The following is a 116,636-nucleotide window of genomic DNA, read 5'->3' as shown; positions in this document are numbered from 1 at the left end:
TTCTTACACTCCTCCGAGTGTTTATTAATCAGGAAACAGCCCAAAGCTATAGACTTCTATTTGAACAAGTCTTTAGCTTAATAGCTGATATAACCCAGAAGCCAGTGAACTTTCACTATCTTCATAATACTGGGTTTAAGGCTATTATCGTTGATATGTGCGGTAAACAGATGTCAGGTATGTATAACTAGTTTATAACTAGTTCGGAACTAGTTACTAACTATTATAGGTCTTGGTCATTACCTCTCTGCTCTTGACCCTACTCACCGGCCATGGACATGGCAGTTAAGAAATATTATGATTCTCTGTCGTGTTCACTTTCTACGAACTATTTCAAAACTACTTGGAATAGCAGCAGATAGTAATGACCTTGAGCATTCTTCTTATTCTACCTTAGTAAGAATGAGAAGCCTTCTTGATTGTGAAACAGAAGATGAATATTATCAACTTATTCAACTTCTTCAAGGTAAGAACTAGTTATTAACTAGTTATATTCCAGTTCTTACTTATAATAATTAACTAGTTATGGACTAGTTACTAACTAGTTATAGATCATGAATCACCACAGATTTCTGCTTGGGCTGAGCATAAGCGCCATCCAGTTATTGCAGCAGGCTTAAATAAAGCCTGCTCATTAATGCCTCCTGACTTCTTTGAACAGGTTAGGAATATTACTAATGCTGTTGAGCAAAGCCACTATAAATCTTATTTTATGGGTGTTCATGAGTCATTATTAGGGGCAGCATTAGGGTAAGTTATGGACTAGTTCTGAACTAGTTATTAACTAGTTAGGCTAACTATAGTAGATCCCGCATTATTGATCAACGTGATATTGATCAGTATCAGGCACGGAATGCCTTTGGTACTCATCATTCATATCGGTCAGATAACCTTGAGACTCGATACTGGAATAGTCTCACCCGGGAAAGTAAGGACTAGTTCCCAACTAGTTAGTAACTAGTTACTAACTTCCCCTAGAGAGTCGGAGGCGGAAGCGTCAGAATGAAGAGGATATTAGGGATTCTGATAGTATTCTCTTTGATTCAAACTCTTCTGGTGGAATACCATCTCGAAGAGGAAGAAGAGGTAGTTCTCGTGGTAGAACACCAACCCCACGCTCAAGATCACGGTTAGTATGAACTAGTTCCTTACTAGTTGTGAACTAGTTATATAATATTCTTTCTAACCTTTCTAGAACCTCAACCCCATACTTAATGCCTAGGGCAGCCCCAAGAAGGTACGTAAATAGATTATTCCTATTTTATTAAGTACTAATTCTAAATACTTATAATACTAGGCTATATTCTGAGTCTCCATCCGAGTATGTTCCCTTAACTAGTTTCTAACTAGTTAAAAACTAGTTCAGTACTAGTAATTTCTAACCTTTCCTAGATCTCCAGCTCCTTTCTTAGGTATCCCCTCACCAAGTCCAGCAAGGTAAGTTCTCCAGTGATATTATTAATAGGTATATACTAACATCTCTTAGAAGTGCACAATCACCGTAAGTTTCTATTAATAACTAGTTAGTAACTAGTTACTAACTAGTTATTCTTTACCCCAGGCAACTACAACGTGCAGCTACTGCAAATCTGCAAGTTCAGAATTTACAGATACGGCAGGCACAGTATGAGATAGAAGAACGTGCACTTGAACAACTTGCAAGACGTGTTCAGCTTGAGGAAAGATTACTTCAGGTTCGGATACAGGAAAATGAGATATTAAGTAGAGGCCAGGAACAGCCAAAAACTAGTTAATAACCAGTTATTAACTAGTTTACATTTCATGAAAAGCTCACACCACCAACGCCTTTAACTAGATTAACTAGTTTAAAACGCCTTTCAAACCTCCATAAAACAAAGGAACAGTTCATACCTAACTAGTTTTAAACTAGTTAGGCTTCTTCATCAGTCTCCTCTTCCTCCTCATCATCCGACTCCTCCTCTTCACCATCTTCATCAAAAAGGTCAAAGTTGTCGCAGAAGGTGCGTGCTGCCTCTGAGCAGCAACCTAAAGAACTAGTTAGTAACTAGTTAAAAGAATATAGTTAGAATCTTATAAGTTACCTCTTGGCTTCTTTTTATCTTTGCAAGCAGAACACGGCACCACGCCCCCCATCTCTTTAACCATTTTTTTCATGTTCGTTGCGTGCACCTAAACTAGTTAGTAACCAGTTGGGAACTAGTTAAAAACTAGTAAATATAAGATACTTACCTTTCCATCCTTTCTTTTAGGGAGTGCGGGGAGGTCTGGTGCATCCTGCTTCAGAGTAGCCACATACTCCTCGTACAGAGTATTGTAGAAGTCTATAACTAGTTAGTAACTAGTCAAGAACTAGTTAGATTGGTACTTACTAATGGCAGCAGCCTGCTCATCATGATTTGGCGCACCTCCCTCAGTGGCATAAATGTTGTATTTGCCCTTGTGTGCCGTTTGAACATGCTTCTTTAGGTTATTGAGGGAAAGGAAGCGGCCCTGAATAGAACTAGTTAGTAACTAGTTTACTTTAAACAGAGATTTCTTTTACATACCTCTTTGATGCAGCCAGGATGGCGACAGAATACCTCCCCAAGGAAGATCTCAAGATAGCCCTTTTCCTGTGGACTAGTTAGTAACTAGTCAATAACTAGTATATGTTAACTTACATTTGACTGAAAGGGAGGCAGGTTCAGCTTGTCAKGACCCAACTCAAGGTAGCTCTTGTAAGATTCCTATAATCAGGTTAGCATATGAACTAGTCCTTAACTAGTCCTTAACTAGTTCTGAACTAGTTAAAGAAATCACTTACAGCTTTCTTCACGAGCGCCATTCTGGATGATTGGACTAGTTAAGAACTAGTTAGCCAGAAGATAATAATGTAGATTTCCTAACTAGTTCTTAACTAGTTGGGCAGCCGGAATTGTGAGATGAAGGTGAGAGTATTCTGAGATGATGGTAATAGTATTAAAAAGGAGAAGACCTACCTACATGGTGTTCAGGGGAGAGGTAAAAGTAGAGAAWAAGAGAAGTCAGAGTAGATAGAGACTAGTTGACAACTAGTTMAAAGAAAAAAATCGAAAKGGGGGCGGGGGGGAAGAGAGATGAGAGAGATGTAAGAAGGTAAGTTACAGTATTGAGCTCAGCCGACCTTTATAGTGGGGAATGTCATGTGACCATAATATGTCTCAGTGAATGTTTCTGACCTGAAGCGGAGTTACCCGACCTTAGTTGTGAATATCCGAACTTTTCCTAAAGGTCGGCTGACCTGTAGTCACTCATACAATGGATACTATTCGACTAATCATCTGGCTAATCTTCGGGAAAATATAGAGTGCTGATGGCCATCTGATACTAATTGCTGACAAGTTTGAGCTTATCTGCCTCCGTATGCTCTTAAAACCGATACAGCCGTAACTCCGGCAGTGCTGACTCCGGGATGTGGGTCAAAGGATTTGATTATGAGGGTTTCGGCAAAATAAGTTTAACTCAAGAATTGGTTCAAAGCTCATACTATTGGATATCCGTAACAGTGAATTCGTTGCCAAGCTGGCAAGCTGGTTGATCACCCTTTTAATTCGTAGTGGCTGACGTGGAACCCAATCTTCCTTGCCATGCTCTTACCTCTGTATCTCTTCCGATTTATGACGAGCCTAAAAGGGACTAAGTGGACATGAGGATGCCACTGTATGCATAGTCGTGAGATTACTCCATCATTTCCATTCGTCGAGGAATTATGGACTTGGCAGGGTCTGACGACAGCAAGTGGAGAAGAATTGAAGGAACCAAAGGTTCTAGATAGCACCATCTTGAGAACATGCGTTGGGGGAGGGTGAACAATAAAAGTCAGTTATTGCTCCTGGTATTTGCTTATTATATTCTCTTCGTGTGCGCCTACTCATCGGAGGCCTTGGGGAATAAAAGGTTTGCTCCTCTCCTTCAAACATTTGGGTAATGCAATCATTCCCAAATCTTTCAGCTATATATATTGGCGCATGTAAACTTTGATCACGGGAATCAGAACTGCATTCTCCGTCTAAGAGGGGTCTGATGATCACTTCATTACCTCTTCAACTGCCAGGCTCAGAGGCGTATCCCTAGTGACATTACCATGATCAGGGCGCACTCCCTCCGTATGCAGAAGCAATTGAACCACATCCTCCAGACTCCCGCACACTGCATAGATGAACTGTCCGATTGATCAAGTTTGTCAGCTCAATGCCAATGCCAGGAGTGATGAGCAGGATTCGCATCGCCATAACATGTCCAATGCCGCAGCATAGGAGAGCGGGGTCTAGACTGCCTCTGCAGTTGGCATTCACTCGGCCTGTCTCTAGCAACGGATGCACAATACTTGCATAGCCATTCATCACTGCACAGGCCAGGGGTGTCACCAATAAGAATGCCCGTGCCAGGGACGATCGACCAAATCGGGCTCAATTCCAGGCTGCACGAGGAGCAACCGCCCCAGTGCTTCATGGCCCTCTTTAGCATGCAAAAGTGGGGTTTCGCGATGCCGGTTTGTGCAGTTCATATCCACCTCATTGGATAGGAGAAGCTGTACCATTTGCAGCTGGCCTGCATAACCCACGGGCGGGTCCTTCAAACCAAAACCCGCCCTAAACCCGCCCTAAACCCGCGTTTGGCGAGGTCTACATACCCATGTAACTTGTCAGGTGATGTTGGAATTGGATTCCGTCACGATATAAGAAACAAATAGTCATCAACAATCATGAAAGAGAAACCATGCATACAGAGCCCTAGAACCCTAATGGAACGGAAGGCTTGACCTTAAGAGGCAAGTGGAGAAAAAAACATCCTACACGACCAAAGGCAAATCCTTTCCTGCGGACGCGTGCAGGCGTTTTACTACTATCCCTATCTCTCACTACGTTTCTTTTAGGGCATGGAATACCATTAAATGGAAATAAGGAGTATTACAAAGGCTTGTTACTAACCCAAAAATAAACGCGCCGCCCTATGTTCTCTTTCCACCCCTGTACTGCTGGCGCTTGACAAGGGTTACGCAGCTTGCTGAATCGCTGAGCCCAATGTCATTTTCTCCAATTCACTTGATAACATCTCTTCTTGCCCCAAAGCATGTAGGGCCTTCTCACCTTCTAGTAGGAGATCCATGAGTAGTGTTCGATATTCATAGCGATCCTGAGAAATGCCGCGGAAGCTTGTTCGAGGTCCAGCTCATACTGGAGTCGTCTGCCCCCCACACTCGTTAATATGCTCCTGAGGACATAGCTTGCTCCCTCTTGGATAATCTTCGCGAACTGCGTGGCTTTGCCAGACTCAGTGGCTTTAAGCAGCCCCTTGGTGAATCGTACTGTATCACTTGCGGCTTCCTTTAGGGCGGCCTTGTTTTTCCAGCCTACGGAGTCGGGCCACCCTTCGTGCTGTAAACGAGACATTTGGTGCAAGATAAGGGTTGCATCATTACAAATTTCGCTTAGACCGCTGGTGAGCAGGGCTTCGTAAAGCTCCGTGGACGACGTTATTGCCAGTGTTGATTCTGAAATAAGGGACTGGACACAGTTATGTATGCTGTCCAGCTTCTCAGAGTAGAGCTCTTGGTACCATGGCAAATACTTGGCACCATTGCGTCTGATTGTGCTTTCGCCCGGGCTCTGCGGCCGAGACGATTGGTTTGGCGACTCTTATTGAGAAAAGGAAGTCAATAGGAGGGTCTGTGAAGCAGAGGAGAAATACCTTGGGATTGAGGATTTGTCTCTTACCTGCCTGTTCTTTGGAAAAGTCATGGCAGCGACGCCTCAATTTATCCATCCACTCTTCGTCTTCCCAGTCTCCTCTTAGCATCGCACAAGTCTCGGCACCTATCAAGATCTGAAGCTGCCTCAAAATACTGACATGCGGGTGATAGTTCATTGCATAGCTTGGGTGGAATCCGTTTATCCTATGAATGGCAACAAACCCCCTCTCCCTATGACGGATCCTCAATTGAACGGGGGCTTTGGAAGAGATACCAAACTTCTTCCCAACGCCGATGCTTTCAAACTTCCAGGCATCCCCCTTTGGGCCATCAAATCCGCGCCCATTTGGTAGCCAGAACTTACCCGCGCAGAGCAAGATAGAGGGCTCCTTATCAAGAATAATGTGTGCTGACGCACGAAATGATTCTCTCAGGATCTCATCGCCGATACTTGCTATGTCTTCGGACATGTAGGACAGCAAGTCGACGACGGTGATGTTAGTCCGAATGCTTAGGGACTCGCAGGAGACGGCAGAAAATATATCATCAAGAGCATAGAGAGTTTCGCAGTTGTCAATGACGGCACTGAGACCCTCCTCGAATGGATGATTGTGCCGGGGCTGCTGCAGAACGACGGCTATGCCGCCCTTCATTGCTGGGCCTGCAAGCTGACTAGTAACTTGGATCTCGCTGTGGGATCGCTTCAGTGACAGCCCTCGTGCCTCAATGTGGGAGACATGATTGGAAGGTTCTGTCAGGTCATCAGAAACAGGCTTGAAAAGCCGTCTGATCCGATGGTCGACTGCCACATCCAGGCAAATCTTGGGCTGTTTATTCGGGGCCATTAATCTTGCTCTTCGAAGAGTATTTTGAGTAGAAATGAGATCACTTGGCAACCAGCTACCACAGAAGCCAAGCGGCGCAGATTGGACATGGCTACAAATATATGCCTCTCGAGCTCATGAGAGCCAGCCCACCTGATCTGTGAGCTTCTATTGATGCCATTTTCCTACCATTCTTACGCTCTATCAATGATCCGAATGAGGCTCTTTCTCGGCCTCCCGTTGGCCACCTGTTAGCCGCCCATATGCATGCCACGTCACCCTGTCAGGAGACTCCCACCATACCCCAGGTCCTCTCCAGGAGTAAGGCTGAATGGGGTATAGAGATATCAGGACACTGGTAGTATCGAGTTAATACAACTCGTTACAGTCCGAAGTTGTCTTGTCTGGTAATGATGCGGTGGCATTTGTTGCACACGAATGTCGACATATAAACCTCCTTTTAGCCGGGAAGTGTGGATTCGAGAAGAATCGGAAATCTGAGGAAAGGTTGCACTTATAAGATGTGGTCGATATTGGTAAAACGAAAACTGCCAGCAAGCCGCACTCAATCGTTATCCCTACACATTTAACGAGAAGCAAATTAGTCATGTAACTCTCTGCACCATTGTAATTGAAAATCAAAAGTCCCGAAATGGTCTTCAACTCCATCAGTACTTGCGCAATATTAAATCGTATACTGTGGGGATTGAAGGTGCAACATCGAGAAGTACGCATTGGCAACAGGAATATCGGGAACAAGGAAGGTTTAATCACTCAGTACTATTTGTCTAGAAAACAGCTTGATATAGATAATCATTCCAGAACATGCGCTAATCATGCAAAGAAAGATCAGTAGAGCATGCAAAGCTAGGACGGACATGATTGCGACCGTGCCCAAGAGAATGAAGATAGACAGGTAACAACCTCGAATTAATGAAAATGGTTCTCCTGACTTTATAGAGAGTATCACAGCCCCGACCAACCTGTAAAAGCCACGGTACCACCTCGCCGGAATCGATTTGAATAAGCACGTTTCGAATGGTCAACTTTAGCCGGCCCGCGTAATCGGACAGGCGCCGCGCGCACACCTTTGGCTAAGAGCAGTTGCTTTTCATGGGTGCTCTTCATCTCTTCCTAAGGTTGCTTGGTAACACTTGACACAAGGGACGTCGTCACAGCTTCACCTTTACTTATTCATGTTACTCCTGGATATGTATTTGACAGCCAAGTGAAAGAATGAATCGTGACGCCATCAACCAGACCATCAATAGTCTTACAGATAAAGTTGTTCACGTTTCCTTGCCTCTAAACATCTGGGCCCCCGCCCCCCAGTTGGGGGGTACGCGGGAGGGGAAGAGAGTTTGTTAGTACAGTTTCCAGTGGATTATCTGAGCTACCCACGCAAAACCACGTTAGTTCAGTGTATTCAGTTGTATATGCCCCAGGCATTAAAGATAAGGCGTTGGCCATCAGTGAATATCAGAAATTGAAGGACTTACCTGTATGATCACTTGTCAAGAATGCGCTCTTTGTGTGTGAGGAAAGAAGGTCCTACTTATCAGCGTTCCAGCTGGCCGGACGGTCGAATTACTACCCGGACAGTGTGCCCACGTAGTGGGAGAGAGGCGGTACATCCCCTGAAATGAAAAGGAATGCTCCGCAGAGCCATTCCGGATTATATTTTCACCCGGTCCGGGCATGGCTTGGCCGTTTGGCCACGAAGCGGTAGGTCCAATTTTGACCTTAAGCTCGCGGGTCCCGGGCCGGTCCAGCTATGCCCCGCCTAGCCCGTGATCAATGCGCCGCAGAAGAGAGTGCCTTGAATTTGGAATGCGAATAACATCACTCAAGTTACACAAACAAGATATCGCCTTACTGCTCACGACGCGAAAAAAAAGCTTGTTATTTGCTTCAGCCAAGCAGCAGCTTCTGAGAGACTCCCTTAACCACAATACTTGCCATATTTGCTCATCTGGTCCTGATTACGCGACAGAGGATAATCTAGATGAGTATGAAATGTCAGCAGTACTTTACTAGCCTGGCAAATCGTGACAGTGTTAGTCTTTCCTACTTCATGATCTCTCTAATATGTAGATGTGTCTGAGAAACAAAAACAAGCACGTGATAATCCACGTTGGGAAAATATTCTCTACCTAGGGGGCCCTTCACCCCTTTCCAGACATCCCGAAATGTCGTTGCACCTTGAAGCTGGAGCATGTGTCTCTGGAATGGATTCTGAGAAGTCAATATAGCTAGCATTTGAATGTTGCCAAGAAGAAAGCTATTCCTTATATGGTTCTCACCTCGATTTCCAATGTCCACCTTGCACAGGGCCATTCACCTTTACAAGTGGCCTTCTGCAGCACGCGGAAAGTAGCCCCTGTAGAAGTTTGATGGGAAGAAGTAATACCATTGGCATATTTCCTTTGCTCTGGCACGTCTCACATCACCTGAATCACAGAAAGCGGCGGCTCGCAATTCGATTCACCGTTTCCCTTGATGAATCTCAATTATCGTGATCTGGGAGCAAAGTTGCGCATTGATAAAGAAAAGAAGTGATATCTGGCTCTGTGGCCTACCACTGGTAGCACTGCCGAGCATCTCACTGCATGAAGGCTACTCCTCTCTCCACTTTGGCGTAGCGAAGCAATCGTGGCGCCTCGTATTCGGTATTACGTTTGATCCTTATCTCTTGTCCCGACCTCATCTGTACATTGTGAGCACCACCTCACGGCTGCACATACTTCATGGGATCACTAAATTAAGGGAGTATTCATTGTGATGGTCAATAGGAGGCTGGTTCTGGCCCTATGTCTAGAATTGCCTATGAAGTGAGTTTCCTCAGTCGTGAGGCTGCCGTAGTGGTGGGTCATGAGGTGTGAGTCTGGATCGGTCGTGTATCTCTCCCGTCCTCTGATTTGTGGACGTAGGTTTCGAAATCAGGTAGATTTCGGAATCGCTGCTTGTAATGGGGGAATCCTAGGTACTATTTCCGACCCCTCTACTCCGTGGTTGACAGGGTGATAAGTGGGCCACCTATCACAGACTTTTCACCCGATTGTATCATCATATACCTAGATAAGGCAGCTATTGCAAACCAATTACGTACAGTTAATGAGAGTCAGTTATGAAGCGTTGCGCTCATAATGGCGATAGCTTTTCATTAATGCTCAAGGCGGTTCAGTCCTAGAGAACTCCTCTCGGTGAGCGACTATCTATATATGGCGTATCTCTGACCGCCTTTCAAAGTTCAAACCTTTTTCTGCCGCCCTGCCAAAGCTCACTTTCAAACTGCGGCAGTCTGCGACATCGCAACACACCGAAGGCTCAACAAGCACTGAAGATCTGCGTGGGGGCCAAAGCTTCCCCCTCTCACAACTCATATACTAATCTAGTGTGTGCACCTGTGCGCACTGTGAGGCAAATTGGAGGGCACTAAAATATCCGCTATGGGGATTAGTGCTTACCTTTAGCCGAACCGTGACATTTTCGCGGACATGTGTTACACTGGTATGCGACCTTGCTGAAGAAATGGACAAGGGGACCGTCCGATGCTCGGAGACGGGCCGTCATTTGGTCGAATGAGCGGGCCGAGAACCGCTTGCTGGTAGCTTGCAGGAATAGTGTCTGCAGGAATCGCGTCTGCAGGAAAAGTAGTATCTGCAAGAATAATAGTATCTGCAAGAATAGTGAATCGCATTCGTGTCTGCGAACCATGTCAACCATGTCTGCAGTCTCGACGCCCTGCAAGCGGCCAACGCCCCGCCAGGTCGTCGTTATAAGATGGGAAGGTGCTAGGCTGGACTTGATCAGCAGAACTCCATCAAACAATGTTACAATCCTTCCTATTTATTCTCTCTTCGCTGCGTAGGGACCACCCACCCCCACAATACGTCCACGGGCTTTGCMTTCAATGTTTCACACGTTCAATCTAGCTGCGCCAGCGCGACATGGTCCTGATCAACGCGCTTCGAGCTCGGTATTGCCATCCAGACAACGACAGAAAGTATCACGGGCATGCGATCGATGTCGTACCTTCCGCATCAAGTGCGGGGAGAAACCGTGTCCGCGCTGTGTGCTTGATAAAGTCAGATGTACGTGGACCTCTGGTCCAGCCGCCAAGCAAAAGTCTAAGATCCTCGTCTCAACCGGGTAAGGAGATCTGGCAGTTGGAGTGGGATGATTGCTGATTATTCCTTGCTGTTGAAGAAAAGAGCACCACCCCGAGCCCTGTCCCAGGGACCGAGTTCGACGCGATGCGTCTCCGGAGAAACCAGAAATCTCCCTGGCGCCGGCCACCGTCGGCCGACCGCAAATGCCCTCAGCCTCTGCCGGCAGTGCCACCGAGATAATTATCCCCAGTCATGGCCGCGTGAAGCTGGACGAGCACATGGAGCTGCTCAACCGTCCGGCGTATGTCTTCGCCAAAATCGATGCCTTCTTTGCCGATTCCAGGACCACGTTGCGCACCTCGGCCGACGGAGCAATGACGGATCTCAAAACTGCCTATCCGGGTCCATTTCCTGATCTGCCGCAGATCGCAGCGTCGGCGGACAGCCAACCCCCTTGCAATGAGCACTTGACCGAGGACCAACAAACATATTTTCTGAGATTGTTCTGGGAAGCCTATCATCCCCTCTTGCAAGCTTCGGATGAGGCGGAATTTCAATCACTGTTGGCTCTGGATCGGCGACAAGATTCCGAGGTTGGGAAATTGACCAAGGCTTTGGTAAATTGTATGACGGCGTTAGGAATCCAGTATGGCCATGGAGCCGGCCTGACTTCCCGCATCCTGACTTTGCGCCGTTGTGCGGTCAACATCTCGTGGATAGGGTACGGATATTTCTGTCGCTGCCGCGATTATATTGCCCTTCTGACCGAGCCCACGCTCCTATCGATGCAATGTTACGCTCTGATGTCTTTGTACCTCATGAATGCAAGCCATTTCAGGGAGGCCTACAGCCTGCTTGGCACCGCCATTCGCGACAGCCATAGTGTCAATCTACATGAGGAGCCTAGCGAGCGTCTTCAGCCAAAAGAGAAAATAGCCCAGAGACGGATTTGGTGGTTACTCTTCATGCTCGATATAAAATGCTCCCAGCAGCTTGGGAAGCCAGTCGGTGTACAGACCGCTACGATAACGTGTGCTTTGCCGTCAGCTGATGAACTAACTACGATGCCGGGAAACACGACGGTTTGGAAGAATTTGCACGTCTCGACCTATTTCGTTCATGCGGTGAAGTTCTCAGTGTCTCTTGCCGAGATCCAACGACTGATTTCCACGTCGAAATTATACGAGGATGCCAGCAACGTCGCAGCGCTAGAACAGCGAGCGAACCTGCTAGCCACATCGCTTGCTTGTCTAGAGAAATGGAGCAATGAACTACCGGAGGACCTCCTTAGCCCCAGGAAGAACACGGGCCACAGAGAATCTATGTCCACTGCAGAGAGTCCGATAGTGTTAGAGCTCGGAGCACCCAGCTGGCTCCACCACCAGCGGGTTCTACTTGAAGTATACTATCATAATGCATATATCATGCTTCAGCGGCCATTCATCTGTTTTCCACGACCTTCCAATTCCTCCACTGTCCATCAGCCCCAAACAGACCAGCATGCTCGCAGCTCGCTCCAGCACGCCATAACCATGACGATTATCGTGCACGACCTCTGCTCTTCTTCCGACCTTTTTTTTGGCTTGCCCGCAATCCTTCACCCGTTGTGGAATGCCACGGTGACCATTCTTGGATTTGTTGTAGCGAACCCATCCTCTTCGCGATCACGTAGGGCAATCATGTGGATCTTCAAAGCCTTGGCTGTATTTGAGGCCTTCGCAGCAACCGAACCTTTCGCTGCTCGAGCTGAAAACCTCACGAGATCACTTGTGGCGAAACTGAATGACGTACTGACCAACCTGGATGAAAAGTCGGAGCAGACGAACAACCGCGACAGAATCGCCCCGGGATTGACACTGCAGCAATCACCCGATACTACAACCTCAACTACGCCATCATCCGCGAACCCGCTTGATGTACTGACAGGGCCTCTCGCGGAGCACACTTTTGATAATACATTTTTCACGGACGATAGCCTTTGCTCGTCGATTGGAGCAGTTGAAATTAACACGTGGACAGCCTATCAAGAACATCTTGACATATGGAATGGCAGCCACTCAGATGGAGCTCTTGACGCAACGTATGCACTGATAGGCAACTCTCCTTGAGATAAGGGTTAGACGATCGGCTCTACGTTTTTGAACCTCGAGAGGCTTTATTTTTATTTTTATTTTTTATTTTTTTATTTTTATTTTTTGGTTTTTGGGGGGTGAGGTGTGCATAGATAAAGGAGTATATAGTACGGCTACTTGTTACGGCTAGGCCTTGCCGTCCTACTGGCTAGGGCAGGTGAATAGAGTGGAGTCAACACCTGAGAGAGAGAAAGAGAGAAGAATAGATAGATATAGATTCATAGGACTTCAATTATAGTCCGATGCAGTAATCCCTGGTTTTGGTTTGGACCCTCTGCAGACTTTCCGGCCGTAGGAAAATGCGTGGGCATAACCTAGATACAGGCGGTACCTGACCCCCAAAAGAGATAAAGAAAGAAGGAATGGGGCTCTGGTCGGTGTGTCCGGCTATACATTAACATGGATCTCAGGAGCTTCGAGGTTGCACCTGTCGTTCCGTATAGCAACGTGGCCAGAATCTGCGAGTCTGATTTGCCAGCCACACGCGATCTAGTCACCAGGGTACCTTCACGTAGATAATCACGTAGAGTCAGTCAGATAATGCATCATCATCTTCCTGCCCCTATTCGCTCCGTCGATACAAAATAACACTACTTGATAACATTGCATATGCTCAGGTGGAGTAAACAACTGTCCCACCTTGACCTTCCGTCTGGTTAGAACAGATGATTTCTGCAAGAGGACTGCAGTGGGGACCAAACCGGGAGTCAAAGCTACCTAAAGTTTTGCTATTCCGGCCCCTTAACTTGACGATTTAGGTACATCTACGCGTACGAGTGGGCCTGGACACCTGGTGCGGCTGACGCCATTCCTTCCCTGGCGATTCCCTAAAAGGATTCCCAGTGGGCGGCTACGGCAGGATCCCTTCCCACGGGCCATACTTGATTAAGAAATATAAACAGAGAACAATAGATTCTGGTGAGTATAGACTGTTATAGAGGCACAAATTCAATGGACTTTGAAACTATATAGGCCAATTTTATATGTAAATCAAAAGAGATGTATTTAACGCCTGGGTGGTCAGACGGGTAGACTGCAAGGGAACGGCTACTGCAGAGGCAGGCAGCGAGGCGTGGCTGCTCCAAACAGATAACCAAATCCTGATTTCTGGTTGGTCAGAGAACACTCGTTATCTAACTTCCAAATCTAACTGTTTTACACCTTTTTCCTTTATGCTATATGAGCCAATTTTGTATGTAGACGGGAAGGGGTACATTTAATGCCTCGGTGGCCACCGAGGTAGTTTCTGCCACTATTCACATCAAAATTCTCGTTCATCCTTTCTGATCGAGTGATCGGGCGCTTTTCTTACATATACAGATTCTCACCACTGGTTCCCGGCCCGCGTGTCCTTCCTGACTCGGTTTATCAGGGTGTCCTCCAGTAGCCGCCGTAAGATATCCTTTTAGGGATCACCTTCTTACACTGCCCTCCCGCGATAAAGGCATGAGACGTGAGCACACGCTGCGTTGTTCGAATTACCCAGTGGACCCTATACGGATGATCCACGGAAGACCGAGGCGGGAAGCGGCCACTAAGGATGTGGATTCTGCCTGTTCCGTTCCCGAAGGAGTCCGGAATCCTTCAGACCGTTTAGGGAGTGTGGATCGAGGACCCGATTTTCTTCATGTTGTTGTAACATGTGCATGTTTCAGTAGAGGGTGGGAACTGCTGGCTTGTCTCGGGGATGTGCCGTAATAATCGCCCAGGGTGTTTGTATCGAGTCCTCAGGATCATTCCTGTTTCGTATGGAATCTTTGAAACCCTGAAGACTGATGGTTCTATCCGCGCCGCCGAATTGGTGGGAATTCCGATATACTCGTATCGGTGGGTATGCTGGTCTAGAAACGCCTCATGAAGATCTTGTTTGGCGTCAGCCGGTAGCGTTCAGTCGGCCAAGTGCCGGTGCTCTGATGAGGAATTGGGTTGTGTCAGGGCGTCGATTTGTCAGTTTCCTACTCCTTAACCCTGTTCTTCCAGTAGTCATGTCCAGTTAGCTGTAGTAAGCACGCATCTCACGCATTCAGAGAAGGATAACGGGATATAGATATACAAATGTCATCCGTGTTTAGCACCATCCTCTCCCTCTTTGCTTTCCTCTTTGCTTCCCAGCACGATCAATCAACTCGTCTTGATTCTCGGGCATCCCCCGCGGTTTTCAACACACCGTATCAAGATGAATCAAATTCCTATTTTCGCAGGCTTGGGTTCGGAAGCGCTTTTCTCAGAACGAACTCTGGCGACTGCGGCCGAGGACGCTAGAACGCCAGAGGGCCAGATTATATTACGAGCGTGCCATGGCATCTTTGTGAAAGAGATCACCTCCGTCATCCAGAGCCAGCGTCTACCTTCGGACATCAACCTGGAAGACTTCGCGGAGCCGGAAAGCCTCATACGACCTCGGGCGTGTTATCAACGGAATAGCATTATTCAACATGTATCCATGTACACAATTCAGCTTCTACGATATCTACGACACTCGAAGGAGAAGCCTGGTTTCCTTCTTGGTGTGGCTGGATTTTGTGCCGGATTATTGCCTTGTGCAGCTCTGGCCACGTCCAAGAATACAATCGAACTGCTCTCTCGGGGCCAAGATTTCTTCTACGTAGCTCTGCATTTAGGCATCCGGATTGAAACCTACAGGCAGGTTATGGTGGCCAAAGAAGGCTGCCCACCAGATCTGCCCTGGAGTTTGGTCGTTGATGGGATTACGCCCCAGCACACCCGAGAGCTGCTTGAAGAACACAATAGACGGGTATGACTTGTACATGATCAGAGAGATCAGAAAGACCCAATTGCTGATTTTAAAGCTATAGTATCCTTCTTCTTACGTTTACTTGAGTGCCATCAACTCCGATACTTGTGTCACCCTGAGCGGTAGAGGTGATCATCTTCGGCAGTTCAGTCAAAGCAGCTTGCCCTCCCAATGCAAGATACGGCCAACGACTATTTTTTCTTTGTATCATAACCGTCGTCAGCTCGAGGGAGTCCGAATGGATGTCCTTCAAGACCTCCGAAACAACATGCTCTTATCCCCAGCACCCTTACATCTTATTGTCCCACTGTTTTCTAATGTTGATGGGAAGCCGATCGACTCAGGCCAGCTGGCAACGGTTGAAGAATTCTGCGAGAAGCTCCTCGAGATGATGCTTTTAGAGCCGGCGGACTGGGCAGCGGTTGAGCATAACATTCTTGCTACTATCAAGCAATCAGCCACCGCTGCGGATGCTTGTTATGAAATTCTGAATTTCGGTCCTGGATACGGCATGTCGGGAGCCAGACATAACCTCCCAGATAACGTGAAAATTGTACCTGCTTCAATCGTCGAACAACGGCCCTCGCCACAAGACGCTTCCGGGTTGCTGTCACCTGATGATATTGCTATCGTGGGAATGGGTGTGGACCTTCCAGGTGCTCCCAATACCGATGCTCTTTGGCAAAACTTGGTCGACGGCGTTAATTCTTGCACTGAGGTGAAGCCCAACGATCTCAAACATTACCCCGGCCGCTTCCCAACTGACTCGAGTTCTATAGATTCCGTCTTCAAGGTTCCATGTGGAGGACTTTTATCAGAAGGAAGATGGCCGTACTCTGCGAACGAAGTACGGCAACTTCCTGGAAAACCCATTCATATTCGACAACGAACTGTTTGGTATTTCCCGTCGAGAAGCCCAGTCAATGGACCCACAACAACGAGTCATGCTCCAAACTGCCTACCGAGCACTCGAAGATGCTGGATATGTGCCTGATTCAACCCCGTCATTCTCCAGGAAGACGTTCGGTTGTTTTATTGGAAACGCTACATTGGACTATACCGACAATCTTAGAGACCACATTGATGTCTACTACAGCCCCGGTAATTCATTTCATGCTTGACTCATCGATACCGTGGCATGCTAACCTCTTCTCCTTAAGGAACGTTACGCGCTTTTCAGAGTGGACGGATAAGCTACGTCTTTAAATGGAGTGGGCCATCTATCACTTTGGATACGGCTTGTTCCTCATCGATGGTAGCCATTCATCAAGCAGCACGAGCTATCCAGGCTGGAGACTGTCGGTCGGCATTGGTTGGGGGCGTAAATGTCATCACTAGTCCTGACGTGAGTAAATCTTTCCACAAGGATGATATTCTCCAAGCCTATGGAGCCACTTTCTGAAATTATTATGAACTGACAGCGCATTAGATGTATCTTGGTCTCGATCGAGCACATTTCCTAAGTCCAACTGGCCAATGCAAGCCATTTGATGATTCAGCAGATGGCTATTGCCGGTCTGAAGGCTGTGCGGCTTTCGTGGTTAAGAAACTTGGTGATGCACTATCGGAAGGTGACCGAATTCTCGGGGTTATTCGAGGCATTGAGATTAACCAAAGTGGCAATGCGCATTCCATAACGCATCCTCATTCACCAACGCAGGAAGACTTATTTCAGACGTTACTAAAGAAAACCCAAATCCATCCTCATCAGGTGCGTAATTCCAAGCGGGTAACTTATACCAGCCACAGGAATTTCTGTTCTCCGCCAGGCACCAGGCATCTTCCGCTCGATTGCTACCATCAGATGCTGGCGCATTACTAACATGTTTACAGATTACTGTGGTGGAAACACATGGCACGGGCACACAAGCTGGGGACCCAAATGAGCTTGTTAGTATTCGCGGTGCATTGTGCAACGGTCGAGATCCAGGGAACCTTCTCCATTTTACCTCTATCAAAGCCAACATCGGCCACTGCGAGGCCGCTTCCGGCGGTGCAGCATTGGCGAAATTACTTCTGATGATGAGGCATGGGCAAATACCCCCGCAGATATCCCTCAAGACACTCAACCGTAAGATCAAAGACCTTGGCACGGACGGATCCGTCATTGACCGTGACGGTGCTACTTGGCCTCGACCTTCGAGACACCCGCGGCTTGCTCTACTTAACAACTTTGGTGCAGCGGGTTCCAACGGTGCCTTGATACTGCAAGAGTATTCCAGTCCCAAAGCTCCCCCTCAACATGAGGAGCAGTGCGAGGCTCACAGCTATATGTTTGGGTTTTCGGCAAGAAGCACCACAAGCCTCCTTGCCTATAAAGATGTGCTGCTCTCTTATCTGGAGGCTCCTTCGGTACCGAGTTCTCTTCGTGATGTTGCTTATACCAGCACGGCTCGCCGCCAGATCCTTGATTACCGTATCTCTGTTACCGGTTCGACTATACAGGAAATAGTCGATAACTTGAGAAATGCAGAGATTTACAACATTCGCGAGTCGGCAAATCCACAGCCACGTGCGGTATTCGCATTCTCTGGTCAAGGATCACAGGTGAAGCTCCATTACAATATATCTGGATTTGAAGATCTGACAAACATTGTAGTACCTAGGAATGGGCCATGAGCTTTTAACTGCTTACCCTGAATTTAAAAAAGTGGTCCTGGACTGCGAACGATGGTTATTGAGCAATGGATATCCGGGATGTCTCGATGTAATCGCATGCAAAGACAACCAAGAACAGCAATCTCACTCATCTTCGCTACTACAACAATCCCTTCAGACAGCAGTCTTTGTCTTGGAGGTAGCACTAGCACGCCTGCTTATCTCTCTTGGTGTCATGCCAACTATCGTGCTCGGTCACAGGTATGCTCACACACCAGATCTCTCTTCTACAATTCTATAGCTAACCTGGTTACTAGCCTGGGAGAGTACGCTGCCCTCGTCATTGCTGGTGTGATTGATTTGCAAAGCAGTCTGAAACTGGTAGCCCATCGAGCAAAACTTATGATGGAGCTGTGTCAGCTTGAAACAACGTCAATGCTCGCGGTTAACCTCGGTGCAGAGACTGTGAGACAGCACATTGACAACAGCCCAGAATTTCAAGATTTGGCTATATCTTGTGATAACAGTCATTCTGATTGCGTTGTTGGGGGCCCAATCGGTCAGCTCCAATCGCTGAAAGCAAGGCTCAGTACGATGAAGACGAAGTCGAAAATCCTCGACGTCCCAATGGCTTATCATACAAACGCAATGGACCCAATATTGGGTCAATTGACAGAAGTCGCCAAGACACTCGAAATCTCATCTCCGAGAATCCCTGTCCTATCTAACGTGTTTGGCCGCCTTATCCAACCTGGCGAAAAAGCTTTCACTTTTGAGTATTTCGCCATGCATTGTCGCCAGACTGTTGCTTTCAACGCAGGCATTGATGAGCTCTCCCGTAGTGGAATGGGGGCTGAAATCTCCCGATGGGTAGAAATCGGACCTCATTCGTCTTTGCTGCCAATGGTTAGCACTAGATTGGATAGAGACGCTACGGATCTTCTACCCTCATTACGAAAAGGAACTCCAGCATCTACGGCAGTTGCTCGACTCCTATCCCATTTTTACCAAACAACTACCGCGTTGAATTGGCGAAAAGCCTTCGATGAGCGAGCAACCTTAACCACCCTTCCGGCCATGCCATTCTCAGAGCAGGAATTTGGTATCTACTATCCACATGAAAGTGCTCAGAGAGGCTCGGGTGAGTGTGATCAAAATGCTGATTCTCAAACTGGGTACACCTTCCTGTCCACGATTGTTCAACGCCCATCGGAGACGAACAGGGAGGCCATCTTTGAGACGCCGATTGCGGTCTTGAAGGAATATATTCTCGGGCACCGTGTCTGTGAATATGCTCTCTGTCCTGCATCAGTATACCACGAGATTGTTCTAGCTGCTTCCAAGTGGACGCAGCTCGATCAAGGTGAAGAAGTCATCAGGACACTTTCGAACGTGCAATATCCGGCACCTTTGCTATACTCAGAAGACTCTTCTGTAATCGTTAGGGTTTCCATAAAGCCTAGCGGTGACCATAAGGCAGGCTATTCGTTCACTGTAGCCTCATATAACGCAGGTTCGGATTCGCAGCAACAAATGATTCACTGTCAAGGGCAGCTGAAGATACGGTCTACTGCTCATGCTGAAAAGTATGCAAAACTAGTGCCGCTCATGGAACGGCAAAAGGAACGGTTTCTGCGCATCGAACAATCGAACACACAGGTGTTCCTCCGAAAAGCCATGTACGAAAAGATTTTCACACGGGTCGTCCAATATTCCGAATTGTATCAGATGGTTCAGTCGGTACGCATCGACCAAGATGAAGCACTCGCAGTTTGTCGTTTTCCCAATTCACAAGGAGATCCATCGGGGGCGAACACGGTCCTGATGGACGTCCTCCTTCATGTTGCTGGTTTCGTCGCCAATCTCAATATTGAGAATGATGAAGTCTGCATCTGCAAGGAGGTCAAATCTGCTACCATGACTCGAGGATTCCCCTTGTCAGATACGACGTTCGAAGTCTATTGCAGCAATCTCGAAATCGCAGCCACCAATGTGGTCATAGCAGACGCATATGCTGTGGATTCACGAGGCGTCATTGCTGTCTTCAAGGGCATGGCCTTTCAGCGAGTGAAACTAACGAGAATGGCTCAAGCTCTCCGGTTGACGGCTGCGAGATCTGGTCATTCACATCAAGCTGTTCCAGTAAAGAGAGCCACAGTGGTAGCTCCGAAACCTCCGGCTCCTGACTCACAGCTTACTGACATGCCCGTTGACAAGCAACCAGCTATCAGGGAGATCATTGCGAGAACTTGCAATCTAGAAGCATCGAACTTAACTGCGGAGACCAGTCTTCACGCCATCGGTTTTGACTCGCTCATGATGATTGAACTTGCTTCCAACCTGTCCTCTATGCTTCATACCCCAATTGATATATCAGCTCTGGAGGAGTGTGAGACCGTTGAGGACATCGAGCAGCTGTGCAGCGATGTGGGCGAATCAGGACCCACACCCGTGTCGGAAGCAGAGACTGTTGACTCCGTCACTATGCCAGTAACACCGGCAACGCCGGCAACGCCTTCAGATAAGCTACTTATTGCATCCATAATCGCCGAAACATGTGGTGCCCATATTACCTCGGTCAAGCCAGATGTAGAGCTCGAGGCTCTTGGGATCGATTCACTGATGATGATTGAACTGGAGGCCCGTCTGCAAAGTCAATCGAACCCCAAGAAAGTTTCATCTTCGGAGCTATCCGAATGCAGGACAGTGAGGGATATCGAGAGATTAGTAGGTCCATATATAGCGAACTAGGCAATGGCAGCTGTTTAGAGGTGTACAGTCAGTCCCTGACATGTTACAGGCAAATATAGATGATGCAGGACCAGCCCAACTTGAAGTTGAAATTTCTCCTCCTTTATCTCCCCGAAGCCGTGGTGAAAGACAATCTCCAGTACCAAAAGCCGAAAAGACAGAAGTATCCGCGCCCATGAAGATGAAGATTGCGGCCATGCTCAGGTTGCAAGAGCAACCCGAAATAGTGCATCTCGCCGAGGACAAGGCTCCTAAAAACGCCCCATTGTTCCTCATCCACGACGGCAGCGGCATCTGTGTTCAATATCACCGACTGAGACCCTTCAATCGCACGGTTTATGCGATCCACGACCCCAAATTTCTGGATTCAGATTCCTGGTCAGGAATTCCTGCCATGGCACAATCTTACGCACGACTTATTGCAAGGACAACTTCCGGCCCTTACATCCTCGGTGGCTGGTCGTTTGGTGGTGTTGTTGCATTCGAGGCTGCTAGAGTGCTAATGGCAGGAGGCTACCCTGTCACTGGTGTAGTTCTTATTGATTCACCGCCGCCACTCAATCACAAGCCGCTCTCTGCGAACATCATAGACGCCGTTACAAAAGGCGATAAAAATAGAGGTGGCTTGGTCGGTGAAACTATTCGCAACCTTGTCAGGGAAAGCTTCACAGCCTGCGCGGGTATGCTTGGAGCTTTCAAACCAGAGGCTGTGACAAGTACTAGTCGACCAATTCCACGGACTTTCTTGCTCCGATCAAGGGATGGCTTTCTTATAAATACGAGCAATGGTAGTCGGGAGGTGGAGAACGCTTGGTTGCAGGATCGCTCCGATCCCAGGACTTCCATTGAGGGATGGGAGATTCTTACAAAGGCAAAGATGCCTTATATGGATATTCCCGGCGACCATTTCCAGGTCTTCGACGTTGCGAATGTAAGTTGGGGGTTTCTTATGTATATCTGGAGACAAGGGAACATACTAATTTTCATTCCGTGCGGACAGATACAAGCTGTATCAAAAGCCGTCGCTCATGCATGCAATGAATTAACAAGCACCTCTTCAAGTTGAAGAAGCTCCTATGTAACGGGGCGGGGTGTTCTTCATAAATGGATCGCTTGCATAAGGTCAAGTTATTTCCCATATGCAATAATATTGCGCATAAGCAGGAGAGCTTTCTTTATCACCTCAACGCGGAGCCCCATTTATTATGAGACTTCAGAGATGGCATGGGAATCAGATGATGAGGCTATGTGCATTCGAGGGCAAAATGATTTATGAGCTGTCAATAGCGGACGTTACTCATACATTACTGCTATAATGTGCCTAAGTTTCTTAGCATTTCTATCTTATGGCATTTAAGATCTTAAGAGGCTTCTTTATTTTAAGAGAACTTTGTGATTTGGTTTATCTCCCGGTAGTTATATATCGTATGATAAGTTAGAAAGTTATAGTGAATCTGTGCTATCAAGACGTAGAAATATATCCCAACCATTTCCTAGCCGTAGCCGGATTCCTGCAAACTCCGCTATTGGTGTTGACTTGGATAGTGAAGAGGTCGAGAGATGGATATTTTCATAATGTGAGGGCGAAGAGAAATGATAGAGTATAATACTGAAAAACAAAATTGAAGGGTGTGATGTAGGAAGCGGTGCCTGGGTAGCATGGTGGATTGGAATGGGATGAGGAACGCGGAGGATAATGGCAAGTGGTTGACCGTGCCAGTATCTCTTTTGGTATAATATCTTTCACTCTTCGATGTTTGTCCTACCTGGCAACTTACGGAGCGCAAAAGACCCCAGGAAAAATTCCATTCATGAGCATAGCTGAGATTATTCGCTCTGCCGATTCTCTCGAACAAGTTCTTAATGTGACTATGATCGCTCAGAGCCCACATGCAACAACTCCCAAATTGTAACCCGGTGCATACATTACCACTTTCTTGATCTTCAGCCCTACCGCTCCTACAAGCTTCGCCCATTGTTCCTCCGATCGCTCCATCGAGCTATGAAACGTCATCATAGTCAGATCATGTTGTGTGGACGCCTCATCCACGTGCTCAGAGGGCAAAACCATTTCATCGAGCAAAATAAGAGAATCTTCCCCCAGAGCCGGCACTAGATTACTCAGAATCTTTTTGCTATTCTCGTCGGTATGGTCATGCAATATCATTCGCAAATAGTAGTACTTGGCGCCTGTCTTCCAGTTAGTCTCAACCAATAAAGTACTAGGTTTGTTGTTTATTACCTATGACAGGCTGTGGTTCGAAGAAGTTATGAACCATTCGCTCGACGTCCTTAGGAACCACCGATTTTGCGTCCTCGACCGGCTCCGGCAGGTCCTGCAAAACCACATGACCAGGTAGACTGGGAAATCGCTCCAGGAAGGCAGCAGTTTGATAGCCGGCGCCGCCACCAACATCCACAAACAGGGGCTTATCTGATGGCCAGCCCTTACTCTCATCGTCAAATGGGTAAAGGTCGAAGCATTTGGGTTGGGACCCTCGTTGTGCTTTCATGAAGTGATTGAAGCGAGCACTTCTCACCGGATCGCCATGAACGAAGGCAAAGGTGTGCAAGTCGGTTTTGTGGGCCCTTTGAAAAATGCCGTCTGTGAAACTGGTAGGGTTCTTGTAACCAGTTTCCGCAAGGTAACGAGGCATTTCTTGATAAGTTGGATTGACCATGTCGAAGTAGACGTACAATCCGGCCTGAATCTCGGGTCTTGCGAGATTGGATGTATATGGCGTCGAAGCAAAGGTGTCTCTGCCAACTTCTTTAATCATTCCAACCGTGACCAGATACCGTAGAATACGGCCTATATCAAAGTTAGAATTTCTGGCGCATCCCATCTTGATTGACTGGAGCTTCGGTACTTGCCGAGAAGCAAAGGGTCTGCAGAGTGCTTGGCTGCTAAGTGATCGACAGTCGAGGGCTCTGCGCTGTCAAGGATATCATTGAAAAGGTTCAAGTCAAGAGCCGTCCGGATTGCAGCAAAATGAAGATTCTAAGCGGTCTGATTTAGCTTTGAGGACAATACCTAGGAGAATAAGGGACAGACTCGAGAGTCTGCAAGAGAAGTTGAGGCACTCTGCAAGTGCAATAGTTCAGGATAATTTCTTAGGCTTGGGAACCATACCATGTGTATCACTCTCTGCATAGCGTCTTCGGGGGTCTCGATGCTGTATTGCAAGTCGCGCAAGGTGTCTAGAAGCTTTTTGCGCTCCACATAACTGGCTGAAGCAGCCTCCTGCTGTATCTTCGTGATCAGGCTTTCCATGGTGAAGTTACTTTCAGTTTCTGTACGGCTTTCCAAAAACTTGGTTAGGTAGAGAAACGCAAGAAGTCTCATCTCTTAATAGCACATCGTGATAGAAGTACTTTGTAACGCCTTTCCAATTAGCGGACCGGCAAGCATTCACTGCGTACATGCAGATCTGTCCGTCTGGAGGCCGTATGTGACCAATTCGGGAATCTCCTTACATTCGAAAAGATGTAATACAAAGGTATCGGAGGGCGAATGCATAATTCAGTGTATTTTGCTGTGCCTTCACGAAGCTGCGTATAGTTGTAGGAGATACTGTACATCATCGCTTTCCTTCCAAGATACCAAGAAAGAACAAGCAAAAGCTAGAAGCAGATATTCCAGAAGGGGATATTCAAGAGGAGAAATTCCAGAAGGGAGAATTCCAGAAGGGGAAGGTCCAGAAGGGGGAATTCCAGAAGGGGAAATGGAGCGCCGAGTAAACACGCACGCGGTACGGGCCGGATGATCCCTTCCTATCAGGTCTGTGCTCAAGGCGCGCCGTCAGGTCCTGCAGAGCCGACTTATGTATATTCGTATCTGTATCAAGAAGAGCGTAAGTAATTAACTAACCAGTATCACTTACCTAATCGAGTGGGAGATGGTGGGGTTTTCAGTACTTTTTGTCACTCTAAAGAGGCCTGACAAAGAGCCGACTGTGATGCTCGGTTTGTTATCAGGAGCCGGCTATGAGCCCCTTTTCGTTCTTTCTGGGCACACTATGCGGCGTAGGATCGATAAGCCTGTCCTAAACATCAGTCGTATCGGATGCTGGTCGTGGCAGCAGTTCGAGCAACTACTGCAAGCGTTGCTGCTGAGGTCTGGAATCGGGATAACTCTCGTTGTTTGATGAGGACTTGTTCGTCTAACGAACAGCTCATGCTGGCGGTTCTTCTCGAGTTCGATGCTCGTACACTTGAGAGCGATTTATGAGTCGTTGATTTACCGCTGTTCCCTAGCTCTGACCGCGTCATTACTGCTTCATACAGAGCACATCCCTTTGCGGTTTCAACATTGTAAATCCTGTTTCGGCTGTCGCTGTCGCCGGTGGGCCGGACTATTGGATGGAAGGAAGTAGAGGACAAAACTTATGTCGTAGTGGTGCGAGGATGTCTGAAAACGGTACTGTACTAGTACTCTAAACATATTAGGACTGGCTGATATCACCATTTTGTTTTTCAAGCAAATAGCATCAAGTTTTAGTAACCACTCTCTTGCCCACTGAGACTTCAAGAGACTACATTTACCCACTTTCTGGTGTATATGGGCCAATAGAGGGCCAACTTGAGGGCTATGCAATAAGAAAGTGAATAACCGGTCCCACCCATTCCTATAGTGCTTGAGAACCTTGATCGCCTAATCACAGGCGCTCTGGTCGACTATCCTGAAATAACAAGAACGCCGTTTGCAATTTACCATGGACGGAAGCATAGCTAGTAACAGTGTCATGCATGGAGTGCACGTCACCACATACTGAATACAGTTGCCCACAACCCCCAGTGACTACACTTTTGACGTCCACTCAAGGAGCCCACATCCATTATTCACACTACCAGAACGGAATCTCGGCCCTCCCCGGCCCTCCCAGTACCGTGCCCCGCACCCCTCGTTCCCGCCACTTCCGCTCGCCCTCCCCTCGGGCCCCGACGTCAAACCCAGACGGTTGGGATCTCATTCAGTTCGCCTTATTGTGCTGCATCCAATCATCCCAGTGATGGATTACAGGCCAAGCAGGGCGACCAGGAACCCCAATGCGCCCATCAGAATCAGCTCTACCAACCAGTTGTGCTGGAGGGCACTGCGCCCCAGAAAGTCTGCACTACTTCTGCTGCTGTATTACCCAGGCCATCTAGATCACCTGATTCACCTCTGCCTAGTCAGATTCTGGCTAGGTCACATTTTCAGAACTTCGTACCCACTAGTATATGGAATCCCATTAACCTTAGCGGCCGTAAAGCGTGGCTTAATATACCAGCCAACTGCCAGACGCTTAGCAGCATAGATGAGGGTTCTGTAAAGAAATAGATTCTGGATATGGATGCGCGGCCTACCATCAACTCAGGATACTCCTATCTCATCAACATCTAGGCCTATCTACTGGAAAGAACTAGGTCAGCAACTTTATTAAACGGCATAATGATCTTTGATGATTATCAGCGTGCAAAATGCGAGGACCCAGAAGTCACCAAGCAATGGTGTAATCTTGTTAAGAATATCATAGTAAAATAAGGTATTCTTCTATTAGTGCTGAGGGATAACAGGATATCCATAATTTTGATGAGACTTGCTTTTAAATAGGTGTAGTCCATGTAGCAAAGGTCATCAAAATATCCCATCAATAAACAGCAATGTACAAGCCATACAGCCAGGGAACCACAATGGGTCACTATTAGTAAATACGTTAATGCCTCTAGATAGCATCTTTCCCCTATGATCATCTGATCATCTTCTCAGTAAGGCCCACTAGTCTTAGTAGTATTAAACACCAACCAGCTAATCAGCCTTAGTGATAATGGGACGACTGCGATCTTAGAGTTGTATATTTAGAAAAGGTCTTTAAAAAGCATACTATGGCTTGTATAATTAGGAAACCTTAGCTTTGCTAGCGTTGAATTAGCAGAGTTTACTCTTTTGGCCTACAATCTCAAGCAGGCACCAAGCCCACTTTAGTGCCATTTCGCGATCTCAGAGTCAACGCCAGATGCTCTTCCCAGGGACCCGGATCTCGACTCTCCAACTTTTGGAACTGCTGTGCTAGACGGACAGTCACATACCCTGCTTCAGTTAAGGCGTACTGCTGGCCCAGACAGATGCGTGGTCCGCCATTAAACGGAAGATACTCCCAACTGGGTCGCATGGACTCCCAACGTTCAGGACGGAACTCGTTTGCATCGGGACCCCAGATGTCTACTCGTCGATGCATCGAGTACACGCAGTACACCACAAAGGTTCCCTTTGATACAAATACCGGAGACTGGCCATCTGGCCCACCTCCAACAGGGAGAAATGTGTCGTTTTTGGCAACCCTACCATTCGTTGGGACAACGGGGTGTAGACGGAGGGCTAAAAAGAAGCATTAGCGTTGTTATTATTATGCGGTGTTGGTTGGGTGCATCATAGACAGTATAGAGAGAGCGAGAGAGAGAGAGAGAGAGAAACATACATTCGTTCAGGCAATACTTGAGATACTTCATATTCCGAAGCTCATCATACGTTGGCAGACGGCCATTCAACGTCGTCGTGACCTCATCCCGCAACTTACTCCAGATATCTGGATGCTTGGCCAACATGAAAAAGAGATTGCTCAGCAAGCCAGCAGTGGTGTCTCGGCCGGCCAGGAGGATGTTGATCAGCTCGTTCCGGATACGGCGACGGTCCGTTGTCTGGCGCGCGAGTTCGTGAATGACGAGATACTTTTCATTCTTCCTCTTCTCCTCATTATGATCGTCGCTAGGATCCATCGTCTCCTGCAACTTGACAACTCGATCAACATACTTATCCACGAACCGGTGGCAAATCCGATTACTCTGCTCTTCTTTGCGATCCCAATAGAATGTGCGCAGGAACCCCAGTCTAGACCGCATTGCGACAGCCTTCAGCGCATAGTTAAACGCTTCAGCAAAGTCGTCATCCGAGTCCTTCTCCGTTGTCGGTTGGGATCTTTTCCTCAAGCTATGCGCCGAATGACCGAATAGGAACTCCGTCGCAGAATCTATGGAATACGAGAAGAAGAGTTCCTGCAGATCAACCGTCTGCCCATCTGTCGGTAACAAGGCTAATAGATCGCCCATCATATCCTCGAACAATGACAGATCGGCCACCTGCTCACGGACGAAATTGGGCCTGATTAGGGCGCGAGACTGGGCCCAGTGGTCTCCGTCAGCGGTGAAGATACCATGACCGAGAAGTTTTCCCTGAGACTTAATACGATCTCCAACCTTGTAGTCGTTGAACTTGAGAGAGAGGATGGTTTTGATGTTTTGTGGCTCGCGGGTGAGTATCATGGGCTGATTGAGTCGCTGTCCGGCCACTGTATTACCATAATGGAATATACTGTGGATTCGATTGAGCGACTGGTGGTTTTTTGCGGCCTGGATGTTGCTCTTCATTGACTTTAAACTCCCAAACAAGCCCCTGGAGGGGCCTCTTGGAGCAGGCTGGCAGCCATACAAGCGCATGAAGCGGCGCTTTGCTAACCGACGCTCCACAGCATGGTAAAAAGAATAGATTATAAAGAGAAATGTGGCTCCAAGGATGAACCGGCTGAGATAGTGGTATACCATTTCACATACAGATTCAGAGGAACTAATCTTGTTTTGCCTCAAAAAGAATGTGGTTGGAAGTGAATAGTGGACTGAAAGACACCATCCCCAATTCAGCGGTGAGACGATGTAGAGATCATTTACAGCAAGTTGCAAACTTAACTTTCTCGGCAACTCCAGGGTCCAGATTCTAGAGTAATCTACCTAGCCAGCTAAATTTCAATTATTGAACTTTATTTCCAATTATAATCAGAGTTCATTATGATTCTTTCATCACAGGGCATTACCTGCTCTGTAATTAACTGTGATCTGTGTGCGTGTTAGACAGATGACCTACTATAGGTATGTTGATCACCCTTTTTAGCTTTATTATATCAGTTCAGCTGAGAATCTAAATGAATGCACCTTACTATAACACCTCAGTCATTGGATAACTAACTACCTGTGTAACTCATTCTGACTATCAACTTTCCCTGTGTCACTTGTCGATCGATTCCTCAGTAGGGAGATAAGGATGGTTGATCAATTACGGTGTGCTGTACTCCGTACCTGCATGATCTATCACACCGATCAAACCTTTATCATCGTATGACATGTGGCCACTTTGTCAGCTGTAATTTCCCAATCTCAGTTCTCCAAGGTCACCCATTTAGTTCAATCCACAGAAAGAGGGACTCTGAAGGCGTCCTTATTCTGACCACATCGGGGGCTTGACAGTTCAGCAGTCTACATGCAATATTCTCATGGGTATATCCTGTGTCCCCACTTTGAACTTCCCGTTTCGCCATGTAGATCTACCCTACGCTAGGCATCCTTTGGGTGGATGTACAGTCTACAGAGCAAATCCTTGGTCCTGACACGATGAAGATATTCACCCAAAACTTAGAGTTGGGAGAGCTAACTTTGTGTGCGACCACAAGCAGCTAGGCTGACAGATATTTCGATAGTATGACACTGACCTCAATGATAAAACACCATTATCGGTTGGTATGGCATTAATTGTACAATGATTAGAGTGAGAGAAAAGCAACTATTACAGTATATTACGGCTTGGCTGTACTCCGTATCTGCTCATGGATGGTCAAAGGCTTATTGGCCAAGCACCTATGGTAGTTATTGTTGATAATAATATGAACCGATGCTGCGCCAAAGGCTTACGCAAAGGAATGTTATTTCTCTCTGACCTCAATGAAAATTCGCCTCAACCCTTTCCTCCTACAAAGTATACTCATTGCAACTTCCTATTGAGGGCGTGGACACAAACACCATGAAGAGCCAGCAGGCACCATCTTCGCCGCTGAGGCCTTTCGCAGATGCCTTACCATGGTTTGCGATGGCACTCTTATTCAGCTATCTTTCCTTCATCATCTTGGACTCAACATTCGCTTTGGAAGAAACCAGAAAACTTCAGACAAAGTTTCCTGTTTATCTTGTACCCTTTTTATATGTACTGCGGCATACCTTTAAAAATAACGCCCTCAAAAGTCTTCCCTGCGGCCCGGTGAGACCTCTCCAATCGATGAATTTGATTATGGTCTGTTAATAGTTGGTTTGTAGGGGTGGTTTAGGTTCTGCAGGCTTGGCCTTGAACAACCTCGAGGCAAAACGGCTTTGAAATGGATGAAAACTATGCCGAACCCGGGTCTCATTAGGTTCAAAGAGTTTAGCAGTCGACCAAATTTGATTGTTACCTCTCCCGAAGCACTCGTTGAGGTGCTGAGCACGCGCGCGAATGATTATGTGAAGCCGGATGGTCTTCGAAATTTCGTTGCCAGAATCCTAGGATTCGGTCTGCTTCTATCGGAGGGAGATGTTCATAAAGTTCAACGGAGAGCGTCGCAAGGGTTCTTCAAGCCACAGGTGCTTCGGTTAACATATCCTGTGCTCTGGGAGAAGGCCAAAGAGATGGTGCGGAGCCTAGAGCAGGGTATCGAAGAACAAAGCAAGCAGACAAAGTCTATGGGGAATGCAGGCAACTTTTTACTGAGCGAATTGTCAAGGTATTTATCATTCCGAACTTTTTACCTGTTCACCTGCATAACTGAATACATGACTGACGAGTGGTGGCATAGAGATATTACTATGGACTTTATCGGCCTCAGCACTATGGGACACGACTTAAAGTCGTTCGAAGACAATCCGGATAAGGTAGTCGATAACTTCTCCGAACTCACCGACCCGAGTCTATTACAGATGGTCTTCCTTGTACTATCAGTGAAGGTTCCTGAGTGGATGACGGACCCATTTCGTTGGGCTCTAGACCCATCTAGGCTGACGGCGAAAAGAGCCCTCCGGACATTCGGTGAGAGGATGGTAAAGGAACGAAAGGCGTTGCTGGCGCTGAATCCTCAGGCTAGCAGAGGTAATCTGCTGGATGTCTTGATTGGACAGGGCATCTTTTCGGATGAAGAACTCGCTGATCAGCTCGTGACGATTCTGGGGGCAGGGGTACGTATAGTTCCATTTTAGCACTACATAGTAGGGCGTCCTGATGCTAAAGGGTCTCTTTTGGCAGCATGACACTTCTGCCAGTACCCTCGTGTGGTGCTGCTACGAACTGTGTCGAAGGCCCGACATCCAGCAGCAACTTCGTACTGAAATCCGTGGTGCTATTCCCTCCTTGCTCGACACAGATGCAGCATCCTGGAAGACATTGGAGTCGATGCCACTCCTCAACGCTATCATCCATGAAGTCTTACGCCTCCACCCCTCCGTTCCCATGTTCACCCGTGAGGCAATCAAGGACACTTCTATTTTGAACTACCCGATTCCCAAAGGGACTCGCGTTGTGATCTGTCCCCGTGCGCTCAATAGGCTTCCCGAATTCTGGGGAGAGGATGCTGACAAATTTGTACCTGATCGCTGGATCGACACTGATGAATCTGGGGAGAGAACTCTGAATGGTCTTGGTGGCGCGCCTACCAAATATGCCCATATCACATTTTCCCACGGTAACCGATCATGTATCGGTAAGCCGATAGCATTTATCCAGGTTCGATGCGCTTTAGCGGCGATTTTTGGTCGCTTTAACGTTGAACTGGTAGATGAAGAAATACCCTACCAGCCGCCTAGTTTTATTACCATGAAGCCACTCGAGAGCGTGCCCTTCCGGTTAACCAAGGTGGAGGGGTGGTGAAGCCAAACTCCCAAGTTGGTAGGATTATACCTAACCCAGACAAAGAAGAGGCTTATGTAATGTATATTCCCTTTCCCCCTCTCCCCTACCAGGAGAAGACGTATAAGAAAGAAGATTGGATTGTGTGGTTATCAAAACACCTACGCGAGAACCGGATCCATTGTTTATTGAATTTATGAGTGAGGGTCCTGTAGCCGTCGCTGCTGTTCAGTCTGTCTTTACAATCCGCCAACAGCAGAGGCTAGAACACCAGAGACATCATAATTACAGTTAAACCTCATAAAGCGGCGCAAGAAGAAACTTTTTTGCATACTGCATCTGGCTTGAAGCTGGCTTGATGCCGTGCCCTTGCCGACCGGCCGAGATGTGCTTACTACCACACACCATGGTACACCAGATTTACAACACTGGCTTGGCATAGTAAAGCAGATGCCCATTTTGAAGATGAACCGCACATTATTGGATGCACTTATGGATGACCACTGTCAAAATAATCAAATGCCGGTTGCGGTTAGGGGTTAGTCAATCCATCAATCCTCAGTTTAGCAGATAATGTTTTATGCTATAGCACGGTCGTTCGTTCCGATACTTAGAGGATTTTGCTGAGATCCATTTTAACGAACGATTTACAGCTAGAGAAAGAAAAGAGACCACGATTAAGCTATGTGCAAGTGGGAGATTATATAGCATATCTGAGGCTTCTGAAGAGGTAACCTATTCAGGCTTCGACAACACCTTTGGTTACCGGGGGCCCAGGGCAGTAACCAACTCTTAAATTGAACTTCAGCGCTTCCGAACCTGAGCATTTTCGGATTTTAACCCAGAAGAAATGCCAACAGTCTCCTCGTATCCTCTAGATACCTCACCGGTTTCGGCACATCCATTAGTAAAGCCGTTCTCCGCGGCTTTGGCCTTAGCAGCTCTTGTAGCTGCTGTGACATCCTCGAGTAGATACTGGAGTTCCGCATTGGTCGGTTTAGGTCCAGCAGACAGCTCCGCTTCTCTATTCCAGCGCTCCTTCGCGCCCCAAAAACCGTCAACTGAGCGCCGAGTCCAGAACGAACTTTTCATTTTGTTTACGGCAAACTCCCAATCCGTCGTATATTCTTTGAAGAATGGCTTGTAGCCTAGCAGACCCCCAAGCCACCGGCCAATGATTACACTGGTCCAGTAGCCAAAGAAAAGCCGGAAGGGCATCCATGCCGGCGCTGGAGTATAATGTCCACCTGCATCGAGCATCTGTGATCAATTAGTCTCGTGTTATATATTACGAGTAAAAGAAAACGGACTTGTAATTTTTGAATGAAATCAAGACCCCCATCGTAGAGCAGTGCATCGTGCCAGTATCCGTACCAATTCTCGAAGAAGACTCTATCAAGCTGGTTATCAATCCCCGCATCCGAACCACTCAGTAGCACTGTCATATATTCGCCCGAATCTGGATGGATGGAGAAACGATGGATACGGTTCGCGGGAAGAGAGACCTCCCCGTCTTCTGGAGTAAGGTTGCGCGACACGCCGTCAACCTCAGCCACACAGATGCCATGCTCGACGTGGAAGAACTCGGACTGGTACCGGTGGAAGTGCATTGCAGGGCCGTCGGGCCGCTGGGGACTATCGATGAGCTTCCGCAGCGCGGGCGAGACAGGTCCTTCCACGTCCAGTCTGTAGGTCTGACGCATCATAAAACTTCGACCCGGGGGCGGCTCCAGGAACTCAACAGTTAGTAGACCACCAAATCTGCAATGTGCTGTTATTAGCATCAAGGAGTGATACAGGTAGTTCCTAACTTTCTAGTTTGGAGGGGTGTTAGGGTTCAAAATAACGGCACAATACACGTTACACTCACTTTCGAATGGTATTCGACCCAGCAGATGTGTGGTAGGGCACAAATGGGGTAAGGAGACCCATCTTGTGAATTGGATAAGTCAAATTGTGGGATTTCGAAAACAACAGGTTCGTGACTGATTGGAGATCACAGCTGAGGATTTGTACAGTGGCAACGAAATAGAAAACTGTCTGCTGGATTGCCGCATTTACATCGCCAACTCACCATCATAATTATTTATTATCGCAGTATATTTTGCCCTCTACTTAAAGGGACTAAAACACCACTTGGTAGTACATTCAATCCCATAAGTCTGTTCCTACTGGTCCCGTTCCCAACGTGGTATGTGGGGCCATCACACTATTCGATGCCTATTGTGGAAGTCTCTCGGCATACTTAATTGGGGCTTCTCTCCAGGTCTCCCGAACTCGTTCGAGACCGAAATCTCCACCTCCCGGCCGTGGGTGATCCGTGGACGGCAGATATCCCGAGAAGAAATATTGTTTGAATGTCTACCCGATTAAAATACATCGCGAGGTGCTGACGGTGATTGAGGCCAGAAGTCCGGTCCCCGGCAGCATTATTTACGCCAGAAATCTGCTACTGGGGCAAATATCGTCTGCGACTACAGTTTTAAACATTCAGAAGGTGGGGAAAATGGTACGTGTTCTTACCCTAATTATTGTCCAAGGCGTTGACGCCGGTGCTCTCAAGGCTGTTGAGAAAACCGGGTTACATATCATCATTGTCGGCGCAGGCCTCGCTGGTATTTCTGCTGCAATATCGTGCGCGTTAGCGGGCCATTCCGTCATCGTCCTAGAGGCAGCAAAAGAACTTGCAGAAGTATTTCCTTCGTCACCGACTTAGGATCAAATAATGACGTCGCCTTGCTTAGGTTGGTGCAGGCCTTCAAATCACCCCTAATGGCTCGCGCCTTCTCAAAATCTGGGATCTTCCTCAAACAATATGGGACAAGGCAGCTGAGCCAACAAAGTTGACTGTCCATCGATATTCTGGGGCAGTGCTGGCCAGTGAAGTAGACTTTGATAAGAATATCCGAAGGAAATACGGTGTGCCTTTCGTTGATCTACATCGAGTGGACTTACAGCAAGCTTTGTATCGACGGGCTCAGCAGTTGGGAGTGAAGTTCTATCTGAACGAACGCGTACAAAACGTTGATCCCGCAGCGCCGTCGCTAACTACCGTTTCGGGGCACAAATACCAGGCTGACCTAATAGTTGGAGCTGATGGCTTGTGGTCACGAACTCGAGAATGCTTCCTAGGGACTGCTGATCCGCCCAAGCCGACAGGAGACTTGGCATATCGAATTGTTCTGTCTTCGGATCAAATCAAAGAGCCAGCTTTACGAGACTGGGTTAGCCATCCCGAAGTCCATTTTTGGATTGGTCCTAGATCCCACGCTGTTGGATACTCCTTAAAGGCGGGCAAAATGTATAATCTTGTGTTGCTTGTACCAGATGATCTACCTCCAGGTGTCACGAAGCAACCTGGAAATATCGAAGAAATGAAACAGCTGTTCGACGGCTGGGATCCCATGTATGCAGGTTTTGACCGGCCACTTTGCATTCCGAAATTAATGGCTAACTCGATTCAAGTCTCACTCAACTTCTAGGCTACGTTGACAGAGTTGACAAGTGGAAACTTATGCATAGTAAGAGAGTCAAGAATTCACTGCTATTACAGTAGACTGACTGTGTTGTATTACAGGAGAGGAGCTACCATCCTGGATTAACGAAGCCAATAATTTTGTCTTAATGTAAGTCTACTGATATTATGTTTCTAAAACCCAGTATCTCGAGCCATCAAGTAACATCTGGCAGAGGCGATTCCTGCCATCCCATGCTTCCGTATCTTGCACAGGGCGCTAATTCGTCCATGGAGGACGGAGCGGCACTAGGGACGATCCTAAGGTCCGTCACAAAGAAGGAGCAACTCCCGAATGCTTTGCATGCGTTTGAAAAGCTTCGAAAATTAAGGAGTGAGGCTATAGCTAGGGAAACATTTAAGCAGGTATGCACTACCTACACTGTCGAGCTCCTGACTTTATATGCTATAGAACAGGTACACGGACTGACTTCGGAGGCTATTGGCCGTAGAGGAATGATTTTCACATGCTGGATGGCCTTGAGCAAGAAGCACGTGACGAAATATTCGCATCACAGCTCGGCAAAGAAATCACTGGTGCTTTTCCCAGCCGATGGTTTGTGTCACCCTAAGTAGCCCAACAGGCATTCATTTCTAATTACAAACAGGACGTGCCCCGTTGTCCAACCATGGATATATGGGTATGATGCAATAGCCGAAGCCGAAAAAGTGCTCAAAGGCAAAGGATTCCCCAACATTGAAGAAGAACCCCTGCCCCAAGTCGAAGTGGTTAGGAGGAATTCCAGAATACGCAGTTAAGCTTTATATCAGCCAGCCAAATCCGCAAGAATATTTTTTGTTTAGAAGTACCCAGGGAGAGTGCGATTAAACCAGACGTTATCCTAATTATACGTATCTGCGTAAGGCGAATCACAAATTAACTTCGCATTCTCCTTTAATTGAGATGCTGTTAATAAGTTACCGTGGTCGAGCTATTTGCTAGGATCAGTCAGATGCATCTCGTCCGCCATGAATGAGTCGAGTCATTCACTTCACGAGCGCCATCCCTTAAACTAATTTGTATGGTGAATAGAAAGCCTCCAAGACTTTGAACTTCGCGTCGGAATTTCGAAACTGACATTTCTTGTCACATCCCTAACGAAGGTACGTCCTTCAGAATGACACGCTCAATACAGCGATGTCAATAGATCCAGATAGGCAGCTACTTTCTCTTGTCTTCAGTGAAAATTCCCACAAAGGCATCCCCGTGGCCCTTGCCCATCCCTAGCTCCTCTTCCAGGCCATGAATGCTTGTCAAATTGACTTTCACATTCAGCTCCTTCTTCTCCCCCGCCACAAACCCAGGGTCTGTCTTCCAGCCCAGCGCAATGCGCAAGATGTTCCTGATCCGTCCTTCATTCAGCTCACAACATTCATCCCTCGCCCCTTCTTTGCCTCCACGCCAGGCGACGTACCCGTCCGGTCGGACTAAAACATAATCGTAATTTTCCCACACGTTCTTAACGTGCTTCTCTCCGGCATCCAGTTGGACGTGCGTCAGCGGCATTCTCATTGCATTGGCAACAGCTTTGAATGTCGCCACCGGGGAGGTCGCTTCGTCATCCAAGTTGACGAAACCATTGGTCGTTTGATAGTCCCTTTCGACCTTTGAGAAGTCCATCAATGACCACTCTCGTCCATAGAGATCCACGATACTTGTCTGATCATCCCTCAAGAATACATGTGGCGCCCTATGCCCGGGCCTTGTACTTGGCGTGTAGCGCATGTTATCGAATCTCGGCTCCCTCGTCCCGTCGCTCACAATAATTTCGCTATTCAAATATCTCAGGTCCAGTTCCACTCCACGGTCGATATTTTCAGGTCCCACACTGTCCAGGTGTTTTGCTACCTCGGCTCGCGCCTTCTCTCCTTCCTCGCTCTCCTCGAGGAAAATGTCTGTGTTCGGGGCCGTCATAGTACGCACGATCATCGGCGTGAATTTGCCGATATGGGCAGCACAACGTTCGAGACGCAGCATCATGTTCGGTCTGCGCTCATTCGTATATGAAGTAACGAGGTTGCCTCCGCCGATGCCTTTGTGTAAAGCTGAAAGACGCCACGCGAGCGAGATAGCGTCTTCCACGCCGCTGTTCATGCCATAGCCGCCATGGGGCGGGTTCTGATGGGCGGCGTCACCGCAGAGGAACACCCGGCCGTGTCCATCACGACTGACGTAGGAATCTGCAAGAGCGAAGTTCGGGCGCCATCCATTCGCCAGCTTGATTTCGTCGATTTTAAATTTGTAAGGCTTGCCGAGACTGCCAAGGACACGATAAGGGATTTCTTCGGGATTTTCTTGGAGCTCTCTGATGGCGGCGGCATCAGTAGAGCAAGGTTCGTGACAGGTATAGGTGTCGACGTCGTCTTGGTCAATCATAAAGCCGCCGTGGAGGCCAAAGGCATGCCACCACTTGCCGAATGGGGATAATTTGGTGAGTTCTTTGGACCGGAAATGGACCATGAAAAAGGCACCTGGCCTTGGTAGAGAGAAATCACCGCCATGTTAGCTGGTGACACTTGAGGCCGGGGGGTGGAAGGAACACTCACAGAGGCCTCCCCTGAAGTTCAATCCCGACGCTCTTCCTTACTCTACTGCGGGCACCATCTGCGCCAACCAAGTAAGGTGCTCTAATCGTCTTTTCCTGATTGTCMATATCTCTGAAAGTAGCACTGACCCCCTCATCATGTTCCTCAAGCGATATAAATTTGTAACCAAAGTGAGTTGCAATCAGGGGTTCAGCAAGGCATTTTTTCTTTAAGAATGCTTCAAGCACTATCTGCGAGCAACGCTGACCCGGCTCGGCAGGCTGTGAGCCATCATTATTTGCGTGAATCTTGGCGCGATATTCGTTGTTGCTTGGGATATGCTAGCAGAAGAGGTTAGCGCAACCATGTGTGAAAGCTAAAACTTCTTTTCTGCAAGTCCGAAATCACTTAAACAAGACTACTTCTCAAACGGTTATCCTTCTAATGTGACAGACATACCCATCGGCTAACAAGCTTCTTCTGCTGCCCGCAAGTGTTGAAAAAAATGGTATCCCAATCGCTATGCTGTGGTACAGCCCCGGGTTGCTGTCGATATTCCTCAACAAACCCCATTATACGAAAAATCTCCATAGTATGGCAGCTGTTGTTGTCCATCTTGGGCCAGCGTGTCGTCTCGGTGTTCATTTCGCATAACGTGCATGGTACCCCCAGCTGTGCCAGCCTGAGAGCTGTCAACATTCCAACCGGGCCCCCTCCTACTATGAGAGGGCCTGGGGAAAAAATTGTATCTTCTGGCTGGATGGAGCCCATAGTGGAGTGATTGGGATCAAGACGAAGGAAGTAGTATACAGAATCATTTACAGATTGATATCTCTAGAATACGCGCCTAATATCTCTAGCACCTGTGAGTTTGAACAGACCTTTCAACCGTAAGATTGAGTGAGCATAGCTGATGCTCATGGCTTTCTATCTCTACAAGGAGAAGACGGAATCTAACTCCTGCCGGAATCGTATCCCAAAAGGATACAGATTTTGGCCAGCTCCGATTGGACGTCTGGGAATTAGCCTTATCAAGCGAATCTGTCTACGATACAGGTGAGCGCCTAGTTTTGTAAAAAAACTACGTGGGGCCGGTTAATCACTACGGCTAGGCTCCTTCGGGTTGGACTTTCCATATCGACACGAAGAAGTTCCGGCCACTAAACTGCTATACGTGTGGAGCCCAAGCAATTCAACAACTTAATACCAATCTCTTAATCAAGGAATTATCCATACATGGAAGGCGTATTGGAAATGGCAGTGGATGCTCTATTAGATGACCCAATTTGATTATGGATTAGATCCAGTTACTATGACAATTGTCCAAGCTATTCAATGGCGATTCCAACTTAGGAGCTTGATCTAAAAGATACTAGAATCCAACAGTGTTTCCAAAGGGCTTCCCATATTGGGACTATTGCAGAGATTCAAGAGAATGAGGTTATCAATGGGATTGCACAAGGCGTGCAGCAAATGCAGCTTTCTCATCGTATCAAGGAGGCTATGGATATCACCAATTCATAAACCTTGCGGAAGAGGCAGTAGAAGATAACTTCTGAGATCTTAATAATGTGATTCTTACTCAATATACAACAGATCAAGATGAGGAGGAATATGATGATACTGGCTGGGAGCCTTTCCCTAAGTCCCCGCCGCGGAAGCATCAGAAAGCCTATACAAGCTACACTTCTATGAGGAGCAGCAAATTGATGCAGATCAGGGCCTTATACAGCATCTTATGCGGTTTGAAAGGATGATTTTAAGGAGGAAGGCTGAAAACCGTCGTCAGGGTGATTCGTCGATTTTTTAGGTTGGAAAATATATATTCTAGTGTTCGTTGCTATAGAATCCAATATAAGAGAATTCCGACATAAGCAACGAATTACCTACCGTAGTAATAGGGATCCACCGCCTAAAAAGGATGCAACTCCGACCCGCCCCTTTCGATCGCCGCTGTAATCGCCCGTACTCTGTAAAGATAATGCCCAGTGCGCTACACTAGCGAGTTCTGGTGGCACGTTGAGTCAGTAATTACACAGTGCTGCMCGGGACGCGCCGAACGGAACGCGCGGACCGCAGTCCGCCGCCATAGCTATGGCGCTATTAATAATTTAGTATTCTGCTTATAAACTGCGAGCTGGACTTCTGCTTTAACCGCAGCCTAGTCGCTGTAGACCGTTAAGCACAGTCACCAGAATGTCTGACTCCACCGTCCCGTCGACCATCGGCTCCCAGCAAGATGAAGAGAAGGCCATACAACCCCCCGTCGTCTCTGAGAGCCCTGCTCAGGACTCAGCTCTCCCACCAGAGGGCGGCCTTCGAGGTTGGCTATGTTGCGCTGGCGGTTCCCTAGGTCTGTTCGCTACGTTGGGCTTCCTGAACGCGTTGAGTCCTTCCATCCGCGAAAAAGCTTTATGACCCGGTTCTTTTGCTGACCTKGACAGCATTGGTATCTTCCAAACCACCTATCAAGAGACTCTCTTGAAGGACTACAGCTCTTCCGACATCTCATGGATCTTTACAATCCAGCTCGCTCTCATATGGGCTCCAGGTTCCCTATTCGGCCGCATTGTAGATACCTACGGACCGCGCCCGGTCATGCTCCCATGTACCTTTCTTTGCCTCTTCTCACTGTGCATGACGAGTCTGGCCACCGAATACTATCAGATCATCTTGGCGCAGGGAATTGGTTATGGACTCGGAGCTGGAGGTATTTTCACCACCTGCCTGGTCTGCGTGAGCCAGTGGTTCGTCAAGCAGCGAGGCCTTGCTCTGGGAGTAACTGTTGCGGGTAGTAGTATTGGTGAGGAGAAGACTATCCTATCAGTGTCTATGACGTGCTGATTTGATGTGTGACCAGGGGGCGTGATATTCCCATTCTTTCTGAAACTGGTTATGCAAGACGTGGGATTCAATGGCATGGTACGCTACACGGCGCTGTTCATCGGTATCGTTTTAGTTGGCGCCTTCTTTCTTGTCAGTGCGCGCCTGCCTCCTAAGAAATGGGACTCGGAAATGGCATGGATTGACTTCAAGGTGTTCAAAAACCGAGGCTTTGCTTTCTATTGCCTTGGCTCATATTTTGTGATGTGGGGATTATGGGCACCTTTCGATTATCTTCCTAGCATGGCCCAATTGTCCGGAATGTCGGATTCGCTGGCCCTCTACCTGCTCGCAATTGTGAAGTAAGTTTTGTTCAATCTTGTTGTCCCTAGCAGAGCTGACCTGAGGGACAGTGCTGCTTCACTTTTCGGTCGAATTATCCCCGGGCACATCGGCGACAAGGTGGGATACTTTAACATCATAGTTGCTTCCGCCTTCCTAAGTTGCATTACGATCCTCTGTTTATGGCTGCCTTTCGATTACCATTCTTCAAATGCCGGCCTCATCGTTTTCGCTGTGGCTTACGGCTTTTTCAGCGGCGCCTTCGTTAGCATCATGATGCCATGTTGCGCAAAGTCCGGCAGCCTAGAGACCCTGGGGAGACAGATAGGTACTTATCAGGGTGTTATAGCTATCTCGTAGGTCTTCGTTGGCCCCATTTCTTTTCTACTGTACTGATACCCAGCAGCACTCTTACCGGCCTGCCGATCATGGGAGCTATCTTGGGAAGGCAGCATAATTCAACCTATATGGGCATGCAAGTATTCGCCATTGTGACCATGTTTCTTGGTTCCGTATTCCTCTTGGTTTCTCGGAATGTCCTGGCTGCGGCTCATGGAACATGGAAATACTGAAAATTGTGACGATCCGCTACGTCGTCGGATTTGTGTACAAAACAGGCCCTGCTCCGGCAATTAGGGCATGTTGAGCCGGAGGATGTCCCCGACCCGGACCGGGAATTGCATAGGCCTAGAGGCCATGGAGTAGATGTGGAAGACGATTGCTAAAGAGGAACCGCCTACACCCGGAAAGAGGAGCCTGGCCAATACAGCAAAAAAAGGCTTCGCGGCCACGCATCACAACCTAATTGATAACGGAGCAGGAAATGATCATGGGAAAGGCAGTGGGAATGCAGGATAAGGTTTTTATTTCACTTTTCGGTGACCTAACCATAAAGGCGATGGCAAGTGCAGTTTATGTTTTCTGTATTTACTACGGCGTTCTGGAGGGCTCATATTCTTGCTTCGGACAGCCGAAGCGCTTCCATACCTAGACACTCACACAGTTGAGCTCCAACACATTAATAGAAATATTGATTGATCGATTGATTGGCTGAATACTGAAAATTTACAAAAGTTAGACTTTACATAGAATTTAGGAAAAGTGCTTTTGTGGTCTCTCCTCACATGATGGATATGGTGGCAAGAGGAAGTTGACCGGCGGAAAGAAGGGACTGGTCGAATAGTCTGTACGCTTTTCGTGTTGCTTGACAGCGCAGCAGAGTCTTCTTATCAAAAGATAAGCCGGTCGGTGATATCGATCGATAGGCTTGGTCTTGGGAGGTTGACTCTAGAGACAATAGACTATTCCAGGCATTCGGTTGAAAGAGCCACGAGTTAGGCGTAATCTTGTCAGTATTGACGCCCCAAAAGAGATTCTGGGACGCAGACATCAGTCTCAGGGGATTAAGTCTCGTGGAAGATCACAGTTCCGTCTTGGAGTGTATCATGGTGATGGAGAAGCCCGGCTCCCAGATTTTATATACATGCAGTGCCTGACAAATATATCCGCGATAGCTATCAAGGTCACCTTGTCTACCTCCTTATTCTTTTTTTTGAAGGTCATGATTACATTAAAGGAGAGGGCATCCAAGACGGCACTCTCTACTAAAACCCCATTTTATTGTTCTATTCCTAGAGGACGTGCTGGCTCTGTTGGGGCTCAGGCCCTCCTGCAGATAGATCGCCATCGACCAGGGTTAATTCACGCTCGGTTTACAACACAGTAATTTTATATCGCAGTAATAGCAATCACAATGTCTTCCCGTCGGGCAAATAACGGCCAGAGAAAATCCGGCAATCACCGTAGGTTGGGAGTGGGTCCAAAGGAATATCACTCGGTTTCATTTGCCTCGAGGAACTCCAGCAGTTTGCGCGCGACAGCAGATGGTTGCTCTTCGGGGAGAAAGTGCCCACAATCATGAATAGCGCCCCCGGAAACTTTGGTTGCGAAATTTCGGACCAAATCAACCATACCCGAACCGACGGAACTGGCCCCCCCTAAAGCTAAGACAGGGATATCGAGCGGTGTCTTTGCATATTCCAGATTCTGTTTCGCACTTGTTCCAAAAGCTCGATAATACTCGAACCCCCGACTCATTGCTCCCGGTCTAGAATAGGCTTGGATATAGCGTTCAAAATGACCATTAGACAGAGCATCTGCACGAACCGTCTTCAACTTAAAGAACCAGGTCAGTAGCTCCCGCTCACGACCGCGAGTCAGAATTTCAGGTAATTCAGGAAGCGCGTTGAATGAGAATTGCCAAAGACGCATGTTGGTCGCATGAGGCAACGGAAACTGAAACTGTGGCACGAAACCCGGCACTGACGCGTCCAGGATACTGAGCGTTTTGATTCTCGATTGAAATTGAGCGGCCCAAGGATAGGCAATCCATCCACCCACATCATGACCAACTAGATGGTACGGTCTTTCTTCCAGGAAATCGTGAATAGCTTCGGCCATGACTTTGCTCACGTTCGCAGTATCATAGCCATTGAGGGGAGGAGGCGAATCACCCAAGCCCGGGGGGTCGAGCGCCAAAAATTGATAACGTTTTGAAAGGGGCTCAAAGATACCGCTAAACGCCTCTGCTGTTTGTGGCCAGCCTGGAACGAGAATCAAAGGGGGACCTTGACCGCCAACTATGGCTCGGACTCCGTGGAGGAGACGTGTGGCTCGCCATTTTGCTGTCATGGTGTTGGTCGGCTGGCTCAAGTGTACGGATGAAAACTTCGAAAGGGTGGGCAATTGTAGACTCAGTAGTTTCACGCGTATTCGGGTACTTCAGCGGCTTAATATCGTTTTGTAATGAGTCATGGAGCAAATGATAAATCAAAGTAAGGGGTTATTCCAGGTCATACAAGTACCCACATAAACCGCGGTGGATTCAAATCTACGATGTATTTTTAATATTAAAGAATAAGATAATGATTCTTATAAAATAATATTTATTCTTATTAATATCTGTGGAAATTTAATATAGAGATTTACTTTAATATCGATATCCTCCTTATTTGTTAATCTCAGAGTTTTTTAATACAAATATAAATAATTAATAGAAAACGGGATATAAAATGACTTTCACATCTTGTGCTGAGCGGCCATTTCCTGACTGATTGATTCCCATGGTTCCTGAAAGATCCTCACCGCAAGTGGGTCTGTATTAAATGCTTGTTTATACCACCTGAATACATACAAAATAGGAGCTCTAGATCTACAGTACCCTTGTATATAGAGGACATAAATCTTTCAGGACTACAAAGATACAAGTCATTTCCTAATATCCTCCATGAGAAATAGTACAGCACAGTAGACATACACACAGTCTGGCATTTAGTGCTTGAATTCCTGTTGCATCATATTGACTTGTATTTTCCCCAGCCTTCTTGAAATCATGATCGGTTACTAGAGTCGGAGCTGGGTAGAAAGTGCTCTACCTCTGCTGTTTCTGCCCTACTTCCAGGAAATAGTCCCGTTTGTTTTGTCCCTACTGGACCTGGTACGACTCTGGAGGCTACCATTTCCCGGATCCTACCAACCTGGTCTCATATGCTCTAGGCCACTAGGCTTTGATTGGTCAATGGGGTTGTGGATGGATGATGCTCTTTTGGGGATGGGTAAATCATGTGATTGTGTATTACCTTGTTGTACCAAATACGTGAGCAGGCGCTTGGACCAATGGGCTCGGCCTTTCAATTTATCAATCGAGTCTCCTCAGACACCATGTTCAGGTCAGTCGAATTTCTTAGAAATATATTCATCGTAAATATGAGTTGCACTTGTTATTCTGTTAGTTCACACGACCAGGGATGCTCAGCCATCCCGCCATCATTGCATAGCCACAGCCTTCCTTCACTTGTAAAATCCTCGTATAAATGCGGCTGCGGCCCCCTATCTTTCTCACCTGCCTGACCTTACCCCGCAGGTTGACACTTTTCTCCCCCAGATCAGGATCAGTTCTGTTTGGTTAGCAATAAACATCTGGTTATCACTTGGATGCTCCGACATAATCCATATTTGCCCTGAAAACATGGGAACCCCGACAATACAGTCTAGAATCAAAGGTTCTGTATTTGGCGTGGCAGTTGTTGATGCCCTAGGCGGGCCGGTAGAGTTCCAACGACGGGGCAGTTTCCCCCCAGTAACGCACTTCATGCACAATGATAACTTCGATGTTCCACCGGGGTGAGATTTATCATATGTCCTTACCATTCGCACTCAAACTAATCAAGACTCAACACAGCACATGGACTGACGACACATCCATGACCTTATGTCTTGCTCAGTCGCTCATCGCCTCAAAAGGGAATTTCAACCCTCAGGCTGCAATTCGTAACTATATCAAGTGGTACGAGAATGGCTACTTATCAGCTACTGATGAATGCTTCGATATTGGAGGTGGGACCAGAAAAGCATTAATGATCTGGAAACACTACTTTGACAGGTCGCCTCATATTCGCGAAGATGACCCGAACGGTCACGAGGGCGGACAACCTGAAATCGACAAAGCCTTGAAGCGCGAAGTAAGTGCATGGTCTCCAAGAGACAAAAGATACAATACTGATGGTGGTAGATGTTTTGTGGAAACGGCTCCCTTATGCGCGTTGCACCCATTGGGCTTGTGTATTTCCGGGACATGGACAGGGCATTGTCCAACGCTGCTCTTTCCTCAAATGCCACTCATCCTTACCCCACATGTGTCGAGTGCTGCCAGATCTACACCAGACTCATGGTGCGCGCTACGAATGGCGCTAGCAAGGAAGATCTTGCCAAAGAGTTTGCTAGCACAACTCTTGTAGATGTTAAAGTGAAGCAACGTCTTGGTCGTTATTCAAGGCTTTCCGATTGGGAGAACACGGATGTAGATGATATCAAGTCATCTGGATATGTTCTCTCCACGCTCGAGGCTGCTCTCTGGGCTTTCTTTACCACAAGCACCTTCGCCAGCGGAGCTTTCAAGGTCGTCAACCTGGGCGAAGATGCAGATACTGTGGGGGCGGTATATGGAGGGCTAGCTGGGGCATATTATGGGATCGAAGAGATACCAGCTGAGTGGATTGCGGGCCTGCAAAAGAAAGCTGTCGTTGAAGAAATCGCATCAGGTCTCTGTTCCCTTAGCTAGTGATGATGCTTATCTCCTTATATTCAAATATCCCGCAAAGGGCTCGTGCTTAATAAATAAGGCAGAATCTACCCACGAATGCTAGTCCTTAGTATGGAAGAAAAGCAGGAATTGATCTCTGACAAGGACCTGAGATCTCTCTCCAACTGGTCTTACTCGGGATGGGTCAATTCTGCCGCCGCTTCTTCACAGGTGGAATATATATTTCCTCTCCGAATCTCTCCGCGGGCACGACTAGTCGCGTCATACTCGCTTCTGTTCAAATATAGAGCGGAAAAAGCTTTTCAGTTACATTTCTGTAAGTACATTTGCACTCGGAGCTCGAAAGCTGTAGTATAGTTTCTGACGTTGGCCTCGTGTCCAAGGGCCCAAGGAGTCCGCAGCTTGCATTGATCACAAATGGGCCAACTATACATAAAAATCCTAGAACAAATACAAGGTAAGCGTTTGTCAGCCCAAAATAAAGTGAAGATCATTCCCGTCCAGATCCGCTTTTGTCCTCCTAACTTCCTTGACATCCCTATCATAATGGTCGAGACGATGTGTCTAGCTTCAAAGACGAATTCAATGCAATTAGCACTCTTCCTAAACGTGGACTACGTGAGTGCTACAAGTCAATTGCCTCCTGTCCTTCCACAATATTTATAATGGTTAGCTAGACTGGCCTGGCGACATCTACCGACTCAGCCTCGTCAACAAAGCGCTGTGCAACATATTACAAGACCCCCTGTACAAGCGACTCCTCCAGCCCGGTTCCAGCTGTCACAATGGCACCTGTCTGCATTTGCAGCGCATGAGGACCACATGTCCCTCCTACAGCGCCTCGTTGAGCGAGAGGGTAACCTCCAGACACTCGACGACATCGGCCGAAGTCCGCTCCACTACGCTGTTGTCTGAAAACATAGGGACATCTGTCGTTGGATAGCAGCCGCCGACCCAGCGACTTTTGAACAGCTCAACGGGCAGGGAGCAACCCCGCTTCTTATGGCCGCAAAGGCGCGCGAAAGGGATCTCTGCCTTGTGCTATTTGGGTGTGGGGCCGATGTCAATGTCGCTGGTCCTAGTCATGGCTGGGCCTGTTTGCATTAGCGGCGAGAGAAGGCAAGTGGGAAATAGTCGAGCTACTCCTCAACCATGGCGGGGATCTGGGAGCAGTCACAAAAGGTGGAGGGACACCACTACGCATGGCTGTGCGGTCCAACATTACCGAGCTCATCAAGTTATTGGCTGTGTACGGGGCTGATATACATGCTGTCAATGACACCGGTGCTAGCATCGTGCATTGGGTACTAGTTAGAGGATGGCAATCTGACTAATGCGCAGTTGCTGGCGGAGCTGCGGGCAACTGTGAGGGTGAAGGATAATCGGGAACACACTCCTCTCCATTGGGCAGCGCAGCGAGGCCATGTCGAGATTTGTGAATGGCTACTGCGGTAAGGGGGTGCACAGGAGGATGTCAATACGCAATGTAATGGGTTTCTCACGCCTTTGTACTATGCTGCGAAGGAGAGACATAGAGAGATCTGTCGTGTGCTGCAAACCACGGTGGAGACTTCGGGGGTCTTTTCGCAATGTAACGATGATGTTCTTGTTTCGGCCGATCTTGAACTGGCTACTCAGATGGCATCGGGAAGTACATTATGTCCAATTTGAGATCCGTGGTCAAGGAATAGGGATATAGTAGGCCTTCTTCGGGTGCTTGATCAAGTCTTATACGGTCGCGTACCGTGAAAAGCTATTAAGTGTGTGTTTCGAGCTATATAACATGGCAAGGCCAATAAAAGGCAACGCAAGATTCTCTCCCAGGTCTCAAATCCATCTTTTGGCCCTTTTCGCTAATAAGATGGACGCACTTCACCCGGTATACTGCAGACTAAATCAAAATGCGGCATGAGGACTGGAGCAACACCAACCAGGGGGTTGGAGCGGGCTGAAGTCCATCATGGATCTTGTAATTGCAGATCCACGCGGACTTGGCTACGGAGTAGATCCCGAGTTCAAGAATATAGCCCTAATATTACCCCGCATCATCGGCGCCAGCTTGATGCGGGGACCTTGTGGCTGTGTCGAACGACGCAAATCCACTCTGCTGACAAATTTACCCCATTGCTTGCATCTTCCACTCCTGACCCGTCATGACTGGGATTGCAATTCCGTAACTAATCTAGAACTCATCTCATCGATCATTGCAACATGCTTTCTACCCGCGGAGAAACATATGCCAAGGCCGGCTTGGCTAATAGCTATCTCGGCCCTCCCAAGACTGCCTTCGATAGAGATAACAAGCAGGGTGTTGTGTCTTTCGGCAATGCAGAGAATGTATCCAGTCACTGAATCCCTACTCCTAGGTCTAAACATGGACATATATATATTAACTGATGAGATGGTAGTTCCTGATGCGCGACGTAATGCTTGAATACATCCGCACGCAGGTGAGCACTGAACTACACCGTGTAGAGAACAGAGTTATGGCTAAGCAAGTGTAAACAGGTAGCATCAGACCTCGACCACACATGTCTCACCTACCATGAAGGCCCCTTTGGCCCAAGACGTCTCCGAGCAGCTATGGCGAATCACATTACTACGTACTTCCGCCCCGCCTCGCCGATCTCACCTGATCATCTCGTTTTCACAAATGGAGTGACGGGCCTAAACGCGCTGTGTGCTCTCAGTCTAACCGACCCCGGCGACGGCATTCTCCTGGGTCAACCCATCTACGGCTCCTTCAACGGAGATCTCCGCGTGCCCTCCAGCTGCCAACTGATCTACACACCCTTCCACGGGGTCGACCAGTTCAGCCCCGATGCCGTAGCTCGCTACGAGGAAACCTTTCTGCAAGCGCGAGATAAAACTGGAGTGGCAATCCGGGCCCTCCTGATCTGCAACCCGCACAATCCGCTCGGCAGATGCTACCCGCGCGAGACGCTGGAGGCGCTACTGCGGTTCTGCCAGAAGTACCGGATCCATCTCATCAGCGACGAGGTGTACGCGCTGTCGGTGTACGGGGATGATGGTTCCACAGATGGCTTTGTTTCCATTCTGTCGATTGACCCCGCCCCGCTCGGGGTGGATCCGTCCTTGATCCATGTGCTGTACGGGATGTCGAAGGATTTCGCGGCGGCGGGTTTGCGGCTGGGATGTTTAATCAGCCGGAATGAGAGGTTCTTGCAGGCGGTTTTATCGATGAGGTAAGTGGACACACTTGGACTGGCTATTTATTCATTCTCGTTATATGGAGACCGTCTTACTCTGCGTTCTAGTCGATTCTATTGGCCTTCGAATATATCCTGCAGTATTGCCACTGCCGTTCTCGAGGATCGAGACTTTGTGGAGAGTTTTCTTCAGAAAAGCCGCCGATTGCTTCGTTCACAGCGGGATTTGGCGGCACGAGCATTGGAGGAGGTAGGGATTCCTTATGCGCAAGGCGGGTAGGTATTCTGCAGCGCCCCTGTTACAGGCTCACAAGACGGAAATTGCATGAAGCTAATGTCTGAAGTATCGCGGGCTTTTTCCTCTGGATTGACTTGTCCAAGTGCTTGGATAAGGCGATTGTCGCTAGTCAAGGCGGGTGGGCTGCCGAGTTGGATCTGTCCCGTCGGCTAAAAGAGATTGGAGTGGAGATGTCGACGGGGTATGCCTATCAAAATGAGGTCCCAGGCTGGTTCCGAGTCATCTTCTCGCTGGATGAGGAGAGCCTGAAGGAGGGCTTGTCAAGGTAGGTTGCATTTTCATTGCACATCCATAACGCGGGTGGTTAGGTACTAAGAACGGGTTTGCAGGATTATCAGCCTCTATCAGAGCTCCGAGTGATCATCTTAGGGAAAGTTTGATAATTTCTGGTCGACTACTTGGCTTTTGATAGTAGATGTGCAGGAGAAACCGCGTTTAGTTGGACTAAACGACCCTTATTTTCCTTGAACGAGATTTCTAATCTTCTTCCGTCCACGCTCGACCGTCAGCCTACTTCATATCACAACCCCTGTAACCCTCTGGCACGGAAAACGCCCCTTCCGATTTTGAATTCAGAGCAGATTCCAATGCCAGTTGCTGCGGAGCCGTCCGAGCTTGCTGGCAAGGAGTAGGAGGCTACTCGCAGGCTCCAGTACCCTCATCGTAGGTAAATCCAGGGGCACATCGCTGTCTTGCCACGTCGACAATACATTCCGCACCATCCCAGTATTGGCCAGGTGGGACAAGCGGCATGGAGCTTCTCACAGCGTCCTGCGGCGTCATTGTAGACGAGACCAGGTGCATATGGCCTGCAAGTCTTGTATTCGGCACACTGGACACCGTCCCACTAGTGGTCAGGCTGGCAGCTCGTAGCTTTGTCACACCGTTTTGAGACTTCATTGTAAGTGAAGCCGTTCGCGCATGGACTGCACTTCTGAGATATGACGCATTGAGTACCGTCCCAGTACTGATCAAATGGGCAAAACGTCTCATTTCCATAGCGATGAGTGGCCTCATTATAGGTGAAGCCTGATATGCATGGTTGGGGGGTGTCCTTTTCCTCAGCGCTCCTAGGAGCTCCCAGGGACAACTAGATACCCTCTACGACAATAAGAATAAAACAGGATGAGCAATTCATTCTGATCATATCACATAGATGGCTACTCCTGCAGCAACAAATGAATGCATTATGATGAGTGTACCATGGCAGTCAAAATGTACGCAAGAGAACAAAAGGGTAAACAGAAGATGATGTACACGTGAGGCTCAGTGGGGTAGAAACTTTCCATGGCGATCTTTGGGTGCTCCAGCCCCTTCATTTATAATCACAGAGGCACTGAGAACTTGACAAATTCTATTTTGCCACTCTCATGGCAGATAACCACAGTGGCGCCATCATTATGATCAGGTCTGAAGATGCGGATCCGGGAAGATGACGTACAGGACATGCTGACATGAGATAGGAATTCTCGATTGCTCAGCTGAAGACCGGATGTACTATCACCGACGATCTGATACCTGACTATCGCGTCATTTTGGAACGGGAACCTGCTGGTCCAAACACCGACAAAGTACCGGTCTTGGGAGACGCAACCGGTGACAAGAAGCCTAAATTGTTGACTGCGAAGGAGGTGAGCAGGGGCCACTGAGGGATTGTCGCTCGCAGAAACTGCAGTTGCAGTCCATTCTCGGTCGTCAAGGTTGGCGATGATACACTTATTCTCGCTGTTATACGGGATGATGCTAATATGGGGCGGTCTACCCCCGCTTCTCTGCTTCTTCACTCAATCAGCCCGAGCTCTCTTGGGCAATTGATGGCCACTCCACCTACCAGGTAATGATTGGCAAAATGAGGCTCGCCTGAGGGTTCCCCCGGGTTTGACCGCCATGCGTAGACCGACTCGCCCTTTCTCCCACAAGCCCAAGCAAATAAAAGCTTGCCGTTGTCGTTGAAGGTGGCGTGTGTAAATGTTTGGTCAATTCCTTGCGGCAAGGTGAGCTTGATGGGATTCGCACTGGAAGTATTATGACTGTTACTTCTTGTCACGCCTAATCGTAAAACCATGAAATTCACCTACCCCCTTTGTCGCAGGATAATGTCTTTTACGTGAACAAGTGCGAAGACGCCGTCCGTTGAGACTGCAATGCTGAGGAGAAAATCATCATACTCAGGGTCTGAAAGATGCAGTTGCGCATCGGTCAACGTTCGAAGAAACATCTAGATTGTCAGTGCTTCACTCGAATGGGCGATGGGCTCGACTCATACCAGTTTCCTGCCTTGGGGCGGAGAGTATCCCCAGAAAGCAATGTGGGATCCATTAATTGCCACCCCTGTATTCTCCAATTTCCATTTCCTTGATCTGAGAGAGATTGGACCATGCTTGAGTTTGCAGTCAAAAGTCCTGACATCCAGTTCAAATATGCGCAGATCCTTCTCACTCAGGTATGCTGCAAGTGTTTTACCATTTGTCTCAGCTTGTGACACCGCAACAGAAATCCCTTTCAATTCGTTAAGCTTGTGAAGCTTTGAATGTTCCACTGAAGCTGAGATAGGATCTAGGGTTGATTTTGTGGGAGATGGAGATGGTGGGGATGACGGAGGAGTCAGGAGCAATGGTGTTGGAGGAGTTAGTGCTTGCAAAGATGGTGATGATGAGAATATTAGGGAATTTGGATTGCGAGGCTGGGGGCAATCATTGTCAATATGATTTTGGGGGTTCTCACTATGATCCTTCACATGTTTGATGATAGCTTCTAGTTTTGACGCGCCTGGTCTTTGATTCGGGTCCACAATCATGATCATTCTGATGGCCCTTGCCCAGCAGGGCGCAACAATGTTTTGCTGGGCTCCAGTCTTTATTTTCTCGTCTAGCCACCGGTTCACTGAACTTTTCACGCAAAAGGTTGCTGGATTGCGCCCCAAGCCCCTATGCTCGTCGTGAAAGAAACAATCATTGCCTCCCGTCTGAGAGCGAAGACTGGCTAAGTCATCAACAGCAGCGTCCCTACCAATGGCCCAGGCCAGGACCTCAGTGAAGATGCAGCCGAAAGACCAGATGTCGCCCTGGCGTCCAACTTCGTCTCGTCTTTTGGATGTGGCTTCAGGCGCTTGGTATGACCCTTCCGCCCGCCCCGGGCGGGAACTACCTGGTAGACGTGAACGATCTGTTAAATGATCATACCAGTCACCGACTGTGAGAAAGTTAGTATTTTTCTGTTCTTGTTCTGGGGTCATCGAGATCCCGAAATCAGAGATCATCCATTTGCCGACTTTGGAGTTTCTGTCGTGCCTAATTAAGATGTTCTCGGGTTTGAGGTCCATGTGTGCACAGTACACCTCATTGGTAGTGGATTCGATGGCAATGCCGCTGTGAAGCCATTTGATCGCGTTCGACAGAGCCCAGCATTGCCGAAGGAGCAGCTTGGAAACCTCGGCAGGATCGGCGCTCACGAGATCGAGACCTGGGAATTCTTCCTTAAAATCGTATATCTTCTCATTGTTGGCGGAGAATCCGGCATGGAGAAACAGAGAGAGGTCACGGTGCTCAGCGTACGGGAAAAGGATGTAGAAATCGTCGCCGTGGCGCAATGTCGCAAGATGTTGCATAATACGGTCCTGCTTTGTCAAGCTCTCCTTAAGAATCTGCAGATTCTTCAATTCGGAGCGGGATTTTCGTGGCACGTGAAACTTCTTGCAAGCTACAAGATGGTACTGCAGTGCTTTAGACCTCATGTATCAACCAACCTTTTGACTCAGATTGAAAATAGTTCTTACCTCGGGATACTCAGCTCCCCCAACTTCCTTGAAGCATCGCGGCGCTATTTTTATAAGGTCGACTTGACCAAACGAACCTAATCCAAGCTCCTCTTCCTTATCAAAAGGCAGACGCCAGTTTTGGGGCACATCATGCACTTGTTGAGTCTGGTGGCAGTCGATGATAAATGGACAGAAACGGAATTGCTTCTCGTGGAACAGGCTTTCGTGTGGGGGGTCGAGGAACTCGGCGATTTGGTCTAGCGACAAGGGAATGTCATCATCTTTGTAGCGCAGTGTGTTGCCGTCCTTGAGCAATTTCTTCATGATATCGGAATCCTGCGATATTGCTCCAATCAGGACAAGTATGGACAGAATCACGAACAGCTCCCTCTGCACTAGAGCTATGACAGCGGATTTTGTCGAATCTGGTAAGAGCCTTCGAATACGTTCCTTGTCCTGCCACAGCTTCTCGAGATCATGTTTGCAGATGAAACAACGATTTAAGTCATCGGGACGCTTGGTGATAGAGTTGAGATCGTGGATTATTTCTGCTGCCGTACGCTGAAAAATAGAGGTCCTCTTGGATTCCTGCTTGGGCATTGTTGATCAACATTGTCTATAGTGTTATCAACTCTGATAATTCAGAATGTGTGGTAGTTGGCGAAATAAAGTCGCAACGTTCATCGGGCATCGCATATGGGACGGTGAGTAATGGGAAGGGAAAGAATTTGCTTAATCCGTTTTCAAGGACTGCGCAGGACGCGACAAGGCTTGACTCTGGGAGAGTTGTAGAAGGTAGAACATGTTTAAAGGGACCTACACAGGCAGTAAGCTAGGTACTTCATGGTTACCCCGCGTGACAGGTAAGGACAAAAAGGAACGCGGCGCATGGAGGATTCTAGACAAGGAGCCTCCAAAAATATCTCGACTTGCTGGTGATAGGAAGAGTCGTATAAGACCAGTACATTCAGGATTGCTTCTGGGATCCCAAATGGGCAAAATAGAGACAAGGCATCCAGCTTCCATCATATCTAGGCAGTAAGGCTGAAATTTCCATGCGCGCCCATGTCTCCGTAGTACACGTGATGAACAGCTACATTAATCATAAATAATAATTATATTATTGACAACTGTGCAGCCACGCTCATAATCATCACTTTCAGAGGCGAAGTCATGCGATGCATGATGCTATGCGGTGCTCTGTACCATCTTACACACATACATCAAGAGTAACCAAACAGCGTGTAGGTAGATACTATAATTTGTATGAGTCATTTTTATGTCATGAGAATCATCCATATTTAATAAAAATAACAATAATAATAATAATTTCCACATCCCTACCTTTACTGCGCCCTGAAAGCATGGAGTCTAAATGACCCTCACTCTACACCCAACCTTGAAACACTGCATTTGAAGCATGTAATCTGTTCTTTCTATCAGTACCTTTTCGCATCCACCGTCTGGGTCAATTCCTGGTCCCCGGAGGACCTGGCGGTCTCCTCAGCAGGTAAAACGGCCTCCGTTTCCACCAAGCATCAAGATACATGATTAAAATATACATGAGCCACGTGATGACTGTCAAGGGTAGCCATGTGGCTACGAAGACCCAAAAGTCCTTAGCAACTACAATTTGTTGTTTTCCCGAATCAAAGACGAAGAAGTTCATGCCATAAAGGCCCTACCCCCGCTGTCAGTCCCAACGTTCAGCGCGTTCAAGGACAATGGGAGACGCACGACTATAAACGAGCCGGGCAGATAAACAGCCGAAATAAACGTTATTATCTTGACTGCTGCACTATCGTCAATGTTATCTCGCTGGAGGTCTTTCAGCTCGCTCGTAACGAGCTGGAGTTGCTCGGTTATATCGCGTAATTCCCGATCAATCTTCGCTGTTTCCAGTTGGTTGTGCAGGTTGAGGGTAAATCCAAGCTGGGCAGTTAGTATTTGTAGCTGTGCGACGCTTCCGGGGTGAATTTACCAGATCGGTAGTGTTCCTGATCCTGGGGGTCAATCCATCGCAGCTTTGAATATATGACCTTATTTTGGGTTCGTGCTCATTGCATTCGTGGAAACTATCCTTCAATCGCAAAACGAGATCAAGAGTACCTTCGCAGGATGCCCGTGCCTTGTTGACCCAGTCATTCAGGTTGTGGAGGGTGACGAGATGATTGAAGCTCTCTTGAGGGGTCAATTTCTCCGGTGTCATCCCGAACGCCCGATCGTTCTATACTGGTTTCAATAAGTAGTCTTCCGATGGATAACCAGTATGGGATCCTTTGGCTGAATTACATACATAAGGTTCGAATCTATAACCAAGGTGGCGGAGAAACCATCGCCAATTCCCAGAGAACGTGGACATAACCAACGAGTGGAGAGATGCTGGGTTTCGCAAGAGGGAATTGACAGAATGGTTACTTTGATCTGATGATCGCGAGTTGATTGATGATTTGAGACCAAGGAGCTCTAACAATCGAACATCAAGCACGCTAGTTTCGTTAGGGTGGAGCAAGATAATTACGTCCCTTTTAGGCATGTGATGATGGTAGATTCCAGTGCGCCGAAACGACCAGGGATTAGGTCCCTCCCGGTGGTTTTCCTCGACATAGTGCAGTTGGTAGGAGACATCTGCCCTCTGTCAGTAGATCTTCAAGCTATGACACCGAGATCGCGTATGAGGGCGACTGACAAAAGGATGCATCTGTATCCATGTGCGAAACCATTGCATGGGTGCTTGCAGCCTCTGAGATATGGATGTCTTCCCCGAATGAGAGAAGAACAGATAGAAAACTGGGATGGACATGGTGTTTCAACATCACGATTCCCATTAGATCCTCGCTGATCATCAAAGGCATGATCGAGTTCTCTGAGTATATTGATCTGGTGCATCCATCGGAATTAGACAGTTCCCCAATCGCACTAAACGCAGAAATTACTCACATTATCCTGGTATCCGACTTGACCGGGATATCATTCTGTAGAACAAGAGTGATCTCTTCAGACTTCTTGTACAATGTGGTTTGTGCCCACTCTCCTGGCGACTTGGATTTACTACTCGCTCACATGTCATAAAGTCTGCGACCGGCTCACCATCCTGATAGACATCTGTTATTCGAACAGAGATAGCATCATTACTGACAAAGACGCTTTTCGACCGGTCTCGTAACCGCTTCATCATGTCTCGCACATTTTCATTCTTCCTTTGATTTTGGGTCAAAGACGCAAAGTACTCAGCCCATGGACCTGTAGCCATTGTTGTGTAAATAGCTCGACGGCGTCGATGGACTAGAAGACATGTATTTTGCTTGATATACACATGTTTTGTCTCAGCCTGTGCCAATCTTGGGATGAGGGAAATGGGTATTACAAGCCAATTATACCGAGAGCCATCCTATTTCGGGTAAGTGGCCGCTCCTGACTTGATTCTCAGATAATCCGGGTGGCCCTGACAAGTTGTGAGATCTAAGATCGCTTTCAGTCTTAGCTGAGCTAGAGAATCTGGGTTTCCAGCAAGAAGGGGAAAATGATAGGATTTCGTTATTTCGCCTTCCTCTTACATGTGACTCGTGAAAGCTTAAATACGAGGACTGTTTCGTCCTACGACAACTGGCGGCGGCACTGCTTTGTTGGCAGGCAACAGGGCAACAGGGCAACAGGGCAACAGTCCAAGCGAGGCAACCAGTCATCGTGTCAGCCCCGTCAAACTCAAATCAAGCATCCTTAGGGCGTCCAGCTGTCGCTCTTCTCGCTTTGGCATGTGCTATGATTTTTCTCGTCAAGTCCCTGTCCATGTGTCACTCCTTGATCTTAATTGCCTTGTGAAATGCTTGAAAGGGTTGAATAAGATGCCTACCGCAAGTCTACCTGTTTGCACTTCCCACTCAGCTTGTTCTTTGTATATCTACAGATCATAGTAAGGACATTACTTACCTGGTCCAGGTCGATGTCTGTAGTGATTTTCCAACGATCTTGGCTCAGCTGGATCAATTCTCATCATTATAGTGAAGCGGGAGAAACCAAAACCATGCTCAGATAACTCACTGTAATACTGACGCGAAAGGCTGGCCCATAGTGCTCCCTGATGTAGTCTTCAATGTCGGTGCTGCGCTCCACGTAACCAGTTGGTGCTGGTGGCAGAGTATACGTCTTCTCAATAACCGACATCTTATAAAGAATTCTGTAAATTATCAAAGCAAGAAGAGTAGACTTGATCAGCTCAATTGTGAGGAGTGCGAGACGCCGAGGCTCAGAGTCCCCACTTATATGGAGTATCGCAGGGAGTATCGCAGCCTGGACTGAATCCAGCACATGTTGATAGCAAACAACAACCACTGCATAATTGCTTGACTTCCCGAAGTGATGCATCATGCAGTTCGCACACCGAAATACACCAGTCGAATGTCATTTTCTAATTTTCGGGCCCATTAGGATGGGGACTCTCAGTAGCAAGGCTGCGCCGCAACAACCCTGGTCGATGGGATTGTTGGGCCATATTGGCCCTTCCTAATCCACCATAGATAATACTAATAAAAAGGAGACTACTTAATCGGGAGGACTTTTTACCTGATTCGCCCTGTCATCATCAGTCAACGATCATAACTACAATTTTCAGTCTCACGAGCTCGACACCTTCATATCTACTTGCATACGTTGACAAAACGCACCTTTGATCTCACAATGAGTGGTCACAATCAACAAATAAAGCTCAAGTAGGCGTTTTCCTCTCCTGCCTGCCAAATGACAAATCATCCAATCTGACCTCTTAGACAAACCCTGCACGGCTATCAAATCTTCGTAAGGAAGATCCTCGCCCAACGCTGACGTGGTCAATCCGCTAACCGCCGCGCATCACTTTGTGACCATCAACAGTTCATCGTTCTCAGCGCCGTTATTGGAACCGGTGTCTTCAGCAATAATGGCGCCGCTATGGCGATTGCGGGTCCCTGGGGTCTCCTCCTGTCCATCCTGATCATGAGTCTGATCTCTATTGCCGTAAGCGAATCTATCGGCGAACTAACCCAAGAATTCCCCGTCTCCAATGCTATCGTCACATATGTAGGGACGTTTGTGGACCCTGATTTCGGCTGGGTAATAGGCCTCGCCTACTGGTATGCGTATGCGGCTGCCTTCGCGGTGCAGAATGCCGCTGTAGCCGAACTGGCGACATACTGGGAGTTAAGTCTGACTTGGCAGATACTGGCATTTTATTTTCTCGCTCCTGTGCTGTTCTTTTGGCTGAATATGACGGGAGTTTTTGTAAGTTGTCCGCTTGAAGTCTCAGCATAGGCTGATACGAACTCTCCAGTATTATGGCATCGTTGAGACGGTAGGTGGGGTATTGAAGCTGTGCTTTATCCTTGGTGTATCAATCTACTTTTATGCCTTGTCCGGCCAAGGTGAGTCATTCTTCGATGGATTGTAGAAGGTATCACTGGATCGGAGATCGGTTGACTAACTAGGAATCAGAGCACCTCGGAGGCAGCGATGGATGTGAGTACTATTTCCCCTCTTCTGTTCATCATCGTAACCGTCATCTAGCAATATCCGATGGATTCCAGAACAAATCACCTATGTTTCTAACCCATGCACAGGCCGTCTGGTAAGAGAAAAGTCATTAACGAGCTCCGGTTACCATATAGCTGAGACGAATTCAGTTACGCAATCCCACTCGTCGCATACAGTTTCCAAGGCATCGAGCTGGTCTCCATGACCGCCTTCGAGGCTCGAGATGATCGTGCCCTGCGGTGGCCAGCCCGCTGGACAGTCTATGTCGTCGTCCTCGTTTATATCATGTGCACAGTTGGGGAAGTCCTAACGGTGAATTGGACGAACGATCATCTATCGCCGATCCCTGGCGCACCGCAGGTCAATCCCCGCACAATCGACGAGCGACCCCCAGCTTCGAACAGCGTACCTGTCATCGCGGCTTGGAACGCAGGACATAAAAAGCTAGCCGGCTTCATAAACGGTTGTTTGATACTGAGCGGGCTTTCCGCTGCGAACACATCGCTCTACGCTAGCTCGCGCACACTGTACGGCATCGTGAGCTCTCTGCCAGGTAAATGGTGGTTAAAGGAAAGGATCGAATGTCTAGGTGGTCTCACCAAGACAACGCATGTCCCTGCTGCTGCGTTGCTCTTCTCATGGGTGGCTTTTTATTGGGTTCCATTCCTACACCATTCCCAAATTGAGGTGTGCTGCACTTCATCTTCCCGTCTAGCTGCGGATATCTGACACATCTCCAGGTCATTCAAATCATGTCTATCTCTACGAGCACATCCTGCTTGATTGTCTGGGCAGCACTTTGTCTATCTTATTTGCGCTATTACTATTGGCAAGTGACTTTTCAACTTCCGCAAATGGGCCCTCTACTAACAACCACAGGGTAGAAAAATGCGGCTCAGGCCTGAGTCAACATGAACCAGGATTTGTACGAGGGACTCGCTCTCGGATGAATTTTGAATCCATACAGCCTTTTCCCGCCTGGCTGGGTCTGATCGGATGTATCCTTATATTCGGCTTCTCAAGTGCCACCTGGTGGGTTAGCAAAGTCACATTTGACAAGGTGGCTACGGCGTATGCAGCAGTAAGCTCCTCCTCTGGAAAATATCCAGCATTATCACTGACTCGGTATTGCTTAGCATGTTGTCTTGTTTATATTGCTTATTATTTTAAAGCTAGCGAACGGCACTCTGTTCAAACGCTGGGGTGTACCATTATCCCCCGATAAGACTGAACTGAGCCAAATCCTGAGAGGCCTCAGTAACGACATGCTGGCGGAGCAGCCATCAGACAGGCTGGTGGCATTGACGATAACAGAATCGTCAAGGAGGACTGTATCCTTGGAGCAAAGAGAGTCAGCTGAAGGCCGAGACAACGGCGTACTTTCGGGGTGAACTACCTACTTTCGAGCGACAGGAGAATGCAGAATCAGAGATTCTCTGGTCGCATTGAGTGTGTAACGAGTATTACGATATTTGGTAGACCAAGGATACCATCTGAGGATGTATTATAGCAGGCCGTTTATATCATTACTTGACTCATGAAAACAGCTGGAATATAGGAGAATTAATCCAAGGAATCATCATCACCTAAGGTTTTATTGGTTTGCTTTTCGTGTTTTGGGTGACTTTTCCCGCCTCTCTTTTGTGTTCGACACTTCAGCAAACTGGCTTCGACAGTGACGTGTTGGAACAACGCGATCGAGCGAATGTCGGTCGCACTTGAGCTAGGAGGAAGCCAATGATAAAATGTCTACTCTGAAGAGATGGACTTAATGCATATATTTGATTGGCATGTATTCTACATGAATTGAGGACTAGACCACATTCAAGCCCCAGTGTATGTCATCATTTTTACCCCTTGTGTTCCCAACGTGCTTTGGCTTAAAGCATGAATAACCAAAAATCCAAGCTGTTCTGGGTCTGTTTCCAGGAGAAATACTATCTATCACCTTAGTACTTATCCTTAATGCCTACTCCTAAGCGATCGACGTTGGGACCAATGCAGCTTCGCCGCGGGCGGTATGATATCGAGGATGGGTGACTTACTCTTACCATGATGTCCGTATCTCAGGATCAAGCTGCACTAAATCGTCCTCCAGTAACGCCATCAGGGAGAGATTTCCAGAGAACCATGTATCCAATTGCATTCTCTCAGACATTGCTCCGGAGTCATCGTAGTCGGAGCCTTCCCGTGGAAGTCCCATCGTTGACGTTTCTGCATCTACCATTTGCTGTTGCGAATTGCAGTCCTTGTAGGGTGAGTGTGGTGCTAATCCAATGGAAGCCAGATATCTGCCAACTTCCTGGCCGGCGAAGGGGAGTGTTTGGTCTTCTTGGCCCTGCACCTTTGCTTTGATATATAGCTGGGCGAGAAGTACAAGAGTCTGGCACAGATAGTGCAGTTTGGCAACAGCCTGGGACAAAGGACACAGGCATTCTATTGACCGGACGAAATCCTCTAACCTCCGAAGATCGCCAAAGTCGGACGCGTCAATGACGTGGCAAAATATGACGATAAAAGGGACAAATGGGGTCTGAAGAACTGTCCTGCAAAACATGTAAGCATAAGACTACCATTCACGTGCGAAATAATAATACCAATGAGCATAGGAACACTTAAGTGTGTCGCTGACTAGCTTCAATCGGGCCATGCACTCATGATGTGAGTCCATAGCCGCTCGAGCAGAATCCACGCACTCCGCGACAAATGCGAAGGGCCAAGTTTCCGAAGTAGGCGTTGCTCGGTATATTAGGGTCAAGATAGCGAGGTTATTGACTTCATCAGACTTCCGAATGATGTAAAGGAAAGGTGACTTTTCATCAAATTCGAACCCGGTCTAGATCCTCAGTTAACACGTTAGTACCGCAGTGTTTACGAGGAAGCATGCCTTGGATGATTCAGCGATAATCTGCTGCATTTTAGATGCCAGCCGACCAGCATGTGATGCTCGTTCCCTCGCGGGTTCAGATAGGGCAGCAGGGCTGAAGAGGCGATCATAAACCTCGCCTTGGATCTTTGCAACATCAATCCACCTCAAGAAGATGCTTATCCATGGATCAGGAACGTGACCTGTACTTGGTTTATGAGGCAAGGATATGTCGTGGTCGGGCATTGCTGATGTCCGGCCAAGGCGTAAAGACAAGGCTTTATCGAGGATATAGATTGACCAGAAAAGGTGCAGCTTGCTTTCTCGCGAATCAGGACTGTCGTATCGCATAGTTGATGAACGATGATAGCCTGTAGATTGACATAACCGTGCCGCTGTTGACGTGAGTGTCCAGGCTAATGATGGTTTCGATACCTCAATAGCATGAACAGCCTGAACCAGATGTTAGTAGAGAAACGAGAGAAAGACGGGGACGGGACACGGTTACTCCTAATATAAGTGCCTCAATAGATTCTTTCTTTGTGGGCATCAGCAAAGGGAGGTTGGATAGGGCAGTCTCCAAATTATTACGGCAGATTTCAGAATACTCCTTATAGTCGTCTTTGTCAGGAAAAGTCTCGACCGTACACGAGTATTCAAGGAAAATATGGTAAAGCTTTCCGTTCACAAGGATAAAAGTTGCATTCGAGTAGTCTTCAGTGCAGAAATAGACTTCACGGCACAGATCGGTGAAATAATCGACAGATACATGAGGAGTAGCACTCCAAAAACATGATGGAGCTCTCACTTTACAGACATTAGCTTGAAAATGAGAGGAGCACGATTTCTGCAGCTCACCTTTTATCCTGCGCAGAACCGATAACACGACCTCTAGTGGGGGTAGTCGTAGACCCTTTAGGCCAGCCTCTGGCATAGGTTGTCGATTTGGGAATTGAACATCTCGTGAGACTGATCGGTTGTCATGGATGTTACAGATTGCCTTGAGCGTTTTGAGGGCTGTCTTGAATTCTGGGCCGAGGGCCTGTATTGGGTTTGTAGAAAGAGCCGTATCCACAAACTCGGCCGCAGAGGCCGACTGTGCAGTTATGGACGAGTCGCCTTCAAACAAGGGATCTGCATCACGTGAATTGAGTGGAGAAATGTGGGTATACCTAGTAGCGAACGGTGTTTCCGGCTCTGAAACGGAGGTTGTTTGACGTAATTGCGATGGCGGATTTGAACTGGATCGGAGACCGTGGAGAACATGTTCTATTTCCCCAAGACGCTCCTGGAGCAGATCGATCTTTTTCTCGCTGTAGAAAGTCAGATGACATCGTATACAGGGCATTCATTCGAGTCTCCAGTCGGAAAATGATTGGTCCATACTATTCGTCGGAGATTAAGGCGCGTCGACGGGGTTCGTTGCGCTTTCTCCTCACACGCGAGAAATGGCAGGGGATGCTTGATGTGCGACAGTTCGAGCATGGAGAGAGCTTGTCACAGCGAACCTATGAGATGGGATCAGACTGTAGTATATTACGGGAGGAGGATGGCGGCAACGAAAGAAACCCCTTCCATTTGAGATCATATTACCTTTCTAACATGGCATTGATCACACTGCTCCTAGTTAGCTTTATCCATTAATTGTGTATACGCAGAGGGTCCACTTTACCGCCCATCGAGCGACAATGGCAGCTTGTGCACTTGCGGGATTCTCGGCTTCCATCTTCAGTTTTAGTGTTTTATGACTGAAAATCGCCAAATTTGCGAAATCAAAGAGGTGAGGGTGAGTTACATCAGAATAGGGGATGTCTCTTCTCTGTCAGAAGGGGATCGGAGAAAATGTATCTCGTCTCCGCGGATGCCGATAGCTCCGACGAAACTTGCCAAGAGTATCCGTCTACCCTATTTCTACCTAAGAAGCTTCTACAGTCGAATTCTCTCACCTTTTCTGACCAGCATATAACTTAAAAAAAAAGATGGCGCAGGAGTGAGAAGGCAAAACTGGCAACTATTTGAGCATTTAGGTCACTGAGGAATCGGCCCTGTTCTACGGCTGAGGGCTCTAGCAAAACACCGTAATGATCTGGTACATTGAGGTATTGTTGGGAGGCCAGTAACAGTGTCATAACAAACTTTTCGTATCAAAAATAGCCGTTTTGATGAAAGGTATAATTATCCTTCTATTTAGGGGTTATCCAAATTCCTTATCTCCGACAATAACGCTCAGTTTTTGACTTCCTGCATTGCCCGTTCCGTCCATCTCCTCATCACAGATGAAAACCTATGTTCGAATCGAGCGATGTATAAATCGCTAGGTAGACCGTGTACCATTTTGGAGAGGTTAATATAGTCGACACTGGTTGATTCCTCGTGCATGACGTTCATGGCGGAGCCACCTCCTTTTTCCCTTTAACGCTCCTCCATTCCATTCCGGCCGCTCCAACAATGGAGAGCGCGCTCAAAGCGACAGAGACATAGAACGTTTGTGCCAACGCATGATTATATGCTTTTTGGACAGCCAGGAGATGCTGGGAAGGGATTATCCACCCCAGGTCGGTGGCCCCCGCTTGCATCACGTAACCGGGATCGAGACCTGGCGATCCTTGCAGAACACCTTTCACGAGAGAGTTCCCGAAGACATTTTGTGCGACCGATACAAACAATGCACCTCCCAAAGTCTGGGCAAAAATGATAACGGAAGTACCCACTGGGATGTCATCCACATTAAGGACTGTCTGGGACGCAATCATGGGCATCTGCATACCGGCTCCAATTCCCACACCATAAATGACTTGGTAGCCAATCCATTGGGGATGGCCGGTGGATGTGGTAAATGTAGTCAATAGTCCAGCGCCGATGGCAGAAAGAATTGGCCCGAAGTACATAAACGGCACATAGTAACCGAAAGCGGTGGTGGCGCCACCGGAGAGAAAGGAGAACACCACGAGGGATAGCACCAATGGGATTGCCATAATACCTGACTTTGTAGCAGAGACTTCCTTAATGGCTTGGAACCAAATCGGAATATAATAGACGATTATGAAAAAGGATCCTCCGAGAAGGAAAGAATAGGCGGCAGCGAACGCGACTGAACGTTGGCGGATAAGTCGAGGTGGGACTGTGGCATAATCTCCTTTCCAAATTTGTATCCCTACAAAGATGGATGTAAGGACGCCAGAAATGACGAATAGAGCAATTATGCGTGCATTCGCCCACGAATACTGTGTTCCACCCCACTGGAGAGCTAACAGGAGACAGACGACGGCGGATATAAATATAATCATCCCAGGGATATCGAGTTGGTTCATCTTGCCCTTCAAAGTGGATGGACGACCGGAATTCGACTGTGGTGCCTCTAGTAGTAAGGCAATTGAAGCTATAACAAGAGCTCCTAGTGGTAGATTGATATAAAAACACCATCTCCACGACACATGGTCTGTAAATACACCCCCCAGAAGAGGACCTGCAACAGAAGCAATCCCATACATCGATCCCATGAGGCCGTTGTCTACTGGAGTGTCAGTAAAGGAACACAATACATTACTGGGAGAATGAAAAGGATGTTGTTGAAAAGGAAGGAAGGGATTTGGAATATGACTTACAAATTGGACGCTTATGAAGAGGGACGGTGAGAGAAATGATGACGAACGCGCCGGAAAATATGCCAGCTGAACCCAAACCAGCAATGGCTCGACCAACGATCAACGACTGCGAAGTAGGCGCTGCACCACACACAGCTGACCCGATTTCGAAAAGTCCCACAGCAAGAAGGAACACCCATTTGATTGGGAAAAATGTATAGAACTTGCCAAATACGAGTTGAAAGGAACATGTCGGCAAGAGGTAGGCTGAACCATACCAACCAATGTCACCAAGGGCTTTGAAGTGGTCAGTAATCTTGGGAATAGCTGTGGCAATTATTGTATTATCCTGGAGAAAGCAAGAAGAATTAGAAGAAGTCTTCAAATCTTCAAAATGAATGAGAAGAACGAACTAGTGCGACAAGCAATATTGCAAGACAGAGCGATGTCGCAATGACAGTGAGTCGAACTCCGGTAGGATATTTATCGTTTCCCACATMCTCTTCATTATTATTTGGTGATTTTGGCTCGAACGTCTCTTTCGGTGAAGAATTAGGTCTTTCGATTTCTTGGGACATTGGCGTTTGCATGTAGATGTTTACGCCGGATAGAGAAATTCCTTGAATTCGGGATAGATTGGGCAATAGGAAAGTTTCAACGAGGCTTAATAATTTCAAAACGACTGCAAAGCGGACGCTCACTTAAATATGTTGAAGTATGATGGAGAGAGAAGGCTGTGATCCAAATCTATATAAAATGATATTAGTTGGTCGGCCTCCGCGGCGGAAATTGATCTATGTTAATTGGTTCCGATCGCTCGGTGTTCTCCGGCTTCCATGGAATCCGAGAGTCCGTCTCTCGTCCGGACCAATCAAATCTCGCCTCTTTTTGAGTACAACAGCTTCTATAAAGTATCTAGGTATAGGTGCGCGAGATAGGTACTTTAAGTCGCTAGAATATCCCCAGTAACACTTTTTCTTCGTTAACACATTATTAACACGACCCCCCACTCGCGTAGAAATACAGCTGTCTGCTTTTCACCTTTCTTCTTGTGACTCACCACGAACCTTCTCTCCCTATCATGGATCCCACAACCTCACGGGAAAGAGAACGCGGATCTAAGTTATCGAACACGGAGCTTTCACCCCTTTCTCCCCCATATCTGCCGGATTTGACACTCTAATCCACCAGACACGTTCCCCCACTCACCTTCCTGAGACACTCAACACACCCGTCGAAACCAACATTCTTCCTTTCAACATGGAGCTGGCAGTCACCTTGAGATCAGCCTCTCTCCCAGGAATATTGGGAAAATTGGGACCAGTCTCCAGTGTTTCAAACGCCTCTCGCGGACCTATCGAGCCCTCAATATTGCCTATACATTTTTTTGCTCCAAGCATCACCTGTCTCCAACATTTGACAGATTGAGGTCAGCCGTAGAAGCGCAGGGTAAAGGGTCCACCTTTTCTGTTGAAGACCTAGCAAGAGTTAAGGCCCTCATACCTCAATCTGTGCGGCTTCAACTCCATTCTATCCCGGGTGAGGACTTGATTGGTCTCGAAAGGGACCGAAATGAAATCGCGCGAAGTGAGCAAGAGTCACCCATTCAAAATCGAAGCGAGTCCACTCGCTCTAGTTCTCCTATGGATCTCGATCTAAAGGAGGTGATATTCTTTGATTTTATTGATGAGGATGGAGGCCAGATTCAATCCCGCAAACGACCCGGTTACGGAGAGTCTTATCAAAACCTCAGCTCATCTCCGTGAGCGCGCGTGCCCAGCCCCTATATTAATCAGAGGAAGGTTGATTTTCAATTCTGTTGGCATACAGGGGCTATATATAGGACGTGAAGTCTTCCGTTGTTCCCTCTTGTGGATCGGTAGTGGGTATGTAGGTTCGGTTGGACCGAGCTAACTCCTGTTAATAACCTTATGTAGGTTTTAATTTAGGTCATGCCATACGGACTTTATCTTGGTCAGTCCATCTAACATTTTCCCCAAGTTTACTAGAGGTATATACTCCCACTTATATATACCTCCGTCACACCCTTCGTAAGCTTTCATGATCCCTTTGGTCAACTATCTACCCAGAAGAGCAGCGAGGTGATAACCCTTATCTATCCCCAAGTGATCTCCAAAACCTGATACGCTTTATCTCCTCAATTGCACTGCTTTCTTTCGATATGGCCATTGACCATCTTGGCATTCGGGTCCCGCCCATGATGTTTTCTGCTACCCTCACTTTTTATCTTTCTGCCCTCAAGCCGCTTGGCTACAAAGAGATGATGAGGCCGATCGAAAATTGCGTTGGTCTCGGTATCGACCGTCCTGAATTCTTTATAACTGCCGACACCGAAGTCCATGCGAACCAAAAGATACATCTCGCTTTCAAAGCCGAAAGTAAGTAGTAGTTTTCGTCTCTGTGTACGTTCTTCTGCCCTATAACTGTCTTCTAATGAGAGTCTCAGACCACGCGACCGTTGATGCCTTTTATTCCGCCGGTATTACAGCAGGTGGCACTTGCAATGGGCCTCCAGGGCCACGACCCGAATACAACCAGCCATCCTATTACGCTGCCTTCGTCTTCGATCCAGTCGGGAACAATATCGAGGCTTCATATGAATAGTGTCGACTGAAAGAAGAGTGATATTAACACTTTTCTCCCCGCGAAAACCAACTCAGCGTACGCCCGCATTTTCCTATGATTTTGTATGGTTAATCGACCAATATCCAAAGTACTGTCGCAACACACGTATATGGCTCCTGGAGACTCAATCAACTGATCTCCAACTTCAATTTAGTCACCAATCCAATTCCACTGACCGGACGGTCCACTTGGACCAACGAGCACTATCCGTCCGAATATTATCCTTCTTAACAAATACTGTAGTTATGAGATTCTGAGAGGCTAGTTTAGATCAGGCGTGCGTCATTTAATGTGGATCTAAGACATTTGTACCCTTCTCCTTGATATTTTTGCCCATGTTCCGTTGGGCGGTGTCTTGGAAATCTCTTGGTAAACGTCATTGACTAGGAGAGGGGGAAAATCTGTCACAAGAGAATACTTAGTCGTCTCAATGACACCTCCTTTGTTTGCCCCTGTCCATCGCTTACATCAAAAGACAGCAAAGGTGACCGGTGCTCTTATTGGCCTTGCTTGACGGTCGTCCCTCAAAAGGAGACGGGACGGAGAAGCGTCTGCTGGGGATTATCTGGGGTGCCACATCCATCACCACTAGCGAGGATTATAGAGGAATTAATAAGGGAACTTCGTCAAGACAATACTGTAATATCCTAGCTCGATTCGTAAAACAAAGTGAAGGATCAGTATCCTTGTAGTAATCTGGATAGCATCTCTCGGCGAAGTATGGAACCGAAAAGGTATATAAAAATAGTGCCAAATCCAGGGATAAACCACACCACTGCTATTCAGACTATCAACAACCCATTGGCGCAAGGAATGTGCTGGAACTCCTGTGCAAAAGACATAGCCATATGGACAGTGAACAGACGCCTTTATACCTCATAATAACCTGACCCTATGATCTACCGATATCCCTAACTGATATCCTCATAGTCTATACAAGTTCTTTGTGACAAAGATAGTTTACAGTATGCAATGACTAATAAGCAATTGAGCGGAAGCAGCAGAAGTATTGAGTCACGGAGACATGCCAAGACTGAGGAAGGCGCAGCGGACGATTCCCTCAGTGGAGCCAAGAAATGACTCAGACCCATAGGGTCGACATGGAATTTCTTCCAAGACAACATTTCAGTCACATTTCTTCCTGCAATCTTGTTAACTCTGCATTTGTCGACGCTGCACTGCAGAACAGAAGACGGCAATTGGACCTGCATTTGGACACATATAAGTCAAACCAACACATTATGAGAATCTCAAAATGTCCGCATATGATGTCCTGGTCACCAGTCAGCAGGCTCTTCCTTCCTTCACTGGGTTTCAGACCTTTTGGCATTGCGGCATTAATATCACCCCTTCCACCACCAACGCACGTGTAGGATCCATTATAGTCTGAGCTTTCATCACCTCTATTTTCAGCTCTCCACCCATCAAGCACATCCTCTATGCTGTACTGTTACACAAGCCACATATCTGTAACTATGAGAGCAAGGACTCAATCTCAATGAATATCCTTAGAATGCCAGTCCTACTTAAAGAAGTAGCCAAATTCAGCCCCTGAATTAAGAGCTTCATCTTCTTCAGCATAACTAGTATATTCGGTATGGAATTAATTCTTAGGCCAGGATTCTCTAAATCTAATTCTATCTTTTAAGATAGTATATAGTGTCAGAGAGTAGGGTCCTATGCATCTACTATCCACAATGCCAAAAAGGTCACAATGATGATTCCCCTTGGAATCATCAGCCTAGAACCTGCTTATATACCACCTACCCCCTAGGCCGCAGCCCCCATGACAACTATCTCCCCCCTAGCCAGGGCCTGTCCTCAGAGTCTAGTACACATAGCTATAAAAACCTACAGCTGTTTAGCAGTGCCAGCCCGCCTCTAGTTCGTGCTGGCCGGCCTAGAAGTGTTACACCTCTGATGCTTAACACTCTCTGTAATCAATTCAGCAACCACACCACATTTATTTGATTACGACGACATGCTTCAAATACCTTCATGATGCAGCATGGCATCTACGCACCCATGCGCAAAAAACTCTAACTTCCCCGGAAACCCGTCTATACCCCCACCCCCTTCTATTTCCTTCCATTGTCCGTGGTCTGTCCAAGTCAGCAAGTGGTAAAAACACTTACAAGTGAATAACGCATACCTGCATTGACCCATAACTCATGCAAAATACGAGCATGGTCCAGGGCAACTCGATACTGCCCAACTTGCGCCGCATAGTCCCCCTCATCCCATCGGTCGCTGATTATGCTACCCCCATCCGTGCAAATATAATAATACCGAGCAAGATCGCGGCTCAGCGGCGTCAGCGAGCTCCCAGCATACCGTAGACTTTTCAACCAGCGTCCCATAGGCAACAGGCACCAACGGATCAGAATAAGAATCACGAGCCCATACAGGACAGTCGGCCAGTGCCTTGGATCTCGGGAGTCGAGAAGCCGGAACAGACAATCCGAGATATGAGTTAACGTGGCATCGAGGCCACTCTCGATGTGGTAGCCCGGCTTCGAAACATTAACGCCCTCTGTATTTGGTGGTGCCCAGGGCAAAGGTGTTGGAGATTCTCGAAGAGCCCGCTCTGGCAAGATGGCTCGGTGGACTTCTACAATGGGGAGAAGCCTGTCGGCGTCATAACTCGGTTCTGGAACGACGACAGGGGAGCCATCGGCGAATAATCCTTCTTCTGTGAGATCCAAAATTTCGGTGGCCATATACTCAAAGTCTCGAACAAGGAGAAGGCAATGAAGTGCTAGCGCAATGACCGTATTTTCACCAGACAGATCGGTGAAGTTGGGCGACTCACGTAACAAGTCGGCTTGCAGCCGGGCGGCGCTTGAGAGCAGACGTTCAGTGCCCCTCTCATACCACTTCCCCCAGCGCGGGTTGATGTCTTGAAACTGAGAAAGGAATTCGTGTAGTAATTCTGGAAACCGCATGGTCTTATTCCGGCGCCGGATGGCTGACAGATCCCACATTGAGGATGCAGCCATTTCGTTAGAAACCTCACCGTAGTCGAAGTATATCAGCAGGTTCGAACGCGGGGTAGCGCCCTGGATTCGCCATTGTATGGGTGGTATTCGAGTGACAACTGCCTCTCTTGAGTTAGTTGCTTGGGGCTTCACTCATCGTGTTCCAATGGGAGCTGTGGTTACCAGAGAAGGCCTTGTCCAGGCCATAGCTGGGTTGCTGCGGGACAGCGGCAGCCGATCGAAGAATATCGACTTTATTTCTGCGATCACTAAACAGTGTGTAAAGCTGATGACACGATTGAGCTAGATGGGAAGCATCTTTGATCAGGGTGAGCTGACGGAAGATCAGCAACAGAACCTCGTTTGGCAGGCGCAGTAAATGGGAAACTTTCTCTTCTCCGTCCAGCGGGCGCAGGAGGGTCAGCTGCAACGACGTGTGTTGTTCTCTTGATGCAGCCATTCCCACCGTGAAGAAATAGATGGATGAGGTGTTGTCCTGTGCAGAGTTAAATACGAGCCTCTGCGAAGCACATCACGTGTCTACGCCCGTTGTGACGCCTGGAGGAAGGATTCCCCGGTGGAGGTGCAACTGACTCATAATTGACTACCACCTCGCTTAGCCACCTCCCACTGAGACCTCTGCGAGAAAGTGACGATCCAGGGGGATTAGCGAGGTCTCTTACCCTTTTGAATTGGAGATGAAGCTGTAGAATAGCTATAAAACCGCTAGATAGAGCATAGTTAGGAGTTCAACCCCTTCAATATCTCTAATTTAGAGCAATGCTTGAACGGAGTCACCTGAGCATAATTCCACACTACTTGCACCTCTGTACCTGTGAGAATTTTTGCCGCTGCACTAAAAAGGCTCAACCCTTCTTAGTAAGGGCTAATTCCGACGAATATTCTGGCTGTCACTCCCCCTCAGCGTGGAGGGAGCTTGTTCCGACTCCTCAAGGTAAATATATATATATATATATTAGGTGCTAGTATAGTATTGAAAAATTATATATATACTAACTAGATTAGGTAGATAGAGAGTTAATTTTTCAGCAGAATAGAACCCAATGGGTTAAATATCTAGAACCTGCCAGGTTATAGGTTGGGTTTGTGGGTTAGGTTCTAAAGATAGGGGAACGCGGCCCAACCCGCGAAAATAACAACCCTAACTTAGGCTATCTAGCTAAACTATATAGTCCTTAGAAGTTATATCTAAACTAGATACTAGCTATAGATTATATAATAGAGTTAATTAGTATATTAATTCTGACACTGTCATCGATTCCCAAAACAAAATAATGTTGTGTGCCCTCTTTGCTCTATGTATGGTTTATGCAGCCTATTACCTGCAGGAGTGCAGGCATCTGTGTTAAACACAACCCTTGCGGTCACTTCAGGCGTCTTGGAATTAACTACGTGTCCTTGCTGTTGTCTGGAGTCTAACGGCAGAAGAGCATCCTCCACCCACACTATCGGCATACGTCCACGGAACGGATGACCAGATTCTGGAGACTTCATCATTGGATTTCGCGCCTTGTGTCATGAAATGGCCAAGGACTGGGGCCAATAAGAGAGACATCCTGTGCCTTTGCCTGATGTCAAATAGAGTTGGTGGTTGAGTGTCGGCGTACTCTGTGCTCCGTGGAGCCTGCCAGTCGGCGTGTGTGTGATGAATGATGTGATGATGACTTTGCGGTTTAAGGAGGTAAGATTATTCCTGTTAATGAACCAGACCGATCTCATGGTCGAATATCAGAAAGGAGGGTCTTGAGTTACTTCATTTCTTCCTCAAGAATGATTATCTGAATTGGTGCCAGAAATGTTATGAAATCAAGACTTCTTGCAGTGCGCGGGGTCGCCAACTGGTGGAAGCTAGAAGAAGTTCGCAAGAAATATAATTAACCGATTAACCGACCCGTACTACCTTACGGCCTACCTCTCGGTAAGCCTTAGTATTCATGGTCAGCTATTGAGAGTCCGCTGGGCATCCCTGGCGAATCTCGATCTTGGGATTCAAGGGATACACTGATTATGGTCAGATCCATCCTCCTTACTCCAATCATGAACATAAGCACCTTGTGTGTCTATAGTCTCTTTATCTGAGATGTTGTGCAGCAGCTATTCTAATTATCATTTAAGATACCCGAAGATGCGCACGGTCATTCAGTATTTGATCCTTCCAATTCCAGTGTAAAGTGAAGCCTAGATCTGCCCAAAAGTCATACTATCCGATTCAGAAATACCTGATCCATTTATGTCAACCTCTCTGAGAAGGCACCCTTGCCAACTATCCTTCAACATCCAAAAATGGCAAAACTACTCCAGGTGTAGTCAGGCCGGATGCAATCATCCTGGTCATTTGCATCGTACGTATTCTCGGAATTGGAGCAGCCCGCATCACTGTACAGCTCTAAGACGCAGCTTCCAAAATCATGTATTTCGAATCCTCTCCGGGATGCAGTAAGCTCCGTGCAACCCATTTCGCCATCCCCGTTGTACGACGCAGTAACGCTTGATTCGCACTCCGAGTCAGGGTAAATCGTGAAAGTCCATGCTGTTGCCAGCCGGATTGTCATCAACAACCCGAACCACATCCAGGATCTCCGACGAGTATGTGCCATCTTCTGCGCATGTTCGAGCCCTATTTCGCAGTTCCTCTTCTACACGGTTGCCCGGAACTTGGTTCTTGACAATGATTTCCAACTGTTTCCGAAAACGTTTGTCGTAAAACCGTATGTGCAGCGGATAACGTTCAATACTTGCAAGATCAACAATCTGGCCCACCAGGCGTATGAAACCTTGATTAAGCTGTATCAAGTGCATGTAACCGTTGAATATAGTGGTTGGAGTGAGTGGATCGCTTGCAATATATCTTGCACTTTATATGTCTAGCTTAGCTCAGTTAGCGCATCTGTTAAGCACACAGAAACATTCCGAATTCATTCTTCTGAAGCTAACCTTCTGGGAGACCTTGAAAAACGTCCAAAGTAGGGGAAGCGGACGGCGGGGAAAGGAAATCTTTATCCTGAGGTTTGATCGAGGGCGGTTACTTAGAAAAATTTTCCGGGGCCTAGTAGCTTTAAATCCATCATCTAGCTTACGGCCCGTTATATATTATTTGTAATTGTGGACCTTCCTCTGCTTACTCCGCGGAATATCTCTATTGGGGTGCTAAGGCACTAAGCGTTACCCAGTAAGCACTACAGAGTACGGAATCTGCTGCGCAATAAGCACTGCATAATAAACACTAATTACAGCATAAGCACTATTAATAGAGTAAGCACTATCTCTACAATAAGCACTACACAATAAGCCGACCAAGCGGAGAGAATGAGGGCTGTGCTGCATCGTAGAGGCTGCGATAGCAAAATCCTATGCCCTTGGTAATTGCTTTACTTAGGCCGTCAGCTGCAGTATGTGCTTTATGAGCCATGCAGGAGACAGCGTCCGAGCAGATTCATGCCTTGCTCTGTAGTGACTCGCCCTGCACCTATCAGTAGCCGCAATTGCTCCTACTACGATTGCAGTAGATGATGCAAATTCAGAGGCAGGGTCCGTTAGTGAAGTTCCCTTAGTATTTAATGTATAATAACATCGAGCCATCGGCCTTCACATGGGACTCTGTCGCTCTCAAGAGTCTGAGTCTTAGTGTAATCTTCAAGCTGTGATTATCATTACCATCCGTCCCCTCATTGGCTCGGGATCTTTAACTTTCTTGTTATTCCTTGTTCTTTCCCTATCCCAATTGCCATTCGGTTCTTGTTGTTCTTTGTAGCAGCCCCTATCTGGTGCTATCGTTTATAGTAAGGGCTGTCGGTTCAGGGCCTACTCAAGGCGGACCACCAGTTTCTCTCAGTGAAGGACAACCGGAGGCCCATGTGATGAGACTCGTAGCACCCACTCCCAGGGAGGACGCCAGCAACCAAGATGTGAACTGATGCAGCCACCAATTCACGCTAAAGAGCTCTTTGAAAACCATCCCTACGGGTTTACATCTATCAACAGTATGATCTCCGTAAGAAGCAGCACTCAGAGCCGTGATTCAAACGCAAGGAATGAGAGAACGAAATATTAGGGATCTCCTTCCCTCCCACTTCACCCCCCTGATAAAAAAGAAAGGCCAAAAACGAGGCAAAGAAGATAGTAACTGGATGTCAGAAACGCAATGGAAAGCCGGGGTTCTTAATGAGAGAGGAGACAAGGATATCAGTTGCCTAGAAAATATGCATTAATAGCCTAGAGTTGCCATTGGCTATCATCATGCCATGCCTTTATTGAGTATCCAAATCTGCTCGTTATGCAATTGGTTAGAATCAGACGAAGCCCCATCCTTCCTATCATCTTTGATAGTACAAATCAGCCGCGAAAATCATGGTTGTGTGAGTTGCATGGTGTTAATTGTAATTTCTAACTAATTACATGATTTACATCAAGGGGTTGTACCATTAATACGGGGTGCGTTTATATTAGGGTCCTGTAGAGTTTAATCGAGTCCACGCTGGAGATTATTCAACAAGAGTCAACTTCCAAGTATGCTCAACAACAACAACACAGAAAACATCACATCATTAACCACAAAGCCGCTGCCTGCCATACCCGCTCATGATGTTAGTAGATTTGCCCCCGGAGATTATTGGCATGATCTTCGACTGTCTCCCACTACCGTCCCTGCTTTGCCTGCGAAGCGTCTGTAAGGCTTTATTACTTCCAATTACCCCGCGGCTCTTCTCGGAGATTTCTTTTGATCTATCTTATCGTCACCCCAGCCGCCAGCTTCGGCTCATCAAATCCATTATAAATCCCTTATGTACCTTCGCTCCTAACGTCAGAATTCTTCATATCGCCGCCTTGCATGTGGAATATCACGGCCCCCATGACAGCGGCGATCTGTTCGTAGATGAGGGTCCCCTCCAGGATATCCTCTCAGAGCACTTGGGACCATCAGTATCAAAGCTATGCAATCTGGAGACTGTTCGGTACTCCTCGCACATGTTCTTTTTGTCCAGAAAAGCACTCTTCTACTTCTATTGTACTCCAAGTCCATGAAGATATGTAATTAATACTAATGACCTTCTCCACAGCTGGACCTACGATCTTGACCTGGATTCTTCAACCACGCTTGAACCAGTGGCCAAAGCGCTTTCGTCCCTATCTTCACTTCAAGCTCTGACAGTATCTATCAAGGGCGAACCTCACCGCGTGGGAGAACAGCCATTGCCGCCCCTCAACGGCTTCAAAGATCTGCTCAGATTCGCCGTGACTTGCTCTGGTGATATACCCCGACCATACTGCGAGCGAGAAATCAGACCGCTGATCGAAGCATCACCGGCATTGATCGAATTCTCCGTGCAGAACTTTGCTAGACCAGCGAATAAGTGTCTCGTTCAGGAATGCGTCTCATTACAGCGTTTCTTCCACCCAGCTAAGCCTGACTTGCAGACACTAGAGCTAGTGCGTGTTCCTCTTCCCAGCCCTGGGCTAAAAGCAACGCTGTCATCTACACTGCGCCAGCTGAGCGTCTCAACCCCTCCAGCGTCTCGTGGCGTGGATTTCGCCTGGAAAGCATTATGGTCTAGCCTGCAGGAAACACGCACAGAGTTATCCGCGCTCAAAGTGTCCGGTTCGGAACGAGCAATGGATGACATGTTCCAGTATTTGCTCAGCTACAACGGACTGCAAAAGCTAGAGATCATGCATCTGCAAATGGACCATCATCATGAGGAAGACAAATTAGCGGAAACGTTCTGGGATAAAATTGTCCCCCACGTCCGAGCAACCCTAGCCACCCTCACTATTACAACGAGATATGAGGGGGATTTGTGCTACGGGCCCTCTGCTGCGGCTGCATTATTGCAATGCTTGTTGCTTAAAGACGTGACTTTATCAATAGGCACGGTCAGTACGCCCTGGGCAGCTGAAACATTCTCTCAGGCTCGCAACGATAGGAGAGTCGAATTTTCTCGCCTAGACGACCCTCATGGCTCTCCCGTGAATTGTGGAGTAGGTTCTCCCCAAAACCCCTCCCCTTTTCTAAAGACCGGCATTCTCCCCGATTTAATTTTATTGTATCCGCTTCGCATCTGGTCTAATCGATGACAGGCTCTTGTGCTCTGCAGCTTAGAAATACCTCTTGAGACATTGGTGCTGACATCGACGCGTGCGGCCGCCGATCGTGCCGCTGATATCTACCGCCTGAACAGCGGCACTCGGTCGAAGGGTAGTCCACAAGTGTATCGCGCAATACAGCAGCGCCAAAAAAAGGTAAACGGGATTGAAGAAGTGTTGCTCGGAATGCGAACCCCGGTAGAGTGTGCAGCGAACTGGCCATTGACCGTGGTGGTGGAATCGTCTTCTCGGCTTTGTCGTCAAGAGGCGAATAGCGTTGTGTATTACAAAAAAGAGAGCACAGAGGATGACTAGCTGTGTTTCTATAACACTTTTTGCTATCAGGGTTTAGTGATTAGAGAAGAAGCATTCTCGTAGAATCTTTACTAATCCATAGGCTGTTTGTTAACTGGTGATAATCATATATAATTTATATGAAATAGAGTGACCTCATATGCCACATTTCTTAAAGCTTTTACATACCACTATATAGCTGGTACATATGGGCTAGTGATAGTATTGCGTCTAAACATAGTTCGCCCCTAGCTGCTCTGTTATTCAATTATTGAACACCCTTAAGTTGCTCAGGTAATATAAATAAAGCACTAAGAATAATCTTAGGTTAACATAGCCTAACACAAGCTTTGCCATATACATGTAGATCATATATGGTATAGGGACCAGAATTTTCTCCCTGCCATACTTCACAATCTTCCTGCCAAATAAAAGGTAACCTGACAGCACATCATCACTGCGAACAAACCAGCTCCGAATTTAGACCTGTATATTAAAGTATTACTGATTTAATCACAGTTAGTAGATGCAGAACAAAGATTACTATCCAGTCGCGGTTTAGCAGCTCCATAAAGGACGTGTCGTCGACTTATGGTTCGCGACGCCCCGTCTCTGCAAGCGTTGGACAGCATTTGGGCAGTTAGAGTCCAGTATACGCGAGAGCGCAGGCCATTCAAGGACGCTTGTGCAGAATTGGAGGGTGTTTCAAACAACTGACCCGGCCAGTCGCGCTACGTGTATTTGAATTTTTTTTTCTTCTCATCCGCGGTGATAGTTTCAGGTTTGACCACTTCGTCCCAAAATCGGCTGGAGTCCGGCAGGGAGGTTTTGTACGGAGGCTTATGAGGTCAACGAAGGTCTGATTCTTCTAGCAAGTGGCTATCCAGGAGATCTATATTCTAAGCTGTGGAGAATATGAGGGTTTTCATAGCATGGCTGTTGATATCACAGAGAGTACTCCGTAGATCACGAGTTGATCGATTTGATATAGTTAACGAGCGAGGGAGCCACTGCCCGAATGGGTAAGCAGTAAATTATATCAACATCTGCCTATCTAGTGACCATGCGATTGTACTGTACCAACCAGCTGGCTATGAACTCATTCGTAGGGTCATTAAAGACTCATTATCTTTCATGAGTCCTTGGCTATGCTATATTCACAAGCCTCAGTTGACAAGGGGGTGGTCTGTTAGTATATGATAATATTTTACCGCTGGATACCATTTCATATCTCCATAGGCTGCACCCATTTATGGAGTACACTGTAAAGTCCATGAGCTGAGATCTTCCATCATGTAAGCCTCCTTTTCTACCTGATATTTTTCAGTATGCGTTACCGAAATTTGAACGGTATATAGCCTTCAACCTTTCCGCCCCTGTCCATCGGTCAATGCCCTTAGAACGCCCTAACGCTTTGCAGCATTCTATAAGACTACTGTCCCCCAACGCTACCCTGAAAGCGTAGAGTTCCTCCCGCTGTACATACTCTTCCTTGTGACAACCATTTCCTAGCATTTTCAACGGCGTCCGCCGGAGAGCAGATAATATCGTCGAATTTATCCAAATAATCTGCTTTTGGAAAACCTATCTTCTTTTGCTAGCCTTCACTATTCTTTGCGTCGTTTCATGGGGTCGAAAAGTGGCTCCACCAGCTAATGGTTGCGGGAAAATTATTCTTCCCGTTCCCAGTGTCTCAATACGGCTTCCGTCTCTCTAAGAACCTACTCGATCATTCAATTGAAATTATCCGTTTAATATGATACACTACAACGGATGACATCGAGACTGTCGATGTTCACTACGCATTTCCACACTTGCGGCTATTCTATTTAACAGCTTTTCAGTAGCTGTCCACCCTAAGTCAACAACAAGACTACCCAAGTAAACCCAGCTCTCGCCCATCCCAAGCTGGTCGGTTTTAACACCTTGGCGATAGCTCAGAATGTCACAACTTCCAAATGAGCTCATACTACATATTATCGAATGCCTGATTCCAAGTAGACCACCAGTTGCACTTCCCTCATCACATCCGGTGACTTGCACTTTGATCAGTCTCACGCTTGTGTCCAGATTCACATATCGCTCCGCGAGGCGGCTCCTTTTCAAGCACTGCCTTTACATTGACTCGGACAGACGGCTTGAGAGCCTCATCAATCTTAGACAGCTGCTCGCTGCTGAGACAAGGAACGGACAAGACCGTTTCATGCATGCAGTTTCACCTGGTGGACTATTTCTGTCTCCGTTCCCTGATAACAGACTCGATAGTCCCCTGATTGTTCAACAAGTGGATCGGTTGTTGTTCAATATTTCTAGCAGTCTCCGGCGCCTTGTCATAGATATGCCGCTGCGTTCCCTCTACCCTGAGGATGACGATGAGGGGATTCGTGCGACCCTTCGGGCGGCATTCAACCGCTTGAAGGAGCTTGAGGAGTTCTGCTCTGTTCGAGATGAGCTATATTGCAGCACAGTTGAAGGGGGATCTGAGCCAGCTGTATGGTCAAGTTGGCCACGGCTTCGACGTCTCGCATTGTACAACCCAGACGTGTCATCAGCTGAGTTCATGGACGGCCTCCAGCGATGTCAAAACTTGACCCATCTTGTCCTCACTCGGGCGGACGGCTTGAGGGAGCCTCTTCCTTACGATCCGTCTAATATCCGCCAACTCCCACCTTTGAAGCGAGTCGTGATCATAAACTCTGATGGGACCGACCAGTCAAATATAGCTCTCCAACTCCCACTAGGGCATAGAGGCTTCTTAAGCCAGCTGTGGCTGTCTCGGCAGGTCCGTACTGCTGAATCTGTCAACGAAGCCACCGAATCGGAGCCATTGTTCGTATATCATTCTGTTCCTGTGCCACCAGATCGAAGTGGAGATGATATAGAGCTGTGCCAGGACTGGGTCCGCGAGCATGTCCTGGATGGGACGTTGTGGGATGTTTCAGGGATTCCTTTTCCGGCGATAGAAACGTAGGTTACAGGGGATTCGGTTAGTCTGAGGTAACCTACAAGTCTATTTCGAATACTGAGTATGACCTCTGTTGTTCAGCCCCACCTACGATCATTCTCTTGCGGCCTGGTAACCATCCGAGAAGGGACCATAGTACTGCCAATGAAATTATGGATAATTGCTTTCGGGCCCGCTCTTGTACGTTTGCAAACTTATTAGAGTTATTTATTAATGCGATGGAAACCATGAGAGAATAACAGATGTCAGTCTAATGCTTTGAACTCAAGAGTAAGCTTAACTGCTAAGGTCAACGCTTCGAAATTGCGCATTTGCTTAGGAAAGATCTGTTGTCCTTCTCAGACTCTATTCACCTCACTCTCTTCAACTCCGGGCATTCAACCACGGATTTTAGTAATTACTTTTTTGACATTTCGCCTTCGCCATCATTTAACGGCCTAGTGATGGTTGTGATTTTGCCATCAACAACTGCTTCCCCGGTCAATATAGAACTATTATGTGATTTACGGCGAGCTATAGATCAGAATAAAACTATAAATGTTGGATTCAGTTCATAAAGAAGACAAATTCAGCTCTTATACTCGAAGTCTCTGCATTTACACAAAAGGATACGGGGAAAACCTCTTGAGAGAAGGAAAAAGCCCATACCGAGACTTTCGCCTGCAAAATGAACGCAATGAAATCAACCAAGAAAACTATTATTACCTTATTTACTCGGGCTCATACTCCCCAAGAATCATGTTGATGAAGTAATCTTCCACATAATGGTTAAGATATGTGGACCTAGATGTAGTGTTCCTCAGATTACTCTTCACACAGGATATCTTGAGCCCAGAAGGGAGGGCGAACAATGGTTGCTCCACGCCTGAAGGTGTATCTTCCATTACTGGTGCATGTGTTAGAATATATATGCAGAATAGGTGAGCAAGAGAAGAACGAACCCCTCTAATTCGCCGTCGCATGTAGATTGTATGCTCTCTACAGGTCCTCTGTTCACCTCGTCAGTGCGCTAATTGGTTGAAGTTTACAGTGGGGTCACAGCACTTACGGCCTAACTAAACGGTCCCATTCACCTGACTCAATATACTGATTGTAACAGCCATCCCGAGCAAGGCAGTAACGGACCTAGACATTTCAGTACAATCAAGTTAGTGGAACAGACCATAGCCCACAAACTGCGACGCATTAAGCTTATTAAGGCAATAGAGAGCAAGTTTGTCTTAAATAGCATTCAGTAACAGGGGTCTAAATAATGTGGCCACTATACAGTGCAAGTAGTATCCATTACGCGCGCAAATGTGCTCGACGCGGAGAGTGCAATGGCTGTGACCAGAGCTGTCTTGATGAAGTGCATTGTGATGAAGAAGCGGTCCTTCAAACAGTGTTTAATCAGGTTAAGAGTGGCGAAAATTGAATTGATTAACAAGGGCAAGGAAATCGTTTTTCTTGGAGGAGAGCAGGGAGAACTAGTATTTATGTCTTCCAGAGCTCCAAATTTTTCACTGCTAGGGGATACTTTAGAGAATTGAAGCGTCATAGAGTATTCTTTAACCGGTAAAAAGGTAGCCCCTATTACTACAGTGACGCAAAAAAGTATGCCTGGATGGCTGTTAGCTTATCAGGCTCTATAGATACATGATTTAATTGAGAAAAGACGAACTGATCTACCCTCTGCTGGAGTAGCCTAAGTTCTCTTAGGCATGTCATGATGAGGTTAGAAATCTCGAGAGGGATCTCAACAGTTCCAAAAGTGGCTTGAATCCAGTCCTCTGTTAGGGGACAATATCAAGCCCAGTGCTTGTCAGAGTGACATTTTCAACAGCAACAGGCAGGCTGGAATATGACCGATGTGGTATGTCGAATACAATCAGTCCATGTCGAGTGTCTATGACTACACTTGTGTAACTGTTCGAGGTCTCTTTATAGCTACTTTGCAGGGACTTACTGAAACCAGCCTATTATGCCCTTGGGATCTGTCAACCTAAAGACCACCAAAGTATAACATTCTCATCATATGGACAAACGCCTTGGTACCATTGTAGCCATGGATACTGAGATTAGACAATTATTAATTGTTATTCTAATGAACTATTGTAATTAGAATGACCCAGACCATTCACTTGGATTACATCAATCAGTCGGATGCTCTCTGGTAGGGTTGTACATATATGTGCCAGCTTTCGATCCGCCTCTCGCCGAACCTTAAAAGGAACTCTAAATGATTGAACCCTATTGGCGTCTCCGGCTTTAGTGGAGCTACGTTGCCTTAAATGCTAGCAAATTATCTGTTGCTCTACCCGTCATACATACCTACCATGTCCACACCCCATCAAAATCTCTCAGAGCAATGTATTCAATACAATGTAAGCTGCGCATATAAACCAGCTGTGAGCGTTTACATTCTGTATACACTAGCTTTTTAAATGCTTTATTATCTTAATAACCCAATATACCAAAACTTTGAAACAGAATACAGAGCAATAGAATTGGGGGCAAGAATATCGGTTCGATTTCCCTACCGGAACTATGTCCAATCCATGACACCATCACTCCCGCCCAGACTTATCTCAGAATATAATTTGGAATAGGATTCTATAACAGAAGTTCCTTGGCCTCCTTACTTCCGCCTATTAGAACCTTGGCTCACACCCATTTCCCATTCACGGCGACATGGGGAATCCCATGGGACTGGTCCTGTGGGAGTTGAGGAGCTCTTAATGTACCTCTATAGGGAGTGGAGAGTAATATTCTTTGCCCATATCCGTAAACACACAGCAGACAAGCAATATCGGTGTAAAAAGACTCTATTTTAGTCAAGTCATGATAACACATTGACTTCAATCAATGCGCAGTATGCTGTATGTAATCAACTGTCTACAGAAGTTAGTTATCATTATTTATATCCGCATCTCAGGGTGATCTGAGGAAATAGAGCACAAGTTACCATTAATATATCCACTTAATTCTCGGATTCTTTCTACCCTTTTTTTTTTTTTTTTTTTTTTTTTTTTTTTTTTTTTTTTTTTTTTTTTTTTTTTTTTTTTTTTTTTTTTTTTCTTTTTTTTTTTTTTTTTTTTTTTTTTTTTTTTTTTTTTTTTTTTTTTATGAAGTTCTCTTGTCTCCTTGCAGGAACAGCCTTGGTTTCTACAGCCTTAGCGAGAAATTGTTATACAGGCTGCTCTAACTGTGGATGGGCTCTAACTGAGTGTCTAGGTATTCCTTCGCATGTTCTTCGCTGCCAGAGCAGAGGATAGTCTTTTGGAGTATCAGTGATTCAGATAAATCTCTTCGCAGGTGAACAATAGGTGACACCAATTTATACAGCTGTCTATAGCTGAAGTGCAAAACAGCCACATCAGACCTAATAAAGACCAGGAGATTTGCAAGTCAACGTTGTAACAGTAGGTGTCAATTTTGTTATAGGATTGTGGACAACATGAGGACGTGATGTCCATTAATTTAAAATTTCAAGTTGGATGTGAAGCAAGCATTCGAGGTCCAGTCTCAACTGAAAAAGGGCCACGAGAGCGATTGTGGTTGCACAAGGCTGAAACCACGCAAAGCTACCAGAGCGCGCGCCAGACGAGGTTGCAAAACAACAAGGCTAAGCAACAACCCATTTACACAAGAATGGCTTAGATTGGTTAACTGTGAGGTCCTGTACGGGCCATGTTCTAGCCTAGGAAGGGGAAACTATGTGGTGTATTATCAACGATATATCTTCATGTTTTGTATTACGTGTTCTTCTCATCCAAAATCTTCTTGCTATCTTTCCCATGAACTGCCAAGACACTCAATTAGCTTTCATATACAAGAGGCTGTTCACATCATAAAGGACTATATCCTAGTTCCCTGTGCGTGGCTGCAGGCAGTCGGTCCCTGAAGCTCTGGATGAATATTTAGTCTCTTTACCACTTAATGTATTTTGTCTCTAACCCATGGACCATAAGAGATAATATGGCCGTGCCACACTTCATAAAATGTTCCGCATTTGGCCTATCTAGCCAAGGGAATCCGCTGGTTCGAGCTGCACCAGGACAGCGGATTCTTTGATTATTTTTTTGATTCTAGGTTATCTAGAGTATTATCAGTAAAGAGATCATCTTTACTGCTTCTTATATAAAGCTGCGTTGTCAAGGTAGGTAAAAGAAGTATAGCACTAAGGAATATACATCCTTATTCCCTAGTCTGATTCCTCTCACCTCGCAATAAGAAACAATCAATTATATTTGCTTTAGGGGACAAAATATCAGTTGCATGGTGCGATAGAGAACTGTCCATGGTGTTACTATTCTCTTTCTTCCTCCAGAAGTATCCTCCCAACGACGCATGATCACACATATGTTGATAGCCGGGGATTGGAATGGCGTCATATTAGACTTGAGCAGGCGGCACACTCCAACAACATTCAGCACATCCGTATAATACCTTCCAAATGAGCGGAGTATGTGGGGTTACAGCTTCGATCCTTCACTTTTTGGAGGTTTTGTCTTGGGTTTGTTCCTCTGACAGCCGTTCTAGCTCTTTCGCCTCTTCCACATCTGTGTCTTCCATTTCGGTTTCGTATGCTTTCAGGTGCCCCGGGATCTCCTCATATTTCGCATCGCGGTCGTACAGTTCCTCCAGTTGCCGGGTGATTTCCTCTGGAACATCATAGTTGATGCGGAATAGATGGCCATCCAGGCATAGGACATCCGGCGCGACAGACGGCATGTCCGGGGCTTCATCCCCGGATCGAGGCAAGTTGTCTTTTGGGGGCATTGCGAGAGTTATTTTTGGTGGTTAGAGAAATAATAATTGTCTTCTGCAGATCTTGTTTTGCTCTCCAGGCTCAAAAATTGGCGATGGGTTATGTTTGTGCGGAGGGAAACAGAGGGAAGGAAGGGCGACAGGAAGAACAAAGAGATACTCAGCCACAGTAAGCAATCAATGCAACCATCAGCTGACAGGCAGGCAGTGCGGTATTTTTTTAGGCCTGATATCAAGTAATAACCAACTAGCTGTCTAGTAACAGAAACCTTTGATTGGCAGAGTAAAATTTACCGTTCATATGTAGGGTAGTATGGCAATTATTGTCTCCATTTCTATCCCGGGGTATCCTGGAACAACTAGGGCCCCAAGTACGCCCCCAAGTAGGGGGCCCTACTTCGGCCCCCAACTAGGCGCAGGTGATACTGTCTGATAATACTGCTGCCTACTGTATACAGATTTCGGACCATGATAGATCGCCCTCCGTCAAGCGGGACAGATCCTCGGCTTAGTCGATGTAGAAAGGACCTACGCGAAGTAACATGCACATTTCCCTTCCAGTATTTATAGGCAGCTGGCCCCTCTTCTCTTTCGCAGTATAGTCTATCCACATAGTCACATCTACAGCCTTCTATTCTACCAGTTAGCCATTATTTAACCCTATCTCACCCATCCTACAAAATGCATCTCTCCCTAACCTTCGTCCTGGTGATGCTCGCTATAATGGCTCAGTCCACAATCGCCGTCACTATCCGAAACTACGAAAACGCAGGATGTGGCGGCCGGTTCAAGGCATGCCGGAATGTTCGAGCACAGGCGTGCTGCGACAGCCGACCAGGGCGATCCTATGGAGCTAGCCGCTTCTTGGGCCTTCCAACGACTGCAATCGGGTCCATCTGCACCCATAACCGGGGGAAAAATTGCGGCATTGTCAAAAAGAGCGGCCACGGGCTGGGTCTATGCCTCAGTAATCCCAGTTCCCGCGGCTCCTACTGGTTCGACTGTCGCTCGTGCAGGAGGGACACCGCATTGGCAGGGGAAGTATCCGACGTCCAGATTCTGTCCGCCAGCGATGTAGTCGAACCAGACATTATCGCCTTTGACGAGGAACACCAGTTTGACATTGGCCCAACGACCCCGCAAAATGTGAAAGAAGCCCTCCATCAGTATTACGAATCGAACGCTAGCTACGCGGATATCCCGGAGGAGCTGAAGGCTTATGAGATTGACGCGAATATGGATGAGGAGTAGATCATTCATGATAAAATGTCGTGTATAAGGGGCAAAGTGAGGATGAGTGTGTGGCATTTTATGGTACTTGACAGGGCTAGTCAAAATTGGAGGAGCTGAGTCTGACTGCAGAGGGGGTCATTTTTATGTGTCAGTTTTGTTGAGAGCTATAACAAAACATTTTTATATTGCTAATTCATTGGCTTCACTGGCTCAATCTTACTCAGTAAATTCAAGGGCAATTGTTATATCTGAATATATGTAGAGACAGTAGTGGAAAATCACCTAGATTGACGCTTCTCCGCAAACACATCATCCTCTAGATAGTCCTCCATTGTCCGGCGCGTATACTGTACTAATGCTGCCMCTTTGAGGTTGTATCTGTCATTGTAGTTATACCTGAGAGGCGTGTAGAAGGTGTCTTGCGAAGTGACGGAAGTACCGAGTATCTCCTGCGCCTGTTTTTTGGTCCTCTCAATGTGCTCAGAGTAAAAAGGGCGATGTATGAACTGGGGTCATGAAGTCGATCGCTTGGCATGGCTGTACGATCTGAGTCGTGGAAGACTTCCTAACAAGCTAGGAAACAAAATTCACGCCGTGAACTTCTTCGGGAGAGAAAGTATGATTCCAATGTCAATTGGCAAAAATATGCGGAAAAAAATCAGAAGCTCCAAGATGAACTTGGCGGAGAGAGGGAAGAGAGTCCAAAGCTCCAGGCAAAACTATCGCAATCGGACAAGGAACGGGGAGTTTGAGCAGATTTTGCAAATCATTCTTTCACAGCCATGACCCACGCCCCCCTCATCGCTGACCCCTTCTGCGCCTACATCTCCGGCCATCGTCTGCTTGTCGAGGTCGACATCGTCGTGAAGGACTCGGCCTCACTTCGCGCCACCCATGACGTCGCCGAGGAGGTGCAGATCAAGTTTGGGTCTCTCCCAGATGTGGAGCGTGCTATGTGCACGTTGGCTCTGAGGCTGCCCACAAACCGGAGCATTTCCTGAAGAAGGAGCTCTAAGAGCCAGGGTGTCTCTTCCTTGTCTATTTCTGAGCGTCATCATAAGCATGTCCATAATTGTATCATATCACTGTTCGTGGCGATGATGGGGGATTTTACGCCAGTTATTCATCGATGAAATGATAATTTGTTTCTGGTTTTCATATTCTACTCTCATACATTGAAACATCTATGTGGCTACTCCCTGTTGGGACATCTTTGATAGCATCAACAAAAACAAGACATCTAACAAACTACGTTTCTTATCAGCCCACAACATGCTTCGCCAGAAAATCCACGCCTTTCTGGATAGGCCCAAAAGCAGCATCCTCACGCTTCAATCTAGCGTCAAATCCATGAGCCATACCATCGACAAGATACAGCTCACTCTGTACCCCATTGTTCTGCAATTCTGCATATGCCCACTGGGAGAACTTTGCGTCAACAACGACATCCGCCGTTCCCTGCACGAAACATGTCGGTGGGAAATTGGGAGTCGTCAACAATTTCCCAGGGTCCACCCGATCATACTCGTCCTCGGCGATGATTGCGTCAAACTGGGTACCCTTCCTAACTGAAGTGATTAGATAAGCCTGTCGCGGCGTGCTCAAATCGAGTCCATAAGGACCGAATGGAGGACGTGCGGCGGTCGGCGGAGGGACCTCGTTAAAGACTTGGTTGATGAATTCGTCGGAGGGTAGAGCAGGCGCACCAGGTTGGGGTTGAGTGCTCGTGCCGGTGTGATAGAAGGGATCACGGAGGTATTTGAATCCGAATAGATCAAGAATGGCCTTGGGTGGTTTAGGGCGAGAAGCCTAGTTATACAAGAATTGATTCAGCTAATGATCACTAGCCAGTTTGTAGGACTTATACTTACCATCAACAGAGCAAGGCCACCACCACAAGAGTGACCGAGGGTGACAATGTTTTGGCCATCCACTCGGATATTATGTTCTTTCTCTAGGAGTGTGGGAAGCTCGTCCTGCGCCCATTCATACGCGGCAACTGAATCGCTGACTGGACCCTCTAGGGCGGAGATGGTAGGGCCTAGACGATAGTCCGAACATACGACGATGAAACCACTTTCGTTCAAGGCTTCGATATGCGCAGCTGGTAGCATTGCTCGGCTACCGACGATGTAGCCGCCTCCGTGGAAGTATAGCGCTTCGTGTGTAGGATCAGCATGGAGGTTTCATAAGTTTGTGTCTTTAGGACTCACCAATCGCCTTCACAGAAGTGTTGCCTTCAGGTAGGTGCACAGTAGCTGTCAGGTTGACCGTCTGGGCGCCATAATTGACCGTCTTGAATACGTAGTCGACGCTTGCCATGTTTGCGAAGCAAGTTGTTTAGCATTAAGTGTTGAATATGTCTAATCTTTCAAAAGAAACACTTAGAATGTAGGCAGCTAATATGCAGTCTCAACGCTACCAATATCCGTGGGATTAAGCATATCCATAGGTTCCGTTTGCGCATTAACGGCCGCAGCCGATTCCGCGGAACCGCCTCGGTGCAACCAGCAAGGCAAGTCCGACGGTAAACACTGGGTTATTTTCTAGCAAAAACTGCCGCTGATAGTGTCTCTTTAGGATAAATTCCAGATCTGAGTGCCGTGATTGTAAGCCGGAACCCTACCAGAAGGTATTTTGTCTACTCTCGAAGTCGCTTCAATGCTCCCCTCTAAATCACTCGTACAGGCTGGTTTCCTGGAGTATAAGGCGTAGAGATTGAGAAGGTTTTTGTGCTTCGCCTGTTGAATTAATTCCATAATTTACGCAAAATGTAAGCAAAGCCAGGATTCTTTGCATCACGTTCAACACGCTGATAATCATCACAGGGAGTATACAGCCTCTTCGGCCATGTTCGAGGCGCTTTGGGCCGTGAGTGTTGTCTAGTTATACCGCGGGAACCTCGATCTAGACGGAGATGTACTAATATTTTCTGGGGTAGGCCGGCGTACAGTATTGCTTCATAAATCTAGGATCTGATCATCCTGCGATCATGGAAGCCATGGTCAAAGGCCAACAAGAGAGGCCAGACAGGTTCCCTAGATTTATCACTTGCCCAAGTGAAATGGTAGCACTCTCGATGGCAGACGGCTACGCTCGTGTTACTGGAGAACCCCAAGCCGTCATTGTGCACGTCGATGTTGGCATTCAAGCACTCGGCTGCGCCGTTCACAATGCCAGTGTCGGCCGCGCGCCTGTGTTCATCTTCGCCGGTCTCTCCCCCTGTACCCTTGAAGGCGAATACCCCGGTAGCAGAACGGAGTTCATCCACTGGCTACAAGATGTCCCTGATCAGAGAGCAATCGTCTCACAATACTGTCGCTATACCGCCGAACTGAAGAAGGGAAAGAATATTAAACAAATGGTGAATCGAGCCTTGAGCTTTGCGAAAAGCGAGCCTCGAGGTCCTGTTTACTTACAAGGATCCCGAGAGGTTATGGAAGAGGTCATGGAGCCGTATGAGATTTGGCAGGAGTTTTGGTGTCCCGTGGAGCTTGGGGGGTTGACATCGAAGCAGCTGAACCTGGTTGCCGAAGCCTTGGTATCTGCTCGGGAGCCTCTCGTCATTACTGGCTATAGTGGGCGTGATACTACCGTGGTGCCTTTACTCGTCGAGTTGGCAAACATTGTCAAGGGTTTGCGAGTTCTCGACACGATGGGTTCGGATCTCTGCTTCCCTGCTGATCACCCTGGCTGGCTGAGTGTGAGATATGGATCGGACGACGCCATCCACACAGCCGACGTGATACTCGTCATAGATTGCGATGTACCTTGGATCAACACACAATGCAAGCCTGCCAGCAGTGCCAAAATCTTTCATTTCGATATTGACCCTTTGAAAAACCAGATGCCAGTCTTCTATATCGACGCGATCCTGCGCTGTCGTGTGAATACCAAGTTTGCCCTGGACCAAATCGTCAGGCATTTGAAAACAGAACTTTCAAACCAAATCAAGAAAAAGCATGAGCACTATGAAACCCGGTGGTCAGACCTTCAGGTGTCCTACATACGAAAGCTAAACGCCATAGCTGCACAGGCGGAGTCGAACCCAGACGGCTCATTCGGATGCGACTGTCTCATTTCGAACCTCCGGAAGGCGTGTCCGATCGACACTATCTGGGTCATCGAAGCTGTCACCAACACATTCACCGTGGCTGATCAATTACAGGCAACGCTGCCAGGAAGCGTGTTTAGTTCGGGTGCCGGTGGACTTGGCTGGTCGGGCGGCGCAGCTCTTGGTATAAAAATGGCCACGGAATCCCTTTACGGAGGGAAAGGAAAGTTTGTGTGCCAGATCATCGGCGATGGTTGCTTTCTCTTCTCGATTCCAGCCAGTGTGTATTGGATTGCGCAGAGGTATGAGATCCCAGTGCTGACTATTGTGCTCAACAATAATGGTAAGTCGAGGGAAAGGAACTTCTGAGTTACATTGGAAAGAGGTCGGGCTGACAACATACTTTCCAGGTTGGAACGCACCTCGGAAGTCTTTGCTTCTTGTTCACCCTGATGGGTTGGGGTCCCAAGTCAGCAATAAGGAACTGAACATTTCATTCGATCCAAATCCAGATTACGGGACTATTGCACTGGGCGCATCAGGAGGCAAATGTTGGGCGGGCCAAGCCAGTACCGTCGAGGAACTCGCAGCAAGGTTGCCCGAGGCTGTGGATGCTGTCCAAAGCGGTCGTTCTGCTTTGTTGGATGCGCGAATACGGTAGGAATGGTGCGCCTATACAAGGAATCTGGGTCATAACTACTATAAACGCCTTTTTCATGTCAAATCAGATATATAGTGAAGATATACATTGATTCAAGTTCAGGTCAACTTCTATCGCACGAATCGTCTGATCAAATTAAAAATCCCCTTTCGACGATAACCTCAGGATGTAGGCTTATGTTCACTCAATTGTCGCTTGATGCCGCTTATCCCTACATTCCGCGGAATCGGAATTGCACCAGTGCAATAAAGAATATCGCGAGTCATCAACCGAGGACTCTGACTCTACCGAGTGCGCAAGGTCCCTAAGTCTATGAATTAGAACGGCAAGTTGCCGAAATAAGCCTTCCAGGAAGATGGCATTTTAAGAAAGGAAGTTGAACAAGTAGGATATGCTAATCTCAGAAATTCTCCGCTATATTAAGCCCCGCGACCAATTTAGGAGCTGATAGACATGTTGGTCGCACGTTCTCTGTCAATGACTTTTACTTGAATATTTTGCTTAACAAACCACCCGCTAGTAGTCGTCCATTCGCTGTCGCCAGCAGGGACAAAGTCAAAACGCCGAACGAGCTGAGGTAAAAGTTTTGTCATTTCGAGGAGTGAGATATTTTTGCCGATGCATGTTCTTGAACCGGCGCCAAACTGTATACTGTATCAACACGAATTCCATTCGATATGATAGTTGGATACCGTCGGTCAGAAAAAGGAACTTACTGCCAAATAATTTTGATCCAAGAAGGCAAGTTGCTCTTTCTCAACCAGCCAACGCTCAGGTCGGAACTCGTGCGCATTTTTGCCCCAGATGTTTTCATCGCTATGGACCACCCATGCATTTACGCCCACCACAGTCTGTTAGCGATTCTCAGATTAGTAGCTAGCTCTCAAGAGGACCTGGCGGATGGTCAGTGCTCGGGACTTACACCTTGTGGAAAGTGTCTGCCAGCAATCTGTGCACCACCATCAGGGACCACTCTGCTAAGAATCTGGCCGACTGCCGCATGCAATCTCAAGGCTTCCTTAATGGTGGCCTGCAGGTATGGAAGCTTCTGAGCTTCTTGGAAAGTAACGGGGTTAGAGAGATTTCCTTGCCTATCAGCTGTCTCAATTTCATCGCGGAGCTTCTGTAAGCAGCTCGGATGCTTCATTAGGAAGTAGATGATAGCACTCATGCTAATCCCAGTTGTGTCAGAGCCAGCGCCAATGTTCATACCAAGCACATTATTGGTTGTGGACTGATCCAGCTTTCCAGCTTTGCTCAATTCGACACACTTGGCTAGGAAGTCCTTGCGATCGCTGGTACTGACTCCCTCCAACCTGGCACCAATCTCTCTCAATATAACACGTTGCGTCACTTTCCAGTGGCTCTCGATGGGCAAAACTTTCTGAAGCCAGAGATACCAGGGATGGATTTTAGGAATTAGCCCCACCATAGAACCGTAACTGATGGAGCCGACATGGACAGCACGCAAAAGTCCGTCCTTGTCGTGGCCGGCTTCGAGTAGGCCGAACGATCGCCCGAGGGTGATCTCACCGATGACGTCGAATGCGTAGAATTGCATCCAGGTGAACAAATCGAGCGCCCGACCACGCTGGGCATGGTCGGCCAACGCGGCCATGAATTGGCCGTTCACTTTGTCTACGAATGGCTCGTAGGACACCAAAGAGCTCATGGCGTACATATTGGAGATTTTCCTGCGTTCTGACGCATGTTTCTCATTGCTTGTCTCTGAGAAGACATCCTTGTGGTCTATGGGCGCACCGAAGGGAATATAGTAATCCGATTTACTGAACTTTGAGCCGGTGCCGTAAATGGTGCGAATTGCCGACGGGTCACTAATGCTGTAACGGTTGGGTGCTAGCCGGACAATAGAACCTATAGAAACTTAGATTTTACACTTCTGGATGGGGTAAATCGAGGTACCATATTGTTTATGTAGAGCGACCGTGACATGTTCAAGTTGTCCTTGCCAGTTATTGTAAATTTCCCATAGACGTGTGTATCGTGCGAACGTTGGGCCTTTGACATCACGCAAGGGGTCGAAAAGAGCCCTGAGTAGATAGCGCAGGATCAGTAGGGCGCATGCTGTGGTGACTAGAGTCGGTACATCATATTGAAGGTATGCAAGCTGGGCAATCATATTGCAAACGCCACGCGGTTGTTTGAAATTTCTGTGCCAGAATACAGTAGACTTGAGGCCAGTCTTAACTATCACGTAGCTACTTACAGCCATTCACGCCCAAGCCGTTTCCGACATTTCCGCGGTGAGACCAACCAATTTTGAAAGTGGGGATGTTCAAAACATGGGGGCAGTAGCGTAGTGACCAGGGATCTACACCTCCGGAACGAGCCGCGGAAAGCGTCAACATGAAAGTTGGAATGTACTCGTGAGCCCCACTTTGACTCCGTTCTTCAACATGTTACAGAGTATCTCATTCACAAGGCTCAAGCTCTGTACTCCATGGAGATCACCACACAGGGCAAGATCAATGATGCCAGGTTTAGACTGGACAGTGATGAATTCGGGCTGGGATTCTCTACATGCTGATTAGGTCATCTTAGATTCTTTTTTGTCCGACTAGCTGCATTTGAGTTGCCTCCGAAACTGCTTCGTGAAGGACCAGAGTTTTGGTTGTGGCCTTGATTCAAGCACCTTTTCATGAATGTTTTTTCACCGGACATTAATATTGACAGCTTTCGGAATTACCCCAGACTCGATCAGAATCTTGACCTCGTTGTATTCACCTAAAAGAAGTAGTCTGATTTACCCTCGTGCAAAAGTTATGGTTTTGAACAAGCAAAATCGATTGGCCTATCCATTGTGGCCCTACTGACCAGCTTGTCGATTACGCTCAAATACTAGTCAGTGGCGTCCTGATATTTTCAGATCGTTGCCTTGGAAGGCATTCTACAATATCCTTTCCACCCAGTTCAGTAGACAAGCGGAGACTCCTCAGATTAGGTATTTACGTAGGAATCTTCAAGCCAGGTACCCTAGAGCTGAAATTTATCAAAATAAATTGCGCGTTCTATGGAAGCCTATTCAATTGGGAGTACTTAGTACTGGGCACGACATCTTTGACGGGACCAGTTAACATTGGCAAAGGCGTCTCAGGATGGGGATTTGGAACCCAGTTTCCATGAACCTGGACGCGTGTTTGAAAAGGCAACTGCGCAATGGCGACTGGTTTCGAGAAGTCATTAGTGTCGAGGATAACCAATTCCCCCTTGGGCGACACATCTCTCTCCATATAGAATATGACCCAGCCATCGCCTTCTTCACAATCAGGCCCTCGAGGGATATACGCTGGCTCCGCGGCATTCCCCTCGTCGACATGGAAGATCAACTTTTCGCCAGTCTCAGTGTTCAATTTGATGATGAGGTTGAAACGGGGTCTCTCCTGTTCTTCCGGGGTGGTCATACCGGCCAGATAGACGATTTTGGTCTTGTAGCCCGTCTTACGCTCGTCAAAAACGGGAAAATCCAACATTCCCTCCAACAGGGTCTCAGGGGGAGGCAGGGCAGTCCCATCAGGCTTGGACAGGTCAATAGTCCAGCGATTCCAGTTGGCGCTGGGTTTGGCTGTTGGACCTTCATAATCTTTCGGGTTGAAAAAGTGGAAGACGTTGAAGCTGATGAAGTGGCTTTCAAGTTTCAAGCTGCCACCTTCTTCTTCCCATGCGTTGCCGGTGTGGACGATCAGACCGTGAGGAGCGGTATACTTGCGGAACTCGCCTGGCTTCCAGTCTGGATGGTTCGGAGTGTTCGCATAGCGTGGAGTGACCAAGAACTCCGAGAGTTGATCGGGAATGTATTCCCAGTAATCGCCCCCAGCTTTCAGCACCTCATCCGTGTTGACGCCAAAAGGCATATTGGAAAGGATAATCCAATTCTCCGTGATCCAGCCGTCGTGCGGCCATCCAGGCTTATCCTGCTTGAACCAGTGTACATTGGAGATACGTCCATTGGGATCAACCGAGTAGGTACAAATGTCCGGAGTTCTGAGGCCCTTGGCTGAATAGCTCCAAGTAACGAGCTCATTCTTGTGGGGATCGATTTTAGGATGAGCCGCAAAGGTCATCGCAGCGACCTGACCGCCGTATGGATCAGGGCCTCTGGTCTCAAGGGTGTCTGGGTCCAGAGCGTGGGGTAATCCCCGCTCCGCCAACGCTAGGAGATTCCCTCCCCAGTAGATGATGTTGGTGTTTCCAGTGGTGTCATTCGCATATCGCACACACGGGTGAATATCGAAGGGGTTTCGGTAACGACCAAAGAGGCGACGACCAGCCTTTCGTTCTAGAAGCCATCTCTCGGTGTGGACATATTTGATTTTCATGGAGATCTTGCCGTCTTGGATACGAAAGGCACAGACATGCCCATCACCATCCACAAATGGGGTTCCCACTTGCGGGCAAAAATGAGGATCAACGAGCATTCGATACCAGGTACCGCTGATTTCCGGAGGAATATCGCCAAAGACGACCATCTCGTCCAGGTCACACTCAAAGCGGCCCTGAGGAGCAGTGTCAGAACGGTAATAGTGTTCCCAGGGCGAGGTAAGCCCGAAGTGGTTCGTATGAGGGCTCTTTTCGGCTGGAATCATGAGTTCAGCTTGTGCGGTGGCTGGGCCTAAGGTTGCCATCGCGTTCGAGTGCGGTCTGTGAAATATCAGGATATAATAAGTATATAGAGTTTGAGGCTTGAAGAGCAGAGGTTTAAAGTTGGTTATATACCCGCGCGAATATTACATAGATATTCGTAGTTGTTGCGACCAGTTCTGGCTTCGCTGGCCCGATATGGTTGCAGATCCGTGGAACGTGAATTTACTGTTTGTCCAGGCATTCCGCGGAAGAGAGATATTTGGGCAAAACTCACTTTGGAAACGCTCTGATCGAGCTCCTCACACCTAGATTCGAACCCACTATCTTCCTCGGGATTATACTCCTTATTAGGTACAGGAAGTCCAAGGAATGCGTACCTACCGGTACTTACAATAAGCATTTACCGTGACACACTGATATCTTACAGGCAACAGACACACTAAGTCTCCAAAGGTCAGATGCAGAATATGGTTTCATGCAATCCTGTGAGAGAATTGCGACAATGGATCCCAACTCAAAGACGCAGGTTCAACGGTGCTGCCTGGCAGTCCATTCCTATTTCGCCAATGAACCCAGTCACTTATGGGATGTTTATTCCAGGGAATTCGATAATTTCATAGAATGTGCTCGTTTGGACCATTTTCACTGGTGATAATTACTCGTGTGCTAATAAAACGATTGCCCCTCTTGTTGGGTTGTTGGGCTCCTTGCGATGCCACAATCACGAAGTCATAGTTGATTTCAGACCAGAAGTTTTATTGGAGCGCACAGGATATCTGGGGAGTTTTGCCTACCATTCGCTCAGCCATGGTTATGATAGAATGTCCAGTAACTCTTGACATCGAGACGTTCCGCGGAATCTAGCTAGTCTCCAATTGATCAGACATTGATTGTGTTTCCCCGCACAAACTTTATTTCCCCGGATTTCGAAGCAGGCCTTTAGAACTAAAGCAGATACAGATGTCCTTGCCATATCACCTCCGACTTGTCTGAACTGCTCAGATTGACGCAGTTCAACTTCATGCCGTGAATCTTTCAATATGCCTCATCCCGAGCAAGAACTCAATAGCTCTGTCGGCACTGCTCATGACCATCAACCCACGGAGACGCTTGGCCATGTTCAACTTCAAGATGAAATTACTGGAGCAACACTTCTTGTGCCCCAGCCGTCGTCCGATCCCAATGACCCTCTCAATTGGTAGGACTTTCTGCATCTTTGCCTGTCTCTCATAAGCCCTAAAAATACGTTGACTCTAACTTGACTGTGAAAGGCCGAAGCCTTTCAAGATATATGTTGCCGTTCTTACTTGCGCAGCATTGACCTGGGTCAACTTTTTTGCAGCTGGACCTGGGGTAATGTTAGTTGAGATAGTCATAGATCTCTACGGCGTGTATCCGCCTAATTCCCGTAATCCCGTTACGCTGTCTTCGGCATCGACCGCAGCATTCTCCTCTGCAGTGAGCAAGGTGGCTTTACTCTTTTCCACGACATCTGTGGCGGCAGGTGCGAGCAACATTTTGTGGGTCCCACTCGCAGTGAAATACGGTCGTCGGGCGGTTTACACTTTCTCATTTCTCGTTTTCGGATTCTGCTGCATCTGGTCGGCGCGTGCCACCTCTTATGGCAGCCTGTTAGCGTCGAGGATTATAGCAGCATGGTTCGCCGGCAGCGCTGAGTGTGTGGCTCCCATGACGATCGCAGACATCTTTTTCCTTCATGAAAGAGGGAAAATAACGGCGTATGTGATGATCCATGTCCCGAGCTGTCTCGACGCTTCCAGACTTACAAACCGCTTTGTAGGATGTACTCGGCGGCGCTCGGAACAGGTGCTGCTTTGGGCTTATTGATATCCGGTGTCATGTCAATCTCGCAGGACTGGAGAATGTTTCATTATTTGTGCGCTGCCGTCGTCCTTGCCACGATGGTCTTGATTCTCTTCACCATGCCCGAGACCGCATATCAAAGGAATGTCGGTGGAACAGAGCAAGTAGCAAATGAGAAAATATCCCGTTTGTCTGAAGAGGGGTGCGTCGAGGGGGCCAGAACGCCTAAGAAAAAATCATTCATCCAACTGATGGCCTTCAACCGTATTCCTCTCACCCATGAGAGCATATGGAAAGTTACCATTCGTCCTGTGCTTGTCCTCTTTCTACCACCAGTCTTGTGGTCCACGGTGGCTTTCGGAATAGGAATAGGCATCTTTGTCATCCTAGGTACTACAGCCGCAACGGCCTTCTCGCAGGTTTACGATTTTACAGTCTGGCAATTGGGATTGATCTGGATCGCGGGAATTATAGGTAATCTGCTAGGCATACCCTTCGGTGGCTACTTCTCGGATTGGGTCGCCAACCGCGCAACTTCGAGGAACGGTGGCGTTCGCGAGCCAGAGATGCGTCTTCCGGCCGTCAGCATCGCTATGATCACTTATCCAGGAGCACTTCTTCTCTATGGTCTGGGGATCAATTACCAGGCTCATTGGATGATACCTACATTGGGAATATTCTTGTGTAAGGCATTTGCCTTCAGCATGGGTTGAGTAAAGAGAGCTTGCTGACCTGATAATGATAGTCTCGTTCGGATGTAGTGCTGCGATTGGTATCAGTGTGGTCTATACAATTGACTGCTACMGGCCAATTGCTGGGGAGGTCGTGGTGAGCCAAGTTGTTTTCAAATGTAAGGTTAACTACCTTGTAATGTTTTGGAACGCTCGATGCTGACTGATAGTGTTCCTAGCGTTCATCACATTTCTCATGTCCTTCTATGCTAACCCATGGGTGGATCGGGATGGGTACACAGCAGCATTTAGCACTATGGCAGGCTTCAGTTTCCTTGTCCTGGCATTATGGATTCCTCTGTACATCTGGGGTAAGCAGATCCGCCACGCCACTCTCAAAGGGCGCGTGATGCAACATATTCACTGGGATGTGGACAGAGAGACGGGCGAGTAGACGTGTTACATGCACGTCCCAAAGATCTCCTGAGGAGGACCACATTTGTCTAACCAGAGTTTTGTAGGAGAAGCCATTGTGTCAAATTGAGAACACAAGATTTCTCTTCTTATCCTCCCTGGATTTGGTGTACTACCTCCCTTCTAGTTATACGGCCTGTAAATCCTGTGACGAGAGAAGAAAGATGGTGTTTATGAGCTCCATGGGAAGCAGGACGCAGCAGATGTTCGAATAATCGGAATTGGCGGTACTTGAGAAATACTATCAATACACATGAGACTATCATATATACCTGGAAAAGCTCCCGATATTATGATTCGAGACCTCGCCGGAAACCAGTGAACGTCAATGGAGGTGACTTTCAAGAAATTCTAGACACTTTCAGAGCCATTTCCATATATAGGTGACTGTAACTGCTCGCATTTTCTTCGTGTATGGACTTCGGTTTGGTGTTTAAAACCTCAATTTACAGTCTTAGAAGATTGCACTTTTACCCCTCGCTTCCCTTCTATTCACTAGGATTTTGCTCTTTAATAACCTACACAAATCCCCCTTCTCATCTACTTTTCTCAGCTCGAGGGCGGTCGCACTTCTTGTACACGTTAATACTGCGACTATCACTAGCAATATAAATCTTTGACCGGAAGTTGTATTTATTTGAAAAGTTGATCTAATTATTGAGTGGTCATCTGTTTTAATCATGGAGCACGAGTCTCACACGTCTACCATGGATACTCGAGGAGATGGAACAGTGAATGATAATGATGAGTGCAGAGAATCTGGGTTGAATTGTGTGATCCCTATTGGCGGACTACCGCTAGTAGTAGACAACCTATTGCGCTGGTAGGGTAATAACAGGTACGATGATCGTCGAGTCGTACTTCCCACCAAAGTGAAGTATGTGGCGTCCTTCATTCAGGTTGTCGAGTCTCTTGTCGATGTGGCTCGGGAAATCCACGCTCGTATCAATGAAGCCTTGGACACGGAATAGCAGGCTTTCTCCGGCTTCGAAGTGAATGCCCATGGGCCAAAGAGAGATTTCGAGCTTTACAATCTCACCTGGACGTACCTTCTCTTCCTTGTCATGTGGGTGGTACGGGATCATGGCGGTGCTCCGTTCTGGGACCTGGGCGCGATGCGAAGCCCGGAGAATGCCAGTCGGTCCGGTATACTATAGTACAGATTCGGTCAGCGCGGCGTCTCGATTGCCTTTTTTGAAATAAATTGCTCACCTTGACAGTCTGCGTCATCGGAACATCATGTTGGGTGTTGGCCCCTGCTGGCAGAGATTCCCACGGAACATTTACGTGTTCTAACACTTCGCCGGCCTTGCTCATCTTGCGGATAGAGACATAAACATCCATGTCGTCCTTGTCTTTGCAAGACATCCAAAGCTCGGCCTTTGAATGTCCCACAAGAGTGGTCGCTTTGTCGAAGCTCAACACAAATTCAGAGGGTTTGGCCTGGTAGCTGTCCGCGTAATGGGCTACGGAGCCCTCGTGACCTTGCGGTGATGTGCCCAGCTTTCCAGCATCATGCAGATATAGTTTACGGTACTCGGTCAACGGGATTGGGTAGTCACTGAAAGGCACGTCCCACATGGGTCCCTATCAACATGTTAGGTGGTTTTCAAGTCCTCCGTTGGTTCCAACCTACAGCCTCGAAGCGATTCCCATATGTGAGAATGGAGACCCTAGCCCGAGGAGTATTCTCCCACCCGTTTTCGATGTTCTTCAGGTACCGATCGAAGAAGCGTTGCAGATCATCAATATACCTGGGAGTGTAAAGATCAAACCACTCCTGGGTTGGGTGGAATCGGATCCATTTGTCCTTCGAAGCAGCCTGCTTCCAGCCTCTCACCGTACCAGCCCCATGGTTTCCCGACGAATAGCTCCCAAGCGCGTAAATTGGTAGCGTCAGACCACTGGTGTCGTAAACTTTGTCCTCCCAGTAGCCATTGAAGAGGGGCCATTTGCTGAGTGCCTCGCCAATATCTTCCCTGAGGTTTCGGCCGCGGATCGTTTTGTTGAAGATGAATGAAGCGAAATTGTACTTTGGAACACCGCCACGGCATATCAGGTCACGATACTTATCGGTGAATCCTTCCCAGGGTGCTATGCACTTGAGTGAAGGTGGTTTCTCGATAGCGGTCGCCCACTGCTCCGTTGCCAGCCAGGAATTGCCACACATACTCACAGCACCATTACACCAAGGTTGAGCTGCGATGAATTCGACAGTATCATAGCCATCCAAACCTGTGGATTGTCAACACTCGCCATGTCGATTTCTCCCTGATGAGAGAGCCGCAACATACCCATCTGGCTTCCCTCGATATACAGATTACCTTCACTGTCCCAGCTACCCCGGATGTCTACGTTGACGATCGCGTAGCCGCGAGGACACCATTCAGCCGGATCGGGTCTACGTCTCGTGGTCAGCATGTTCTATTTGTGGTACGGATCGGGACTGACTTACCCTTCGAACTTCTCAAGACCGGACGTCGCACTCTCCGGTAGCCCAAGCCGGAAGGGAATATTGTCGAAAAAACGGAATCCTTGTGACAATATCAACATAAGGTCTTGAACAAAGCCGACGTGTCACTGTTCGTTCCATACCATGGCCATATTTTCCGTATGGGCTTACGGCCAATAGGGCCGGGACTTTAGTATTCGTGACAGGCCTGAAGATGTCGCAGTAGATCTAAGGGCATCAAATCAGTATTCATGTTTCCGGCTAGTCTCTAGGATTTGACGAACCTTGACTCCGTCTCTCAGCGGGATCTCGACCACTTCATCAAATATAATTTCTTGGTGAAGAGGACGCTTGCCATCCGCGAATCTCCAACCCACCGGAAGCGTTCTAGTATTTCTTGTCTGCTTTCGGTAGGGAAACATATCTGTCTCATCTTCAGGACGGTTGGTTTGTGTCCATGGGATAGGAAAGCCCCCAAAGTCAAGTTTAGGTCCGGTCATGATGCGGGTGTTTGGCAGAAGTCCCTGACTAGTCTTTAGCGACAGATGAAGTAAATTTTGAGCAACTTTAGAGATACTCAACTATACTGTTCTAAAATACTGGATGTATTTGTAGTCGGCATCGAATTGGAAGTGTTGATGTCCGACACCCTAAGCTTCCGCGGAACTTAGGGCGATTTCATTGTGAGCCGAAGCCTTGCCGCGGAGCTGCTGTGGATTTACATCCCCGGAAGCGTTGCCGATATGAAATTCCGTGGAAACACATCTCCTATTTCACACACATCTGATAGCTAGCCAAATACTATCAAACCTAACAGGAAGATAAATGCCTGACACACAAATTTTCTTAAGTGACGGTCCCCGTGGACGGCAGGCAAGCGTTGACCAAGCCAGTTCCGTCGCCCCATCCTTCACTGGAAGATACCAAAGCCGCTCAAAGGGAAAGACATAGGCAGGTTTGAGTACACCCTTAACACACTTGAGTTTTAACAAAGAAACTAATACTTCTCCGTTAATCGATGAAGCGTTTATATGTACAACCGTTCACCCAGGTAATCGGACGCTACCATTAGTGAGTTTCCCCGCTTGTCTCTTCTGAATCACTCTATTGCATTTCAATGATGAGATACACGTGTTCTCTCTGCTGTTCTATTTTGCTTTCAGCATAATAAAGTTCATAAGTAGAAAGTTGGGCAAAGTCATCGCCTAGCAGTCTAATAATGAAAACATCGCGTTGCACATTTCCGTGAGGAGAGTTTGATAAGGGTATTGAAGCTCTAAAATGGAGCAAACAAAAAATCAATATTCATGTGGTTACAATAAAAAAAGCATATGAAACTAGACGGTGACCCACAAGAAGGAATTGGAATGTTTGCCTACAGTATTTCAACAGACTCACAGTCTCACTCACTGACTTGAGCTTGCCAGGGGCCCCGACAGTGCTAACCTTAACCTAGTGATTGATCACCTAGTACTATACTTTACTTGGATAAACAAAAACACAGAGTGGGAGATTCATTATTCAACAAGTTCTATGACCATTCTGGGTGGGTTCTGCTCTACAAACTGTAACAATTCCCACGGGTGGTCTTCATCTCCGAGCTCCGAACCTGACTCAAGACGTTCACATCGGCACCTCAGACTTTGGTTATTGCCGAACTCAACACTTGGCAAGCCGTCTCGGTAATTTTGACTTCGCCGGTCCTTCGGATATCAACCCTTTCTTGTATCGCCATCTATGCGGGGTAAAGTGCTGCTTATGCAGCCACGAGCTCTTATTGTGTTACGGAACCCACCCCCGCCCCACGCCTGGCGGGGAACCCCAGAATATGCCCGAGCACTCATTGGTACAGAGGGGCATATGACTAGTCTGAATTAGTCATACTGAGGAGTAATTCCGGGGGGTGTCGATCTGGTGCCATCTTTAAAGCGCGCCAAGCGGCTCATCCCTTCTCATATCTTCCAATATTGTTATTGATCCTTCGCACCTATGGCAATATGAAAGCTGCCACATCATCAGCACCATCCCGCGGTAAGAGGTCGCTGGAGGCCCTGCGGGAGCAACGACCTCGAAAGAGGGAGAAATATGCAAAAATGGCTTGGTACATTTTGTCCTCTTCATGCATAAGTAAAAAGCTAGGCTGCTGACTTTCAAATAGCTCCCTATGTAAGGTTCGAAAGGTCAAGTGCAGCGGTAACCAGCCTTGCAGCCGGTGTGAGGAGCTCCATAGCGAATGTACCTACAACGAGCCGTTCCAGCCCGATGCTGCTGAGTATGGCCCCTGGGTCTAAGGCACCATCATCATTTGCGTTAATGCATCAAATCTAATCACCAAATAGCAGTTTGGACCCACAATCCGCTCATCAAGACCCTGAAGTCACGATCTTACGAATAGACGGGATATGCGACCAGATTCAACAATCCATGGACCGCTTTGGCCTCGCTCCGTCTCGGCGTGGGTCTTGCCTACTACGAAGACGAGAGAACAATGAAGGACATCAGCCAAATAAGCCTCTCACTCCCACGGATCTCGGACACACCTTAAGCCTTACGCAAGATAGATTGAGGGAAAAGGGCCTGCTATCTCCTCCAGACTCTCTAGACGGCCCGCATCCAGTCGCTCGGGATGATTTAAAATTTCACGATGTTTTAATCAATTTACTGCAAGCTGCACGACCCTTGCTAGAACTTGGCCACGAGAAGGTCAGTCAGCTTCTGAAAGTATTCATGGACGAGGTCTACCCTTTCTTTCCTTGTATCAACGTTAAGCTGGGCTTTGAGGCTGTAAACGCCGTCTTTTCACTTTTGAAAGATACTCTCTACGGGCGAATTCCGAACGTGGATATGATCGATGTGGAGATCACAAAAGCGGTTGTTGCAATTGCATTGCTGCTCAGAGGTAACACACAAAATCCTTTGGCATCTGATCTTGAAGGCCAGTTGGTGTGCAGCGTAGATTCTTGCTTCGATCAAGAGAAACCGCAGATTGAAGATGTCATAATAGCAACATTGTTGGTAAGCTGCTCAGCCCTTACATATCCTCTACTAACCGAGGGCTAACCTTGGCTACCACACAGTCAATCTATTTAAGTCTCAAACAAAGGCCAGTCAAAGCATGGCGAATAGCCGGTGTGGCTGCCAGATTGTGTCTCGAGCTCGGTCTTCATCGAGACAGATTTTTTGAAGATCTCCAGGTGGACCCACAGCGTATTACCGACTGGAAGCGTTTGTTTGCCAGTGTATATCGTCTGGACAGGCAATGCAGTTTTTATTCGGGTCTGCCGTGGTCGCTGCATGATGGAGAGATAAATCTGTCGGCAATTGTATTAGTATGATTCTCTATCAGCACATTCAAGCCTTGTGACTACGTCGTTCTGGCTAACATCCCTCGGTTAGGAAATGAATGACTCCTATATATCGACCATGATCTCTCTGGACAGAAATCTCTCCGAGACATGGACCGTCGTCAACGCCCCAGCTTCACAATCCAGAAATAATGAGGACAGGGTTGAGTTCCTCAACTTCCAACTACAAAAGGTCGTCGACAAGATACCGACAGGAGACTTCACGTCCCTAGAACCAACAGCAGCCCCACCACCATGGCTTCAATCTGGACTGAAACGGTTCTGCCGCCTTCGCGTGCACCACATCAAGATTCTCACTCAAATCAGCACATATATGTCAATAAGAGATCTCATCTCAAACCGAGCCTCAGCTAACACTCTCGTGAGAGCAGCCGCAAAATCGGTCGATCTGCACTTGGAAATGATCAATGCCGGTGAAATCAACCCACTCCTGTTACCAACAGCAATCAAACTGCTTCTCACATCTCTGTCTATAATGATGTTTGCGGTGTCAGATTGCCCTGACGAGTACGCATCGCTTTGTGTTCAACCTTTACAGTCCGCAGTCCATATTCTCAGTGACGCGCAGCGCTACGTCGAAGACCCGGATCTGAATATTTGTGGTACTTTGCATGTATTAGAGAAGGTTATCGACGCAATTCAGAGGTCATATTTCCAGCGGTCGGCTCCTTTTATTAGTCGCAACGGAGATACTGGCAACAGCGTGGATGATAGGGAGAATTTCTTTGAAGGGAATGTGTTCGAGGAGCTTCCCACGCCGGATTCAGAGTTTTTCTCTATGATAGGGAGTATGACAGCGACGGGTATATTGCACGGAGATAACTTATTTGGTTAGTTGCGGCAGAATGGACCCAAGGGTGGACGCGCAGTTATGATTTTCTGTTGTGCATTTCGTTCCCGGCATTTCAATCTTTCTCTCCTGGGAACTCACACAATGTTCTACCAGTGCCGTAAAGAGCAAGTTGTGCATTAATGAAGAGAATTTCGACCAACAGCATAATAAACCGCTCATGCCTGGATCTGATGCGTCGTACGAATCTCTCCCGGAGACTTTTTTTAACTGGGATCCGTGGGAGTGAGAGTGCTTATTTGGCAGGGGTTCGCGGGAAAGCCAAAGCCAAAGCAACCTCTGACCCTAAATTAGCACTGTAGATGGTAGTTAGTCACGAGTCTCACGACATTACCGCCCTTTAGTTAGCGCGCCCAAGGCGCAAATACTACCCTTTTTGTACGCCGCGTGCGTTCGACTATTCAATAGGATGAGGTTTAAATCATCACTCCCTGTTCAGCTAGTCTCCGAGATCCCATTGGCGGTGTCAGCAACTGGACAAAATCTAATTTTTTTCAGGTCTCCAACTTAGTTTAGTTTCCCGGTTTGCCTCTCTTCTCCTGATTGTGGGTCGTTACTCTTAAGTCCGATTCTAGATTAGTAGATTAATTCGAGGTCATACACGGTTTGCACCCCACCTCTTCTTCTCTTCTTTCGACCTTGGGAGTTTCAAATCAACTTGGTAAACCAAAATAAATCTCTAACATGGCTGCGAAATCTAGCAAACATTCCTACAATCTTCCGCATGGGTTCGTGCTAATCCTCCCCCTCAATCTCAAACTTTCTAAAAGCGCATCAGGCGCGAAGAAAACGATCGACTTGATGCTCAGCATCACGCCATCGTCGAGCTAATCGGCGGTCGAGTTTACCATGCGCCTCTCAGTCGCCCGTCGAAAATTTTAGATGTGGGCTGCCGCAGCGGCGTGGTAACTACTCACCTAGCAAAATGTTTCCCGTCCGCTGAAGTCGTTGGGGTCGACTTGGCGGCTCCAATTGACTTGTCGACCAAGCCTGACAATGTCACTTACCTGCAAGGCGACTTTTTTCATTTGGTGGAAAGTGGAGTCCTCAAAGAGGGCGATTTCGATTTCATCTTTAGTCGAATGCTAGTCGTCGGCATGGTTGATTGGCCGAGGTACGCTTCCACCGTAAGTCGGCTCCTCAAACAAGGGGGTTGGGTGGAGATGCAGGACCTCAGCTGGCACCTATATGATCACAATGAGTGCTCCATTGACGACGCCTTCCCCTTCGTCCTCGCGATTCAAAATCTGTTATTGAGGAAAGGGTTGGATCCTTTCTGTGGCGAACATCTTGCAGAATACATGAGATCAGCAGGGCTACGGGCTGTTGATCAAAAGATTTATCCATGGGCATGGACTTATTGGAAGAATCGCCCGGAGACAAGACTTATTGCCGAACATAGTCGATCAGAGGAACACATAGCCGTTCAGAACTTTCTGCTGGAAAAGCTCAACAACGGGGTAGGGGCGTATACCAGTGAAGAAATCAGAACACTGAAGGAAGAGAATCAGACATCTGCTGAGAAAATAAGAGAAGGAATGCATTATATATTTGGGGTCGCGTATGGGCAGAAATGATTTGGAAAAATTTGACAGCATCACTATTACTTACAAGCAGACTAGGCTCTACAATTCACATTCTCTATTATATTGAATTCAAGATCAGTATACTAGGCACCGGAACACTTCAGGCTGTTAGTATGTGTGACGATGTCATCAGTATTCAGCCTAGCTGTCGAGCAAGGTGGAAAAATTGCCCAGTAGACTATTATGATCTGGGCTCAAGGTTCGACTTTATGATTGTCGACCTTTAATGAGTGGAAAGGAGATGAATTCTGAGGCTTTAGTAGGAGTGGCCTTTTCAAACAACGAGTAAAAAGTGATCATTTGCCCTCTGGAACCCACGCCGACCGATTCTCCTGCGCAAAGAGATCGAAGCTCCTCGGAGGTCGCCCAGTCACCCTTTCAACTTCATCGTTCTCCCGTGTCTCAAACCCTGTCGAGGCCGCAACCTCCAGCTTCGTCAAGAAGCCCGCGTAGTACTCGGAGACGCCCGCGTTTACCAGCCCCTGGTACCGCTCCTCTCCCGAAAGCTTAACGTGCTCGATCGTTCGTCCCAGGACGTGGCTCAGCTTCGCCGCAATGTCATCGTACGTCAAGAGCTCGGGCCCCAGCACCCGGTGGTCACAGTTGTGTGAGTCGGGATCCGTCAGAGCGCGATAGGCGACGGCCGCGATATCCGTAGCGCTGACAAACGGGATTTTGCCCTGCCCGCAGGCAGTGTAGATCTTGCTTTGATCACGGATGAGTTGGCGCGGAGCCTCCTCGGTTAGATTTTCTAACCAGCGAGCAACATCAGCACTATCCCTTCCACGAGGATTTCCGACAAGAGTCTGTGGCTACTCACCCATAAACCAACTCGGCCGAAGCACACAATAGTCCACCTGCCTGTCCAGGAAATGCTGCCAAACCATGCCCATGCCCGGCTTGCCGCATTCGGCCGAGCTTCCAGCCACGAGGACGAAGCGACGGACGCCGTGCGTCTCCAGCGCGTAGTCGATGAACTCATTTAAGGACTTCCATGGCTCCGGCGCCTGTGGTTCCATCAGATAAATGGCGGAGATTACCTGGTCATTGACAAACTTGTAGTCGAATGGAATGCGCCAGGTATCCTTGTCTAGCCAGTCGAACTTGACGGCAGGCATGTCTGAAGGAGCGGCGGACTGGCCGCGGCGTGAAGCCAGTAGGAATGGGATATTATCATTTTGGAGGAAGCGCGCTACTCGGATCGATGTTTTGCCCGTGCCCCCAGTCAGAAGGATTGCCATGATTAGAGTGTGCGGATATCGTCTGATGGAAATATGTGTAGTGATGAGTTTGGACTCACACAGGGGGTTTGAAGGCCCCCTTTTAAGACCCAATCATTCCTGTCGGAATTAGGATTTAAGATCATGAGCTCCGGCGTGGGGAGCAAAAGTCCGTCGGACTTGATGCTCCCGGACAAAGGGACAGGGATATGTCAAGAAATGGCCATTCTAGTGACTCGATTCGGGATCCGAGGCCCGCCACCAGCAGCTTCAACGCGCAGACAGTGGAACTTCATAAGATTTATGTCCCAGCCATGGAGGTACAGAAGACCTCCCATTGTGGGCTGTCCCATTCAAACAGACTTTTTTATCCTGATTCATTCTTTCTAGCCGTCCTGTCCAGTAAAGCCCAGAATGATTGTAACCCCCCGGTTCCATTTGCTCGAACTGGGCGATCACAGCTGGTGTCCCGAATGGTTACGCGAATACTCGCACCTGGCGCGCATTCAGATGTGGCAGACGCCGTGGCGAGCGAGACAATCGGGACAACCGGGCGAAAGAGGATCAAGAACATTCGAGTGTACGAGGAGCGGACTGATTCAAAGTAGTCGTTGTGGACTCGCAATTGCCACCCACCCACAACCCGTCACAGATGACTGCGCGAGCGTCTGGGCTGTCTGCCCGGCTGCATGTCCCGTCGATAGTAGGTCTAGTCGCCAAAGACCACGATCGTGGCCGTAAGACCAATGGTCCAGGCAAAGACCGGCCAGAAGAGCGGGCGCCATTCACCCAGCCCAGCAACCATAAAACTGTCGAGCATGGGTCCCACAAAGGGCGAGATAAGGAAGACGGCGTACCACAGGCCAATCTTGCGGGCGTACTGATGGAAGAAGAACATATGCTGAATGAGAGCCAGTCCAATCGACGAGCCTGTCCCCGGTCACGTCCATCAGAGCCCGCATGGTGTAGTAGACGGGTGACCTCGGAGCAAGGATACATCCTAGGGTGAAGAAAAGGCCGAGGGCTGTTCTTGCAATGGGGCACGACCCCGGCAGTTGAGCAAGGGGATCCAGACAAGGGACGAGATGCCGTTCATTACGACGGCGAGGCTGCCTGGATCATTGATCGTCGAAGTGGATAGGTGCCATTCTGCACTCTGGAGGACGGTGGCGGGGGTACTGATGGACATGCCAAAGTCTCCTGCAAAGGCATCAAACTGACACATAGGAGGGATGCCATGCTACCGAAGCCAGCCCCAGTTCAGGGGGTTCATAGAAGTGATCAGCCAGCTGTGAGATGAGGATAGTCTGTCCATCCGGCGCAAGCTTCTATCATTAAATTTTAGTCACCATCAGGGGCTGTCTTATTCACTCTTTCACAGCCACGTTCACCCGACCTCTTCCGAAGGGTGTGGTCACCCGTAAGTTGTAACCTGGCTGATAGTAGAGTAGATCCCTGATCTACTCTCAATCACATGACAGCCTTGTCATTGCTCTTCTATATAAACAGTAATCTAAGCCTATCTTATGATCAATTCTGACGATTTCCATCAGACTACCTTACAATAATCAATCATTATATTATCAAGATCCAATCTTTCAAATTCAAGAAGAAATGGCTTGCCCAGCCTCGCCTGCCACCAGTCGCTATGGCCCCGATCCCAACAACCACCCTGACCAAAAAGAATTATCTAACATTATCAGCAACCTAGACTTTGGCTCGGACGGCACCGCTCCCCTTGTTATTGGTACCGATGGTGTCCTCCGAACTCTGACAGAAGACTGCGACGTGATAGACGCCATTGGCCTTCCACCTCGACTGCTCAAAGCTTTTCTCGATCGAACTACATTTGACCAGGGAATGGAAGACATGTTTCGCGGGGCAGATGGAACGAAAGTGCCTCAGGAGCAGTGGTGGAAGCCAGATCCATCGTTATTACCGCCACCGATGACAGCGGAGGAGAAAGCACAGGTCGAGAAGGATAATAAGGAGCACAAGGAAATAATCCAGGAGAACACTAGGAAAATGGAAAGTGGTGAACTGAAACCGTGCGGCGTTGTTATTCGGTCGGATTATGATATCGGTCCGAGGTAGAGATTTCTACCCATGTCTGTCATACTGGTTTGTGATATTGCATGCCAATTTTACCTTTTACCTTTGGTAAGTTTATATTGCTGGAATAGTTCCTCTTAAAGCCTTTTTCAGTATGTTTGATGACCTCCTCGTAGAGTAGCTGGAATGCCCGAGAAAGAAGTGGGTTATTGTTTCTTGCTAACCCTTATTGTATCATGGTTATAAGGAAAGATCTTTCTGCTGTCATTTGCCCTCTACCCTGCAAATCCAGGTACAGGAAACGTACTTGTCTACACAGGATGATAATATTGGTATCTGCTCTGTGGGAGAGTTAGTAGCTCGAAAACGACCCGGATGCACCTGCATGTTGACAACAGCATCCAAAATTACTGTCCCCGACAACGCTCTTCGTCCAACCAATTTTTATTATCTGCTGTTGGCTTTGTCCTAATGCAACCTTTCCGTCGCACGGCAATTCTGACACTATATCTAAGAGAGAGGGGCATTTTCTTTATTGCCGCAGCATCGCAGGCATTAGACAGAGCAGGTCAATGAGATATTATCCATTGCCAATCAACTTCTATTATTGATTAATGCTACGTAGCTGCCTGGCTAACCCTGTAGACCAGGAGTATGAGGAACATAACCAATGAGCTAGGGCCAGATGACGCAGACATATATCACTCCCAGTCCAATATCCCGTACTTCGCGGATGCCCTACAGGCTCCGATAGAAGGCATCGTGGAGAACCATACTTGGAGTTACCTCGGAGATTATCTTTCTGCCTATTGTTCATTGCACCACCGAGCAAAAGTCGGATGGCTCTTGGTCTGCGCGTGGAAGACTCCATTCCGTAATTTGTCTTCCTGTTACCTGTAAGTACCCTAACTGTACTTCTAGATCACATATCATCATTATTGCACCCATTAGGTTTTCCTTCCTCCTTATTGCAGTCTTTACTATAATAGTCGACATCACAATGCGCCTCTCCATCGCGCAAATCTTTGCTGCCCTTCTTGCCGCTGCTGCTACCTGCGCAGCTGCGCCGGTGAGTGCCCCTTTGACGCATTATGCTATATTGCGTGTCTTCTAATATCTATTCTAGACAGATGAACCATCCTGGAGAGATTTGATGTCTTCCTTCGAAAGTATAAATCCGACAGACTTCATTCACTTGGGTGACGACGGGGTCCTGAGACACTTCAACGAATCGGGCGCTGTTCTTAACTATGCACCACTGAGCCCGCAACAGATCAGCCAGGCACTTTCTGATACTTCCTCGCGAGACACTGAGGAAGACAAGGAACATCTTTCCCAAGTATTCAAAGGTGTAGATGGTCGTACTGTCAGGGATCCGGCTCTCCTATACCCTCCAGCGGAAATTTACCCAACAAATTTCCTCAACAACAAAAAGCCATCAGATATGTCCGAAGTTCCGCGGTCTGATCTCGGTCTGGGCCCAAGGCAACATTGTCCTTCTCGTTCTTGCACTCCTAAAGAAAATTGTAGGAAGTATGCAGGATGCACACATTGTTTCGTTAGAGACAATGCTCATGAGGGAGAATGTCAATAGTTAGTTTAGGCATACTGCTCCCTACCATGGTTGACAAGGAACTGTTGCCAAGGATATTTGCTTTGGGTACCATAGTCCTTGGCATCAAGCAGGATATGTTGTTATTTACAACCATTCATATTTTTCATACTGAGGCTCGTTGGCACGTACCATCTCATTCGCTTAAGCTAGGACCCTGCGCTTCCATTCCCGCGTCTGCGAGCATTGCCCTCCATGGGTAAGGCATGGTAAACTAGAATGAGCCACGCTGATTTGACAGCCGGGTTCCGGATGCGTGAGACGAGCGAAAGAATCCGACCGGCATGGAGAGCCCAACCTGCCGACAAGGCTTATTCCCAGTCCCTATAATGCCCTATCCGGCTACTAAATCAGACAGGGATACGGCACCTGCTTCGTGGGCTACCCAGAGAGGATGTCCAACTCGCTTTCACCGTGTGGGGAAAACGGCATCATCCACAAAGGTCCGCTCAGAGCATGACCTATGGTCGTTTGTCGGCTGCCATAATGCACAGTCCCGCTTCCAGATTTATATGGACAACTCCAGGGTTCAAGGATATGTGGCAGGGCACACAGTGGCCGGCTCGGCACCATTGTGCCCGAGCACCCTGCAGCTGGAACTTGATATTGAGACCATCCGCAGTCTTCAACCTCGGTTGGCCCAGCAGCTACGAGGACTGGACAATCCTAACCCTCTGTGCATGGGTCCGACTCGTAACAGTGAGCTTGGATGCAGAGGCGCTGGATAMGGGCGGTTACGTGTGGAACTGGAAGATGGCCAGCGACTCGTCCAGGACGACAGGACACTGGGATGACAGCAGCGTGCACGTGTCGGGACAGACCGGCTTTGTCTCGAACGAAGATGAGCAATTACAGACTCAGTTTAGCCGCTTCGAGCGTCTGGTGGACCACAAGCAATGCCTGGATCTGCTCCGCGATGACGACGCTATTCTCGGCCTGCGGAACATCTACAAAGCTTTCTCCGACGTGGTCGACTACGGCGAGGTCTACCGAGGAGTACGCAAAGTAGTCAGCTAGGCAAATCGCTCCGCTGGCCGGGTCGTCAAGAAATATACGGGAAGCACTTGGCTTGACGGCCCCGTCTTACATGTTAAAAACCCGGTCCGTCAACCCCGGGCGGACCTGGTCGCTACTCTGGCGGAGTTGGACATTCCTATGTGAAATATTGTTCCCTTTGAGGAGTGGTTGGACCGCATGCGCAGCTTTGCCGGGGACGAAGCGGCGAATTCCGCGAAACGAGTAGACGCCTTTTTAGAGGAGCACCTTGTCCGCATGGCGTGTGGAGTGGTTCTCAACACAGCCAGTATTTCGGCGCGACTCAAGGCATTGAATGCGGTAGATCCCGCCGTGGTAAGCTCTTCATCCAGTATTGGCGTAAAAGTGGATTTATGGCATAGTTTTATCTATCAAAGCTGTAGTACTTGGCTCGCTATTAGTGATAAGGGGTACTTCTGTCTAATGGTAGCTCACCTAAATGATAGGATGTTTCTCGTCTTACTCTGACCTTAAAGTATCTAAGATTTACAAGTGGCGTGGAAATAAATATATCATACCACTACTATCCTAATCACCAGTATCGAAATCTAAAATCCACTATAACTCTAAGTTTGTTAGTAAAACTAATGTTTTCTTTTATATACAGATAAATATAATTATTTTCTATCCATGTCCATGCAGATTTGGTCTGATCAAGCCGTCTAGTTGTGGATTGGGTCAGCCAGTCTACATCTGACACATCATTTTGGCATTCTAATACCATCCCTACTGGTGAGAATCCTTAATGCAGAGTTACAGAGGCATTTGCAGCTGATGAGACGCCTAAATTTTCTTTTTCAGAAGTCCACAAACAGTTATGGCACCAGATTTCGTAATATTACAAAGGATTAAAATGTATATCAGCCTAAAACAAGAATTTGGAATTGTGCCAGTAGACCATCTTATTAATGGAACATATCAATCAGAAGCAAAATAAGCCAAGCCAGGAGGAGCCAACCCGCTTTCTTTAGAACAAACGACCCAGATCAGTGGCTGGCATAATAGTATTATCTTGAATTTCTGGTACTCCCAATTCATACGAAATGATCTTTTCCTCCCCCGTTATCGCCATGTTACGCTTCATCTGGGCTATTATGCCATGGATATCAAGCATCACTGCAGATTTCTCAGGTCTCAACGAGAAAGCTAAACGTAGGACTCAAACTCGAGTACCGACCCAACGAAACTAACGATGCTAGAGTTCGTGGTTAATGGCACTGGCATTCCTGAAGTTAACTTTGATATCGGCGAGTCCTATGCGGGATACTTGCCCAACACCCCCTCCGGGAACTCCAGTCTATTCTTCTGGTATTTTCGCACGACGAATGCAGCTGCTGGCGATGAAGTATGTCGCTTCTGTTGTGTCATTTGGGTATACTTTCAGCTAAATCAACCGCGGATCTGACGCTGGATAGATCACGATATGGCTCAATGGGGGACCGGGATGCAGTTCCCTGGCCGGATTAATTCAAGAAAATGGCCCATTTCTCTGGCAACCTGGGACATATGCGCCCATCCAGAACCCCTATTCCTGGACCAACTTGACGAATATTGTTTACGTGGACCATCCAGCCGGAACTGGAATGTCACCTGGGCCATCTACCGTCAAAGATGAGACTGACATCGCTCGTCAGTTCATGGACTTTTGGGTCCGGTTTGTCGACACTTTCGAGTTGTGGAACCGGAGAGTCTATTTAGCTGGTGAGAGCTACGCTGGGCAGTATATACCATATATCGCGTCGGCAATGTTGGATGAACAGAATTCAACGTATTTTAATGTCTCTGGCATTCTTATGTTTGATCCTTCGATTAATTCTCGTACTGTTTTAAGCCATGGTATGTTTCTTTTCTTCACCGGCCCTCTTCGCTCCATTTGACGCTTTCTATGGTCTCAAAGGATAACTCATCTGGATCCATCCTTCGAACCCGATATTTCCTTTGGGAGATGGGATGGGACCCTGCCAGCTTTGTGTACACCGGGCTAAGATACTTGAACAGCGCCTGCCGTCCTTGCCATGAAGCATTTCAGGCATATTTTAGCACTCAACGACACTTTCATATCCGAGATTGAAGAAAGAGCACAACACTGTGGCTATACCGCATTTATGGAGCAGGCACTTCGATTTCCACCAGATGGCATTCTTCAGCCGGCCCCAACCCACGAGAGGCCGGGTTGCGATATATGGAATTCAATAGTGAAAGCGGAGTATTACGTGAACCCCTGTTTCAATTACTACCATATTGTTGAATTCTGCCCATACCTGTGGAATGTGATGGGGTTCCCAGTATCCGACGCAGGAAAGGGACCAGATAACTACTTCAACCGAAGTGACGTACAAAAAGCAATAAATGCGTACCCGACGGACTACCAGACCTGCGGCAAAATGACTATCTTTCAGGGCGAGGACGCCAAAGACCAGTCTGTCCCGAGCGGACTTGGCCCCCTTCCCAGTGTGATTGAACGGACGAACAACACGGTAATCGCTCATGGCCTGCTGGACTTCCTTCTCCTTGCAAACGGCACTCTTGCTACTATTCAGAACATGACTTGGAGTGACGTCCAAGGCTTTCAGAATCGGCCTTCTGACCCCTTCTTTGTTCCTTACCATCCCTGGTGGTACGAGGAGTGGGAGAGTACCAATAAAATGCCGCCATTCACCAGAATCGCGGGCTCGGGGATACTGGGAACTTCACACACAGAACGTGGTCTGACTTTTGCGTCAGTTGATCTCGCTGGTCACCGTAAGCTTATCACTTATCTCAAACATGAGCCACCCATGCTCCAAGTAAGGCTAACGCATGCTTGATTGATCAGAAGTTCCCCAATACAGTCCAGGTGCAGCTTACAGGCTGATGGAATTCCTTCTCGGGCGTATCTCAAACTTGTCGGAGATAACGGACAGCTTTACGACGGGGACTGGGTGAAGGTTGCACAGAATTGTCACTGGTTTGTTCTGGTCTTTACAGGATTTTCATCTTTGGAATGTGCTGAGAAACGTTACTTTTTCCTCTCTTTTAAACGATAAGACTCATCTATTCCACTACCTTCAATCACGCAGCCATTTAAAGGCATTTACTTAGGGCCCGATCCACACATATACCCCATCCCTCCCTCGCATCGACGATGTGGTATCATGACTCAATAGCCACCCGTGTAGACTCGAACTTGACTGACTCGCTTTCATACCCCGCCTGATGATTTTGCTAGGTCCAGCAAGCCGCCTTACTTCGTCTACCTTGCAGGTCTCGAATATGGCACAGTGTAGAGATGAATTGACCCCACCTGCTTGCTAGGCAAGCTTTGCTGTGGAATTATGCTAGGCTCGCTGGATAATCTAGGTAGTGTCCGCTGCGTCTTGACAATTGTGCTCGCTATTGCCAGTAATCATCCAAGTCCTCTGATACCCAACAGTGTCGCCAAAAAGTAAACAACTTATTGAGTTCGATGACGTATTCTTTCGTGATTTTGGCGTTGTTGGACAGCTGAACCAAGTTATAAGCAAGGGACCTAATACCAGTCACAATTCAAGTTCCTTTTACATCTAGCAGTGTTGCGCCACATGAACAACTCATCGAGATCGACGATCTGCTTTTTCCGGATCCAGTCTGGTGTCAAAACAGCTGCGCCCTTCATCACGCTCCTTACTCCTTCAGCACAAGGTGATGGTTAGAAAGCAGTTCCACGAATGAGGTTGAAGTTTGAACGCTGCAAGTCTATTAGCGGACGACACACTATTTCCACCCGCTTAATGATGCCTTGAAACAGGGCCTCTTTTGTCTGATTAGATTAGGCACATGGCATCTATGGGCTCCACGTATAAGTACGCGACCTTCCTCAGGTAACTAGGCGTGCTCTGATACTGCTCACTGACAATAAGGCCTGACCTCTCTTGGCTCGTTCCTATTCTAATCGCTATATCTCAATTAAGATAAACCCCACCTGGATCAACATGCACGGTTCCAAGCCTCTTCTGACCCTCGTTCTCGCTGCGCTCGCGGCTGTAGGTGCCGCCGCACCGGCAGGCTCCAATACTGCAGCTTCTCTGGATGCTTCTGAAGCTGACGTTCTCACCAAGCGGCCTAACTTCAAAATCCTCTACAGAGGCGAGGAGGAAGAGGCTGAAGCCCTGGCTAAACGGCCTAACTTCAAGATCCTCTACAGAGGCGAGGAGGAAGAGGCTGAAGC

At 47.6% G+C, this 116,636-nt stretch overlaps 41 protein-coding genes across 41 annotated transcripts; 21 read left to right on the top strand and 20 right to left on the bottom strand.

Moving 5' to 3' along the window:
* Positions 1–1,891: 1,891 nt before the first annotated feature.
* Positions 1,892–2,806, bottom strand: Asppvi_009951 (uncharacterized protein; the record flags this gene model as incomplete). Its single annotated transcript, XM_043305797.1, has 7 exons — positions 1,892–2,007; positions 2,064–2,151; positions 2,212–2,303; positions 2,352–2,472; positions 2,529–2,594; positions 2,643–2,669; positions 2,786–2,806. 7 exons carry the CDS (start codon positions 2,804–2,806, stop codon positions 1,892–1,894), a joined length of 531 nt encoding a protein of 176 aa, XP_043161732.1.
* A 2,287-nt stretch (positions 2,807–5,093) lies between these two features.
* On the bottom strand, positions 5,094–6,537 carry Asppvi_009950 (uncharacterized protein; the record flags this gene model as incomplete). Its single annotated transcript, XM_043305796.1, has 2 exons — positions 5,094–5,638; positions 5,718–6,537. 2 exons carry the CDS (start codon positions 6,535–6,537, stop codon positions 5,094–5,096), a joined length of 1,365 nt encoding a protein of 454 aa, XP_043161731.1.
* Positions 6,538–10,466: 3,929 nt separating this feature from the next.
* Positions 10,467–12,736, top strand: Asppvi_009949 (fungal specific transcription factor domain-containing protein; the record flags this gene model as incomplete). Its single annotated transcript, XM_043305795.1, has 2 exons — positions 10,467–10,690; positions 10,726–12,736. The coding sequence occupies 2 exons, from the start codon at positions 10,467–10,469 to the stop codon at positions 12,734–12,736; spliced, it is 2,235 nt and encodes a 744-aa protein (XP_043161730.1).
* Positions 12,737–14,936: 2,200 nt separating this feature from the next.
* On the top strand, positions 14,937–21,930 carry Asppvi_009948 (type I iterative polyketide synthase; the record flags this gene model as incomplete). The annotated part of the gene is made up of 10 exons (XM_043305794.1): positions 14,937–15,515; positions 15,577–16,233; positions 16,295–16,616; positions 16,676–16,860; positions 16,945–17,226; positions 17,349–18,062; positions 18,115–18,374; positions 18,431–20,840; positions 20,914–21,795; positions 21,865–21,930. 10 exons carry the CDS (start codon positions 14,937–14,939, stop codon positions 21,928–21,930), a joined length of 6,357 nt encoding a protein of 2,118 aa, XP_043161729.1.
* An 813-nt stretch (positions 21,931–22,743) lies between these two features.
* On the bottom strand, positions 22,744–24,138 carry Asppvi_009947 (uncharacterized protein; the record flags this gene model as incomplete). Its single annotated transcript, XM_043305793.1, has 4 exons — positions 22,744–23,054; positions 23,107–23,676; positions 23,721–23,865; positions 23,998–24,138. The coding sequence occupies 4 exons, from the start codon at positions 24,136–24,138 to the stop codon at positions 22,744–22,746; spliced, it is 1,167 nt and encodes a 388-aa protein (XP_043161728.1).
* A 2,668-nt stretch (positions 24,139–26,806) lies between these two features.
* On the bottom strand, positions 26,807–28,166 carry Asppvi_009946 (cytochrome P450; the record flags this gene model as incomplete). Its single annotated transcript, XM_043305792.1, has 2 exons — positions 26,807–27,225; positions 27,326–28,166. The coding sequence occupies 2 exons, from the start codon at positions 28,164–28,166 to the stop codon at positions 26,807–26,809; spliced, it is 1,260 nt and encodes a 419-aa protein (XP_043161727.1).
* A 1,887-nt stretch (positions 28,167–30,053) lies between these two features.
* On the top strand, positions 30,054–31,560 carry Asppvi_009945 (cytochrome P450; the record flags this gene model as incomplete). The annotated part of the gene is made up of 3 exons (XM_043305791.1): positions 30,054–30,424; positions 30,497–30,872; positions 30,940–31,560. The coding sequence occupies 3 exons, from the start codon at positions 30,054–30,056 to the stop codon at positions 31,558–31,560; spliced, it is 1,368 nt and encodes a 455-aa protein (XP_043161726.1).
* Positions 31,561–32,343: 783 nt separating this feature from the next.
* Asppvi_009944 (uncharacterized protein) lies at positions 32,344–33,471 on the bottom strand (the record flags this gene model as incomplete). Its single annotated transcript, XM_043305790.1, has 3 exons — positions 32,344–32,799; positions 32,850–33,300; positions 33,410–33,471. 3 exons carry the CDS (start codon positions 33,469–33,471, stop codon positions 32,344–32,346), a joined length of 969 nt encoding a protein of 322 aa, XP_043161725.1.
* Positions 33,472–34,045: 574 nt separating this feature from the next.
* Positions 34,046–35,812, top strand: Asppvi_009943 (uncharacterized protein; the record flags this gene model as incomplete). The annotated part of the gene is made up of 7 exons (XM_043305789.1): positions 34,046–34,231; positions 34,284–34,945; positions 35,005–35,060; positions 35,117–35,165; positions 35,230–35,419; positions 35,506–35,609; positions 35,662–35,812. The coding sequence occupies 7 exons, from the start codon at positions 34,046–34,048 to the stop codon at positions 35,810–35,812; spliced, it is 1,398 nt and encodes a 465-aa protein (XP_043161724.1).
* A 403-nt stretch (positions 35,813–36,215) lies between these two features.
* Asppvi_009942 (uncharacterized protein) lies at positions 36,216–37,514 on the bottom strand (the record flags this gene model as incomplete). Its single annotated transcript, XM_043305788.1, has 1 exon — positions 36,216–37,514. One exon carries the CDS (start codon positions 37,512–37,514, stop codon positions 36,216–36,218), a length of 1,299 nt encoding a protein of 432 aa, XP_043161723.1.
* Positions 37,515–39,775: 2,261 nt separating this feature from the next.
* On the top strand, positions 39,776–40,768 carry Asppvi_009941 (uncharacterized protein; the record flags this gene model as incomplete). Its single annotated transcript, XM_043305787.1, has 3 exons — positions 39,776–39,963; positions 40,024–40,382; positions 40,440–40,768. 3 exons carry the CDS (start codon positions 39,776–39,778, stop codon positions 40,766–40,768), a joined length of 876 nt encoding a protein of 291 aa, XP_043161722.1.
* Positions 40,769–42,574: 1,806 nt separating this feature from the next.
* Positions 42,575–43,435, bottom strand: Asppvi_009940 (alpha/beta fold hydrolase; the record flags this gene model as incomplete). Its single annotated transcript, XM_043305786.1, has 1 exon — positions 42,575–43,435. The coding sequence occupies one exon, from the start codon at positions 43,433–43,435 to the stop codon at positions 42,575–42,577; it is 861 nt and encodes a 286-aa protein (XP_043161721.1).
* A 1,336-nt stretch (positions 43,436–44,771) lies between these two features.
* Positions 44,772–45,863, top strand: Asppvi_009939 (ADP-ribosylglycohydrolase family protein; the record flags this gene model as incomplete). Its single annotated transcript, XM_043305785.1, has 3 exons — positions 44,772–44,926; positions 44,985–45,264; positions 45,315–45,863. The coding sequence occupies 3 exons, from the start codon at positions 44,772–44,774 to the stop codon at positions 45,861–45,863; spliced, it is 984 nt and encodes a 327-aa protein (XP_043161720.1).
* A 2,193-nt stretch (positions 45,864–48,056) lies between these two features.
* Asppvi_009938 (pyridoxal phosphate-dependent aminotransferase) lies at positions 48,057–49,582 on the top strand (the record flags this gene model as incomplete). The annotated part of the gene is made up of 5 exons (XM_043305784.1): positions 48,057–48,182; positions 48,254–48,295; positions 48,354–49,051; positions 49,124–49,291; positions 49,360–49,582. 5 exons carry the CDS (start codon positions 48,057–48,059, stop codon positions 49,580–49,582), a joined length of 1,257 nt encoding a protein of 418 aa, XP_043161719.1.
* Positions 49,583–49,949: 367 nt separating this feature from the next.
* On the bottom strand, positions 49,950–50,213 carry Asppvi_009937 (uncharacterized protein; the record flags this gene model as incomplete). The annotated part of the gene is made up of 1 exon (XM_043305783.1): positions 49,950–50,213. One exon carries the CDS (start codon positions 50,211–50,213, stop codon positions 49,950–49,952), a length of 264 nt encoding a protein of 87 aa, XP_043161718.1.
* A 425-nt stretch (positions 50,214–50,638) lies between these two features.
* On the bottom strand, positions 50,639–53,670 carry Asppvi_009936 (uncharacterized protein; the record flags this gene model as incomplete). The annotated part of the gene is made up of 5 exons (XM_043305782.1): positions 50,639–51,091; positions 51,145–51,328; positions 51,392–51,531; positions 51,580–53,025; positions 53,089–53,670. The coding sequence occupies 5 exons, from the start codon at positions 53,668–53,670 to the stop codon at positions 50,639–50,641; spliced, it is 2,805 nt and encodes a 934-aa protein (XP_043161717.1).
* Positions 53,671–56,864: 3,194 nt separating this feature from the next.
* On the bottom strand, positions 56,865–57,234 carry Asppvi_009935 (uncharacterized protein; the record flags this gene model as incomplete). Its single annotated transcript, XM_043305781.1, has 3 exons — positions 56,865–56,885; positions 57,001–57,048; positions 57,112–57,234. 3 exons carry the CDS (start codon positions 57,232–57,234, stop codon positions 56,865–56,867), a joined length of 192 nt encoding a protein of 63 aa, XP_043161716.1.
* Positions 57,235–57,747: 513 nt separating this feature from the next.
* Asppvi_009934 (uncharacterized protein) lies at positions 57,748–59,304 on the top strand (the record flags this gene model as incomplete). Its single annotated transcript, XM_043305780.1, has 7 exons — positions 57,748–57,779; positions 57,837–57,864; positions 57,940–58,326; positions 58,376–58,466; positions 58,537–58,560; positions 58,609–58,669; positions 58,725–59,304. The coding sequence occupies 7 exons, from the start codon at positions 57,748–57,750 to the stop codon at positions 59,302–59,304; spliced, it is 1,203 nt and encodes a 400-aa protein (XP_043161715.1).
* Positions 59,305–60,622: 1,318 nt separating this feature from the next.
* Positions 60,623–61,792, bottom strand: Asppvi_009933 (fungal specific transcription factor domain-containing protein; the record flags this gene model as incomplete). Its single annotated transcript, XM_043305779.1, has 3 exons — positions 60,623–61,121; positions 61,173–61,411; positions 61,451–61,792. The coding sequence occupies 3 exons, from the start codon at positions 61,790–61,792 to the stop codon at positions 60,623–60,625; spliced, it is 1,080 nt and encodes a 359-aa protein (XP_043161714.1).
* Positions 61,793–63,825: 2,033 nt separating this feature from the next.
* Positions 63,826–64,416, bottom strand: Asppvi_009932 (uncharacterized protein; the record flags this gene model as incomplete). The annotated part of the gene is made up of 1 exon (XM_043305778.1): positions 63,826–64,416. One exon carries the CDS (start codon positions 64,414–64,416, stop codon positions 63,826–63,828), a length of 591 nt encoding a protein of 196 aa, XP_043161713.1.
* A 2,791-nt stretch (positions 64,417–67,207) lies between these two features.
* On the top strand, positions 67,208–67,650 carry Asppvi_009931 (VOC family protein; the record flags this gene model as incomplete). Its single annotated transcript, XM_043305777.1, has 2 exons — positions 67,208–67,424; positions 67,493–67,650. The coding sequence occupies 2 exons, from the start codon at positions 67,208–67,210 to the stop codon at positions 67,648–67,650; spliced, it is 375 nt and encodes a 124-aa protein (XP_043161712.1).
* Positions 67,651–69,657: 2,007 nt separating this feature from the next.
* Asppvi_009930 (uncharacterized protein) lies at positions 69,658–70,670 on the bottom strand (the record flags this gene model as incomplete). Its single annotated transcript, XM_043305776.1, has 2 exons — positions 69,658–69,773; positions 69,824–70,670. The coding sequence occupies 2 exons, from the start codon at positions 70,668–70,670 to the stop codon at positions 69,658–69,660; spliced, it is 963 nt and encodes a 320-aa protein (XP_043161711.1).
* Positions 70,671–75,178: 4,508 nt separating this feature from the next.
* Asppvi_009929 (uncharacterized protein) lies at positions 75,179–77,066 on the top strand (the record flags this gene model as incomplete). Its single annotated transcript, XM_043305775.1, has 3 exons — positions 75,179–75,336; positions 75,728–76,646; positions 76,746–77,066. 3 exons carry the CDS (start codon positions 75,179–75,181, stop codon positions 77,064–77,066), a joined length of 1,398 nt encoding a protein of 465 aa, XP_043161710.1.
* A 2,317-nt stretch (positions 77,067–79,383) lies between these two features.
* Positions 79,384–80,016, top strand: Asppvi_009928 (uncharacterized protein; the record flags this gene model as incomplete). Its single annotated transcript, XM_043305774.1, has 1 exon — positions 79,384–80,016. One exon carries the CDS (start codon positions 79,384–79,386, stop codon positions 80,014–80,016), a length of 633 nt encoding a protein of 210 aa, XP_043161709.1.
* A 4,464-nt stretch (positions 80,017–84,480) lies between these two features.
* Positions 84,481–84,771, bottom strand: Asppvi_009927 (uncharacterized protein; the record flags this gene model as incomplete). Its single annotated transcript, XM_043305773.1, has 1 exon — positions 84,481–84,771. The coding sequence occupies one exon, from the start codon at positions 84,769–84,771 to the stop codon at positions 84,481–84,483; it is 291 nt and encodes a 96-aa protein (XP_043161708.1).
* A 669-nt stretch (positions 84,772–85,440) lies between these two features.
* On the top strand, positions 85,441–86,010 carry Asppvi_009926 (uncharacterized protein; the record flags this gene model as incomplete). The annotated part of the gene is made up of 1 exon (XM_043305772.1): positions 85,441–86,010. The coding sequence occupies one exon, from the start codon at positions 85,441–85,443 to the stop codon at positions 86,008–86,010; it is 570 nt and encodes a 189-aa protein (XP_043161707.1).
* A 764-nt stretch (positions 86,011–86,774) lies between these two features.
* Positions 86,775–86,993, top strand: Asppvi_009925 (uncharacterized protein; the record flags this gene model as incomplete). The annotated part of the gene is made up of 1 exon (XM_043305771.1): positions 86,775–86,993. One exon carries the CDS (start codon positions 86,775–86,777, stop codon positions 86,991–86,993), a length of 219 nt encoding a protein of 72 aa, XP_043161706.1.
* Positions 86,994–87,252: 259 nt separating this feature from the next.
* Positions 87,253–88,314, bottom strand: Asppvi_009924 (alpha/beta hydrolase; the record flags this gene model as incomplete). Its single annotated transcript, XM_043305770.1, has 3 exons — positions 87,253–87,801; positions 87,864–88,150; positions 88,206–88,314. The coding sequence occupies 3 exons, from the start codon at positions 88,312–88,314 to the stop codon at positions 87,253–87,255; spliced, it is 945 nt and encodes a 314-aa protein (XP_043161705.1).
* Positions 88,315–88,984: 670 nt separating this feature from the next.
* Asppvi_009923 (uncharacterized protein) lies at positions 88,985–90,707 on the top strand (the record flags this gene model as incomplete). The annotated part of the gene is made up of 2 exons (XM_043305769.1): positions 88,985–90,389; positions 90,457–90,707. The coding sequence occupies 2 exons, from the start codon at positions 88,985–88,987 to the stop codon at positions 90,705–90,707; spliced, it is 1,656 nt and encodes a 551-aa protein (XP_043161704.1).
* Positions 90,708–91,144: 437 nt separating this feature from the next.
* On the bottom strand, positions 91,145–92,847 carry Asppvi_009922 (cytochrome P450; the record flags this gene model as incomplete). The annotated part of the gene is made up of 4 exons (XM_043305768.1): positions 91,145–91,351; positions 91,424–91,558; positions 91,630–92,582; positions 92,631–92,847. The coding sequence occupies 4 exons, from the start codon at positions 92,845–92,847 to the stop codon at positions 91,145–91,147; spliced, it is 1,512 nt and encodes a 503-aa protein (XP_043161703.1).
* Positions 92,848–93,736: 889 nt separating this feature from the next.
* Positions 93,737–95,350, bottom strand: Asppvi_009921 (carotenoid oxygenase family protein; the record flags this gene model as incomplete). Its single annotated transcript, XM_043305767.1, has 1 exon — positions 93,737–95,350. The coding sequence occupies one exon, from the start codon at positions 95,348–95,350 to the stop codon at positions 93,737–93,739; it is 1,614 nt and encodes a 537-aa protein (XP_043161702.1).
* Positions 95,351–96,349: 999 nt separating this feature from the next.
* Asppvi_009920 (uncharacterized protein) lies at positions 96,350–98,258 on the top strand (the record flags this gene model as incomplete). The annotated part of the gene is made up of 5 exons (XM_043305766.1): positions 96,350–96,507; positions 96,581–97,048; positions 97,111–97,817; positions 97,879–97,983; positions 98,044–98,258. 5 exons carry the CDS (start codon positions 96,350–96,352, stop codon positions 98,256–98,258), a joined length of 1,653 nt encoding a protein of 550 aa, XP_043161701.1.
* Positions 98,259–99,090: 832 nt separating this feature from the next.
* On the bottom strand, positions 99,091–101,230 carry Asppvi_009919 (CocE/NonD family hydrolase; the record flags this gene model as incomplete). The annotated part of the gene is made up of 7 exons (XM_043305765.1): positions 99,091–99,429; positions 99,491–99,865; positions 99,915–100,513; positions 100,573–100,679; positions 100,734–100,812; positions 100,874–100,958; positions 101,015–101,230. 7 exons carry the CDS (start codon positions 101,228–101,230, stop codon positions 99,091–99,093), a joined length of 1,800 nt encoding a protein of 599 aa, XP_043161700.1.
* Positions 101,231–102,727: 1,497 nt separating this feature from the next.
* Asppvi_009918 (Zn(II)2Cys6 transcription factor domain-containing protein) lies at positions 102,728–103,021 on the top strand (the record flags this gene model as incomplete). The annotated part of the gene is made up of 2 exons (XM_043305764.1): positions 102,728–102,831; positions 102,889–103,021. 2 exons carry the CDS (start codon positions 102,728–102,730, stop codon positions 103,019–103,021), a joined length of 237 nt encoding a protein of 78 aa, XP_043161699.1.
* A 1,132-nt stretch (positions 103,022–104,153) lies between these two features.
* Positions 104,154–104,930, top strand: Asppvi_009917 (uncharacterized protein; the record flags this gene model as incomplete). Its single annotated transcript, XM_043305763.1, has 1 exon — positions 104,154–104,930. One exon carries the CDS (start codon positions 104,154–104,156, stop codon positions 104,928–104,930), a length of 777 nt encoding a protein of 258 aa, XP_043161698.1.
* Positions 104,931–105,629: 699 nt separating this feature from the next.
* Positions 105,630–106,522, top strand: Asppvi_009916 (class I SAM-dependent methyltransferase; the record flags this gene model as incomplete). The annotated part of the gene is made up of 2 exons (XM_043305762.1): positions 105,630–105,673; positions 105,724–106,522. The coding sequence occupies 2 exons, from the start codon at positions 105,630–105,632 to the stop codon at positions 106,520–106,522; spliced, it is 843 nt and encodes a 280-aa protein (XP_043161697.1).
* Positions 106,523–106,827: 305 nt separating this feature from the next.
* Asppvi_009915 (fgaFS/easG family protein) lies at positions 106,828–107,772 on the bottom strand (the record flags this gene model as incomplete). The annotated part of the gene is made up of 2 exons (XM_043305761.1): positions 106,828–107,282; positions 107,352–107,772. 2 exons carry the CDS (start codon positions 107,770–107,772, stop codon positions 106,828–106,830), a joined length of 876 nt encoding a protein of 291 aa, XP_043161696.1.
* Positions 107,773–108,460: 688 nt separating this feature from the next.
* On the bottom strand, positions 108,461–108,713 carry Asppvi_009914 (uncharacterized protein; the record flags this gene model as incomplete). The annotated part of the gene is given in 2 exon segments (XM_043305760.1): positions 108,461–108,631; positions 108,648–108,713. 2 exon segments carry the CDS (start codon positions 108,711–108,713, stop codon positions 108,461–108,463), a joined length of 237 nt encoding a protein of 78 aa, XP_043161695.1.
* A 652-nt stretch (positions 108,714–109,365) lies between these two features.
* On the top strand, positions 109,366–109,845 carry Asppvi_009913 (uncharacterized protein; the record flags this gene model as incomplete). The annotated part of the gene is made up of 1 exon (XM_043305759.1): positions 109,366–109,845. The coding sequence occupies one exon, from the start codon at positions 109,366–109,368 to the stop codon at positions 109,843–109,845; it is 480 nt and encodes a 159-aa protein (XP_043161694.1).
* A 958-nt stretch (positions 109,846–110,803) lies between these two features.
* Asppvi_009912 (uncharacterized protein) lies at positions 110,804–112,432 on the top strand (the record flags this gene model as incomplete). Its single annotated transcript, XM_043305758.1, has 3 exons — positions 110,804–110,872; positions 110,930–111,329; positions 111,774–112,432. The coding sequence occupies 3 exons, from the start codon at positions 110,804–110,806 to the stop codon at positions 112,430–112,432; spliced, it is 1,128 nt and encodes a 375-aa protein (XP_043161693.1).
* A 1,210-nt stretch (positions 112,433–113,642) lies between these two features.
* Asppvi_009911 (uncharacterized protein) lies at positions 113,643–115,375 on the top strand (the record flags this gene model as incomplete). Its single annotated transcript, XM_043305757.1, has 4 exons — positions 113,643–113,795; positions 113,866–114,286; positions 114,449–115,192; positions 115,266–115,375. The coding sequence occupies 4 exons, from the start codon at positions 113,643–113,645 to the stop codon at positions 115,373–115,375; spliced, it is 1,428 nt and encodes a 475-aa protein (XP_043161692.1).
* Between the last annotated feature and the right edge of the window lie 1,261 nt (positions 115,376–116,636).

This window comes from Aspergillus pseudoviridinutans (assembly GCF_018340605.1).
Source record: "Aspergillus pseudoviridinutans IFM 55266 DNA, scaffold_7, whole genome shotgun sequence".
Lineage (NCBI taxonomy): Eukaryota > Fungi > Ascomycota > Eurotiomycetes > Eurotiales > Aspergillaceae > Aspergillus > Aspergillus pseudoviridinutans.
The sequence above is the reverse complement of the archived record's forward strand: the minus strand, read 5'-3'. Positions and strand labels throughout refer to the sequence as shown.